Genomic DNA, 121,896 nt, shown 5'->3' on the forward strand with positions numbered 1-121,896 from the left:
CATCCGACGTCGTGTTCTGGAATCTTGATTGAGAATTTCTTGCCTGTGAACCAAATAAATGTGCAGAGTGATGAATTACCTGGTTAATGAGTGTGTCGGTTTCTTCATCTGTGAAGTTTGGTCCCCAGTTGCAGGAGTCTTCTCCAGAGTCAGCTTCGTGGTCTGTCTGTGATGGTTTGGACATCTTCAGTCTGTCTCTGCGCTGATTCTTCTTCCTGTGAAGAGAGAAAACCTACTTCTTTCTTCTTGGGACATTGGTGCACCCAAAGCTTCAATCTGTCTCGACGCTGATTGTTCTTCCTCTGAGGGTCTCCTCCTTTCTTCCTGGGACATTTCTAAAAGAAAACTGAATAGAGATATCAAATATGTTATACAATCAAAAAGATTCATGAAGATTTACTATTTTACTATAAGTGATAATGTGTCCTTGTGACTGTTTTACATACAAATCCAGTTTACAAGTGATATTTCACTAATATGCTATGCCATATATTATATATATAAATATATATATATACACACACAGACACACACAGCCTAGTACAGACACTACTACACCATGTAATGTATAAAAAGTGAAATTTTGTCCTATTGTCTTTCTATAAAAATCCAGATTACAAGCAAAAATAGTGATCTTTTACATACAAGCATATTGAATACCGGACGGATCAACTCTAAAAATTGAAATTTAAATGAATTACTGTTAATTTTTAATTAATAAAAAAACACAATTTTCACTGTACGCTCATTTATGTTCCAGCATAACTCTGCAATTACTGCAGAAATGTACACCAATCATATTAAACATTACTTGCCCTCACAGTGTTTGTTCCCAGATTGTAACACACCACTAGCACTGATGTAGCAGCACAGAGTATTACAGCATAACTCTGGAAAAACTGGAGCAATTGACACAAAGCATGGTACACATCAATTACAATCTGAACAAAATAATACTGTAGGGAAACCACCCCGGGCATTCCTAGGGGTGGGGCAGCAGCACCGACTATATCAGGACATTCATGATATGTCAGTGATGCATAGTTGCCTACCCTCCTGCATTCTGCAGGAGATGCCCTTAAATAGTGGCAATCTCCCGCCCTCCGTCATTATTCTACAAATCTGCCTCATGTCACCTAGCCCACAGAACACTGTTTTTTTGGGGGGGAAAAATGGAATAAGAGATAGATACAGATTCATCAGCACCATTTCCCAGCACTTTACCAAGTATAGTATCTCTTACTCCAACTGCAGTTACTTGTGAGGGAATGTGTCTTTGTATCACATCCCCTTGCATGGTTGCAAGGGGATGTGGTGGCAATTCAGCAGGGCAGGCCCTCAAAGACTCGGTAAGATGCAAGAATGCAGCTTAATGACACAACCAGAACCTAGCCCTAATATACATACATATATACACGAACACACACACTATGCCATACCTTGAGCACTGGTTCCTTTCTTCTTGGACGAGCAAGAAGTACTCTTCCATCTTCTTTTCCCAATATTTGTGCAGCTTCTGTGCACTCTGTATCTTCCGATTGATGGATCTTCTGCAGTAATGTAACCTTTTCTTGCAGCTCTCTTTGGTGCACTTGAAAATCCCCTTGCAGTATGTGTGCAATTTCATCCCACGTCGTGTTCTGGAATCTTGATTGAGAATTTCTTGCCTGTGAACCAAATAAATGTGCAGAGTGATGAATTACCTGGTTAATGAGTGTGTCGGTTTTTTCATCTGTGAAGTTTGGTCCCCAGTTTCAAGAGTCTTCTCCAGAGTCAGCTTCGTTGTCTGTCTGTGATGGTTGTTGGACATCTTCAGTCTGTTTCTGCGCTGATTCTTCTTCCTGTGAAGAGAGAGAAAACCTACTTCTTTCTTCTTGGGACATTGGTCAACCCAAAGCTTCAATGTGTCTCGACGCTGATTGTTCTTCCTCTGAGGGTCTCCTCTTTTCTTCCTGGGACATTTCTAAAAGAAAACTGAATAGAGAAATCAAATATGTTATACAATCAAAAAGATTCATGAAGATCTACTATTTCACTATAAGTGATAATGTGTCCTTGTGACTGTTTTTATATACAAATCCAGTTTACAAGTGATATTTCACTAATATGCTATGCAATATATTATATAATATATACATATATATATATACATACACACACAGACACACACAGCCTAGTACAGACACTACTACACCATGTAATGTATAAAATGTGAAATTTTGTCCTATTGTCTTTCTATAAAAATCAAGATTATAAGCGAAGATAGGGCTCTTTTACATACAAGCGTATTGAATACCGGACGAATCAACTCTAAAAATTGAAATTTAAATGAATTACTGTTAATTTTTATTTAATAAAAAAACACAATTTTCGCTGTACACTCATTTATGTCCCAGCATAACTCTGCAATTACTGCAGAAATGTACACCAATCATAGTACACATTACTTGCCCCCACAGTGTTTGTTCCCAGATTGTAACACACCACTAGCACTGATGTAGCAGCACATAGTATTACAGCATAACTCTGGAAAGACTGGAGCAATTGACACAAAGTATGGTACACATCAAATACAATCTGAACAAATACTGTAGGGGAAACACCCTGGCACTACTAGGGGTGGGACAGCAGCACCGACTATATCAGGACATTCAAGATATGTCAGTGATGCATAGTTGCCTACCCTCCTGCATTCTGCAGGAGACGCCCTTAAATAGCAGCAATCTCCCGCCCTGCCTCATTAGTCTACCAATCTGCCTCATGTCACCTAGCCCACAGAACACTGTTTTTGTGGGGGGGGGGGATGGAATAAGAGATAGATACAGATTCATCAGCACCATTTCCCAGCACTTTACCAAGTATAGTATCTCTTACTCCAACTGCAGGCACTTGTGAGGGAATGTGTCTTTGTATCACCTCCCCTTGCATGGTTGCAAGGGGATGTGGTGGCGATTCAGCAGGGCAGGCCCTCAAAGACTCGGTAAGCTGCAAGAATGCACCTTAATGACACAACCAGAACCTGGCCCTAATATACATACATATATACACATACACACACACTATGCCATACCTTGAGCACTGGTTCCTTTGTTCTTGGACGAGCAAGAAGTACACTTCCATCTTCTTTTCCCAATACTTGTGCAGCTTCTGTGCACTCTGTATCTTCCGATTGATGGATCTTCTGCAGTAATGCAACCTTTTCTTGCAGCTCTCTTTGGTGCACTTGAAAATCCCCTTGCAGTATGTGAGCAATTTCATCCCACGTCGTGTTCTGGAATCTTGATTGAGAATTTCTTGCCTGTGAACCAAATAAATGTGCAGAGTGATGAATTACCTGGTTAATGAGTGTGTCGGTTTCCTTATCTGTGAAGTTTGGTCCCCAGTTGCAGGAGTCTTCTCCAGAGTCAGCTTCGTGGTCTGTCTGTGATGGTTTGGACATCTTCAGTCTGTCTCTGCGCTGATTCTTCTTCCTGTGAAGAGAGAGAAAACCTACTTCTTTCTTCTTGGGACATTGGTCAACCCAAAGCTTCAATCTGTCTCGACGCTGATTGTTCTTCCTCTGAGGGTCTCCTCCTTTCTTCCTGGGACATTTCTAAAAGAAAACTGAATAGAGAAATCAAATATGTTATACAATCAAAAAGATTCATGAAGATCTACTATTTTACTATAAGTGATAATGTGTCCTTGTGACTGTTTTACATACAAATCCAGTTTACAAGTGATATTTCACTAATATGCTATGCCATATATTTTATATATATATATATATACACACAGACAAACACAGCCTAGTACAGACACTACTACAACATGTAATGTATAAAAAGTGAAATTTTGTCCTATTGTCTTTCTATAAAAATCCAGATTACAAGCTAAAATAGTGATCTTTTACATACAAGCATATTGAATACCGGACGGATCAACTCTAAAAATTGAAATTTAAATGAATTACTGTTAATTTATATTTAATAAGAAAAACACAATTTTAACTGTACGCTCATTTTTGTTCCAGCATAACTCTGCAATTACTGCAGAAATGTACACCAATCATAGTAAACATTACTTGCCCCCACAGTGTTTGTTCCCAGATTGTAACACACCACTAGCACTGATGTAGCAGCACATAGTATTACAGCAAAACTCTGGAAAAACTGGAGCAATTGACACAAAGTATGGTACACATCAATTACAATCTGAACAAATACTGTAGGGGAAACACCCTGGCACTACTAGGGGTGGGACAGCAGCACCGACTATATCAGGACATTCAAGATATGTCAGTGATGCATAGTTGCCTACCCTCCTGCATTCTGCAGGAGACGCCCTTAAATAGCAGCAATCTCCCACCCTGCCTCATTAGTCTACCAATCTGCCTCATGTCACCTAGCCCACAGAACACTGCTTTTGTGGGGGGGGGGGGGGGGGGGGGGGGGGGAATGGAATAAGAGATAGATACAGATTCATCAGCACCATTTCCCAGCAATTTACCAAGTATAGTATCTCTTACTCCAACTGCAGGCACTTGTGAGGGAATGTGTCTTTGTATCACATCCCCTTGCATGGTTGCAAGGGGATGTGGTGGCGATTCAGCAGGGCAGGCCCTCAAAGACTCGGTAAGCTGCAAGAATGCACCTTAATGACACAACCAGAACCTGGCCCTAATATTCATACATATATACACATACACACACACTATGCCATACCTTGAGCACTGGTTCCTTTGTTCTTGGACGAGCAAGAAGTACTCTTCCATCTTCTTTTCCCAATACTTGTGCAGCTTCTGTGCACTCTGTATCTTCCGATTGATGGATCTTCTGCAGTAATGCAACCTTTTCTTGCAGCTCTCTTTGGTGCACTTGAAAATCCCCTTGCAGTATGTGAGCAATTTCATCCGACGTCGTGTTCTGGAATCTTGATTGAGAATTTCTTGCCTGTGAACCAAATAAATGTGCAGAGTGATGAATTACCTGGTTAATGAGTGTGTCGGTTTCTTCATCTGTGAAGTTTGGTCCCCAGTTGCAGGAGTCTTCTCCAGAGTCAGCTTCGTGGTCTGTCTGTGATGGTTTGGACATCTTCAGTCTGTCTCTGCGCTGATTCTTCTTCCTGTGAAGAGAGAGAAAACCTACTTCTTTCTTCTTGGGACATTGGTGAACCCAAAGCTTCAATCTGTCTCGACGCTGATTGTTCTTCCTCTGAGGGTCTCCTCCTTTCTTCCTGGGACATTTCTAAAAGAAAACTGAATAGAGAAATCAAATATGTTATACAATCAAAAAGATTCATGAAGATCTAATATTTTACTATAAGTGATGTGTCCTTGTGACTGTTTTACATACAAATCCAGTTTACAAGTGATATTTCACTAATATGCTATGCCATATATTATATATATATACACTACCGGCGTATATGGAACGCAAGCCGGAAGTTTACAAGTCCGAACATTGCGGGAGGATATTAGGGATTAGAGGATACACAGGACCTTCTTATGGAACGCACTTCCGGCTTGTTTGAAACGCAAGCCGGAAGTCCAATAGTCCGGGTGGTATAGGAGCGTTACTCGGCCACTACAATATAGGGAAAGGATCGAGGCCCACCCCCGATTTGAACCCTTACCTATGGGGCGACTTGGATTGTTACTAGAATAAAAAAAAAAAAAAAAAAAAAATTTAAATATCCCGGATACTGTCCCCAGGTAGATGTTAGAAACCGGGCTGCACTGGGGCATCATGGGTAATGGGAGGATGTGACATCATCCACCTCCCGCTATATAAACAGATCAGCAATCTACCTCTCATTGTGGTGGATTTTCCTGTAGGAGAAGGAGCTCATTTAGGAGGTAAGGTGTGATGCTTCTTTCAGTCACTAAATCGACCTTTTCCTTGCTATGTAAACCTGGTCCAATTGCTAATACCTGGTCCATTAATTTGCTACTGCTTTTTTTGTAAGTTAAAAGATTTTATCAGTAGTTGAATTTATATAATAATTTTATGTAAAATGTAAAATATACATGTCATATATAATTTTATTAAGAATAATTTTTTATTAAGAATAATTTTATTAAGAATAATTTCATTATTAAGAATTTTTAATCAGTTTATCTATTATTCTACAATGGAAACATGTCTCTGTATGAATTATTTTTAGGACTCATCTGGTGCTATCTATATTGGATGATAATACAGTATAAGTCTTCACTTATAAAAATTGGTATGTGCTATACATCACTATATTACTAATTTCCACTAATATGTTCACAAATTAATTAAGTAATTCTATGAAAACTTATTCACTACCCCTAGGTCCTGCACTGAAATCATAGGAGATACATATATATTTTTTCAGAAAATTGGGTATGAAATTTACTATTTTTAAAAGTATACCACTGGTGCTACTATAGGAATGGTAATAGAAGCCTCTCTTAATTATAGGTTAACACACTATAACTCTAATCCCCACTGAGGAGAGCTACTTCGGGATCTCCTTAGTGAATTAGGGCGGTTAGCAGATCCAATTCCAGGTTGGTGCACTATCTATCACTATATAAATATAAATAAAAATATATAAAAAATGGGTAAAATTGGTAATTAAGTTAATTACCGCATGTCTAATTCTAAGTATTGGAATTATAGGTAATCTATCTTAACCTTCTAAGGACGAGACACAACACGTCTGGTTATTCATAAGAAGGTATTAGTCCGGAAATCACTTAAAAATCACTTTATCACTGAAAGTCACTTTATCACTAAAAACTATATTATGGAAGTGTAAAGCACTTAAGTGTACAATCAATTAAGTAAATTTAATATTATAAGTAATAATTAAGGTTAACAACCACACAGTAAAATTCAATCTTTCACCATCCCCATCACCACTCGCTTTCTTTCTTCGGTCTTTTCTATTTCATTTCAATTTATTTTATCTCCATAATTTGTATTAGGCTAATGATATTATCTACTATGTATAAAGATAATCCATGTTTCATTATATGTAAATTGAAGTATTGTCTGTATTTGTAGAATTTGAACTATTTCCCCTGATGAAGTCTATGTTAGACGAAACGCGTTGGGACATTGTTTGAACTTTATAAGAGTTGAATAAAGAACCTCTTGGAAATCCAACTATTATGGTTTTATGAACACTGATGTGACACATGGACATTTGATCTAGGCGCTATACCACCATCTGGGAAGTATATATATATATATATATATATATATATATATATATGGTACTCTTTACCTAGAAGGGCGCCAACGATCAAAATCGTGGTCATCGCGGGTAAAAATCGCGGTCATCGCGGTCATCGCGGGTAAAATTGGATGGTCGCGATGCCCGCGATGACCGCGATTTTCCCATAGGGTACAATGTTAAAAAGGCTGATTGACCGCGATTTCACTGTTAAATGGCTCAATTGACCCGATTTGGCCATATTAACCCTGAATTAGGCCCAATTAACCCTTAAATGTCCCCCCCAATTTTTGACGCCACCCCACGATCCACGCCAACCCGAAGCGTGGCGAGCGCAGCGAGCCCGCGAGGGGCGGCGGTACGCGTCCTCCGACCTTTTCATGCCCTACTATCCACGTCGGCGTGGTGTGAGAATAGAATAGTGTGGCGAGCGCAGCGAGCCACCGAGCCCGAAGCGTGGCGAGCGCAGCGAGCCCCGCGAGGGGACGCGGATACCTTCACAGGTAGACGCGTCCCCTCGCGGGCTTCACAGGTGTCCGGGTCGCCACGGACACCTGTGAAGCCCGCGAGGGGACGCGTATAACTGTGAAGGTATCCGCGTCCCCTCGCGGGGCTCGCTGCGCTCGCCACGCTTCGGGCTCGGTGGCTCGCTGCGCTCGCCACACTATTATATTCTCACACCGCGCCGACGTGGATAGTAGGGCATGAAAAGGTCGGAGGACGCGTACCGCCGCCCCTCGCGGGCTCGCTGCGCTCGCCACGCTTCGGGTTGGCGTGGATCGTGGGGTGGCGTTAAAAATTTGGGGGGACATTTAAGGGTTAATGGGCTCTGTGGCCCATTTAACATTGATTCCTATGGCCAAATCGGGTGGATTGAGGCATTTAACACTAAAATCGGGTCCATCGCGGCTTATAACATTGCTTCCTATGGGAAATCGGGAGCATCGCGTCGCGGGCATCGCGGGTACGTTTATGGCCGGCCGCGACGCGACCGACACGATTTTCATGTTTTACATTGGTTTCAATGGGAAATCGCGGGCATCGCGGCCATACATAAATGTACCCGCGATGCCCGCGACGGGCGCCGTACTAGGTAAAGAGTACCATATATATATATATATACACACATAGCCTAGTACAGACCCTACTACAACATGTAATGTATAAAAAGTGAAATTTTGTCCTATTGTCTTTCTCTAAAAATCCAGATTACAAGCAAAAATAGTGATCTTTTACATACAAGCATATTGAATACCGGACGGATGAACTCTAAAAATTGAAATTTAAATGAATTACTGTTAATTTTTAATTAATAAAAAAACACAATTTTCACTGTACGCTCATTTATGTTCCAGCATAACTCTGCAATTACTGCAGAAATGTACACCAATCATATTAAACATTACTTGCCCCCACAGTGTTTGTTCCCAGATTGTAACACACCACTAGCACTGATGTAGCAGCACAGAGTATTACAGCATAACTCTGGAAAAACTGGAGCAATTGACACAAAGCATGGTACACATCAATTACAATCTGAACAAAATAATACTGTAGGGGAAACACCCCGGGCATTCCTAGGGGTGGGGCAGCAGCACCAACTATATCAGGACATTCATGATATGTCAGTGATGCATAGTTGCCTACCCTCCTGCATTCTGCAGGAGATGCCCTTAAATAGCGGCAATCTCCCGCCCTCCGTCATTATTCTAGAAATCTGCCTCATGTCACCTAGCCCACAGAACACTGTTTTTTTGGGGGGGAAAAATGGATTAAGAGATAGATACAGATTCATCAGCACCATTTCCCAGCACTTTACCAAGTATAGTATCTCTTACTCCAACTGCAGTTACTTGTGAGGGAATGTGTCTTTGTATCACATCCCCTTGCATGGTTGCAAGGGGATGTGGTGGCGATTCAGCAGGGCAGGCCCACAAAGATTCGGTAAGATGCAAGAATGCAGCTTAATGACACAACCAGAACCTAGCCCTAATATACATACATATATACACAAACACACACACTATGCCATACCTTGAGCACTGGTTCCTTTCTTCTTGGACGAGCAAGAAGTACTCTTCCATCTTCTTTTTCCAATATTTGTGCACTCTGTATCTTCCGATTGATGGATCTTCTGCAGTAATGCAACCTTTTCTTGCAGCTCTCTTTGGTGCACTTGAAAATCCCCTTGCAGTATGTGAGCAATTTCATCCGACGTCGTGTTCTGGAATCTTGATTGAGAATTTCTTGCCTGTGAACCAAATAAATGTGCAGAGTGATGAATTACCTGGTTAATGAATGTGTCGGTTTCTTCATCTGTGAAGTTTGGTCCCCAGTTGCAGGAGTCTTCTCCAGAGTCAGCTTCGTGGTCTGTCTGTGATGGTTTGGACATCTTCAGTCTGTCTCTGCGCTGATTCTTCTTCCTGTGAAGAGAGAAAACCTACTTCTTTCTTCTTGGGACATTGGTGAACCCAAAGCTTCAATCTGTCTCGACGCTGATTGTTCTTCCTCTGAGGGTCTCCTCCTTTCTTCCTGGGACATTTCTAAAAGAAAACTGAATAGAGAAATCAAATATGTTATACAATCAAAAAGATTCATGAAGATTTACTATTTTACTATAAGTGATAATGTGTCCTTGTGACTGTTTTACATACAAATCCAGTTTACAAGTGATATTTCACTAATATGCTATGCCATATAATATATATATATATATATATATATATATATATATATACACACACAGACACACACAGCCTAGTACAGACACTACTACAACATGTAATGTAAAAAAAAAGTGAAATTTTGTCCTATTGTCTTTCTATAAAAATCCAGATTACAAGCAAAAATAGTGATCTTTTACATACACGCATATTGAATACCGGACGGATCAACTCTAAAAATTGAAATTTAAATGAATTACTGTTAATTTTTTTTTAATAAAAAAACACAATTTTCACTGTACGCTCATTAATGTTCCAGCATAACTCTGCAATTACTGCAGAAATGTACACCAATCATATTAAACATTACTTGCCCCCACAGTGTTTGTTCCCAGATTGTAACACACCACTAGCACTGATGTAGCAGCACAGAGTATTACAGCATAACTCTGGAAAAACTGGAGCAATTGACACAAAGCATGGTACACATCAATTACAATCTGAACAAAATAATACTGTAGGGGAAACACCCCGGGCATTCCTAGGGGTGGGGCAGCAGCACCGACTATATCAGGACATTCATGATATGTCAGTGATGCATAGTTGCCTACCCTCCTGCATTCTGCAGGAGATGCCCTTAAATAGCGGCAATCTCCCGCCCTCCGTCATTATTCTACCAATCTGCCTCATGTCACCTAGCCCACAGAACACTGTTTTTTTGGGGGGGAAAAATGGAATAAGAGATAGATACAGATTCATCAGCACCATTTCCCAGCACTTTACCAAGTATAGTATCTCTTACTCCAACTGCAGTTACTTGTGAGGGAATGTGTCTTTGTATCACATCCCCTTGCATGGTTGCAAGGGGATGTGGTGGCGATTCAGCAGGGCAGGCCCTCAAAGACTCGGTAAGATGCAAGAATGCACCTTAATGACACAACCAGAACCTAGCCCTAATATACATACATATATACACAAACACACACAATATGCCATACCTTGAGCACTGGTTCCTTTGTTCTTGGACGAGCAAGAAGTACTCTTCCATCTTCGTTTCCCAATACTTGTGCTGCTTCTGTGCACTCTGTATCTTCCGATTGATGGATCTTCTGCAGTAATGCAACCTTTTCTTGCAGCTCTCTTTGGTGCACTTGAAAATCCCCTTGCAGTATGTGAGCAATTTCATCCGACGTCGTGTTCTGGAATCTTGATTGAGAATTTCTTGCCTGTGAACCAAATAAATGTGCAGAGTGATGAATTACCTGGTTAATGAGTGTGTCGGTTTCTTCATCTGTGAAGTTTGGTCCCCAGTTGCAGGAGTATTCTCCAGAGTAAGCTTCGTGGTCTGTCTGTGATGGTTTGGACATCTTCAGTCTGTCTCTGCGCTGATTCTTCTTCCTGTGAAGAGAGAGAAAACCTACTTCTTTCTTCTTGGGACATTGGTGAACCCAAAGCTTCAATCTGTCTCGACGCTGATTGTTCTTCCTCTGAGGGTCTCCTCCTTTCTTCCTGGGACATTTCTAAAAGAAAACTGAATAGAGAAATCAAATATGTTATACAATCCAAAAAGATTCATGAAGATCTACTATTTCACTATAAGTGATAATGTGTCCTTGTGACTGTTTTTATATACAAATCCAGTTTACAAGTGATATTTCACTAATATGCTATGCAATATATTATATAATATATACATATATATATATATATATACACACAGACACACACAGCCTAGTACAGACACTACTACACCATGTAATGTATAAAATGTGAAATTTTGTCCTATTGTCTTTCTATAAAAATCCAGATTACAAGCGAAGATAGGGCTCTTTTACATACAAGCATATTGAATACCGGACGAATCAACTATAAAAATTGAAATTTAAATGAATTACTGTTAATTTTTATTTAATAAAAAAACTCAATTTTCGCTGTACACTCATTTATGTCCCAGCATAACTCTGCAATTACTGCAGAAATGTACACCAATCATAGTACACATTACTTGCCCCCACAGTGTTTGTTCCCAGATTGTAACACACCACTAGCACTGATGTAGCAGCACAAAGTATTACAGCATAACTCTGGAAAGACTGGAGCAATTGACACAAAGTATGGTACACATCAAATACAATCTGAACAAATACTGTAGGGGAAACACCCTGGCACTACTAGGGGTGGGACAGCAGCACCGACTATATCAGGACATTCAAGATATGTCAGTGATGCATAGTTGCCTACCCTCCTGCATTCTGCAGGAGACGCCCTTAAATAGCAGCAATCTCCCGCCCTGCCTCATGTCACCTAGCCCACAGAACACTGTTTTTGTGTGTGTGTGTGGGGGGGGGGGGGGATGGAATAAGAGATAGATACAGATTCATCAGCACCATTTCCCAGCACTTTACCAAGTATAGTATCTCTTACTCCAACTGCAGGCACTTGTGAGGGAATGTGTCTTTGTATCACCTCCCCTTGCATGGTTGCAAGGGGATGTGGTGGCGATTCAGCAGGGCAGGCCCTCAAAGACTCGGTAAGCTGCAAGAATGCACCTTAATGACACAACCAGAACCTGGCCCTAATATACATACATAAATACACATACACACACACACTATGCCATACCTTGAGCACTGGTTCCTTTCTTCTTGGACGAGCAAGAAGTACTCTTCCATCTTCTTTTCCCAATACTTGTGCAGCTTCTGTGCACTCTGTATCTTCCGATTGATGGATCTTCTGCAGTAATGCAACCTTTTCTTGCAGCTCTCTTTGGTGCACTTGAAAATCCCCTTGCAGTATGTGAGCAATTTCATCCGACGTCGTGTTCTGGAATCTTGATTGAGAATTTCTTGCCTGTGAACCAAATAAATGTGCAGAGTGATGAATTACCTGGTTAATGAGTGTGTCGGTTTCTTCATCTGTGAAGTTTGGTCCCCAGTTGCAGGAGTTTTCTCCAGAGTCAGCTTCGTGGTCTGTCTGTGATGGTTTGGACATCTTCAGTCTGTCTCTGCGCTGATTCTTCTTCCTGTGAAGAGAGAGAAAACCTACTTCTTTCTTCTTGGGACATTGGTGAACCCAAAGCTTCAATCTGTCTCGACGCTGATTGTTCTTCCTCTGAGGGTCTCCTCCTTTCTTCCTGGGACATTTCTAAAAGAAAACTGAATAGAGAAATCAAATATGTTATACAATCAAAAAGATTCATGAAGATCTACTATTTTACTATAAGTGATAATGTGTCCTTGTGACTGTTTTACATACAAATCCAGTTTACAAGTGATATTTCACTAATATGCTATGCCATATATTATATATATATATATATATATACACACAGACACACACAGCCTAGTACAGACACTACTACAACATGTAATGTATAAAAAAGTGAAATTTTGTCCTATTGTCTTTCTATAAAAATACAGATTACAAGCAAAAATAGTGATCTTTTACATACAAGCATATTAAATACCGGACGGATCAACTCTAAAAATTGAAATTTAAATGAATTACTGTTAATTTTTATTTAATAAAAAAAACACAATTTTAACTGTACGCTCATTTTTGTTCCAGCATAACTCTGCAATTACTGCAGAAATGTACACCAATCATAGTAAACATTACTTGCCCCCACAGTGTTTGTTCCCAGATTGTAACACACCACTAGCACTGATGTAGCAGCACATAGTATTACAGCATAACTCTGGAAAAACTGGAGCAATTGACACAAAGTATGGTACACATCAATTACAATCTGAACAAATACTGTAGGGGAAACACCCTGGCACTACTAGGGGTGGGACAGCAGCACCGACTATATCAGGACATTCAAGATATGTCAGTGATACATAGTTGCCTACCCTCCTGCATTCTGCAGGAGACGCCCTTAAATAGCAGCAATCTCCCGCCCTGCCTCATTAGTCTACCAATCTGCCTCATGTCACCTAGCCCACAGAACACTGCTTTTGTGGGGGGGGGGGGGAATGGAATAAGAGATAGATACAGATTCATCAGCACCATTTCCCAGCACTTTACCAAGTATAGTATCTCTTACTCCAACTGCAGTTACTTGTGAGGGAATGTGTCTTTGTATCACCTCTCCTTGCATGGTTGCAAGGGGATGTGGTGGCGATTCAGCAGGGCAGGCCCTCAAAGACTCGGTAAGATGCAAGAATGCAGCTTAATGACACAACCAGAACCTAGCCCTAATATACATACATATATACACATACACACACACTATGCCATACCTTGATCACTGGTTCCTTTCTTCTTGGATGAGCAAGAAGTACTCTTCCATCTTCTTTTCCCAATATTTGTGCAGCTTCTGTGCACTCTGTATCTTCCGATTGATGGATCTTCTGCAGTAATGCAACCTTTTCCTGCAGCTCTCTTTGGTGCACTTGAAAATCCCCTTGCAGTATGTGTGCAATTTCATCCCACGTCGTGTTCTGGAATCTTGATTGAGAATTTCTTGCCTGTGAACCAAATAAATGTGCAGAGTGATGAATTGCCTGGTTAATGAGTGTGTCGGTTTTTTCATCTGTGAAGATTGGTCCCCAGTTGCAGGAGTCTTCATCAGAGTCAGCTTCGTTGTCTGTCTGTGATGGTTGTTGGACATCTTCAGTCTGTTTCTGCGCTGATTCTTCTTCCTGTGAAGAGAGAGAAAACCTACTTCTTTCTTCTTGGGACATTGGTCAACCCAAAGCTTCAATGTGTCTCGACGCTGATTGTTCTTCCTCTGAGGGTCTCCTCTTTTCTTCCTGGGACATTTCTAAAAGAAAACTGAATAGAGAAATCAAATATGTTATACAATCAAAAAGATTCATGAAGATCTACTATTTCACTATAAGTGATAATGTGTCCTTGTGACTGTTTTTATATACAAATCCAGTTTGCAAGTGATATTTCACTAATATGCTATGCAATATATTATATAATATATACATATATATATATATACATACACACACAGCCTAGTACAGACACTACTACACCATGTAATGTATAAAATGTGAAATTTTGTCCTATTGTCTTTCTATAAAAATCCAGATTACAAGCGAAGATAGGGCTCTTTTACATACAAGCGTATTGAATACCGGACGAATCAACTCTAAAAATTGAAATTTAAATGAATTACTGTTAATTTTTATTTAATAAAAAAAACACAATTTTCGCTGTACACTCATTTATGTCCCAGCATAACTCTGCAATTACTGCAGAAATGTACACCAATCATAGTACACATTACTTGCCCCCACAGTGTTTGTTCCCAGATTGTAACACACCACTAGCAATGATGTAGCAGCACACAGTATTACAGCATAACTCTGGAAAGACTGGAGCAATTGACACAAAGTATGGTACACATCAAATACAATCTGAACAAATACTGTAGGGGAAACACCCTGGCACTACTAGGGGTGGGACAGCAGCACCGACTATATCAGGACATTCACGATATGTCAGTGATGCATAGTTGCCTACCCTCCTGCATTCTGCAGGAGACGCCCTTAAATAGCAGCAATCTCCCGCCCTGCCTCATTAGTCTACCAATCTGCCTCATGTCACCTAGCCCACAGAACACTGTTTTTGTGGGGGGGGGGATGGAATAAGAGATAGATACAGATTCATCAGCACCATTTCCCAGCACTTTACCAAGTATAGTATCTCTTACTCCAACTGCAGGCACTTGTGAGGGAATGTGTCTTTGTATCACCTCCCCTTGCATGGTTGCAAGGGGATGTGGTGGCGATTCAGCAGGGCAGGCCCTCAAAGACTCGGTAAGCTGCAAGAATGCACCTTAATGACACAACCAGAACCTGGCCCTAATATACATACATATATACACATACACACACACACACACACACTATGCCATACCTTGAGCACTGGTTCCTTTGTTCTTGGACGAGCAAGAAGTACTCTTCCATCTTCTTTTCCCAATACTTGTGCAGCTTCTGTGCACTCTGTATCTTCCGATTGATGGATCTTCTGCAGTAATGCAACCTTTTCTTGCAGCTCTCTTTGGTGCACTTGAAAATCCCCTTGCAGTATGTGAGCAATTTCATCCGACGTCGTGTTCTGGAATCTTGATTGAGAATTTCTTGCCTGTGAACCAAATAAATGTACAGAGTGATGAATTACCTGGTTAATGAGTGTGTCGGTTTCTTCATCTGTGAAGTTTGGTCCCCAGTTGCAGGAGTCTTCTCCAGAGTCAGCTTCGTGGTCTGTCTGTGATGGTTTGGACATCTTCAGTCTGTCTCTGCGCTGATTCTTCTTCCTGTGAAGAGAGAGAAAACCTACTTCTTTCTTCTTGGGACATTGGTGAACCCAAAGCTTCAATCTGTCTCGACGCTGATTGTTCTTCCTCTGAGGGTCTCCTCCTTTCTTCCTTGGACATTTCTAAAAGAAAACTGAATAGAGAAATCAAATATGTTATACAATCAAAAAGATTCATGAAGATCTACTATTTTACTATAAGTGATAATGTGTCCTTGTGACTGTTTTACATACAAATCCAGTTTACAAGTGATATTTCACTAATATGCTATGCCATATATTTTATATATATATATATATATATATATATATATATATATATATACACACAGACACACACAGCCTAGTACAGACACTACTACAACATGTAATGTATAAAAAGTGAAATTTTGTCCTATTGTCTTTCTATAAAAATCCAGATTACAAGCAAAAATAGTGATCTTTTACATACAAGAATATTGAATACCGGACGGATCAACTCTAAAAATTGAAATTTAAATGAATTACTGTTAATTTTTATTTAATAAAAAAAACACAATTTTAACTGTACGCTCATTTTTGTTCCAGCATAACTCTGCAATTACTGCAGAAATGTACACCAATCATAGTAAACATTACTTGCCCCCACAGTGTTTGTTCCCAGATTGTAACACACCACTAGCACTGATGTAGCAGCACATAGTATTACAGCATAACTCTGGAAAAACTGGAGCAATTGACACAAAGTATGGTACACATCAATTACAATCTGAACAAATACTGTAGGGGAAACACCCTGGCACTACTAGGGGTGGGACAGCAGCACCGACTATATCAGGACATTCAAGATATGTCAGTGATGCATAGTTGCCTACCCTCCTGCATTCTGCAGGAGACGCCCTTAAATAGCAGCAATCTCCCGCCCTGCCTCATTAGTCTACCAATCTGCCTCATGTCACCTAGCCCACAGAACACTGCTTTTGTGGGGGGGGGGGGGGGGGGGGGGGATGGAATAAGAGATAGATACAGATTCATCAGCACCATTTCCCAGCACTTTACCAAGTATAGTATCTCTTACTCCAACTGCAGGCACTTGTGAGGGAATGTGTCTTTGTATCACCTCCCCTTGCATGGTTGCAAGGGGATGTGGTGGCGATTCAGCAGGGCAGGCCCTTAAAGACTCGGTAAGCTGCAAGAATGCACCTTAATGACACAACCAGAACCTGGCCCTAATATACATACATATATACACATACACACACACTATGCCATACCTTGAGCACTGGTTCCTTTGTTCTTGAACGAGCAAGAAGTACACTTCCATCTTCTTTTCCCAATACTTGTGCAGCTTCTGTGCACTCTGTATCTTCCGATTGATGGATCTTCTGCAGTAATGCAACCTTTTCTTGCAGCTCTCTTTGGTGCACTTGAAAATCCCCTTGCAGTATGTGAGCAATTTCATCCGACGTCGTGTTCTGGAATCTTGATTGAGAATTTCTTGCCTGTGAACCAAATAAATGTGCAGAGTGATGAATTACCTGGTTAATGAGTGTGTCGGTTTCTTCATCTGTGAAGTTTGGTCCCCAGTTTCAAGAGTCTTCTCCAGAGTCAGCTTCGTGGTCTGTCTGTGATGGTTTGGACATCTTCAGTCTGTCTCTGCGCTGATTCTTCTTCCTGTGAAGAGAGAGAAAACCTACTTCTTTCTTCTTGGGACATTGGTCAAACCAAAGCTTCAATCTGTCTCGACGCTGATTGTTCTTCCTCTGAGGGTCTCCTCCTTTCTTCTTGGGACATTTCTAAAAGAAAACTGAATAGAGAAATCAAATATGTTATACAATCAAAAAGATTCATGAAGATCTACTATTTTACTATAAGTGATAATGTGTCCTTGTGACTGTTTTACATACAAATCCAGTTTACAAGTGATATTTCACTAATATGCTATGCCATATATTATATATATATATATATATACACACAGACACACACAGCCTAGTACAGACACTACTACAACATGTAATGTATAAAAAGTGAAATTTTGTCCTATTGTCTTTCTATAAAAATCCAGATTACAAGCAAAAATAGTGATCTTTTACATACAAGCATATTGAATACCGGACGGATCAACTCTAAAAATTGAAATTTAAATGAATTACTGTTAATTTTTATTTAATAAAAAAAACACAATTTTCACTGTACGCTCATTTATGTTCCAGCATAACTCTGCAATTACTGCAGAAATGTACAAAAATCATAGTAAACATTACTTGCCCCCACAGTGTTTGTTCCCAGATTGTAACACACCACTAGCACTGATGTAGCAGCACAGAGTATTACAGCATAACTCTGGAAAAACTGGAGCAATTGACACAAAGCATGGTATTACAATCTGAACAAAATACTACAGTAGGGGAAACACCCCGGGCATTCCTAGGGGTGGGGCAGCAGCACCGACTATATCAGGACATTCATGATATGTCAGTGATGCATAGTTGCCTACCATCCTGCATTCTGCAGGAGACGCCCTTAAATAGCGGCAATCTCCCGCCCTCCGTCATTATTCTACCAATCTGCCTCATGTCACCTAGCCCACAGAACACTGTTTTTTTGGGGGGGAAATGGAATAAGAGATAGATACAGATTCATCAGCACCATTTCCCAGCACTTTACCAAGTATAGTATCTCTTACTCCAACTGCAGTTACTTGTGAGGGAATGTGTCTTTGTATCACCACCTCCCCTTGCATGGTTGCAAGGGGATGTGGTGGCGATTCAGCAGGGCAGGCCCTCAAAGACTCGGTAAGATGCAAGAATGCAGCTTAATGACACAACCAGAACCTAGCCCTAATATACATACATATATACACGAACACACACACTATGCCATACCTTGAGCACTGGTTCCTTTCTTCTTGGACGAGCAAGAAGTACTCTTCCATCTTCTTTTCCCAATATTTGTGCAGCTTCTGTGCACTCTGTATCTTCCGATTGATGGATCTTCTGCAGTAATGCAACCTTTTCTTGCAGCTCTCTTTGGTGCACTTGAAAATCCCCTTGCAGTATGTGTGCAATTTCATCCCACGTCGTGTTCTGGAATCTTGATTGAGAATTTCTTGCCTGTGAACCAAATAAATGTGCAGAGTGATGAATTACCTGGTTAATGAGTGTGTCGGTTTTTTCATCTGTGAAGTTTGGTCCCCAGTTTCAAGAGTCTTCTCCAGAGTCAGCTTCGTTGTCTGTCTGTGATGGTTGTTGGACATCTTCAGTCTGTTTCTGCGCTGATTCTTCTTCCTGTGAAGAGAGAGAAAACCTACTTCTTTCTTCTTGGGACATTGGTCAACCCAAAGCTTCAATGTGTCTCGACGCTGATTGTTCTTCCTCTGAGGGTCTCCTCTTTTCTTCCTGGGACATTTCTAAAAGAAAACTGAATAGAGAAATCAAATATGTTATACAATCAAAAAGATTCATGAAGATCTACTATTTCACTATAAGTGATAATGTGTCCTTGTGACTGTTTTTATATACAAATCCAGTTTACAAGTGATATTTCACTAATATGCTATGCAATATATTATATAATATATACATATATATATACATACACACAGACACACACAGCCTAGTACAGACACTACTACACCATGTAATGTATAAAATGTGAAATTTTGTCCTATTGTCTTTCTATAAAAATCCAGATTACAAGCGAAGATAGGGCTCTTTTACATACAAGCGTATTGAATACCGGACGAATCAACTCTAAAAATTGAAATTTAAATGAATTACTGTTAATTTTTATTTAATAAAAAAAACACAATTTTCGCTGTACACTCATTTATGTCCCAGCATAACTCTGCAATTACTGCAGAAATGTACACCAATCATAGTACACATTACTTGCCCCCACAGTGTTTGTTCCCAGATTGTAACACACCACTAGCAATGATGTAGCAGCACACAGTATTACAGCATAACTCTGGAAAGACTGGAGCAATTGACACAAAGTATGGTACACATCAAATACAATCTGAACAAATACTGTAGGGGAAACACCCTGGCACTACTAGGGGTGGGACAGCAGCACCGACTATATCAGGACATTCAAGATATGTCAGTGATGCATAGTTGCCTACCCTCCTGCATTCTGCAGGAGACGCCCTTAAATAGCAGCAATCTCCCGCCCTGCCTCATTAGTCTACCAATCTGCCTCATGTCACCTAGCCCACAGAACACTGTTTTTGTGGGGGGGGGGATGGAATAAGAGATAGATACAGATTCATCAGAACCATTTCCCAGCACTTTACCAAGTATAGTATCTCTTACTCCAACTGCAGTTACTTGTGAGGGAATGTGTCTTTGTATCACCACCTCCCCTTGCATGGTTGCAAGGGGATGTGGTGGCGATTCAGCAGGGCAGGCCCTCAAAGACTCGGTAAGATGCAAGAATGCAGCTTAATGACACAACCAGAACCTGGCCCTAATATACATACATATATACACATACACACACTATGCCATACCTTGAGCACTGGTTCCTTTGTTCTTGGACGAGCAAGAAGTACTCTTCCATCTTCTTTTCCCAATATTTGTGCAGCTTCTGTGCACTCTGTATCTTCCGATTGATGGATCTTCTGCAGTAATGCAACCTTTTCTTGCAGCTCTCTTTGGTGCACTTGAAAATCCCCTTGCAGTATGTGTGCAATTTCATCCCACGTCGTGTTCTGGAATCTTGATTGAGAATTTCTTGCCTGTGAACCAAATAAATGTGCAGAGTGATGAATTACCTGGTTAATGAGTGTGTCGGTTTTTTCATCTGTGAAGTTTGGTCCCCAGTTTCAAGAGTCTTCTCCAGAGTCAGCTTCGTTGTCTGTCTGTGATGGTTGTTGGACATCTTCAGTCTGTTTCTGCGCTGATTCTTCTTCCTGTGAAGAGAGAGAAAACCTACTTCTTTCTTCTTGGGACATTGGTCAACCCAAAGCTTCAATGTGTCTCGACGCTGATTGTTCTTCCTCTGAGGGTCTCCTCTTTTCTTCCTTGGACATTTCTAAAAGAAAACTGAATAGAGAAATCAAATATGTTATACAATCAAAAAGATTCATGAAGATCTACTATTTCACTATAAGTGATAATGTGTCCTTGTGACTGTTTTTATATACAAATCCAGTTTACAAGTGATATTTCACTAATATGCTATGCAATATATTATATAATATATACATATATATATATACATACACACACAGACACACACAGCCTAGTACAGACACTACTACACCATGTAATGTATAAAAAGTGAAATTTTGTCCTATTGTCTTTCTATAAAAATCCAGATTACAAGCGAAGATAGGGCTCTTTTACATACAAGCGTATTGAATACCGGACGAATCAACTCTAAAAATTGAAATTTAAATGAATTACTGTTAATTTTTATTTAATAAAAAAAACACAATTTTCGCTGTACACTCATTTATGTCCCAGCATAACTCTGCAATTACTGCAGAAATGTACACCAATCATACATTACTTGCCCCCACAGTGTTTGTTCCCAGATTGTAACACACCACTAGCACTGATGTAGCAGCACACAGTATTACAGCATAACTCTGGAAAGACTGGAGCAATTGACACAAAGTATGGTACACATCAAATACAATCTGAACAAATACTGTAGGGGAAACACCCTGGCACTACTAGGGGTGGGACAGCAGCACCGACTATATCAGGACATTCAAGATATGTCAGTGATGCATAGTTGCCTACCCTCCTGCATTCTGCAGGAGACGCCCTTAAATAGCAGCAATCTCCCGCCCTGCCTCATTAGTCTACCAATCTGCCTCATGTCACCTAGCCCACAGAACACTGTTTTTGTGGGGGGGGGGGATGGAATAAGAGATAGATACAGATTCATCAGCACCATTTCCCAGCACTTTACCAAGTATAGTATCTCTTACTCCAACTGCAGGCACTTGTGAGGGAATGTGTCTTTGTATCACCTCCCCTTGCATGGTTGCAAGGGGATGTGGTGGCGATTCAGCAGGGCAGGCCCTCAAAGACTCGGTAAGCTGCAAGAATGCACCTTAATGACACAACCAAAACCTGGCCCTAATATACATACATATATACACATACACACACACACTATGCCATACCTTGAGCACTGGTTGCTTTGTTCTTGGACGAGCAAGAAGTACTCTTCCATCTTCTTTTCCCAATACTTGTGCAGCTTCTGTGCACTCTGTATCTTCCGATTGATGGATCTTCTGCAGTAATGCAACCTTTTCTTGCAGCTCTCTTTGGTGAACTTGAAAATCCCCTTGCAGTATGTGAGCAATTTCATCCAACGTCGTGTTCTGGAATCTTGATTGAGAATTTCTTGCCTGTGAACCAAATAAATGTACAGAGTGATGAATTACCTGGTTAATGAGTGTGTCGGTTTCTTCATCTGTGAAGTTTGGTCCCCAGTTGCAGGAGTCTTCTCCAGAGTCAGCTTCGTGGTCTGTCTGTGATGGTTTGGACATCTTCAGTCTGTCTCTGCGCTGATTCTTCTTCCTGTGAAGAGAGAGAAAACCTACTTCTTTCTTCTTGGGACATTGGTGAACCCAAAGCTTCAATCTGTCTCGACGCTGATTGTTCTTCCTCTGAGGGTCTCCTCCTTTCTTCCTTGGACATTTCTAAAAGAAAACTGAATAGAGAAATCAAATATGTTATACAATCAAAAAGATTCATGAAGATCTACTATTTTACTATAAGTGATAATGTGTCCTTGTGACTGTTTTACATACAAATCCAGTTTACAAGTGATATTTCACTAATATGCTATGCCATATATTTATATATATATATATATATATATATATATATATATATATATATACACACAGACACACACAGCCTAGTACAGACACTACTACAACATGTAATGTATAAAAAGTGAAATTTTGTCCTATTGTCTTTCTATAAAAATCCAGATTACAAGCAAAAATAGTGATCTTTTACATACAAGAATATTGAATACCGGACGGATCAACTCTAAAAATTGAAATTTAAATGAATTACTGTTAATTTTTATTTAATAAAAAAAACACAATTTTAACTGTACGCTCATTTTTGTTCCAGCATAACTCTGCAATTACTGCAGAAATGTACACCAATCATAGTAAACATTACTTGCCCCCACAGTGTTTGTTCCCAGATTGTAACACACCACTAGCACTGATGTAGCAGCACATAGTATTACAGCATAACTCTGGAAAAACTGGAGCAATTGACACAAAGTATGGTACACATCAATTACAATCTGAACAAATACTGTAGGGGAAACACCCTGGCACTACTAGGGGTGGGACAGCAGCACCGACTATATCAGGACATTCATGATATGTCAGTGATGCATAGTTGCCTACCATCCTGCATTCTGCAGGAGACGCCCTTAAATAGCAGCAATCTCCCGCCCTGCCTCATTAGTCTACCAATCTGCCTCATGTCACCTAGCCCACAGAACACTGCTTTTGTGGGGGGGGGGGGGGGGGATGGAATAAGAGATAGATACAGATTCATCAGCACCATTTCCCAGCACTTTACCAAGTATAGTATCTCTTACTCCAACTGCAGGCACTTGTGAGGGAATGTGTCTTTGTATCACCTCCCCTTGCATGGTTGCAAGGGGATGTGGTGGCGATTCAGCAGGGCAGGCCCTCAAAGACTCGGTAAGCTGCAAGAATGCACCTTAATGACACAACCAGAACCTGGCCCTAATATACATACATATATACACATACACACACACTATGCCATACCTTGAGCACTGGTTCCTTTGTTCTTGGACGAGCAAGAAGTACACTTCCATCTTCTTTTCCCAATACTTGTGCAGCTTCTGTGCACTCTGTATCTTCCGATTGATGGATCTTCTGCAGTAATGCAACCTTTTCTTGCAGCTCTCTTTGGTGCACTTGAAAATCCCCTTGCAGTATGTGAGCAATTTCATCCGACGTCGTGTTCTGGAATCTTGATTGAGAATTTCTTGCCTGTGAACCAAATAAATGTGCAGAGTGATGAATTACCTGGTTAATGAGTGTGTCGGTTTCTTCATCTGTGAAGTTTGGTCCCCAGTTTCAAGAGTCTTCTCCAGAGTCAGCTTCGTGGTCTGTCTGTGATGGTTTGGACATCTTCAGTCTGTCTCTGCGCTGATTCTTCTTCCTGTGAAGAGAGAGAAAACCTACTTCTTTCTTCTTGGGACATTGGTCAAACCAAAGCTTCAATCTGTCTCGACGCTGATTGTTCTTCCTCTGAGGGTCTCCTCCTTTCTTCTTGGGACATTTCTAAAAGAAAACTGAATAGAGAAATCAAATATGTTATACAATCAAAAAGATTCATGAAGATCTACTATTTTACTATAAGTGATAATGTGTCCTTGTGACTGTTTTACATACAAATCCAGTTTACAAGTGATATTTCACTAATATGCTATGCCATATATTATATATATATATATATATATACACACAGACACACACAGCCTAGTACAGACACTACTACAACATGTAATGTATAAAAAGTGAAATTTTGTCCTATTGTCTTTCTATAAAAATCCAGATTACAAGCAAAAATAGTGATCTTTTACATACAAGCATATTGAATACCGGACGGATCAACTCTAAAAATTGAAATTTAAATGAATTACTGTTAATTTTTATTTAATAAAAAAAACACAATTTTCACTGTACGCTCATTTATGTTCCAGCATAACTCTGCAATTACTGCAGAAATGTACAAAAATCATAGTAAACATTACTTGCCCCCACAGTGTTTGTTCCCAGATTGTAACACACCACTAGCACTGATGTAGCAGCACAGAGTATTACAGCATAACTCTGGAAAAACTGGAGCAATTGACACAAAGCATGGTATTACAATCTGAACAAAATACTACAGTAGGGGAAACACCCCGGGCATTCCTAGGGGTGGGGCAGCAGCACCGACTATATCAGGACATTCATGATATGTCAGTGATGCATAGTTGCCTACCATCCTGCATTCTGCAGGAGACGCCCTTAAATAGCGGCAATCTCCCGCCCTCCGTCATTATTCTACCAATCTGCCTCATGTCACCTAGCCCACAGAACACTGTTTTTTTGGGGGGGAAATGGAATAAGAGATAGATACAGATTCATCAGCACCATTTCCCAGCACTTTACCAAGTATAGTATCTCTTACTCCAACTGCAGTTACTTGTGAGGGAATGTGTCTTTGTATCACCACCTCCCCTTGCATGGTTGCAAGGGGATGTGGTGGCGATTCAGCAGGGCAGGCCCTCAAAGACTCGGTAAGATGCAAGAATGCAGCTTAATGACACAACCAGAACCTAGCCCTAATATACATACATATATACACGAACACACACACTATGCCATACCTTGAGCACTGGTTCCTTTCTTCTTGGACGAGCAAGAAGTACTCTTCCATCTTCTTTTCCCAATATTTGTGCAGCTTCTGTGCACTCTGTATCTTCCGATTGATGGATCTTCTGCAGTAATGCAACCTTTTCTTGCAGCTCTCTTTGGTGCACTTGAAAATCCCCTTGCAGTATGTGTGCAATTTCATCCCACGTCGTGTTCTGGAATCTTGATTGAGAATTTCTTGCCTGTGAACCAAATAAATGTGCAGAGTGATGAATTACCTGGTTAATGAGTGTGTCGGTTTTTTCATCTGTGAAGTTTGGTCCCCAGTTTCAAGAGTCTTCTCCAGAGTCAGCTTCGTTGTCTGTCTGTGATGGTTGTTGGACATCTTCAGTCTGTTTCTGCGCTGATTCTTCTTCCTGTGAAGAGAGAGAAAACCTACTTCTTTCTTCTTGGGACATTGGTCAACCCAAAGCTTCAATGTGTCTCGACGCTGATTGTTCTTCCTCTGAGGGTCTCCTCTTTTCTTCCTGGGACATTTCTAAAAGAAAACTGAATAGAGAAATCAAATATGTTATACAATCAAAAAGATTCATGAAGATCTACTATTTCACTATAAGTGATAATGTGTCCTTGTGACTGTTTTTATATACAAATCCAGTTTACAAGTGATATTTCACTAATATGCTATGCAATATATTATATAATATATACATATATATATACATACACACAGACACACACAGCCTAGTACAGACACTACTACACCATGTAATGTATAAAATGTGAAATTTTGTCCTATTGTCTTTCTATAAAAATCCAGATTACAAGCGAAGATAGGGCTCTTTTACATACAAGCGTATTGAATACCGGACGAATCAACTCTAAAAATTGAAATTTAAATGAATTACTGTTAATTTTTATTTAATAAAAAAAACACAATTTTCGCTGTACACTCATTTATGTCCCAGCATAACTCTGCAATTACTGCAGAAATGTACACCAATCATAGTACACATTACTTGCCCCCACAGTGTTTGTTCCCAGATTGTAACACACCACTAGCAATGATGTAGCAGCACACAGTATTACAGCATAACTCTGGAAAGACTGGAGCAATTGACACAAAGTATGGTACACATCAAATACAATCTGAACAAATACTGTAGGGGAAACACCCTGGCACTACTAGGGGTGGGACAGCAGCACCGACTATATCAGGACATTCAAGATATGTCAGTGATGCATAGTTGCCTACCCTCCTGCATTCTGCAGGAGACGCCCTTAAATAGCAGCAATCTCCCGCCCTGCCTCATTAGTCTACCAATCTGCCTCATGTCACCTAGCCCACAGAACACTGTTTTTGTGGGGGGGGGGATGGAATAAGAGATAGATACAGATTCATCAGAACCATTTCCCAGCACTTTACCAAGTATAGTATCTCTTACTCCAACTGCAGGCACTTGTGAGGGAATGTGTCTTTGTATCACCTCCCCTTGCATGGTTGCAAGGGGATGTGGTGGCGATTCAGCAGGGCAGGCCCTCAAAGACTCGGTAAGCTGCAAGAATGCACCTTAATGACACAACCAGAACCTGGCCCTAATATACATACATATATACACATACACACACTATGCCATACCTTGAGCACTGGTTCCTTTGTTCTTGGACGAGCAAGAAGTACTCTTCCATCTTCTTTTCCCAATACTTGTGCAGCTTCTGTGCACTCTGTATCTTCCGATTGATGGATCTTCTGCAGTAATGCAACCTTTTCTTGCAGCTCTCTTTGGTGCACTTGAAAATCCCCTTGCAGTATGTGAGCAATTTCATCCAACGTCGTGTTCTGGAATCTTGATTGAGAATTTCTTGCCTGTGAACCAAATAAATGTACAGAGTGATGAATTACCTGGTTAATGAGTGTGTCGGTTTCTTCATCTGTGAAGTTTGGTCCCCAGTTGCAGGAGTCTTCTCCAGAGTCAGCTTCGTGGTCTGTCTGTGATGGTTTGGACATCTTCAGTCTGTCTCTGCGCTGATTCTTCTTCCTGTGAAGAGAGAGAAAACCTACTTCTTTCTTCTTGGGACATTGGTGAACCCAAAGCTTCAATCTGTCTCGACGCTGATTGTTCTTCCTCTGAGGGTCTCCTCCTTTCTTCCTTGGACATTTCTAAAAGAAAACTGAATAGAGAAATCAAATATGTTATACAATCAAAAAGATTCATGAAGATCTACTATTTTACTATAAGTGATAATGTGTCCTTGTGACTGTTTTACATACAAATCCAGTTTACAAGTGATATTTCACTAATATGCTATGCCATATATTATATATATATATATACACACACAGAGACACACACAGCCTAGTACAGACACTACTACAACATGTAATGTATAAAAAGTGAAATTTTGTCCTATTGTCTTTCTATAAAAATCCAGATTACAAGCAAAAATAGTGATCTTTTACATACAAGCATATTGAATACCGGACGGATCAACTCTAAAAATTGAAATTTAAATGAATTACTGTTAATTTTTATTTAATAAAAAAAACACAATTTTCACTGTACGCTCATTTATGTTCCAGCATAACTCTGCAATTACTGCAGAAATGTACAAAAATCATAGTAAACATTACTTGCCCCCACAGTGATTGTTCCCAGATTGTAACACACCACTAGCACTGATGTAGCAGCACAGAGTATTACAGCATAACTCTGGAAAAACTGGAGCAATTGACACAAAGCATGGTATTACAATCTGAACAAAATACTACAGTAGGGGAAACACCCCGGGCATTCCTAGGGGTGGGGCAGCAGCACCGACTATATCAGGACATTCATGATATGTCAGTGATGCATAGTTGCCTACCATCCTGCATTCTGCAGGAGACGCCCTTAAATAGCGGCAATCTCCCGCCCTCCGTCATTATTCTACCAATCTGCCTCATGTCACCTAGCCCACAGAATACTGTTTTTTTGGGGGGGAAATGGAATAAGAGATAGATACAGATTCATCAGCACCATTTCCCAGCACTTTACCAAGTATAGTATCTCTTACTCCAACTGCAGTTACTTGTGAGGGAATGTGTCTTTGTATCACCACCTCCCCTTGCATGGTTGCAAGGGGATGTGGTGGCGATTCAGCAGGGCAGGCCCTCAAAGACTCGGTAAGATGCAAGAATGCAGCTTAATGACACAACCAGAACCTAGCCCTAATATACATACATATATACACGAACACACACACTATGCCATACCTTGAGCACTGGTTCCTTTCTTCTTGGACGAGCAAGAAGTACTCTTCCATCTTCTTTTCCCAATATTTGTGCAGCTTCTGTGCACTCTGTATCTTCCGATTGATGGATCTTCTGCAGTAATGTAACCTTTTCTTGCAGCTCTCTTTGGTGCACTTGAAAATCCCCTTGCAGTATGTGTGCAATTTCATCCCACGTCGTGTTCTGGAATCTTGATTGAGAATTTCTTGCCTGTGAACCAAATAAATGTGCAGAGTGATGAATTACCTGGTTAATGAGTGTGTCGGTTTTTTCATCTGTGAAGTTTGGTCCCCAGTTTCAAGAGTCTTCTCCAGAGTCAGCTTCGTTGTCTGTCTGTGATGGTTGTTGGACATCTTCAGTCTGTTTCTGCGCTGATTCTTCTTCCTGTGAAGAGAGAGAAAACCTACTTCTTTCTTCTTGGGACATTGGTCAACCCAAAGCTTCAATGTGTCTCGACGCTGATTGTTCTTCCTCTGAGGGTCTCCTCTTTTCTTCCTGGGACATTTCTAAAAGAAAACTGAATAGAGAAATCAAATATGTTATACAATCAAAAAGATTCATGAAGATCTACTATTTCACTATAAGTGATAATGTGTCCTTGTGACTGTTTTTATATACAAATCCAGTTTACAAGTGATATTTCACTAATATGCTATGCAATATATTATATAATATATACATATATATATATACATACACACACACAGACACACACAGCCTAGTACAGACACTACTACACCATGTAATGTATAAAATGTGAAATTTTGTCCTATTGTCTTTCTATAAAAATCCAGATTACAAGCGAAGATAGGGCTCTTTTACATACAAGCGTATTGAATACCGGACGAATCAACTCTAAAAATTGAAATTTAAATGAATTACTGTTAATTTTTATTTAATAAAAAAAACACAATTTTCGCTGTACACTCATTTATGTCCCAGCATAACTCTGCAATTACTGCAGAAATGTACACCAATCATACATTACTTGCCCCCACAGTGTTTGTTCCCAGATTGTAACACACCACTAGCACTGATGTAGCAGCACACAGTATTACAGCATAACTCTGGAAAGACTGGAGCAATTGACACAAAGTATGGTACACATCAAATACAATCTGAACAAATACTGTAGGGGAAACACCCTGGCACTACTAGGGGTGGGACAGCAGCACCGACTATATCAGGACATTCAAGATATGTCAGTGATGCATAGTTGCCTACCCTCCTGCATTCTGCAGGAGACGCCCTTAAATAGCAGCAATCTCCCGCCCTGCCTCATTAGTCTACCAATCTGCCTCATGTCACCTAGCCCACAGAACACTGTTTTTGTGGGGGGGGGGGATGGAATAAGAGATAGATACAGATTCATCAGCACCATTTCCCAGCACTTTACCAAGTATAGTATCTCTTACTCCAACTGCAGGCACTTGTGAGGGAATGTGTCTTTGTATCACCTCCCCTTGCATGGTTGCAAGGGGATGTGGTGGCGATTCAGCAGGGCAGGCCCTCAAAGACTCGGTAAGCTGCAAGAATGCACCTTAATGACACAACCAAAACCTGGCCCTAATATACATACATATATACACATACACACACACACTATGCCATACCTTGAGCACTGGTTGCTTTGTTCTTGGACGAGCAAGAAGTACTCTTCCATCTTCTTTTCCCAATACTTGTGCAGCTTCTGTGCACTCTGTATCTTCCGATTGATGGATCTTCTGCAGTAATGCAACCTTTTCTTGCAGCTCTCTTTGGTGAACTTGAAAATCCCCTTGCAGTATGTGAGCAATTTCATCCAACGTCGTGTTCTGGAATCTTGATTGAGAATTTCTTGCCTGTGAACCAAATAAATGTACAGAGTGATGAATTACCTGGTTAATGAGTGTGTCGGTTTCTTCATCTGTGAAGTTTGGTCCCCAGTTGCAGGAGTCTTCTCCAGAGTCAGCTTCGTGGTCTGTCTGTGATGGTTTGGACATCTTCAGTCTGTCTCTGCGCTGATTCTTCTTCCTGTGAAGAGAGAGAAAACCTACTTCTTTCTTCTTGGGACATTGGTGAACCCAAAGCTTCAATCTGTCTCGACGCTGATTGTTCTTCCTCTGAGGGTCTCCTCCAATCTTCCTTGGACATTTCTAAAAGAAAACTGAATAGAGAAATCAAATATGTTATACAATCAAAAAGATTCATGAAGATCTACTATTTTACTATAAGTGATGTGTCCTTGTGACTGTTTTACATACAAATCCAGTTTACAAGTGATATTTCACTAATATGCTATGCCATATTATATATATATATATATATATATATATATATATATATATATATATATATACACACACACAGACAAACACAGCCTAGTACAGACCCTACTACAACATGTAATGTAAAAAAAAAAAGTGAAATTTTGTCCTATTGTCTTTCTATAAAAATCCAGATTACAAGCAAAAATAGTGATCTTTTACATACACGCATATTGAATACCGGACGGATCAACTCTAAAAATTGAAATTTAAATGAATTACTGTTAATTTTTATTTAATAAAAAAAACACAATTTTCACTGTACGCTCATTTATGTTCCAGCATAACTCTGCAATTACTGCAGAAATGTACACCAATCATATTAAACATTACTTGCCCCCACAGTGTTTGTTCCCAGATTGTAACACACCACTAGCACTGATGTAGCAGCACAGAGTATTACAGCATAACTCTGGAAAAACTGGAGCAATTGACACAAAGCATGGTACACATCAATTACAATCTAAACAAAATAATACTGTAGGGGAAACACCCCGGGCATTCCTAGGGGTGGGGCAGCAGCACCGACTATATCAGGACATTCATGATATGTCAGTGATGCATAGTTGCCTACCCTCCTGCATTCTGCAGGAGATGCCCTTAAATAGCGGCAATCTCCCGCCCTCCGTCATTATTCTACCAATCTGCCTCATGTCACCTAGCCCACAGAACACTGTTTTTTTGGGGGGGGGAAATGGAATAAGAGATAGATACAGATTCATCAGCACCATTTCCCAGCACTTTACCAAGTATAGTATCTCTTACTCCAACTGCAGTTACTTGTGAGGGAATGTGTCTTTGTATCACATCCCCTTGCATGGTTGCAAGGGGATGTGGTGGCGATTCAGCAGGGCAGGCCCTCAAAGACTCGGTAAGATGCAAGAATGCACCTTAATGACACAACCAGAACCTAGCCCTAATATACATACATATATACACAAACACACACAATATGCCATACCTTGAGCACTGGTTCCTTTCTTCTTGGACGAGCAAGAAGTACTCTTCCATCTTCTTTTCCCAATATTTGTGCAGCTTCTGTGCACTCTGTATCTTCCGATTGATGGATCTTCTGCAGTAATGCAACCTTTTCTTGCAGCTCTCTTTGGTGCACTTGAAAATCCCCTTGCAGTATGTGTGCAATTTCATCCCACGTCGTGTTCTGGAATCTTGATTGAGAATTTCTTGCCTGTGAACCAAATAAATGTGCAGAGTGATGAATTACCTGGTTAATGAGTGTGTCGGTTTTTTCATCTGTGAAGTTTGGTCCCCAGTTGCAGGAGTCTTCTCCAGAGTCAGCTTCGTTGTCTGTCTGTGATGGTTGTTGGACATCTTCAGTCTGTTTCTGCGCTGATTCTTCTTCCTGTGAAGAGAGAGAAAACCTACTTCTTTCTTCTTGGGACATTGGTCAACCCAAAGCTTCAATCTGTCTCGACGCTGATTGTTCTTCCTCTGAGGGTCTCCTCTTTTCTTCCTGGGACATTTCTAAAAGAAAACTGAATAGAGAAAACAAATATGTTATACAATCAAAAAGATTCATGAAGATCTACTATTTCACTATAAGTGATAATGTGTCCTTGTGACTGTTTTTATATACAAATCCAGTTTACAAGTGATATTTCACTAATATGCTATGCAATATATTATATAATATATACATATATATATACAGTACATATACATACACGTACAGACACTACTACACCATGTAATGTATAAAATGTGAAATTTTGTCCTTATGTCTTTCTATAAAAATCCAGATTACAAGTGAAGATTGGGCTCTTTTACATACAAGCGTATTGAATACCGGACGAATCAACTCTAAAAATTGAAATTTAAATGAATTACTGTTAATTTTTATTTAATAAAAAAAACACAATTTTCGCTGTACACTCATTTATGTCCCAGCATAACTCTGCAATTACTGCAGAAATGTACACCAATCATAGTACACATTACTTGCCCCCACAGTGTTTGTTCCCAGATTGTAACACACCACTAGCACTGATGTAGCAGCACACAGTATTACAGCATAACTCTGGAAAGACTGGAGCAATTGACACAAAGTATGGTACACATCAATTACAATCTGAACAAATACTGTAGGGGAAACACCCTGGCACTACTAGGGGTGGGACAGCAGCACCGACTATATCAGGACATTCAAGATATGTCAGTGATGCATAGTTGCCTACCCTCCTGCATTCTGCAGGAGATGCCCTTAAATAGCGGCAATCTCCCGCCCTCCGTCATTATTCTACCAATCTGCCTCATGTCACCTAGCCCACAGAACACTTTTTTTGGGGGGGGGGAAAGATGGAATAAGAGATAGATACAGATTCATCAGCACCATTTCCCAGCACTTTACCAAGTATAGTATCTCTTACTCCAACTGCAGTTACTTGTGAGGGAATGTGTCTTTGTATCACATCCCCTTGCATGGTTGCAAGGGGATGTGGTGGCGATTCAGCAGGGCAGGCCCTCAAAGACTCGGTAAGATGCAAGAATGCAGCTTAATGACACAACCAGAACCTAGCCCTAATATACATACATATATACACAAACACACACACTATGCCATACCTTGAGCACTGGTTCCTTTCTTCTTGGACGAGCAAGAAGTACTCTTCCATCTTCTTTTCCCAATATTTGTGCAGCTTCTGTGCACTCTGTATCTTCCGATTGATGGATCTTCTGCAGTAATGCAACCTTTTCTTGCAGCTCTCTTTGGTGCACTTGAAAATCCCCTTGCAGTATGTGTGCAATTTCATCCCACGTCGTGTTCTGGAATCTTGATTGAGAATTTCTTGCCTGTGAACCAAATAAATGTACAGAGTGATGAATTACCTGGTTAATGAGTGTGTCGGTTTCTTCATCTGTGAAGTTTGGTCCCCAGTTGCAGGAGTCTTCTCCAGAGTCAGCTTCGTGGTCTGTCTGTGATGGTTTGGACATCTTCAGTCTGTCTCTGCGCTGATTCTTCTTCCTGTGAAGAGAGAGAAAACCTACTTCTTTCTTCTTGGGACATTGGTGAACCCAAAGCTTCAATCTGTCTCGACGCTGATTGTTCTTCCTCTGAGGGTCTCCTCCTTTCTTCCTTGGACATTTCTAAAAGAAAACTGAATAGAGAAATCAAATATGTTATACAATCAAAAAGATTCATGAAGATCTACTATTTTACTATAAGTGATGTGTCCTTGTGACTGTTTTACATACAAATCCAGTTTACAAGTGATATTTCACTAATATGCTATGCCATATATTATATATATATATATATATATATATATATATATATATATATATATATATATATATATACACACACACACACAGACAAACACAGCCTAGTACAGACCCTACTACAACATGTAATGTAAAAAAAAAAGTGAAATTTTGTCCTATTGTCTTTCTATAAAAATCCAGATTACAAGCAAAAATAGTGATCTTTTACATACACGCATATTGAATACCGGACGGATCAACTCTAAAAATTGAAATTTAAATGAATTACTGTTAATTTTTATTTAATAAAAAAACACAATTTTCACTGTACGCTCATTTATGTTCCAGCATAACTCTGCAATTACTGCAGAAATGTACACCAATCATATTAAACATTACTTGCCCCCACAGTGTTTGTTCCCAGATTGTAACACACCACTAGCACTGATGTAGCAGCACAGAGTATTACAGCATAACTCTGGAAAAACTGGAGCAATTGACACAAAGCATGGTACACATCAATTACAATCTAAACAAAATAATACTGTAGGGGAAACACCCTGGGCATTCCTAGGGGTGGGGCAGCAGCACCGACTATATCAGGACATTCATGATATGTCAGTGATGCATAGTTGCCTACCCTCCTGCATTCTGCAGGAGATGCCCTTAAATAGCGGCAATCTCCCGCCCTCCGTCATTATTCTACCAATCTGCCTCATGTCACCTAGCCCACAGAACACTGTTTTTTTGGGGGGGGGGGAAATGGAATAAGAGATAGATACAGATTCATCAGCACCATTTCCCAGCACTTTACCAAGTATAGTATCTCTTACTCCAACTGCAGTTACTTGTGAGGGAATGTGTCTTTGTATCACATCCCCTTGCATGGTTGCAAGGGGATGTGGTGGCGATTCAGCAGGGCAGGCCCTCAAAGACTCGGTAAGATGCAAGAATGCACCTTAATGACACAACCAGAACCTAGCCCTAATATACATACATATATACACAAACACACACAATATGCCATACCTTGAGCACTGGTTCCTTTCTTCTTGGACGAGCAAGAAGTACTCTTCCATCTTCTTTTCCCAATATTTGTGCAGCTTCTGTGCACTCTGTATCTTCCGATTGATGGATCTTCTGCAGTAATGCAACCTTTTCTTGCAGCTCTCTTTGGTGCACTTGAAAATCCCCTTGCAGTATGTGTGCAATTTCATCCCACGTCGTGTTCTGGAATCTTGATTGAGAATTTCTTGCCTGTGAACCAAATAAATGTGCAGAGTGATGAATTACCTGGTTAATGAGTGTGTCGGTTTTTTCATCTGTGAAGTTTGGTCCCCAGTTGCAGGAGTCTTCTCCAGAGTCAGCTTCGTTGTCTGTCTGTGATGGTTGTTGGACATCTTCAGTCTGTTTCTGCGCTGATTCTTCTTCCTGTGAAGAGAGAGAAAACCTACTTCTTTCTTCTTGGGACATTGGTCAACCCAAAGCTTCAATCTGTCTCGACGCTGATTGTTCTTCCTCTGAGGGTCTCCTCTTTTCTTCCTGGGACATTTCTAAAAGAAAACTGAATAGAGAAAACAAATATGTTATACAATCAAAAAGATTCATGAAGATCTACTATTTCACTATAAGTGATAATGTGTCCTTGTGACTGTTTTTATATACAAATCCAGTTTACAAGTGATATTTCACTAATATGCTATGCAATATATTATATAATATATACATATATATATACAGTACATATACATACACGTACAGACACTACTACACCATGTAATGTATAAAATGTGAAATTTTGTCCTTATGTCTTTCTATAAAAATCCAGATTACAAGTGAAGATTGGGCTCTTTTACATACAAGCGTATTGAATACCGGACGAATCAACTCTAAAAATTGAAATTTAAATGAATTACTGTTAATTTTTATTTAATAAAAAAAAACACAATTTTCGCTGTACACTCATTTATGTCCCAGCATAACTCTGCAATTACTGCAGAAATGTACACCAATCATAGTACACATTACTTGCCCCCACAGTGTTTGTTCCCAGATTGTAACACACCACTAGCACTGATGTAGCAGCACACAGTATTACAGCATAACTCTGGAAAGACTGGAGCAATTGACACAAAGTATGGTACACATCAATTACAATCTGAACAAATACTGTAGGGGAAACACCCTGGCACTACTAGGGGTGGGACAGCAGCACCGACTATATCAGGACATTCAAGATATGTCAGTGATGCATAGTTGCCTACCCTCCTGCATTCTGCAGGAGATGCCCTTAAATAGCGGCAATCTCCCGCCCTCCGTCATTATTCTACCAATCTGCCTCATGTCACCTAGCCCACAGAACACTTTTTTTGGGGGGGGGGAAAGATGGAATAAGAGATAGATACAGATTCATCAGCACCATTTCCCAGCACTTTACCAAGTATAGTATCTCTTACTCCAACTGCAGTTACTTGTGAGGGAATGTGTCTTTGTATCACATCCCCTTGCATGGTTGCAAGGGGATGTGGTGGCGATTCAGCAGGGCAGGCCCTCAAAGACTCGGTAAGATGCAAGAATGCAGCTTAATGACACAACCAGAACCTAGCCCTAATATACATACATATATACACAAACACACACACTATGCCATACCTTGAGCACTGGTTCCTTTCTTCTTGGACGAGCAAGAAGTACTCTTCCATCTTCTTTTCCCAATATTTGTGCAGCTTCTGTGCACTCTGTATCTTCCGATTGATGGATCTTCTGCAGTAATGCAACCTTTTCTTGCAGCTCTCTTTGGTGCACTTGAAAATCCCCTTGCAGTATGTGTGCAATTTCATCCCACGTCGTGTTCTGGAATCTTGATTGAGAATTTCTTGCCTGTGAACCAAATAAATGTGCAGAGTGATGAACTACCTGGTTAATGAGTGTGTCGGTTTCCTTATCTGTGAAGTTTGGTCCCCAGTTGCAAGAGTCTTCTCCAGAGTCAGCTTCGTTGTCTGTCTGTGATGGTTGTTGGACATCTTCAGTCTGTTTCTGCGCTGATTCTTCTTCCTGTGAAGAGAGAGAAAACCTACTTCTTTCAACTTAGGACATTGGTCAACCCAAAGCTTCAATCTGTCTCGACGCTGATTGTTCTTCCTCTGAGGGTCTCCTCCTTTCTTCCTGGGACATTTCTAAAAGAAAACTGAATAGAGAAATCAAATATGTTATACAATCAAAAAGATTCATGAAGATCTACTATTTTACTATAAGTGATAATGTGTCCTTGTTTTACATACAAATCCAGTTTACAAGTGATAATTCACTAATATGCTATGCCATATATTATATATATATATATATATATATATACATACACACACAGACACACACAGCCTAGTACAGACACTACTACACCATGTAATGTATAAAATGTGAAATTTTTTCCTATTGTCTTTCTATAAAAATCCAGATTACAAGCGAAGATAGGGCTCTTTTACATACAAGCGTATTGAATACCGGACGAATCAACTCTAAAAATTGAAATGAATTACTGTTAATTTTTATTTAATAAAAAAAACACAATTTTCACTGTACGCTCATTTATGTTCCAGCATATCTCCGCAATTACTGCAGAAATGTACACCAATCATAGTACATATATTACTTGCCCCCATGAAGATCTACTATTTTACTATAAGTGATGATTTGTCCTTGTGACTGTTTTTATATACAAACTCAGTATACAAGTGATAGTTCACTACTATGCTATGCCATATATATATATATATATATATATATATATATATATATATACTGGTGGGAGACGAATCAGCACTCTGACCTTTTAATGTAGATGCCCCGGGTGCCAACGATGAGGATAGAACAGCAACGGAATAAATCGTGTCACTCCAGGGGACTTAGTAATAAAGACGTTATTTATGAAGAAGAGGGCAGGGATACATGAAATGAGTCGACGTTTCGATCCATGCAAGGATCGTTTTCAAGACAACATGCATATGCCATACAATAAGCCCGCACGGCGGCGGGACCACGAATATATACACTTACCGGCTCCAGTGTAACAAGCCAGCAGCCGAGCGTAGCCATCGCAAACTCTCCAGAGAGGAGAGGGGCGCATACTACTGACGTCACCGCCTACACCGCATAGCAACGCGGGCAGACGGGGAGCGTCCTCAGCAACAGGGTTGATAACCTAAGGCCGGGCATGATGAACCTCAACAATTGATACAATCATGGTTACAAAAAACTTCATTGCAGTGGTGACGATAGTCACTAGCTAAGCGCTGTCTAGAAAGCGCTGATAGCATGAGAATAGTAAGGAAGGTAGCAGACGGATACGGGCACAGACAGGCATGGAAAATAGGAGAGATAAAGTTGGGACAAAGCAATCACAGGATGAGGAGTAATGTAAATAAAAGTAAAAATAAAAATGAAAATAAAAAATGTAAAAAATAAAAAATATGCGATAATAATTAATGGAAAATATAAGAAATAAATAAGTATGAGAGGTGTACAGTGGAAGGTGGTAATAAACGGGTCACAAAAAGATGTTCCAATTCAAGCGGTCATTAAGTCCCTGGGGTTTCACAGTTTGTAATTTGTATATCCATTTGGTTTTAAGTTTAAGGAGAAGTCCATCACGGTCGCCACCACGGGGTAACGGGGGAATATGGTCGATGAGAATGAATTGTATGTCAGACACCTTATGGCCCGCTTACATATAATGTCTGGCCACAGGTTGGTCAGATTTCTTGTTAGCAATGGCACTATTGATCGCGGATTGATGTAAAGCCATTCTGTCCCGGATAGTACGAATGGTTTTGCCGACATAATATAGTCGACATGGGCAAAACATCAAGTAGATCACGTGGGTTGTTAAACAGGTCAATACGTGTCGTATGTTGAAGATGTAATCATTGTGGGGATGTTGGAATGATTTGCAGACCACCAAATTACGACAGGTGGTGCATTTAAGGCATCTATAGCACCCAGGTTTTTTCTGTAAAAAGTGTGAGCTGGGAGCTGAGTCAAAACCTGTAACATCCGCGTGCATAATTTGATCTTTAATGTTTCTAGCCCTGGTATAACAGGCCATTGGTCTGGATTGGTTAAAGCAGGGTAAGGTAGTGTCAGTTTTGACAATCGGCCAAAGTGCGGTGGTGGCCCGTTGTACAATCGGACTGGACGTGGAGTATCTTTGTTTCCAAGGCAACATATTTTGTGATTTGCGTGTGGAGGAGGTCAGAAGTTGTGATCTCGGGATGGTTAGAATCTCCTTTTGTGTGGCCCGCAGTTGTTTGAGACCATAGCCTCGTTGTGCAAACCGTTCAACTACTTGGTTGGTGCTGGCGATAGCGGCTTCTGATGTACTGGAGATCCTCGCTACTCGCATGAGTTGTGACTTGGGAAGTCCTTTAATCAGACCCTTAAGGTGGTGGCTGGATGATGGAGAGTTTGCGACGGCTACGCTCGGCTGCTGGCTTGTTACACTGGAGCTGGTAAGTGTATATATTCGTGGTCCCGCCGCCGTGCGGGCTTATTGTATGGCATATGCATGTGGTCTTGAAAACGATCCTTGCATGGATTGAAACGTCGACTCATTTCATGTATCCCTGCCCTCTTCTTCATAAGTAACGTCTTTATTACTAAGTCCCCTGGAGTGACACGATTTATTCCGTTGCTATATATATATATATATATATATATATATATATATATATATATATATATATATATATATATATATACATACATACGCACAGCCTAGTATAGACACTACTACACCATGTAATGTATAAAAGTGAAATTTTGCGTACTTGTTTTCTAGCAGGGCGCCCAGTGCGCATTTAGAGTACTGGGCTATTCTCTGTAGTGAAATCGTATCGAATCACGCAGCGTGTATAGTGCTGTGTGATGCGATGTCCATATGAAGTGCACAGGAGTGCTTATACAATGAAATATCGCATTTAATCGCGGGGCACCAGGTGAGATGCAATGCGATGCGATATTTCATAGTAGAAGCACCCATGCAATGAGATGGGAATACATGTGAAGTACTCCGTGTCCGCTCACCACGCTTCCGGCTTGGTAGCTCACTGCGCTCGCCACACTATATAAAATCAACTCCACACCAACGTGGATAGTGGTGGCATGAAAAGGTCAGAACGCGTTCCGCCGCCGCTTGCCACGCTTCGGGGTGGCGTGGATAGTGCTGGTGTTTTGGGAACACATTCACACCTGCAAATTCATACAGCTGACACAGTAATGATGACATGTGTTAACTAATAACTAATTTACTCAAATAATTTCATTAATGTAGCATAAATTATTAAGAACATTCATTATTAATAATAATAATAATATAACAACTTTAAAGAAACAGTAATGATTAAAGAACAAGAAGAATAAATTAAATCATAAGTAATCATCCTTGGGGAGGAGTTTCAGTGCCTCAAGTATGCGGAGGAAAGGGTCCTCAGCTCCCAATGTTTTTTGCCACTTGAATTCTTTCAGACATGACTGCAGCTCGTGACGTGCAGTGCCTGTTTGGTGCTTATTGCGCCACTTACATGCGCCCCACTGTCGTTCTACATTTTGGGTATGGACCCCTGTGGCCGGGTCAATAAAATTGAACCAGTGGTTCACCGTAAAATGCTGATAATCAGCCAGTTCATATTGTGCAGTAGAGTATGCCCTCCAGCAGTCTGTATAGATCGTGGTGCCCGGCTCTATATTCTCCTGGATGCAGTCCATTAATGTTGTGGCATCACGCCTGGACACCATTTGCAAGAAGCACTGTCCTGTCTCCCGGCATATCCCTCCAAAAATCCACTGCCGTGGCAAAATGCGACCTGCGTTGTTTTTCCTCTTGACGAACAGAGTCTCCTCTACTTCAACAATGTGGCCAGGTCCACCAATCCTCCGCTGGGGCTGCGCCATTATGTCCATTGCGCACACTTCCCACATCCAGCGGTTATAGAGGACAGCCATATTTCTTGAAATGTCCAGCTGCAATATTCAATAGGTGAGCTCCTGGGCCCACAAATAAATGAACCGCAGCATGGTCACAAAGGACAAGCGGCACCCTGGAAACCAGTGTGCCGCTCTCAGGCTCACCTTCAGCCGGCACACTTTTATATGGCAGCGCCACATCGATTCCATTAAAGAAAGGTGCATCGCGTGGCCATTTGTGCAATTCTGAGCCACCGGAAGCAGATTATGTCCTTGGAAAAAGGCGATAGCCTCCTCCGTCTGCGGCAGCGAGAATACGGTCATAGATCCAGCCATCTCAATAATCGCAATCAAATACTGAAGAATCTGCAAAAACCACCACCAGCTCTGAGGTATGCTTCTTCTCACGACAGAATATCACATCAGAGTGATTTCTGAGAGGATCTGACAGGGGTCAGGAATGACAGGGAGCGGGAAAAGTCCGCAGCTGAGTGCCAACGCCAATTGGATGACACCGCTCTGTATGCCAGGTTGAATTCTGATCCAACGAAAATGTACAAGAGCGAACTAGATTTGCTGTTGCAGCGTGCTCACAATAATGATTTTCTTTCTGAACATATACTCAAAGTTTTAATAGTCCCTTTTCCAAAAGTACCTGTTTTACACCTTGCCCAAGGTGCACAAGAGGCTGGTTGATCCCCCTGGCAGACCTATCATATCTGCCAGGGGTTCTTTATATCAACCAATCTCTGTGTAATTGGACTGCTTGCTCAACCCATGCGTACAGGCTACACCGGCCTATCTCAAAGATACAAAGAATTAGTGAAACGATTACAGAGCATGATGAGAGTAAGTGATGGGTTAGTTTTGTGTACTGCCGATGTAGTGAGTCTGTACACCTGCATCCCACATGATATGGGGATGCAGGCGGTCAGACTGCTCATCACTGATAATCCCCTTTATAATGGACCAGAGATTCCCCTGTTCATGTCACTGCTTGAATTAGTACTTACTAAAAATTACTTTTATTTTAACGGTAATTTCTACCTACAGTTACTTGGGTGTGCGATAGGGTCCTACGTGGCCCCATCATACGCCAATGTGTTCATGTGGGCCCTTGAGAAGGACCTTTTCGCCCCTTTAGAACACAGTGGGCATCTTTCTATGTAATGTATATACGGTATATCGACGACCTGCTTTTTTTTATGGTCGGGCGATGAAGACGTCCTTCTCCGGGTCCTTAACGCGCATAATGCAGCAGACCATCCAGTAAAATTTACTTGCATTACCAGCCATGAATCTATCTGCTTCCTTGATGTGAGGGTTAAGTTTGAATGGGGAATCCTGTCCACCGGTCTCCACGTACGTAGGGGGGTCTACCTTACTCACAAATGCTCCTTGTGAGGAGGATTGTGAGTGATCCCGATGAGACTTTGAAAACTCTCGATGAGATGGTTGAACGTTTTGTTGCTAGGGGTTACCATTTGTCTGAACTTTTATCTATTAAAACCAAGGTCCTTAACACATCCAGAGATGACTGTTTGAAGGGGGCGGGAGTAAGGGACAAACGTGATAAAATTGTACCATGGATCAATAAATTTACGAACAGCAGTGTTGCTACCACCAAATATGTTAAGCGCATTTGGCCTATTGTCGGCACTGATCGTGACCTTCCAGCCCTTTATAATTCCCGTTTAATGCCAGCCTATTCGCGGGGCAGGAACCTGCATGATCATCTAGTCAAAACCGACCTCACCAATTTCTTAAAACCTAAGTTACCTACACACTTCCTTTCTAAAAATCCAGGTTGCTATCGTTGTGTAGGCTGTACTACATGCAGCTCGATGCTGACTGGTAGTTTCTTTCTACACCCGTACAGTGGAAAGAAATTCCCAATCAAGCATGTACTTATCTGTTTATCTAAGTTCGTAGTCTACCTCATATATTGTCCGTGTGGACTTTTATATGTGGGTAAGACTGAAACAACCTTCAGGGAGCCTATGGTTAATCACAGAATGGCCATTCGCTTGGCTCTTTTGTCAGGAGTTAGTGATCAACCGGTGCCGCGACATTTTTTTTTAACAGCCGGACATACTGTGGCAAGTCTCCGTACCAAGATAATTGATCACATCCCTGAGCTCAGACGTGGTGGTAACAGGGGCCAGCTGTAACTTAGATCAGAAAGCAGGTGGATAATGAAGTTGGATGCTTTGGCACCCCATGGACTAAACGAAAAGCTAGGTTTGAATTGCTTCTTATAATATTGTATCTATCCTTTGTATTAGTGTATCTAAATGTATTTAGATGTTATGTCCCATCGGTATGTCTGTTATCATTCTTGGCCTTCTATAGTCAAATTAACTAATATTATCCATATGCTTCCAATGTAAAACCTTTTCAATATTTTTTGCATATATAGATATGATATTTAGAGGATTGGTGTAATACCTTACTTGTATTTCTATTATTATTGCTGTATGTTATGTCGGTTTTTATTTTTCATTCATATATTTGGTATTGTATTTTTGGATTTTTTTTGGTAAATCACATGTGACCACTGAAGTCACCCCAGACCACCTTCCTTGTTGGTTACTGACTACGAGTGGAGCCACGGCTGCATGTGTGGTGGGAGTGGCCATAAGTGAGAGCCCTTGTGATAAGTTAAGGTGCACCTGATGTCCATTATAAGTTCACTGTGTAAGCCACTTAGTGTATATCCCTGACGACGGGAGGTCTGTCTCCCGAAACATGTCAGATAAATAAAGCTTGAAACTTCATTGCAAAGCCTCGTGAGTGCCGCTTCATTCTCTACTCTATGTGTATGTGTATATATATATATATATATATATATATATATATATATATATATATATATATATATATATATACACACACACACACACATTGCCCAGTATAGACACTACTACACAATGTAATATATAAAAGTGAAATTTTGTCCTATTGTCTTTCTATAAAAATACAGATTACAAGCAAAGATAGCGATCTTTTACACCACTAGCACTGATGTAGCAGCACAGAGTATTACAGCATAACTCTGGAAAAACTGGAGCAATGGACACAAAGCATGGTACACATCAATTACAATCTGAACAAAAACTGTAGGGGAAACACCCCGGGCACGCCTAGTGGTGGGGCAGCAGCACAGACTATATCAGGACATTCATGATATGTCAGTGATGATTAGTTGCCTACCCTCCTGCATTCTGCAGGCGACTCCCTGAAATAGCAGCAATCTCCCTCCCTGCCTCATTAGTCTACCAATCTCCCTCATGTCACCTAGCCCACATTACACTGTTTTTTGGGGAAAAAGTAATGAGAGATAGATACAGAATCATCAGCACCATTTCCCAGCACTTTACCAAGTATAGTATCTCTTACTAACTGCTTTGGGGCTCATCTACATTTGTATATAAGTCATTTTAAAAGATTCCTCTCAGATGTAGCCGTACACACCCATGCTTCTGTGTGCCACGTTCACAATCTCTTTTCAGAATCTCTCCATATATGGAACTAGACACGCCCTTTGGGAGGAGCATCACATACCCCCTCAATTGGGACCTGTGCAAAATTCTAATACCAACTATAATCTCCCTGAAACTAGTTTTTTTTTCAACAGTAGGCAAGTATGCAGTGATGACAAGGGTGCATGTGAAAGGACATTAGCATGAGCAGGAGAATGGAGATTGCACAAACCGACACTCTAACTGTTTTAAAAGGCTAAAAACTCTCAGAGCTGCAGTGTGAAAGCACCAGTTTTAAATGACCAGTTCAAGAAAACCAGTAATTGAAAAGTTATTTGTTCAGTGTGAATGGGTCTGAACCGGTATATTGGATGCCACACTGGTGTGTCCCCCCCCCCCCCCCCTTGCCAGCGCATCCTAAAGAATTGATTTCGGATTGTTCTAAAGTAATCATATATTAAAAGGACGATGGGGATTTCGTCATGAAATGCATTTTTTGGATTGGGTCTATTTAAGACTGAGATATACGAGACTAGAGCTCCGGTCATGTTACCGGGGGAATTGCGATGCCTCATCTAAGTTTCGGGCCGAACCCATTGCTATGGTTACCGCAAAACTTCCGTGTGCGGACGTCATGTGTATTATGAACTTCCGGTTATGACGCCACATACGGGATGGACGGGGATGAAGGCGTTCCTCTGTGGGTATATAAGGACAACTAGGATAAACCGGAACACAAACTAAAGGAGTCTTGAAAAAAAACCTATCATAGATTGAAACACGACGGCGTTCCCCTGCTAGGAGTGACGTTGTATGCTGCTTTGCCTGATGACTGTGAACCAGATTGCTGGCTGCCCAGGCTGCTGCCCTGTTTCACTTAGTCGCTTTTGGACTGTTCTTTCACCAGACAGTTCAAACAACTCTGGTAAAGAGCCTTACAGCCTTCACCCACACAGGGGAGACTTTCTGTGTTTGTGTGCCAATTTTATACTTATTATTTGCCTTATGTGATAGATTTATTGTATTAGGGATTCTGTATATTAAAAACTGTAATACACTATAACAATAATTTTTGTTTCATATGGACCAATAATGTGGATACGTATCTGATACTACTACAGTGAAATACCCTAGGACCCCCCAATACCAACAGGGAGTGAATATTTATAAAGGTACTCGCTGGTGAAGGGTTCAAACACTTTTTTTCTCCAATCACCTGTTTCTAGGAGTGCTGAAGAACACTCCCATTTGTAATCCATCACAGGCACTGCATCTGCGCAGATTTGGATATACCTATACAAATACAAATCAGTGACAGCATAAACTTGAAAATCCATAAAGCAAGGCATGACTGTTTTAGTAAAAACAAACAAAGGAGAAACCAGATTTTTAAACCCTTTGCAATAAACCATGCAGAAAAATAAAGCCCACAGGAAAACATTTACACACAATACATTATGCACTACATAGAAAACTCAAAATCAATACTAAAAAATAACATTAATATAAAGGAAGATGTATACATAGAAGATTGTATATTTAAACAGCTAGTGGGAACTACAAGTAGCGCAGCGTGTGTAAAAACCATGTGTACAGCATGCTAGGGTTAGTGTGTGCGAAGAATCAGAGGAGGGTCCCAGAGATTACCCTGTGGGGGGTAGGGTACGAGAGTACGGAGTTGGGACCCAGAAACTACCCTGTTGTGCTAATGAGCTGTTTGGAGATGGAGGGGAGGGAAAGGGAGGATACAAGGGCACAGAGGTGGGTTCTGGAGTCTACCCTGTGCTGTTAGGTAGTAGTTTGAGGTGTGCGAGGGAAAGGAGGTGGGTCCCAGAGATTACCCTGAGGTGTTGGATAGCTGTTTAGAGAATGAGAAGTGGAGGGTGGAAGACAAGAAAGAGGACATTTTATGTGGCAGGAGAGGAATAGAAAGACAAGGGGCGAGATTCACCAAACTTAGAATGCCGTAAAAACCCTGTTTTCGGGGTTTTTACCGCATTTTCATATGCAGCAAAGCCCCACCGCTGGGGCTTCGCTGCAGGGGGTTACCCCAGTTCTAGATGGCATAACCCCATGGAAGCCTATGGGCTTCCCATTGCATCCCCCCGCCGTCCTGCCGATCCACGATGCCCTCCCTTCACCTGTGTCCGGGCAGCCTCCTGCAGTGCTGCCCGGACCAGTGATCTCCTCCTCCCTGCACAGCTTCCTAGTGCAAGGAGGAGGAAGCAGAGCCCTTTTACAGCCGTGTGAGGGTTCCCGGAGGGAGGGGGGACCTGCTGCACATCGCCGGCCATCGCTTTTGCGTTAATAATCGCATATGTTACTGCATATGCGATTATTAAAAATGCGAGTGCCGGCGATGTGCTGCGGGATTATTAGAGACTCCCGCCCAGTGAGTTCAGCGCTTACTTTTTTAAGAAGAGAAAAATAAATGGATTCCTTTCCAGATGGGTCTACTTCCCAGCGTCAGCAGAACTCTCCTCCCGGTCACTTGAATCCAAAAGCTCTGATATGCTAATCAGACATCACCACCAGCTAAGAGCAAATACCGAGAAACCAACAAAAACATATGCAGCCAGGTAGCAATCTCAGGGTAATGGCACCTAAGTTAGGGAGGGTCAAGGTTTTTATGGTCTCTGTAAAACAGTGGGAAAATAACTCCTCCTTCACCCAAAAATGTATGTTATTTCATTGGAAAGCTTAGTGGCACCACAATACATCAGGCCTTACTGAATAGTTAATTTAAGTCATGCAGTGGTGGCGGATATTTATTAAGTTGTACAATATCTTGGCACCAAGGGAATAGAGTATGTTAAACTGTATTTAACTGTCACGTTGTACACATATGACACAGTGACAGCACATACAGGGCAAAACTCTGTAGATAACAATAGTCAAAGGTGACTTAGAATGAATAATGCGGCATGATTTAAAGATGTGCGTGTAGCATACAGAGAGCACTGGGGGTGCAGATTTTATAGTGTGCCCAAGGGGTTAGGAAGGTTCCCAAGGTTGCTGAACATCAGGATTAGGTGGCTGATGGGGGTTGCAGTGCTAGCATAGCACAGAGCAGTGGCAAGACATTCTGGTACTTGTAGTGCCACATAAAAAATTGAGTCCAGCAAACTGCTCTGAAGAATGGTGTAGTTGGCCATCTACCTGTAGACAGGTGGTGTCCAGGACAGAAAAAACAACACAGTACAGTAAACCACTATAAAGATGGGGTACGCATTTACATGTAGACAGGTGGTGTGGTGACTAGGTACAGGCTTGCGGCATCCCCGCTTAGACGGCGGGTAGCATATAGAGGGCATTGGGGGTGCAGATTTTAGTGTGCCCCAGGAGTTAAGAAAGGTTCCCATGGTTGCTGAACATTAGGTTTAGGTGGCTGATGGTGGTTGCAGCACTAGCATAGCATAGCGCAGTGCCAGGTCATTCTGGTACTTGTAGTGCCTCGTAAAAATAGTCATGCAAACTGCTCTAAAGAAGGGTGTAGCTGGCCGTCGACATGTAGACAAGCTGTGGGGTGACTAGGGGCAGGCTTGCAGACAGGCTGCGGAGAGACTAGGGGCAGGCTTGCAGACAGGCTGCGGAGAGACTAGGGGCAGGCTTGCAGACAGGCTGCGGGGAGACTAGGGGCAAGCTTGCAGACAGGCTGCAGGGTGACTAGGGGGAGGCTTGCAGCATCCAGGTTTAGACGGCAATGGTGGAAACAACAGTGTATGGCATTAGTTCCTTAAACTGAGCAACTAGGCTCCCTGGGGTGCCTCAGAGCACTTGCAGGGGTGCCTCAGGTTGGTGGTCCAGAACCTGAATTGGTTCCAGACCACCAACCTGAGGCACCCCTGCAAGTGCTCTGACGCACCCCAGGGAGCTAGGTGCTCAGTTTGGGGAACCACTGCCAATTGTTTATGGTAAATGTAATGGCCAAAAACAGTGCTTGTGGTTTCAATTATAAAATATGTGGATAAACAGAAATAAATCATGTCGCTCACCACATAACTGGACCTAAGGATAACATTTAAGAACAACTTATTTAATTGAATTATTATTTTTTATTCTTGGTAACAAACTTTTGGCCTAGGGGTGCACTGAAAAATACTGAAACTCTAGGATGCCGTGATTCAAAAAAGTTTGGGAACCACTGGTGTATGGCAATCTGCTATAAAGATGATGTGTGCATCTACATGTAGACAGGCGGCGGCGTGACTTGGGACAGGCTTGCGGTGTCCAGGTTTAAACGGCTATGGTGAAAACAACACAGTACGGCTATGAAGATGGGGTGTGTGTCTACATGTAGACAGGCAGCAGGGTGACTAGAGGGTGGCTTGCAGCATACGTGTTTAGACGGCTATTAGAATGCGTAAGGGGGCAGTGTGCAGCTGTGGTGAAGGAGGGTTCCCATGGGTGCTGGCCATCATGGGTGGGGTTCTGATAGGGGTTCCACCGCAAGCTTAGCAGGGAGCAGTGCCAGGGTATCTTGGTATTTATAGTGGCACAGTTTACAAGGAGAGTCACTAAGACGGCTATGTCTGCGCATCCACATGTGCCCAGCTATGCACATAGCCTGTTATTTAGGGTGCAGATGAAGACATTTCACAAGGTGAAAAAGTGGGTATAGGGAAGGGGCAAGGTGTAGCTATCAACCTAAGGTCTGCCCCACGGAAAGCAGTCGACCCAATAATGTCGACCTATTAGCAGTCAAAATGATTACGTCAACCTATTAGCAGTCAACATTATTAACTGTCGACCAATTAGCGATCGACCCTATGCACTGTCGACCGATGGAGAAGTTGATCTAATACTAGCCGATCCAAGTAATGTCGATGAAATGTACCATAGTGTATGTACCGTTGTCGATCTAATGAATAATGAACTATTACCGGTCGACCTAACAACTGTCAACCTAATGCTAATGCCGATCAGTGCATTGTGGATCTTTAGAAGCATCTGTAAATTGTGTCGGCTTTTAGTCCATGTCTAACTTATACATTCAACATATAAAATGCCGATCTCTTAATACTATAAATTAAATGTACATTGATCTGCTGTTACAATCGATATAACCTGGTCGAACAAATGATTGTCGATCAAACTCCCGTCTACTATTTATACCACAACCCACAGAGTAAAGACTAAAAAGTCTGTTGGCTATTAGAGGAATGCGCTGTACAGTACGCAGCAACGATGTATGTGAATAATATTAACCCCTGATCCACTTTCTAAATAGAAAATACAAAGACACATTGCCTACACACACACACACAAAATTACGGTTATGAAAAAAACGCACCCAGCATAATATTTATATAAAAGCGGATAAAACATTGCTCACTACAGTATTTTAGGAACAAAAACTAAAATTGTATTCTATGGTGTTGAGTGACATCATATTTTTACTTAAGTTGGGGAAGTCAGACATAAAATAAACATTATTCATATACATAAGGCTTCTTTGGTTAGGAGAAGCCAACTAGTAAATTTGTTCCAATAAACACAATGAAATGAGGAACATTATGTAATTAAATAAATGGTTGAGAATTGTTTGGCTGCATGCGTATGGTTAGAGTTGCAAATTAATTCTCCCACAGAGGATGTTCGCATGCACGCAGTGCCTGATATTGTAAACATGTGTGCTTGCGAGCATGCAAATGTGTGTGTGTGAGTATGTGTAGTTTGTGGTCACTCCCATTTGAATAGCATAGCAAATACTAAAGTTCGCATGTGGTGTGGGCATTGCTTGTAGAATGCGTGCGATAAAAAAAATGGCATGTGGGTCCCCTCCATTGCATTTACCAACGCCGGACTCAAAGAATGGGTCCTGGTTTTTAAATCACAGGACAAACGATGTAGGGGATCCCCAGATTTATTTGAAATCAACTAATGACATGTCAAACTAATCATGTGACCATTCACATAATTCAAATGTAATCTAAAAAGCGCACTGTTATTAGTTTTGCACATAAAAATGTGTTATACAGTTAAATACAATCTCTTTGGTATAAGTTTCATTTAGGGGTGCCTTTGGGAACACGAGTAAAAAAAAAAAAAAAATCCTGAAAATTGTAAAAAAAATTAAAAAAAATCTCTTTCTGAAACACTGCCATCTCTTGGCAGTGAGTGAACTTACATATCTCTCACAGAGGCAGCTAGCTGTCAAAACTTTTGCTTTGAGCAGGCTTACATGCATGTGTAAGAAAGAATTTGCAGGGAGCCAATTCGGGCGAATACTGTGGATGTGGTAATAATTCATAGCACAATTTTCACAAGTTTACCCAATTGGGCAAGGTGTCGAAATCGGTCCAAAATCGCAGAGTGTATGGGCACCTTAACATAACATAGCCACCAGGATAAAGACATAAGGATAAATAAGGATTTGCCTATTCAGCCAATACATTGTAGTGATAGGGGGATAGCGCCTCGACCGAGCAGCTGTGACTGAGGGGCAGATTTATTAAGCTTGGAGAAGAGATAAACTGGAGATAAAGTGGAGAAAGGGTAAAAGGAGATAAAGCACAGCCAATCAACTCCCAACTGATTGGCTGTGCTTTATCTCCTTTTACCTTTTCTCCGCTTTATCTCCAGTTTATCTCTTCTCCAAGCTTAATAAATCTGCCCCTGAGTGAGCGCCCGATGTCGGAGCAAGAGGCTGCATGAAAGTAGGCTAAGGAGAGGGTGATCCATTGCGACCTGTGTACTTCATCACCTGTACAGAGCGGATTTGCCGAGACAGCCGCCCAGCCTGATGACGGAGGTCACTGGGAATCAGCTCTGTACCAGAGATGATGTACGGAGGTCTCCAGGAACCCGCTATGCAAATAATGGGGGAATCTGCTATGGGTAGCAAAAAAATAAATAAAAAACCCCCCAAAACATATAAACCAGCCACAATATACTTACCAACTTACTGCGCTGGCGGCTCATTGTGGTTTGAAATGGCTGCCTCCTCTCCTGCTCTGTGGGCGGTACAGATCAGCAAGTCAGTCCCAGGAGGGCAGGCAATAAATTGCACGCTGGGGAAAATGTCCCCTGATGTGTGCATTATGGACCCGATTAGATAGATTCTATGTGCAGGATTCATCTCTTGGGTCAGATCCGATGCGCACGGGAACGCGCATTGGGTCGGAGTGTATGCCAATCATGTGAGATTTGGTTTGATTGAATGATCCAATCTCACAAGTGAATTAGGAGGTTGTAGGGGCCACTACACCATATTTTACATGTTATGCCCACACTATGAATGTACTCATTGGATCTCTGGTGTAAATACACCAGAAACTTAAACCATGCTATCTTGATTAATAAATATTATATACTTCATGTTTTTCCGCCCACACTGATATCTGGACACCATCTTTAGTATGGGCAAGGATAAAACATGTTTTTTTTTTTTTTTCAAATGTTTAATCCATGAATAATTAATTTTAAAGTCTCTTATATTAAATGACTCTACCAAGAAATATGTTGTAGATTTTTAGAAATATAATATTGTTTTTAACTTGTGTAACGGAACAGGTGGGTTGGACTTCCTGTTTCTATCAGTGTGGGGTATAAAATACGTCACAGGTTACGTCACGTCTGCAAACCCACGTGTTCCTCCTTCTCCAACTGACTTCCATACGGGCTGGTCTGCCGCGGTCTACAACACGCTGATCCACCGTCATCTGGCAGCAGCCGCTGTGTACAAGTCAGCGGTCGAGCTTCTTCTCCCGCTGTGCGGCGTTACATACAAGCCGACTACTCTGGATGTCACATCTCCCACTTCCATCTACAACATCACGGGTAGAGCTTTGCTCCCCGCGTCACCAGGACTCTGCAATCGGGTTGAACTTGCCACCTGCTCCCCGTCCCAGCATCTATCCATAATCGGGTGAGCCTGTATTTCATCAGAAGCTCCCCAATCCTATTACATCTGCGGAGGGTGAAGTATCTCAACTTATTTTCTGTACCCAGTGCCCATTCACGGCATTTGACTATTATACTAACCAGCTAACTGACGTTGCTATTGGCTGCCTACTTCCATTCATTTCATCCCCCATCTCATTCCATAACTCCATCATCATCATTTCTATGATTGCTACTAACCATTAATCACTCCTAGGAGCTCCCACCAAAGTTTGCAAACGTGACCCCCTTTCTCTTGATGGCCATTTAAGCTACATGATTACTTGCTGCCTGTTTTTATATTCTAATATTGTTATTTTTATATGCTTGTGTATACTCCTTTTATTTTATGTATAAAATATTTTTATAATTTCATAATAGTGTGTCCAGTGTCCATCTGTCCAGTGGTATATTTAACTATTTAAATCCATCTAGCAGCGCAAAGTGGTTTAAAGAACATACACTCCTGGGGTATAAAATACACCAGCATGTACAATCCTTTGCATACCTTGAAACACTACCATTTAGGTTCATAATGCATTGGTCCAAGCAGAGGAGTTCCCCTACTTTGTCATTCCACCATCAGGAACAACTTGAAGATTTCCCCAAACACCTGGAACCTAAGGGAAATCTGGCACTCCATATTCATGTTGTCATGTTCGAACTTTGTTAGTGTCAATTCATTTTTTTCTTGTACCCATCAATAGGGTGACATGCCCATCTTTTACAAAAAAATTCTGTATATTTTTTGGAGGTGTGCTCAAATAAAAGCCTGTTTTTAAGAAAACCAGATTCGTCCATCTGAAAGATACCTTTATGGAAGTCTCCTTCGCAATGACTGAGTTTCGGGGTATGTATCATTCTTGGTCGTAACCTGTGCAAAGATACCTTTACAGCAGTGGTTCCCAAACTGTGTGCCGTGGCTCCCAGGGGTGCCACGGAGTAGTTGCAGGGGCGCCCTGGGTTGGTGGTCCAGGACAAATTCAAATTATATATAGTTAATGTAATAAGGAAAATCAGTGCTTGTGACTTCCAATTATAAAATATGTGGGTAAACAGAAGTGAATCATGTTTCTCACCACATAACTGGACCTAAGGATGACATATAAGCGCAACTTATTTAATTTAATATTTTTTTCTAAAGCTCATGGTATCTAACTTTTGGCCTAGGGGTGCCGTGAAAAAAATTCTGATACTCTAGGGTGCCGTGATTCAAAAAAGTTTGGGAACCACTGCTTTACAGGCTTTATTATATGCTTTATCTTGTGAGTAATGGTACGATTTCTTCATTATAAACATGCCTTTATGGGAACAGGTACTGGACGGGGTCGACGTCGGGTAAAAACATTGTCAAAACACCGACAGCTGGGTTCCCGAGGGCCACCTGCTTTTTTTCCCTCGTGGGGGTCCACGAACCCCATAGAGGGAGAATAGAATAGTTGGCGAGCGTAGCGAGCCACCGTGCCCAAAAGGGGCATTGTTACACTCACCATACAGTCTGAGTCCGGCCAGTCGGGATCCCGACTTTCGGACGCCTATACCACACCCTATGGGAACTAAATCATATGTAGCAAAGACACTGCCATCTTGAGAAATTTGGAGTCAAGATTGAAAGCCCATCGGTTGACTCCTTACATTCACCATACCAGGGGAGTTCCTTACATTATTTACTATATACATCATAGCACCAGTGTGTATCCTATCTTCTGTTTTATATTGCAATTTTTGAAGATGGTGACCTTCATTAGTGATAGATGCGGTCAGGCTGCTGTGCCCGAAAGTAACACACCACTACCCATTTTTTGCTGGTTAAATGCCCACTTGCAGGGTCTCATCCCTGGCTTAATACTGGTGTCCCATCTCCATTGCTGGTTAAATGCCCACCTGCAGTGCTCTCTCCCTATTATAATTGTCAGGAGGATGCCGCCCCCTCTGTGCTCATCCAATGCCCACCTGAATTGCCCCATCCCTGGCTTAATACACCCCATCTCCAGTGCTGACTAAATGCCTCATTGCAGTGTCTCATCCCTAATTTAATTTTGGCGCCCTGTATCCAGCGCTGGTTAAATGCGCGCTTGCAGTGGCCTCTCCCTGTTTTAATTGTTGGGAGGGAGCTGCCACCTCTGTGCTCGTCCAATGCCTGCCTGAAGTGCCCCATTCAGAGTGGTCTGTAAATCAAACAATGTAGATATTGTGAAATCCATGTGATATCAATCCCCAGTCAGTTATTTTTTGACTTATTCATCGAGGGTTTTTAGGATCTTCTGTACCTGCTGCAGCAGCTTTTGAGCTGCTGTGGTTGGGAAGGTTAGGTGGAACAAGAATTGTATAAGCATAAAACTTTTGACCGTCTGTCGGACAGGCCTCAAGGACTAGTCATAAAGAGGCCAAATATAGTGTAACTTTTTCATAATTAAAATTTATTTTCCACATTGAATCACTACCCTAATTCAAACCATGTTATTCTGGGTTGACCAAAACATGAAAAAAATTACCACAAAAAGAAAAAATAATAAATATAAACAATCGTTTTATGTAAACTGTTGAAACACTTAGATACTGCTTGCATAAAATATTTAGCTGAATGCCAGTAAAAGGCAATGTAAGAAACCTGGGGTGGAACATGTGCTTAAAATTAAGCAGTGTATCTTTGGTTTTGTTATAATAGACACAACAAAAGCAAATACAATTTTTTTTATTTTTAGACTTCCATCTTCAAGAACTTTTCTCCCATGGCACACCATCTCTCTTCACTCAGATAAAGAGATTGCTTGTTAGCTGGTCCATAAATCAATCACTCCAGTCACAAGCCATAAGGCTGCTAGGTACAGGAATTTCAAGATTCCGCTGGAAAGAAAATAGACATACAGTATTATTTCAAACTATCTGGTATTTACAATTAAATCTGTGATGAAGCTAGATGGGTTGGGATCATTTAGTCTACAGCATGATGGTCGACACCATTAGGTCGACATGGGAAAAGGTCAACAGGTCATTAGTTCGATGGTGTCTAGGTCGACTGGTTTTTGACCCGAATGTCAACACAGTCGACATGAACACAGTTTAAAGTGCACCGCATCACCTCGCAATGCTTCGGACACTGTGCCTTGTTATGCTTGGCACACTATTTTATTCTCCCACCACGCCATAGTGGATGGTGGGGCATGAAATACCGCCTGTCGGCACCTCGGCTCAAAAAACAGTGAAAGACCTGTCAAACTAATGACCTGTCAAACTAATGACCTGCCAAACTAATGACCTGTGGATTTTTCGCATAGCAGGCAGATGTACCAACATTTCAAGAGCCATCAGTCCCTATCAAGGAGCACAGTTTGATTAAAGAGACCGTTGGGTCTTGAAATGTTGGTACATCTGCCTGCTGTGAGAAAGATATCTATCTAAATAGATATAGATATTTTCTATATATATATCAAAAAAGGATCACACTTGCATCAAAAAACATGCAGCCACTGGGGTGTCCTCCAGAACCAAAATAGTCCCTAAACATAGAAAATATTATGAAGCACTCTCCAGCTTAATACTGCAAATAAAACATTGCTGCAATTGTTAATCAAACTTGCATCATAGTATGTAGTGGTTTGAAAGTAGGTTTGGCCAAAGCCTGTAACACTAAGTACAGGTCCCATGGTGTCTTTGGAGGTATATATGGTGGTTGTATATACGTAGAACACCCTGGATAAAAGTACGTATATCTGGAAGAGACGCCATCTTCCTTTGGAACCAGACAGAGCTGAGATATGCACCTTAAGCGAGGCTAATCTTAGCCCCATATCTAAACCTATCTGTAAGAAAGCAAGGACTCTAGCTGTTGTAAACACTTTCGTATTATACTTGCGGGATGCACACCAGGAGAAATAAGTGTGCCACACCTGGTAATAAATCCACGCTAAGGCGGGTTTACGAACTTTGATCATTGTTTGGACGCTAGTAGAAAACCCTTTGTTTTAGTATGGCAGTTTCAAGTGCCACGCTGTCAAAGACAGGTGCTGAAGATCTGGCTCTAACAAGGACCCTGGCTGAGCAGGTCCTGTCGTAATGGCAGCTGTACTGACAGGTGTTGTAGGTCTACGTATCAATGATGTTGAGGCCAGGCCGGGGCTATCAGTATACGATACCCACCTTCCGGTTTGAATTTCCTGACTACTCTGCATATCATAGATATGGGAGGAAAGACATGAAAGATGAAACATCCGTGAAGCTGGCTTGAGGATCCCTGGATCGCGACACGTACACTGAAGTTGTGTTGTTGTGATGGGTCGACAAGAGATCCATATCTGGGAGGCCCCAACAGCTCACCAGGGGGGGGGGGGGGGGGGGGGGGAAAGACTTCTGGGTGGAGTGACCACTTTACCAGATAAACGTCATGCAGACTTATGAAGTCTGCTTCCCAATTTACAATTCCTGGGATTAACACAGCCGACAATGCCAGTAGATACTGTTATTTGTTTATAGTTTCTTATATAGCGCAGCAGATTCCGTTGCGCTTTACAAGTGTTCCTTCCAAGTTATAATTCTGGACACCTCTCGGTGCACTGCGGGTGCCCCCCTGATGCTTTATGTATGCCACTGCTGTGGCATTGTCTGACCTGACGTGTACAGGTCTGCCTTGGAGGTGATCCCGTGATCGAATGAGAGCGTTACACACTGCTTGAAGCTCCAGAACATTGATGGACAGGTGTGCTTCTGAACTGGACCATATGCCTTGCAAGGACCGGGATTCTACTACCGCTCCCTGGGCTCATAGGCTGGCGTCGGTAGTGAGGAGAATCCAATCTGTGAACCAAAATGGACGTCCCTGGTTCAGGTGAGGTAGCCACCAATGGAGTCATTCGAACTTCTGGAGTCAGCATCATGAACATAGTCCATATGTGCTGAGGTTGTCTGTCCCATTTCTGAAGAATTAAACATTGCAGAGGATGGGAGTGAAATTGTGCCCACTTGACCATGTGGAACATTGACACATTAAACCCAGAATTCCATTGCCAGGTGGATGGATACTCTGGGACTTTGTAAGAATAAACGTAATCTCTCTTGTAGAGATTGACACTTGTCCATTGGTAGCAACAGTTTCAGTGCCTGGGAGTATAGGAGGGCTCCAAGGTGCAGGATTTGCCATGACTGAGTGAGGGAGAAATTTCTCCCAATTGAGGATCCAACCGTGCTGTTGGAGAACAGCAATCATTGTCTGGAAATGTGCTTATAGTACTACTGGTGACTGGGCTACCAGGAGCAAATCTTCCAGATATGGAAACACTGATCCCTTGTTGATACAAATAGGCCGCCAAGACTGCCATGATTTTGATGAAAAACCGGGGAGGCAGTGACCAAGCCAAATGGAATGGCCTGGAACTGAAAGCAGTGGGACAGGATAGCCAACCAGAGAAATCTCTGGTGTGAAGTGAGGATAGGTACATGCAGATAAGCATCCTGTATGTCTAGGGAGACCATATAATCTCCCAGTTCTAATGCTTGAACTATTGATCGCAGGGTTTCCATGCAGAAATTTTTAAAAATTTGTTGAGCGCCTTTAAATTTAATATGGGCCTGTAAGTCCCGTTTGGCTTTGGAACTAGGAACAGGGTGGTGTAAAAAACAGATACCCCGCTGGTGCTGTGGGACTGGTATGATTACCTTAGACTGCAACAGGGATCATAGTATTAGTAATAATTGTTCCGTTTTTGCAGATTGTGTGGGAGGCCTGTGCAAAAGCTTTTGTGGGGAGGCTCTTTTGAACGAGATAGAGTATCCCCTTAACAGGACTTCTCTCACCAGGCATCTGCCTATGTGGTGAGCCACTGCTGCGTGAAGTGTAGAAGCCTACCTTCCACTTCGGGTTCCCCCTATGGGAGGCCCACCCAGTCTTCCTGCAGCTTTATCTGATTTATTTGGGGTTGTCTAGTGGCCCAGGGTTGTTTGGGCTTACACTTTGTTGTCTTGGATGTAGTTGAGGTGCGAGGGAAAGATTGACCTTTCACTTTACCTTGGGGACGAAAGGACCGAAAGGGTGTACAGTAGCTTTCGGTCTCTGTGGTAGAACTGTGGGAAGGCATGCAGATTTAGCCGCTGCTAGCGAGGATAACATTTTAACAAGTTCTCTCCCGGACAAAACCTCCCTTACAAAAGGTAACATCTCTAGCGTCTTTTTGGACAGTAGGTCAGCCTTCCAAGGGCGTAGCCTAAGGATACGACATGCCAAGAGAGTTCACAGACGCCTTTGCTGCAAGGACCCTGCGTCTGACAATGCCTCCATGATGTATAGTGCGGCCTGTTTAATATGAGACACGCACAGTCTGGCATCTACTGATGCGTTAGAGGGTAGCTCATCTTCCACGACCTGGAACGAGTCTTTGGACCGTTCCTGTGAGAGTAAAGATGGCCTTAAGACAGTGTTCCATATGCCTATCCATAGGATCCTTTAGTGAGGATCCTGTGGCAAACGGAGTACTGACAGCTTAACCAGTCTGGTAACATGAGAATCTACCAGGGGAGGAGTTTCCAATAATTTGCAATCCTCTGATGGTAAAGGGTATCTGGACAGAATTCTTTTAGAGATAAAGGATTTCTTGCCTATGGCTTCCCATTGGTCAGTGCAGCTCTCCATTAAGTAATCCGAGAGTGAGAATTGTGCTTTGATAACCTTTTGGTTTTTTAAAACATCTACGTTTTGCCACAGGCTCGGGCTCATCAGTGTCAGCCATTTCAGCCTGTACCATGGGTGTCCCCGACACCCATGGGATGTAAAATTGCATCCCCGTAATCCCCATCTCCATTGTTATCATCGTCATCCCAATTATCATAGTCATCTCCCATTGTGTTATATTCTAACAATGGGAATAATGGGGCAGAAGCAATAGGGAGTTGATTTTTGACAGGTTGACTTGTTGCAGGCAGCAATTTCTGCATAGCCACCGTTGTCTGTGCAAGAGGCTGAACAGTGGTTAGATAAGGAATCTACCCATGGTGGAGGGGTGTGTACAACAGGTGTAATTACAGGAGGCTGACTGAAGGCGATCCACTAAGATACCCAGAAGCTGCTGAAAGGCTCCCCAAGGAGGCTCCTGTACAGCCACCAGGGCAGATTACTGGCCAGGTGGAATAAAGCAATTGACATATTAACCTTCCTGGATAACATCCTGCTCAGACAGGCCTGCAGCACAACCCTTACAGGATAAGCGTATGGGAGACTGAGTGTGCCCCCATTTAGAAGTCATGTTGAAAACACACAAGAGGAGGGTAATATACACAATAGGTATAGCCTTGGTAGTAAAACCTAGAGTAGTAACACAGCAGTATGTGACCTGTGAGGATAAAACCTGACTTCTGCCTCAAAATGTATGAGAAACGTAAGGGACAGCTATAAGCAGGTACAGAAAGAAAAACTCAATACCACTTAAAGTATTTTAGCTGAGGCAAATATTTGCCAATGTACCACAATCAACAACTTCTATGGAAACTAGTGGTATGTGAGTGCCTGTAAAAGCATTACAGCTGTGGATGGTTTTACAGGGGAGACACTACTCGCAAGTCCAGGAGACTAAGCTGCGCTGCTGAAGATAGTTGCCTGTCTCTGAGGGAGCAGGGAAAGCAGCTTTCAGGGCCGGAAAACTTCAGGAGATGGCGCCCAAAGCTGGGAGAGGTGCTGCAGGCTGGCACCGCCTCCCCTGTACTGGACATCCCCCACATGTGCTAGTGAGCCCCAATAAGAATGGATGTAGACATCCAGCCTGCGCCCCGATGGTCTAGTGGAGTCCCTGCCACAAGCAGCAGTGTCCACCACAGCTGCTGCGGCCCGCCTCCCAGCTTGACCGCAATTTGAGCGCTCAGAGAGCCTTACCTGCCCGTGTACCCAGCCATGCTGTCTGAGGTTTTTGGTGTCCGCCGGTCTCCTCCTCTGCTGAAGTACCCCTTGACTAGAGTCGTGGGGGAGTTTCAGTGCCGGCAGGGGTGATGGAGCTGCTGCACTGTCGTCAGTAAGACTGGTAGCGCAGGCAGCCCAGCAGCGGTAATGCTGCAAGGAAACAAGAAGTTCTGTGTAAAAATAGTAAAAAAGCTTCTTTGGGATTGCCTCAGGCAACGCCTGCTGAATAAAAGGTGCTCCAGCTTCCTGCTGGCACCAACAAATGGAAGCAGGGTTATAGGGATCAGAAGCCGTGCATCCTGGGAAATCTCACCATGAGTACAAAGCAAAAGAGTTGTACCATTACAGTCTTGGAAATAAGTACACAGGCAGTATCTAAAAGACACCTTATAAGGGGAATATTATGGATAACGTTCGGTTTTAATTTACATGAAATTCACTTTGACTCATTCATGTGTATTAATATATTTCGCAGTAAAAAAAACTCATTAAGTGTTACATTTTATTGTGAATGTTCTTTTACTTATGGTGCGCCACACCAAGACAATTATTTTCTTTCAATCAGGTATGGAATCATATCTTTGCAAAATATATGTAAGGAAGATCTCTGAATGACCCTCTATTACATAGGCCCTTCAGATGTTGTGAAACGACAAATCCCAGCATGCATTGCCTCAGTTTTGCTACAAGTGGAGTGCTAAAACTGTGACAAGGCATGCTGGGATTTGTAGTTTCACAACATCGTCTATTATGTTGATTTTTCAAATCTTATTACTAATGCCCTTTGGTGTGCTGGGGGTTAAATCCCCCTCCCTTGCAGCACCTGGGGGGGCATTACTAGTTTGATTGAGCAGCTCTCACCACTGTTTTTATGCGGAATCATACAGCACAACATAATGCTCTGATTGTTATGGGGAAGCAGAAATCTGGTTTACCCCAGAATTTCCAATTATTAGGGTTTTAAATAAAAGCAAAAAAAGGATCATTTATCAATTATGGGGAAAAACATAATCTAGATACGTAAAATGTAGAAAGCATATTTACTGGTGTTTTCAAGTCCATGAAAATCTTTCATCAGCTTCATAGACTCAATAGTCTGCAGCAATGTACCCAATGCCTATTTGTAATGTCCACCACAAAGCCATCTATAATATCTTCAGTGTGTGTAGACATTGCCATCCTCTTGCAACTTTGCCAGTTGATAAAGTAAGCCATTTTCTTTCAAGTACCCAAAAAAAGTAAAATATTTAAGAGAGTAGCTGCCCTAGTGAGAACAGGAAAGTTTTTTATGGTTAAGAGCAGTGGTAGCCAACCCTAGCCCTCGAGAGCTACCAACAGTTCACATTTTCTAGACAACCTAGCTGCTGCACAGCTGCACTCATTAATCACTGACACATTTTAAAAGATACACAGATGGAGCTAATTAGCTCACTTGTGATTCTGTGAGGAGACCTGCAAAACATGCACTGTTGGTAGCTCTCAAGGACTAACATTACTTTTAAGGTGGCCATACAAACGCAGATTATCTGCAGATCTGTTTGGTTGGAACAAAAACATGGTTATGTATGAAAGCAAATGACAGTTAACCATTTGCTTGGAAATGCTGGAAAACTGACAAACTGTCACTCATACAGTACATAACCATGTTTTAGTTCCAACAAGCCAGATCTGAAGATAAATCTTACTAGTGTATGGGCAACTTTAGAGAAAAATAAAGAAAAAATTTGGATTTTAAAGGGAGGCAAGCAGTGAAATGAAGTCTAGAAAATAATAAGACAGCATAATGCCATGGCGCATGGCACCAAAAAGCACAGCCTACTGATTGCTGAAGGGATGGTGACAATTGGCTAAACCAAGCACATTAAACTATCCGGATATTGCAGAAAAGTAAGCTGGATGTGGAACAACCAAAAATAGTTTGAGAGATTACATTCTGAAATACAAACAAGATTTGAAATGAAACCAAGCTGTACATTGGACAGATTACGATATGAAAGGAAGATGGTTATGTGAAATGTGCTATATTTACCTGTGCATTGCAGTAAACTTTTTGTACAGCATCAGAAAATAAATCATCTGCAGTTCTGAATCCTTAAACATACTTGTAATGTCCACCACCATGACATCCATAGAGATTTAAAACGTTGACTCTCTTGCAGCATTGCCAATAGATGAAGCAAACCATTTTCTTTCAGGCACCCCAAACCCTAAAATATACAAGAGTAGTAAGTAAGAAGAGCTAACAATAATAAAATCTAAACATAAAATGGTACTTGAGTATTATCACAGCACCCAAGTTTCCTATGTACGGCACCGTAGGAAAATCGCATCGGCCATTTTAAGCGATTTTTTTAATGTAATTTATTCACTGCTCTGTATGCCCCGGGGGATCGCATCACACCTCCCGCAAAATCGCCTGCAATTTTATAGGGTGTGCGATGCCATGACATTACCTATACCATAATATCATTGTTTTACATCCAATGTTTTACGTACCCAACTATCCACGCCACGCTTCGGTGGCGGAACGTGTCCTCCGGCATTTACATTCCACCACTATCCACGTCGGCACGGAATTGATTTTATATAGTGTGGTGAGCGCAGCGAGCCACCGTGCTCGAAGCATGGCGAGCGCAAACGGGTTACTTTACATGTATTCCGCTGCGCTCGCCACGCTTCGGGGTGGCGTGGATAGTGGGGGCCTAAAACATCATTGTATGCCATACAATTATATTATGGTATAGCTAATGTAATGGCATCGCACACCCTATAAAATCGCATGCAATGCGATTTTGCGGGAGGTGATGTGCGATTCCCCGGGGCTGAGAGCAGTGAATAAATTACATAGGAAAATCGCATCGCACAGCCCTTAAAATGGCCCATGCGATGCGATTTTCCTACTCAAAATAGCCCACTAAGCAAATTGCCTAGTGGGCACCGTGATATAATACACAAGCACCCATAAAATTGCACGTAAAATTGGAAAACCCCTTAAAGGATGTCAACATACAGAACTGAGTAAAAAGTGGTTCTAATCTTGAAGACCAAGAATGGGAACCTCTTATTACAATTAATTATGGAAAAGCGGGTACATTACAATACTGCAAACTCTAGAAAGGTAGCTTACGGCACATCACCACATATCATGATGCCATACGGTTGTTTTTTTTACTGTAATATTCATAGAAAACTTTGTATATTAAGTACAAATAAGCTAGACATAGGACTGAAACTGTCAGGAAGGTAGCTTAGAGCATAGCATCACAAAGCAGGATGCCATACTTCTGGTTTTATGATCCAAATAGTCGTAGAAACCTTTGTATATTAAGTACATACAAGCAGGATATTTAATATGAAAAGCTAGTCATGTGAACTTAATACAGGATATATTTACCTGTGTAACCCATAACTTATTGTCTGGCAGCTTCAGGGACTCATTAGGCAACACAAGAGCTGTCCATAACATCCAGTGTTTGAAGGCATCGGCTTCCCTTTGCAACATTTCCAATGGATCAAGCGCTCAATTTTCTTTCAGGTAACCCAATATAACAATAAGCAATAGCGTAGCTGTGAGAAGTAGAAAAGAAACACTCAATCTCAAAACAAATGTAAAACTTCAAATTGTAAATAAATGGCACAACTCTACAGGAAGTCTACGCTTTATGTAAGGCAACGTTCAAAACTGGGTCCACTGAAAACTTGGACCATTAGGCAGATTGGGAATGCTTTATTAGGATAGGATATTAGGATATTTTAAGTACAAGCAAGCTGGATATGGGAGTGGAAACTTCAGGTAGGCACCACAATGCACAAGGAAATGTAAAACTATTAAGATTTTAAATTAAAGCAAGCTGCTGCTAAGAATAAAATGTTAGGATAGGTACCGTGAAGTGGGGCACAGCATAATGCTCTACTGATGGTTGTGGGGTGGCAGAAATCTGGTTTAACCCAGTATTTTAAAATTTTAGGGATTTAAATAAAGGATAGATGAAAATGAGGTGGAACATTAGGAATGGAACCATACAGCCTAATGCAATGTTGCACGGCACCATACGGCACAACATAATGCTCTACTAACAGTCATGGGGAGGCGGAAACCTGGTTTAACCCAGAATTTCAAAATAGTAGGGATTTAAATAAAGGATAGATGAAAAGGGGGTGGAACGTTAGGAATGGGATTATACAGCAAAACATAATGCTCTACTGATGGTCGTGGGGATGCAGAAATCTGGTTTAACCCAGAATTTCAATATATTAGGGTTTTAAATAAAATATAGATGAAAATGAGGTAGAACGTTAGGAATGGGATCATGTAGCAAAACATAATGCTCTTCTGATAGTCGTGGGAAGGCAGAAATCTGGTTTAACCCAGAATTTCAAAATATTAGGGTTTTAAATAAAGGATAGATGAAAATGAGGTGGATCGTTAGGAATGGGAACCATACAGCATAATGCAATGTCGCAGGGCACCATACGGCACAACATAATGCTCTACTGATGGTTGTGGGGAGGCGGAAACCTGGTTTTACCCAGAATTTCAAAATATTAGGGATTTAAATAAAGGATAGATGAAAATGAGGTGGAACGTTAGGAATGGAATCATACAGCAAAACATAATGCTCTACTGATGGTCATGGGGAGGCAGAAACCTGGTTTAACCCAGAATTTCAAATGATTATGGATTTTAATAAAGGATAGATGAAAATGAGGTGGAACGTTAGGAATGGGACCCATACAGCATAATGCAATGTCGCACGGCACCATACGACACAACAATGCTCTACTGATGGTTGTGGGGAGGCAGAAATCTGGTTTTACCCAGAATTTGAAAATATTAGGGATTTAAATAAAAGATAGATGAAAATGAGGTGGAACATTAGGAATGGCATCATACAGCAAAACATAATGCTCTACTGATGGTCGTGGGGAGGCAGAAACCTGGTTTAACCCAGAATTTCAAATGATTAGGGTTTTAAATAAAGGATAGATGAAAATGAGGTGGAACGTTAGGAATGGGATCATGCAGGAAAACATAATGCTCTACTGATAGTCATGGTGAGGCATAAACCTGGTTTAACCCAGAATTTCAAAATAGTAGGGTTTTAAATAAAATATAGATGAAAAGGAGGTGGAACGTTAGGAATGGGATCATACAGCATAATGCAATGTCGCACGGCACCATACGGCACAACATAATGCTCTACGGATGGTTCTGGGAGGTGGAAACCTGGTTTAACCCAGAATTTCAAAATATTATGGTTTTAAATAAAGGATAGATGAAAATGAGGAGGAACGTTAGGAATGGGATCATACAGCAAAACAATGCTCTACTGATGGTTGTGGGGAGGGAGAAATCTGGTTTAACCCAGAATTTCAAATGATTAGGGATTTAAATAAAGGATAGATGAAAATGAGGTAGAACGTTAGGAATAGGATCATGCAGCAAAACATAATGCTCTACTGCTAGTCGAAGGGAGGTGGAACCTGGTTTAACACAGAATTTCAAAATCGTAGAGTTTTAAATAAAGGAGAGATGAAAATGAGGTGGAACGTTAGGAATGGGATCATAAAGCAAAACATAATGCTCAACTGATGGTTGTGGGGAGGCAGAAATCTGGTTTAACCCAGAATTTCAAAACATTAGGGTTTTAAATAAAGGGTAGATGAAAATGAGGTGGAATGTTAGGAATGGGGTCATACAGCAAAACATAATGCTCTACTGATGGTTGTGGGGAGGGAGAAATCTGGTTTAACCCAGAATTTCAAAATATTAGGGATTTAAATAAAGGATAGCTGAAAATGAGGTGGAACGTTAGGAATGGGATCATACAGCAAAATATAATGCTCTACTGATTGTTGTGGGGAGGGAGAATTCTGGTTTAACCCAGAATTTCAAAATATTAGGGATTTAAAAAAAGGATAGCTGAAAATGAGGTAGAACGTTAGGAATAGGATCATGCAGCAAAACATAATGCTCTACTGATAGTCGTAGGGAGGTGGAACCTGATTTAACCCAGAAATTCAAAATCGTAGGGTTTTAAATAAAATATAGATGAAAAGGAGGTGGAACGTTAGGAATGTGATCATACATCAAAACATAATGCTCAACTGATGGTTGCGGGGAGGCAGAAATCTGGTTTAATCCAGAATTTCAAAATATTAGGGATTTAAATAAAGGATAGATGAAAATGAGGTGGAACGTTAGGAATGGGATCATACAGCAAAACATAATGCTCAACTGATGGTTGTGGGGAGGCAGAAATCTGGTTTAACCCAGAATTTCAAAACATTAGGGTTTTAAATAAAGGGTAGATGAAAATGAGGTGGAATGTTAGGAATGGGATCATACAGCAAAACATAATGCTCTACTGATTGTTGTGGGGAGGGAGAAATCTGGTTTAACCCAGAATTTAAAAATTTTAGGGATTTAAATAAAGGATAGCTGAAAATGAGGTGGAACGTTAGGAATGGGATCATACAGCAAAACATAATGCTCTACCGATGGTCGTAGGGAGGCAGAAATCTGGTTTAACCCAGAATTTCAAATGATTAGGGATTTTAATTAAGGATAGATGAAAATGATGTGGAGCGTTAGGAATGGGATCATACAGCAAAACAATGCTCTACTGATGGTTGTGGGGAGGGAGAAATCTGGTTTAACCCAGAATTTCAAATGATTAGGGATTTTAATAAAAGGATAGATGAAAATGAGGTGGAACGTTAGGAATGGGAACCATACAGCATAATGCAATGTCGCACTGCACCATACGACACAACATAATGCTCTACTGATAGTCGCAGGGAGGTGGAACCTGGTTTAACCCAGAATTTCAAAATCGTAGGGTTTTAAATAAAATATAGATGAAAAGGTGGTGGAACGTTAGGAATGGGATCATACAGCAAAACATAATGCTCAACTGATGGTTGCGGGGAGGCAGAAATCTGGTTTAACCCAGAATTTCAAAATATTAGGGAATTAAATAAAGGATAGATGTAAATGAGGTGGAACTTTAGGAATGGGATCATACAGCAAAACATAATGCTCTACTGATGGTCGTAAGGAGACAGAAATCTGGTTTAACCCAGAATTTCAAAATATCAGGGTTTTAAATAAAGGATAGATGAAAATGAGGTGGAACGTTAGGAATGGGATCATAAAGCAAAACAATGCTCTACTGATAGTCATGGTGAGGCGGAAACCTGGTTTAACCCAGAATTTCAAAATAGTAGGGTTTTAAATAAAATATAGATGAAAGGAGGTGGAACGTTAGGAATGGGATCATACAGCATAATGCAATGTCGCACGGCACCATACGGCACAACATAATGCTCTACGGATGGTTCTGGGAGGTGGAAACCTGGTTTAACCCAGAATTTCAAAATATTATGGTTTTAAATAAAGGATAGATGAAAATGAGGAGGAACGTTAGGAATGATATCATGCAGCAAAACATAATGCTCTACTGATGGTCGTGGGGAGGTAGAAATCTGGTTTAACCCAGAATTTCAAAATATTAGGGATTTGAATAAAGGATAGCTGAAAATGAGGTGGAACGTTAGGAATGGGATCATACAGCAAAACATAATGCTCTACTGATTGTTGTGGGGAGGGAGAAATCTAGTTTAACCCAGAATTTTAAAATATTAGGGATTTAAATAAAGGATAGATGAAAATGTGGTGGAACGTTAGGAATGGGAACCATACAGCATAATGCAATGTCGCACGGCACCATACGACACAACATAATGCTCTACTGATGGTTGTGGGGAGGCGGAAATCTGGTTTAACACAGAATTTCAAATGATTAGGGATTTTAATTAAGGATAGATGAAAATGAGGTGGAACGTTAGGAATGGGATTATACAGCAAAACATAATGCTCTACTGATGGTTGTGGAGAGGGAGAAATCTTGTTTAACCCAGAATTTCAAAATATTAGGGATTTAAATAAAGGATAGCTGAAAATGAGGTGGAACGTTAGGAATGGGAACCATACAGCATAATGCAATGTCGCACGGCACCATACGACACAACATAATGCTCTACTGATGGTCGTAGGAAGGTGGAAACCTGGTTTAACCCAGAATTTCAAAATATTAGGGATTTAAATAAAGGATAGATGAAAATGAGGTGGAACGTTAGGAATGGGATCATACAGCAAAACATAATGCTCAACTGATGGTTGTGGGGAGGCAGAAATCTGGTTTAACCAAGAATTTCAAAATATTAGGGATTTAAATAAAGGATAGATGAAAATGAGGTGGAACGTTAGGAATGGGATCATACAGCAAAACATAATGCTCAACTGATGGTTGTGGGGAGGCAGAAATCTGGTTTAACCCAAAATTTCAAAACATTAGGGTTTTAAATAAAGGATAGATGAAAATGAGGTGGAAAGTTAGGAATGGGATCATGCAGTAAACATAATGCTCTACTGATGGTCGTGGGGAGGCAGAAATCTGGTTTAACCCAGAATTTCAAATGATTAGGGATTTAAATAAAGGATAGATGAAAATGAGGTAGAACGTTAGGAATAGGATCATGCAGCAAAACATAATGCTCTACTGATAGTCGTAGGGAGGTGGAACCTGGTTTAACCCAGAATTTCAAAATCGTAGGGTTTTAAATAAAGGAGAGATGAAAATGAGGTGGAACGTTAGGAATGGGATCATACAGCAAAACATAATGCTCAACTGATGGTTGTGGGGAGGCAGAAATCTGGTTTAACCCAGAATTTCAAAACATTAGGGTTTTAAATAAAGGGTAGATGAAAATGAGGTGCAATGTTAGGAATGGGATCATACAGCAAAACATAATGCTCTACTGATGGTTGTGGGGAGGGAGAAATCTGGTTTAACCCAGAATTTCAAAATATTAGGGATTTAAATAAAGGATAGCTAAAAATGAGGTGGAACGTTAGGAATGGGATCATACAGCAAAATATAATGCTCTACTGATTGTTGTGGGGAGGGAGAATTCTGGTTTAACCCAGAATTTCAAAATATTAGGGATTTAAATAAAGGATAGATGAAAATGAGGTGGAACGTTAGGAATAGAATCATGCAGCAAAACATAATGCTCTACTGATAGTCGTAGGGAGGTGGAACCTGGTTTAACCCAAAATTTCAAAATCGTAGGGTTTTAAATAAAATATAGATGAAAAGGAGGTGGAACGTTAGGAATGGGATCATACATCAAAACACAATGCTCAACTGATGGTTGCGGGGAGGCAGAAATCTGGTTTAATCCAGAATTTCAAAATATTAGGGATTTAAATAAAGGATAGATGAAAATGAGGTGGAACGTTAGGAATGGGATCATACAGCAAAACATAATGCTCAACTGATGGTTGTGGGGAGGCAGAAATCTGGTTTAACCCAGAATTTCAAAATATTAGGGATTTTAATAAAGGATAGCTGAAAATGAGGTGGAACGTTAGGAATGGGTTCATACAGCAAAACATAATGCTCTACTGATTGTTGTGGGGAGGGAGAAATCTGGTTTAACCCAGAATTTTAAAATATTAGGGATTTAAATAAAGGATAGATGAAAATGAGGTGGAACGTTAGGAATGGGAACCATACAGCATAATGCAATGTCGCATGGCACCATACGACACAACATAATGCTCTACTGATGGTTGTGGGGAGGCAGATATCTGGTTTAACCAAGAATTTCAAATGATTAGGGATTTTAATAAAAGGATAGATGAAAATGAGGTGGAATGTTAGGAATGGGATCATACAGCAAAACAATGCTCTAGTGATGGTTGTGGGGAGGGAGAAATCTGGTTTAGCCCAGAATTTTAAATGATTAGGGATTTAAATAAAGGATAGATGAAAATGAGGTGGAACGTTAGGAATGGGATCATACAGCAAAACATAATGCTCTACTGATTGTTGTGGGGAGGGAGAAATCTGGTTTAAAAACAGAATTTCAAAATATTAGGGTTTTAAATAAAATTTAGATGAAAATGAGGTGGATCGTTAGGAATGGGAACCATATAGCATAATGCAATCTCGCAAGGCACCATACAGTAAAACATAATGCTCTACTGATGGTCAAGGGGAGGCAGAAATCTGGTTTAACCCAGAATTTCAAAATATTAGGGAATTAAATAAAGGATAGATGTAAATGAGGTGGAACTTTAGGAATGGGATCATACAGCAAAACATAAAGCTCTACTAATGGTCGTAAGGAGGCAGAAATCTGGTTTAACCCAGAATTTCAAAATATCAGGGTTTTAAATAAAGGATAGATGAAAATGAGGTGGAACGTTAGGAATGGGATCATAAAGCAAAACAATGCTCTACTGATAGTCATGGTGAGGCGGAAACCTGGTTTAACCCAGAATTTCAAAATAGTAGGGTTTTAAATAAAATATAGATGAAAGGAGGTGGAACGTTAGGAATGGGATCATACAGCATAATGCAATGTCGCACGGCACCATACGGCACAACATAATGCTCTACGGATGGTTCTGGGAGGTGGAAACCTGGTTTAACCCAGAATTTCAAAATATTATGGTTTTAAATAAAGGATAGATGAAAATGAGGAGAAACGTTAGGAATGATATCATGCAGCAAAACATAATGCTCTACTGATGGTCGTGGGGAGGTAGAAATCTGGTTTAACCCAGAATTTCAAAATATTAGGGATTTGAATAAAGGATAGCTGAAAATGAGGTGGAACGTTAGGAATGGGATCATACAGCAAAACATAATGCTCTACTGATTGTTGTGGGGAGGGAGAAATCTAGTTTAACCCAGAATTTTAAAATATTAGGGATTTAAATAAAGGATAGATGAAAATGTGGTGGAACGTTAGGAATGGGAACCATACAGCATAATGCAATGTCGCACGGCACCATACGACACAACATAATGCTCTACTGATGGTTGTGGGGAGGCGGAAATCTGGTTTAACACAGAATTTCAAATGATTAGGGATTTTAATTAAGGATAGATGAAAATGAGGTGGAACGTTAGGAATGGGATTATACAGCAAAACATAATGCTCTACTGATGGTCGTGGGGAGGGAGAAATCTGGTTTAACCCAGAATTTCAAAATTAGGGAATTAAATAAAGGGTAGAGGAAAATCAGGTGGAATGTTAGGAATGGGATCATACAGCAAAACATAATGCTCTACTGATGGTTGTGGAGAGAGAGAAATCTGGTTTAACCCAGAATTTCAAAATATTAGGGATTTAAATAAAGGATAGCTGAAAATGAGGTGGAACGTTAGGAATGGGAACCATACAGCATAATGCAATGTCGCACGGCACCATACGACACAACATAATGCTCTGAGACTGATGGTTGTGGGGAGGCAGAAATCTGGTTTAACCCAGAATTTCAAATGATTAGGGATTTAAATAAAGGGTAGATGAAAATGAGGTAGAACGTTAGGAATAGGATCATGCAGCAAAACATAATGCTCTACTGATAGTCGTAGGGAGGTGGAACCTGGTTTAACCCAGAATTTCAAAATATTAGGGATTTAAATAAAGGATAGATGAAAAAGAGGTGGAACGTTAGGAATGGGATCATACAGCAAAACATAATGCTCAACTGATGGTTGCGGGGAGGCAGAAATCTGGTTTAACCCAGAATTTCAAAATATTAGGGAATTAAATAAAGGATAGATGTAAATGAGGTGGAACTTTAGGAATGGGATCATACAGCAAAACATAATGCTCTACTGATGGTCGTAAGGAGGCAGAAATCTGGTTTAACCCAGAATTTCAAAATATCAGGGCTTTAAATAAAGGATAGATGAAAATGAGGTGGAACGTTAGGAATGGGATCATACAGCATAATGCAATGTCGCACAGCACCATACGGCACAACATAATGCTCTACGGATGGTTCTGGGAGGTGGAAACCTGGTTTAACCCAGAATTTCAAAATATTATGGTTTTAAATAAAGGATAGATAAAAATGAGGAGGAACGTAAGGAATGATATCATGCAGCAAAACATAATGCTCTACTGATGGTCGTGGGGAGGGAGAAATCTAGTTTAACCCAGAATTTTAAAATATTAGGGATTTAAATAAAGGATAGATGAAAATGTGGTGGAACGTTAGGAATGGGAACCATACAGCATAATGCAATGTCGCACGGCACCATACGACACAACATAATGCTCTACTGATGGTTGTGGGGAGGCGGAAATCTGGTTTAACACAGAATTTCAAATGATTAGGGATTTTAATTAAGGATAGATGAAAATGAGGTGGAACGTTAGGAATGGGATTATACAGCAAAACATAATGCTCTACTGATGGTTGTGGAGAGGGAGAAATCTGGTTTAACCCAGAATTTCAAAATATTAGGGATTTAAATAAAGGATAGCTGAAAATGAGGTGGAACGTTAGGAATGGGAACCATACAGCAAAACATAATGCTCAACTGATGGTTGTGGGGAGGCAGAAATCTGGTTTAACCCAGAATTTCAAAATTTTAGGGATTTAAATAAAGGATAGCTGAAAATGAGGTGGAAAGTTAGGAATGGGATCATGCAGTAAACATAATGCTCTACTGATGGTCGTGGGGAGGCAGAAATCTGGTTTAACCCAGAATTTCAAATGATTAGGGATTTAAATAAAGGATAGATGAAAATGAGGTAGAACGTTAGGAATAGGATCATGCAGCAAAACATAATGCTCTACTGATAGTCGTAGGGAGGTGGAACCTGGTTTAACCCAGAATTTCAAAATCGTAGGGTTTTAAATAAAATATAGATGAAAAGGTGGTGGAACGTTAGGAATGGGATCATACAGCAAAACATAATGCTCAACTGATGGTTGCGGGGAGGCAGAAATCTGGTTTAACCCAGAATTTCAAAATATTAGGGAATTAAATAAAGGATAGATGTAAATGAGGTGGAACTTTAGGAATGGGATCATACAGCAAAACATAATGCTCTACTGATGGTCGTAAGGAGACAGAAATCTGGTTTAACCCAGAATTTCAAAATATCAGGGTTTTAAATAAAGGATAGATGAAAATGAGGTGGAACGTTAGGAATGGGATCATACAGCAAAACATAATGCTCAACTGATGGTTGTGGGGAGGCAGAAATCTGGTTTAACCCAGAATTTCAAAACATTAGGGTTTTAAATAAAGGGTAGATGAAAATGAGGTGCAATGTTAGGAATGGGATCATACAGCAAAACATAATGCTCTACTGATGGTTGTGGGGAGGGAGAAATCTGGTTTAACCCAGAATTTCAAAATATTAGGGATTTAAATAAAGGATAGCTAAAAATGAGGTGGAACGTTAGGAATGGGATCATACAGCAAAATATAATGCTCTACTGATTGTTGTGGGGAGGGAGAATTCTGGTTTAACCCAGAATTTCAAAATATTAGGGATTTAAATAAAGGATAGATGAAAATGAGGTGGAACGTTAGGAATAGAATCATGCAGCAAAACATAATGCTCTACTGATAGTCGTAGGGAGGTGGAACCTGGTTTAACCCAAAATTTCAAAATCGTAGGGTTTTAAATAAAATATAGATGAAAAGGAGGTGGAACGTTAGGAATGGGATCATACATCAAAACACAATGCTCAACTGATGGTTGCGGGGAGGCAGAAATCTGGTTTAATCCAGAATTTCAAAATATTAGGGATTTAAATAAAGGATAGATGAAAATGAGGTGGAACGTTAGGAATGGGATCATACAGCAAAACATAATGCTCAACTGATGGTTGTGGGGAGGCAGAAATCTGGTTTAACCCAGAATTTCAAAATATTAGGGATTTTAATAAAGGATAGCTGAAAATGAGGTGGAACGTTAGGAATGGGTTCATACAGCAAAACATAATGCTCTACTGATTGTTGTGGGGAGGGAGAAATCTGGTTTAACCCAGAATTTTAAAATATTAGGGATTTAAATAAAGGATAGATGAAAATGAGGTGGAACGTTAGGAATGGGAACCATACAGCATAATGCAATGTCGCATGGCACCATACGACACAACATAATGCTCTACTGATGGTTGTGGGGAGGCAGATATCTGGTTTAACCAAGAATTTCAAATGATTAGGGATTTTAATAAAAGGATAGATGAAAATGAGGTGGAATGTTAGGAATGGGATCATACAGCAAAACAATGCTCTAGTGATGGTTGTGGGGAGGGAGAAATCTGGTTTAGCCCAGAATTTTAAATGATTAGGGATTTAAATAAAGGATAGATGAAAATGAGGTGGAACGTTAGGAATGGGATCATACAGCAAAACATAATGCTCTACTGATTGTTGTGGGGAGGGAGAAATCTGGTTTAAAAACAGAATTTCAAAATATTAGGGTTTTAAATAAAATTTAGATGAAAATGAGGTGGATCGTTAGGAATGGGAACCATATAGCATAATGCAATCTCGCAAGGCACCATACAGTAAAACATAATGCTCTACTGATGGTCAAGGGGAGGCAGAAATCTGGTTTAACCCAGAATTTCAAAATATTAGGGAATTAAATAAAGGATAGATGTAAATGAGGTGGAACTTTAGGAATGGGATCATACAGCAAAACATAAAGCTCTACTAATGGTCGTAAGGAGGCAGAAATCTGGTTTAACCCAGAATTTCAAAATATCAGGGTTTTAAATAAAGGATAGATGAAAATGAGGTGGAACGTTAGGAATGGGATCATAAAGCAAAACAATGCTCTACTGATAGTCATGGTGAGGCGGAAACCTGGTTTAACCCAGAATTTCAAAATAGTAGGGTTTTAAATAAAATATAGATGAAAGGAGGTGGAACGTTAGGAATGGGATCATACAGCATAATGCAATGTCGCACGGCACCATACGGCACAACATAATGCTCTACGGATGGTTCTGGGAGGTGGAAACCTGGTTTAACCCAGAATTTCAAAATATTATGGTTTTAAATAAAGGATAGATGAAAATGAGGAGAAACGTTAGGAATGATATCATGCAGCAAAACATAATGCTCTACTGATGGTCGTGGGGAGGTAGAAATCTGGTTTAACCCAGAATTTCAAAATATTAGGGATTTGAATAAAGGATAGCTGAAAATGAGGTGGAACGTTAGGAATGGGATCATACAGCAAAACATAATGCTCTACTGATTGTTGTGGGGAGGGAGAAATCTAGTTTAACCCAGAATTTTAAAATATTAGGGATTTAAATAAAGGATAGATGAAAATGTGGTGGAACGTTAGGAATGGGAACCATACAGCATAATGCAATGTCGCACGGCACCATACGACACAACATAATGCTCTACTGATGGTTGTGGGGAGGCGGAAATCTGGTTTAACACAGAATTTCAAATGATTAGGGATTTTAATTAAGGATAGATGAAAATGAGGTGGAACGTTAGGAATGGGATTATACAGCAAAACATAATGCTCTACTGATGGTCGTGGGGAGGGAGAAATCTGGTTTAACCCAGAATTTCAAAATTAGGGAATTAAATAAAGGGTAGAGGAAAATCAGGTGGAATGTTAGGAATGGGATCATACAGCAAAACATAATGCTCTACTGATGGTTGTGGAGAGAGAGAAATCTGGTTTAACCCAGAATTTCAAAATATTAGGGATTTAAATAAAGGATAGCTGAAAATGAGGTGGAACGTTAGGAATGGGAACCATACAGCATAATGCAATGTCGCACGGCACCATACGACACAACATAATGCTCTGAGACTGATGGTTGTGGGGAGGCAGAAATCTGGTTTAACCCAGAATTTCAAATGATTAGGGATTTAAATAAAGGGTAGATGAAAATGAGGTAGAACGTTAGGAATAGGATCATGCAGCAAAACATAATGCTCTACTGATAGTCGTAGGGAGGTGGAACCTGGTTTAACCCAGAATTTCAAAATATTAGGGATTTAAATAAAGGATAGATGAAAAAGAGGTGGAACGTTAGGAATGGGATCATACAGCAAAACATAATGCTCAACTGATGGTTGCGGGGAGGCAGAAATCTGGTTTAACCCAGAATTTCAAAATATTAGGGAATTAAATAAAGGATAGATGTAAATGAGGTGGAACTTTAGGAATGGGATCATACAGCAAAACATAATGCTCTACTGATGGTCGTAAGGAGGCAGAAATCTGGTTTAACCCAGAATTTCAAAATATCAGGGCTTTAAATAAAGGATAGATGAAAATGAGGTGGAACGTTAGGAATGGGATCATACAGCATAATGCAATGTCGCACAGCACCATACGGCACAACATAATGCTCTACGGATGGTTCTGGGAGGTGGAAACCTGGTTTAACCCAGAATTTCAAAATATTATGGTTTTAAATAAAGGATAGATAAAAATGAGGAGGAACGTAAGGAATGATATCATGCAGCAAAACATAATGCTCTACTGATGGTCGTGGGGAGGGAGAAATCTAGTTTAACCCAGAATTTTAAAATATTAGGGATTTAAATAAAGGATAGATGAAAATGTGGTGGAACGTTAGGAATGGGAACCATACAGCATAATGCAATGTCGCACGGCACCATACGACACAACATAATGCTCTACTGATGGTTGTGGGGAGGCGGAAATCTGGTTTAACACAGAATTTCAAATGATTAGGGATTTTAATTAAGGATAGATGAAAATGAGGTGGAACGTTAGGAATGGGATTATACAGCAAAACATAATGCTCTACTGATGGTTGTGGAGAGGGAGAAATCTGGTTTAACCCAGAATTTCAAAATATTAGGGATTTAAATAAAGGATAGCTGAAAATGAGGTGGAACGTTAGGAATGGGAACCATACAGCAAAACATAATGCTCAACTGATGGTTGTGGGGAGGCAGAAATCTGGTTTAACCCAGAATTTCAAAATTTTAGGGATTTAAATAAAGGATAGCTGAAAATGAGGTGGAAAGTTAGGAATGGGATCATGCAGTAAACATAATGCTCTACTGATGGTCGTGGGGAGGCAGAAATCTGGTTTAACCCAGAATTTCAAATGATTAGGGATTTAAATAAAGGATAGATGAAAATGAGGTAGAACGTTAGGAATAGGATCATGCAGCAAAACATAATGCTCTACTGATAGTCGTAGGGAGGTGGAACCTGGTTTAACCCAGAATTTCAAAATCGTAGGGTTTTAAATAAAATATAGATGAAAAGGTGGTGGAACGTTAGGAATGGGATCATACAGCAAAACATAATGCTCAACTGATGGTTGCGGGGAGGCAGAAATCTGGTTTAACCCAGAATTTCAAAATATTAGGGAATTAAATAAAGGATAGATGTAAATGAGGTGGAACTTTAGGAATGGGATCATACAGCAAAACATAATGCTCTACTGATGGTCGTAAGGAGGCAGAAATCTGGTTTAACCCAGAATTTCAAAATATCAGGGTTTTAAATAAAGGATAGATGAAAATGAGGTGGAACGTTAGGAATGGGATCATAAAGCAAAACAATGCTCTACTGATAGTCATGGTGAGGCGGAAACCTGGTTTAACCCAGAATTTCAAAATAGTAGGGTTTTAAATAAAATATAGATGAAAGGAGGTGGAACGTTAGGAATGGGATCATACAGCATAATGCAATGTCGCACGGCACCATACGGCACAACATAATGCTCTACGGATGGTTCTGGGAGGTGGAAACCTGGTTTAACCCAGAATTTCAAAATATTATGGTTTTAAATAAAGGATAGATGAAAATGAGGAGGAACATTAGGAATGATATCATGCAGCAAAACATAATGCTCTACTGATGGTCGTGGGGAGGTAGAAATCTGGTTTAACCCAGAATTTCAAAATATTAGGGATTTGAATAAAGGATAGCTGAAAATGAGGTGGAACGTTAGGAATGGGATCATACAGCAAAACATAATGCTCTACTGATTGTTGTGGGGAGGGAGAAATCTAGTTTAACCCAGAATTTTAAAATATTAGGGATTTAAATAAAGGATAGATGAAAATGTGGTGGAACGTTAGGAATGGGAACCATACAGCATAATGCAATGTCGCACGGCACCATACGACACAACATAATGCTCTACTGATGGTTGTGGGGAGGCGGAAATCTGGTTTAACACAGAATTTCAAATGATTAGGGATTTTAATTAAGGATAGATGAAAATGAGGTGGAACGTTAGGAATGGGATTATACAGCAAAACATAATGCTCTACTGATGGTTGTGGAGAGGGAGAAATCTGGTTTAACCCAGAATTTCAAAATATTAGGGATTTAAATAAAGGATAGCTGAAAATGAGGTGGAACGTTAGGAATGGGAACCATACAGCATAATGCAATGTCGCACGGCACCATACGACACAACATAATGCTCTACTGATGGTCGTAGGAAGGTGGAAACCTGGTTTAACCCAGAATTTCAAAATATTAGGGATTTAAATAAAGGATAGATGAAAATGAGGTGGAACGTTAGGAATGGGATCATACAGCAAAACATAATGCTCAACTGATGGTTGTGGGGAGGCAGAAATCTGGTTTAACCAAGAATTTCAAAATATTAGGGATTTAAATAAAGGATAGATGAAAATGAGGTGGAACGTTAGGAATGGGATCATACAGCAAAACATAATGCTCAACTGATGGTTGTGGGGAGGCAGAAATCTGGTTTAACCCAAAATTTCAAAACATTAGGGTTTTAAATAAAGGATAGATGAAAATGAGGTGGAAAGTTAGGAATGGGATCATGCAGTAAACATAATGCTCTACTGATGGTCGTGGGGAGGCAGAAATCTGGTTTAACCCAGAATTTCAAATGATTAGGGATTTAAATAAAGGATAGATGAAAATGAGGTAGAACGTTAGGAATAGGATCATGCAGCAAAACATAATGCTCTACTGATAGTCGTAGGGAGGTGGAACCTGGTTTAACCCAGAATTTCAAAATCGTAGGGTTTTAAATAAAATATAGATGAAAAGGTGGTGGAACGTTAGGAATGGGATCATACAGCAAAACATAATGCTCAACTGATGGTTGCGGGGAGGCAGAAATCTGGTTTAACCCAGAATTTCAAAATATTAGGGATTTAAATAAAGGATAGATGAAAATGAGGTGGAACGTTAGGAATGGGATCATACAGCAAAACATAATGCTCAACTGATGGTTGTGGGGAGGCAGAAATCTGGTTTAACCCAGAATTTCAAAACATTAGGGTTTTAAATAAAGGATAGATGAAAATGAGGTGGAATGTTAGGAATGGGATCATACAGCAAAACATAATGCTCTACTGATTGTTGTGGGGAGGGAGAAATCTGGTTTAAACCAGAATTTTAAAATATTAGGGATTTAACTAAAGGATAGATGAAAATGAGGTGGAACGTTAGGAATGGGAACCATACAGCATAATGCAATGTCGCACGGCACCATACGACACAACATAATGCTCTACTGATGGTTGTGGGGAGACAGAAATCTGGTTTAACCAAGAATTTCAAATGATTAGGGATTTTAATAAAAGGATAGCTGAAAATGAGGTGGAACGTTAGGAATGGGATCATACAGCAAAACATAATGCTCTACTGATGGTTGTGGGGAGGGATAAATCTGGTTTAACCCAGAATTTTAAAATATTAGGGATTTAAATAAAGGATAGATGAAAATGAGGTGGAATGTTAGGAACAGGATCATACAGCAAAATATAATGCTCTACTGATAGTCGTGGGGAGGCGGAAACCTGGTTTAACCCAGAATTTCAAATGATTAGGGATTTAAATAAAGGATAGATGAAAATTAGGTGGAACGTTAGGAATGGGAACCATACAGCATAATGCAATGTCGCACGGCACCATACGACACAACATAATGCTCTACTGATGGTTGTGGGGAGGGAGAAATCTGGTTTAACCCAGAATTTCAAAATATTAGGGTTTTAAATAAAGGATAAATGAAAATGAGGTGGAACGTTCGGAATGGGATCATGCACCAAAACGTAATGCTCTACTGATAGTCGTGGGGAGGCGGAAACCTGGTTTAACCCAGAATTTCAAAATTTTAGGGTTTTAAATAAAATATAGATGAAAAGGAGGTGGAACGTTAGGAATGGGATCATACAGCAAAACATAATGCTCAACTGATGGTTGCGGGGAGGCAGAAATCTGGTTTAACCCAGAATTTCAAAATATTAGGGAATTAAATAAAGGATAGATGAAAATGAGGTGGAACGTTAGGAATGGGATCATACAGCAAAACATAATGCTCTACTGATGGTCGTTGGGAGGCAGAAATCTGATTTAACCCAGAATTTCAAAATATTAGGGTTTTAAAAAAAGGATAGATGAAAATAAGGTGGAATGTTAGGAATGGGAACCATACAGCATAATGCAATGTCGTACGGCACCATATGACAAAACATAATGCTCTACTGATGGTTGTGGGGAGGCGGAAATCTGGTTTAACCCAGAATTTCAAATGATTAAGGATTTCAATAAAAGGATAGATGAAAGTGAGGTGGAACGTTAGGAATGGGATCATACAGCAAAACATAATGCTCTACTGATGGTCGTGGGGAGGCAGAAATCTGGTTTAACCCAGAATTTCAAATGATTAGGGATTTTAATAAAAGGATAGATGAAAGTGAGGTGGAACGTTAGGAATGGGATCATACAGCAAAACATAATGCTCTACTGATGGTCGTGGGGAGGCAGAAATCTGGTGTAACCCAGAATTTCAAAATATTAGGGATTTAAATGACCGCAAATGAAAAAAAAGGATCAATTACAGATAAAAAGTTAATCTAAATAAGCAAAATGTAGAAAGGATATTTACCTTTGTAGTGAAGTCCAGAAACATCTCTTCCATCAGCTTCAGAGAATTTATTGTCTGCAGCAATGTACCCCGATGCCTGTTTAATATCCAACACAAAGCCATCTATAATATATTCAGGGTTGCCATCGTCTTGGAACTTTGCCAGTGGATTAAGACATTTTCTTTCAGGTACCCAAAAACGTAAAATATTCAATGTAGTAGCTGCTGTAGTGAGAAGAGGAGAGTTATACGGTTTAGAGAGTTTACTAGTACTGAAAATCTCGATGGGCAAACCACCATGTCTAAAGGACACCAGGAGAGCACCATACTTCACAGGGAAACACAATACAACACACAACATACTTTTAGAAAGGAAACAAAAAGAAACAATTAAGATTCCAAAGCAGTGACACTAAGGGGGAATTCAATGTTGGGTCACGGCTGTCGAGCTGGCCCGACAGCCATGACACTGTCCCGTTCTCTGTCTGCTTGACCGAGAATTTGCATGCGTAATTCAATGCCCCGCCTGCAGCAATATGAGAAGGGGGCGTGGCCACGAGAATCAGCCGGGATCTCCTCTTCCTGGCCATTCTCGGCAGAACGAGCCCGACTACTTGTTAAGTCGGGCTCGTTCTGCCGGGGAAGATCCCCTGTTCAATGCTGTCGGGGAAGATTCCCTGTTCTGATAATAGATTACTGATAATAGATGCTGATAATAGATCACACCCAAAATAACACCATAATACATGATGTCATACTTTTGGTTCCATGATCAAAATAATCATACAACCCTATGGATATTAAGCAAAACCGAGCTGGACATAGGACTGAAACCACTAGGACAATACAGCACAATGCTGCACCTTACGGCACTGCAATCACAAAATACAATTCAGGTCATGTCCGCCCTCAAATGACACTGTTCTGTTTCTCTACTGTAAAATGTTCTCCAATATATATGTACAGAGGAAAGAATGCCTGTATACACAGAAGAAAGAAAGTTTCAATGTGATGTAAACATGCTCAATCCTTAATAAAAAGTTAAAAAAAAAAAAAATAATCATACAACTCTATAGATATTAAGCAAAACCTAGCTGGACATAGGACTGAAACCGCCAAGGAGGCAGCTTAAAGAATAACACCATAATACATGATGTCATACTTTTGGTTCCATGATGAAAATAATCATACAACCCTATGGATATTAAGCAAAACCTAGCTGGACATAGGACTGAAACCACTAGGACAATACAGCACAATGCTGCACCTTACGGCACTGCATGATGCCATATTGATGGTTTTTAGGGACACTGAAAATAGTTTGTATTGCTGGGTGTTATCCATTAGGAGATCAACGGAAACGCAACAGGATCTGGGACCAACATTATCAGTAAAGCACAAAACTGCATAATGCCAAGTCGTAGGTGCCGTACGCCAAAGCATTACAGAGTATGCCGCTATACCAACGGAATTAGCTATGCTGATAATAGATTACACCCAAAATTAGAAACTATTTGCATATTAAATAATAGCTGATAACAGGACCCAAACTGCCAGAGAGACAGCTTACAGTATTACACCATAATGCATGATGTCATACTTTTGGTTTTATGATGAAATAATCATACAACCCTTGGATATTAAGAAAAACCGAGCTGGACATAGGACTGAAACCACCAAGGAGGCAGCTTAAAGCATAACACCATAATACATGTCATAATTTTGGTTCCATGATCAAAATAATCATACAACCCTATAGATATTAATCAAAACCTAGCTGGACATAGGACTGAAACCGCCAAGGAGGCAGCTTAAAGAATAACACCATAATACATGATGTCATACTTTTGGTTCCATGATGAAAATAATCATACAACCCTATGGATATTAAGCAAAACCTAGCTGGACATAGGACTGAAACCACTAGGACAATACAGCACAATGCTGCACCTTACGGCACAGCATGATGCCATATTGATGGTTTTTAGGGACACTGAAAATAGTTTGTATTGCTGGGTGTTATCCATTAGGAGATCAACGGAAACGCAACAGGATCTGGGACCAACATCATCAGTAAAGCACAAAACTGCATAATGCCAAGTCGTAGGTGCCGTACGCCAAAGCATTACACAGTACGCCGCTATACCAACGGAATTAGCGATGCTGATAATAGATTACACCCAAAATTAGAAACTATTTGCATATTAAATAATAGCTGATAACAGGACCCAAACTGCCAGAGAGACAGCTTACAGTATTACACCATAATGCATGATGTCATACTTTTGGTTTTATGATGAAATAATCATACAACCCTTGGATATTCTGAAAAACCAAGCTGGACATAGGACTGAAACCACCAAGGAGGCAGCTTAAAGCATAAAACCATAATACATGATGTCATACTTTTGGTTCCATGATCAAAAAAATCATACAACCCTTTGGATATTCTGGAAAACCGAGCTGGACATAGGACTGAAACCACCAAGGAGGCAGCTTAAAGCATAACACCATAATACATGATGTCATAATTTTGGTTCCATGATCAAAATAATCATACAACTCTATAGATATTAAGCAAAACCTAGCTGGACATAGGACTGAAACCGCCAAGGAGGCAGCTTAAAGAATAACACTATAATACATGATGTCATACTTTTGGTTCCATGATGAAAATAATCATACAACCCTATGGATATTAAGCAATACCTAGCTGGAAATAGGACTGAAACCACTAGGACAATACAGCACAATGCTGCACCTTACGGCACTGCATGATGCCATATTGATGGTTTTTAGGGACACTGAAAATAGTTTGTATTGCTGGGTGTTATCCATTAGGAGATCAACGGAAACGCAACAGGATCTGGGACCAACATCATCAGTAAAGCACAAAACTGCATAATGCCAAGTCGTAGGTGCCGTACGCCAAAGCATTACAGAGTACGCCGCTATACCAACGGAATTAGCTATGCTGATAATAGATTACACCCAAAATTAGAAACTATTTGCATATTAAATAATAGCTGATAACAGGACCCAAACTGCCAGAGAGACAGCTTACAGTATTACACCATAATGCATGATGTCATACTTTTGGTTTTATGATGAAATAATCATACAACCCTTGGATATTAAGAAAAACCGAGCTGGACATAGGACTGAAACCACCAAGGAGGCAGCTTAAAGCATAACACCATAATACATGATGTCATACTTTTGGTTCCATGATCAACAAAAATCATACAACCCTTTGGATATTCTGGAAAACCGAGCTGGACATAGGACTGAAACCACCAAGGAGGCAGCTTAAAGAATAACACCATAATACATGTCATAATTTTGGTTCCATGATCAAAATAATCATACAACCCTATAGATATTAATCAAAACCTAGCTGGACATAGGACTGAAACCGCCAAGGAGGCAGCTTAAAGAATAACACCATAATACATGATGTCATACTTTTGGTTCCATGATGAAAATAATCATACAACCCTATGGATATTAAGCAAAACCTAGCTGGACATAGGACTGAAACCACTAGGACAATACAGCACAATGCTGCACCTTACGGCACTGCATGATGCCATATTGATGGTTTTTAGGGACACTGAAAATAGTTTGTATTGCTGGGTGTTATCCATTAGGAGATCAACGGAAACGCAACAGGATCTGGGACCAACATCATCAGTAAAGCACAAAACTGCATAATGCCAAGTCGTAGGTGCCGTACGCCAAAGCATTACACAGTACGCCGCTATACCAACGGAATTAGCGATGCTGATAATAGATTACACCCAAAATTAGAAACTATTTGCATATTAAATAATAGCTGATAACAGGACCCAAACTGCCAGAGAGACAGCTTACAGTATTACACCATAATGCATGATGTCATACTTTTGGTTTTATGATGAAATAATCATACAACCCTTGGATATTCTGAAAAACCAAGCTGGACATAGGACTGAAACCACCAAGGAGGCAGCTTAAAGCATAACACCATAATACATGATGTCATACTTTTGGTTCCATGATCAACAAAAATCATACAACCCTTTGGATATTCTAGAAAACCGAGCTGGACCTAGGACTGAAACCACCAAGGAGGCAGCTTAAAGCATAACACCATAATACATGTCATAATTTTGGTTCCATGATCAAAATAATCATACAACCCTATAGATATTAATCAAAACCTAGCTGGACATAGGACTGAAACCGCCAAGGAGGCAGCTTAAAGAATAACACCATAATACATGATGTCATACTTTTGGTTCCATGATGAAAATAATCATACAACCCTATGGATATTAAGCAATACCTAGCTGGAAATAGGACTGAAACCACTAGGACAATACAGCACAATGCTGCACCTTACGGCACTGCATGATGCCATATTGATGGTTTTTAGGGACACTGAAAATAGTTTGTATTGCTGGGTGTTATCCATTAGGAGATCAACGGAAACGCAACAGGATCTGGGACCAACATCATCAGTAAAGCACAAAACTGCATAATGCCAAGTCGTAGGTGCCGTACGCCAAAGCATTACAGAGTATGCCGCTATACCAACGGAATTAGCTATGCTGATAATAGATTACACCCAAAATTAGAAACTATTTGCATATTAAATAATAGCTGATAACAGGACCCAAACTGCCAGAGAGACAGCTTACAGTATTACACCATAATGCATGATGTCATACTTTTGGTTTTATGATGAAATAATCACACAACCCTTGGATATTAAGAAAAACCGAGCTGGACATAGGACTGAAACAACCAAGGAGGCAGCTTAAAGAATAACACCATAATGTGTTAATACATGATGTCATACTTTTGGTTCCATGATCAACAAAAATCATACAACCCTTTGGATATTCTGGAAAACCGAGCTGGACATAGGACTGAAACCACCAAGGAGGCAGCTTAAAGCATAACACCATAATACATGTCATAATTTTGGTTCCATGATCAAAATAATCATACAACCCTATAGATATTAATCAAAACCTAGCTGGACATAGGACTGAAACCGCCAAGGAGGCAGCTTAAAGAATAACACCATAATACATGATGTTATACTTTTGGTTCCATGATGAAAATAATCATACAACCCTATGGATATTAAGCAAAACCTAGCTGGACATAGGACTGAAACCACTAGGACAATACAGCACAATGCTGCACCTTACGGCACTGCATGATGCCATATTGATGGTTTTTAGGGACACTGAAAATAGTTTGTATTGCTGGGTGTTATCCATTAGGAGATCAACGGAAACGCAACAGGATCTGGGACCAACATCATCAGTAAAGCACAAAACTGCATAATGCCAAGTCGTAGGTGCCGTACGCCAAAGCATTACAGAGTATGCCGCTATACCAACGGAATTAGCTATGCTGATAATAGATTACACCCAAAATTAGAAACTATTTGCATATTAAATAATAGCTGATAACAGGACCCAAACTGCCAGAGAGACAGCTTACAGTATTACACCATAATGCATGATGTCATACTTTTGGTTTTATGATGAAATAATCATACAACCCTTGGATATTCTGAAAAACCAAGCTGGACATAGGACTGAAACCACCAAGGAGGCAGCTTAAAGCATAACACCATAATACATGATGTCATACTTTTGGTTCCATGATCAAAAAAATCATACAACCCTTTGGATATTCTGGAAAACCGAGCTGGACATAGGACTGAAACCACCAAGGAGGCAGCTTAAAGCATAACACCATAATACATGATGTCATAATTTTGGTTCCATGATCAAAATAATCATACAACTCTATAGATATTAAGCAAAACCTAGCTGGACATAGGACTGAAACCGCCAAGGAGGCAGCTTAAAGAATAACACCATAATACATGATGTCATACTTTTGGTTCCATGATGAAAATAATCATACAACACTATGGATATTAAGCAATACCTAGCTGGAAATAGGACTGAAACCACTAGGACAATACAGCACAATGCTGCACCTTACGGCACTGCATGATGCCATATTGATGGTTTTTAGGGACACTGAAAATAGTTTGTATTGCTGGGTGTTATCCATTAGGAGATCAACGGAAACGCAACAGGATCTGGGACCAACATCATCAGTAAAGCACAAAACTGCATAATGCCAAGTCGTAGGTGCCGTACGCCAAAGCATTACAGAGTATGCCGCTATACCAACGGAATTAGCTATGCTGATAATAGATTACACCCAAAATTAGAAACTATTTGCATATTAAATAATAGCTGATAACAGGACCCAAACTGCCAGAGAGACAGCTTACAGTATTACACCATAATGCATGATGTCATACTTTTGGTTTTATGATGAAATAATCATACAACCCTTGGATATTCTGAAAAACCAAGCTGGACATAGGACTGAAACCACCAAGGAGGCAGCTTAAAGCATAACACCATAATACATGATGTCATACTTTTGGTTCCATGATCAAAAAAATCATACAACCCTTTGGATATTCTGGAAAACCGAGCTGGACATAGGACTGAAACCACCAAGGAGGCAGCTTAAAGCATAACACCATAATACATGTCATAATTTTGGTTCCATGATCAAAATAATCATACAACCCTATAGATATTAATCAAAACCTAGCTGGACATAGGACTGAAACCGCCAAGGAGGCAGCTTAAAGAATAACACCATAATGTGTTAATACATGATGTCATACTTTTGGTTCCATGATGAAAATAATCATACAACCCTATGGATATTAAGCAAAACCTAGCTGGACATAGGACTGAAACCACTAGGACAATACAGCACAATGCTGCACCTTACGGCACTGCATGATGCCATATTGATGGTTTTTAGGGACACTGAAAATAGTTTGTATTGCTGGGTGTTATCCATTAGGAGCTCAACGGAAACGCAACAGGATCTGGGACCAACATCATCAGTAAAGCACAAAACTGCATAATGCCAAGTCGTAGGTGCCGTACGCCAAAGCATTACACAGTACGCCGCTATACCAACGGAATGAGCGATGCTGATAATAGATTACACCCAAAATTAGAAACTATTTGCATATTAAATAATAGCTGATAACAGGACCCAAACTGCCAGAGAGACAGCTTACAGTATTACACCATAATGCATGATGTCATACTTTTGGTTTTATGATGAAATAATCATACAACCCTTGGATATTCTGAAAAACCAAGCTGGACATAGGACTGAAACCACCAAGGAGGCAGCTTAAAGCATAACACCATAATACATGATGTCATACTTTTGGTTCCATGATCAAAAAAATCATACAACCCTTTGGATATTCTGGAAAACCGAGCTGGACATAGGACTGAAACCACCAAGGAGGCAGCTTAAAGCATAACACCATAATACATGATGTCATAATTTTGGTTCCATGATCAAAATAATCATACAACTCTATAGATATTAAGTAAAACCTAGCTGGACATAGGACTGAAACCGCCAAGGAGGCAGCTTAAAGAATAACACCATAATACATGATGTCATACTTTTGGTTCCATGATGAAAATAATCATACAACCCTATGGATATTAAGCAATACCTAGCTGGAAATAGGACTGAAACCACTAGGACAATACAGCACAATGCTGCACCTTACGGCACTGCATGACACCATATTGATGGTTTTTAGGGACACTGAAAATAGTTTGTATTGCTGGGTGTTATCCATTAGGAGATCAACGGAAACGCAACAGGATCTGGGACCAACATCATCAGTAAAGCACAAAACTGCATAATGCCAAGTCGTAGGTGCCGTACGCCAAAGCATTACAGAGTACGCCGCTATACCAACGGAATTAGCTATGCTGATAATAGATTACACCCAAAATTAGAAACTATTTGCATATTAAATAATAGCTGATAACATGACCCAAACTGCCAGAGAGACAGTTTACAGTATTACACCATAATGCATGATGTCATACTTTTGGTTTTATGATGAAATAATCATACAACCCTTGGATATTAAGAAAAACCGAGCTGGACATAGGACTGAAACCACCAAGGAGGCAGCTTAAAGCATAACACCATAATACATGATGTCATACTTTTGGTTCCATGATCAACAAAAATCATACAACCCTTTGGATATTCTGGAAAACCGAGCTGGACATAGGACTAAAACCACCAAGGAGGCAGCTTAAAGCATAACACCATAATACATGTCATAATTTTGGTTCCATGATCAAAATAATCATACAACCCTATAGATATTAATCAAAACCTAGCTGGACATAGGACTGAAACCGCCAAGGAGGCAGCTTAAAGAATAACACCATAATACATGATGTCATACTTTTGGTTCCATGATGAAAATAATCATACAACCCTATGGATATTAAGCAAAACCTAGCTGGACATAGGACTGAAACCACTAGGACAATACAGCACAATGCTGCACCTTACGGCACTGCATGATGCCATATTGATGGTTTTTAGGGACACTGAAAATAGTTTGTATTGCTGGGTGTTATCCATTAGGAGCTCAACGGAAACGCAACAGGATCTGGGACCAACATCATCAGTAAAGCACAAAACTGCATAATGCCAAGTCGTAGGTGCCGTACGCCAAAGCATTACACAGTACGCCGCTATACCAACGGAATTAGCGATGCTGATAATAGATTACACCCAAAATTAGAAACTATTTGCATATTAAATAATAGCTGATAACAGGACCCAAACTGCCAGAGAGACAGCTTACAGTATTACACCATAATGCATGATGTCATACTTTTGGTTTTATGATGAAATAATCATACAACCCTTGGATATTCTGAAAAACCAAGCTGGACATAGGACTGAAACCACCAAGGAGGCAGCTTAAAGCATAACACCATAATACATGATGTCATACTTTTGGTTCCATGATCAAAATAATCATACAACCCTTTGGATATTCTGGAAAACCGAGCTGGACATAGGACTGAAACCACCAAGGAGGCAGCTTAAAGCATAATACATGATGTCATAATTTTGGTTCCATGATCAAAATAATCATACAACTCTATAGATATTAAGCAAAACCTAGCTGGACATAGGACTGAAACCGCCAAGGAGGCAGCTTAAAGAATAACACCATAATACATGATGTCATACTTTTGGTTCCATGATGAAAATAATCATACAACCCTATGGATATTAAGCAATACCTAGCTGGAAATAGGACTGAAACCACTAGGACAATACAGCACAATGCTGCACCTTACGGCACTGCATGATGCCATATTGATGGTTTTTAGGGACACTGAAAATAGTTTGTATTGCTGGGTGTTATCCATTAGGAGATCAACGGAAACGCAACAGGATCTGGGACCAACATCATCAGTAAAGCACAAAACTGCATAATGCCAAGTCGTAGGTGCCGTACGCCAAAGCATTACAGAGTATGCCGCTATACCAACGGAATTAGCTATGCTGATAATAGATTACACCCAAAATTAGAAACTATTTGCATATTAAATAATAGCTGATAACAGGACCCAAACTGCCAGAGAGACAGCTTACAGTATTACACCATAATGCATGATGTCATACTTTTGGTTTTATGATGAAATAATCATACAACCCTTGGATATTCTGAAAAACCAAGCTGGACATAGGACTGAAACACCAAGGAGGCAGCTTAAAGCATAACACCATAATACATGATGTCATACTTTTGGTTCCATGATCAAAAAAATCATACAACCCTTTGGATATTCTGGAAAACCGAGCTGGACATAGGACTGAAACCACCAAGGAGGCAGCTTAAAGCATAACACCATAATACATGATGTCATAATTTTGGTTCCATGATCAAAATAATCATACAACTCTATAGATATTAAGCAAAACCTAGCTGGACATAGGACTGAAACCGCCAAGGAGGCAGCTTAAAGAATAACACCATAATACATGATGTCATACTTTGGGTTCCATGATGAAAATAATCATACAACCCTATGGATATTAAGCAATACCTAGCTGGAAATAGGACTGAAACCACTAGGACAATACAGCACAATGCTGCACCTTACGGCACTGCATGACGCCATATTGATGGTTTTTAGGGACACTGAAAATAGTTTGTATTGCTGGGTGTTATCCATTAGGAGATCAACGGAAACGCAACAGGATCTGGGACCAACATCATCAGTAAAGCACAAAACTGCATAATGCCAAGTCGTAGGTGCCGTACGCCAAAGCATTACAGAGTACGCCGCTATACCAACGGAATTAGCTATGCTGATAATAGATTACACCCAAAATTAGAAACTATTTGCATATTAAATAATAGCTGATAACATGACCCAAACTGCCAGAGAGACAGTTTACAGTATTACACCATAATGCATGATGTCATACTTTTGGTTTTATGATGAAATAATCATACAACCCTTGGATATTAAGAAAAACCGAGCTGGACATAGGACTGAAACCACCAAGGAGGCAGCTTAAAGCATAACACCATAATACATGATGTCATACTTTTGGTTCCATGATCAACAAAAATCATACAACCCTTTGGATATTCTGGAAAACCGAGCTGGACATAGGACTGAAACCACCAAGGAGGCAGCTTAAAGCATAACACCATAATACATGATGTCATAATTTTGGTTCCATGATCAAAATAATCATACAACTCTATAGATATTAAGCAAAACCTAGCTGGACATAGGACTGAAACCGCCAAGGAGGCAGCTTAAAGAATAACACCATAATACATGATGTCATACTTTTGGTTCCATGATGAAAATAATCATACAACCCTATGGATATTAAGCAATACCTAGCTGGAAATAGGACTGAAACCACTAGGACAATACAGCACAATGCTGCACCTTACGGCACTGCATGACGCCATATTGATGGTTTTTAGGGACACTGAAAATAGTTTGTATTGCTGGGTGTTATCCATTAGGAGATCAACGGAAACGCAACAGGATCTGGGACCAACATCATCAGTAAAGCACAAAACTGCATAATGCCAAGTCGTAGGTGCCGTACGCCAAAGCATTACAGAGAATGCCGCTATACCAACGGAATTAGCTATGCTGATAATAGATTACACCCAAAATTAGAAACTATTTGCATATTAAATAATAGCTGATAACAGGACCCAAACTGCCAGAGAGACAGCTTACAGTATTACACCATAATGCATGATGTCATACTTTTGGTTTTATGATGAAATAATCATACAACCCTTGGATATTAAGAAAAACCGAGCTGGACATAGGACTGAAACCACCAAGGAGGCAGCTTAAAGCATAACACCATAATACATGATGTCATACTTTTGGTTCCATGATCAACAAAAATCATACAACCCTTTGGATATTCTAGAAAACCGAGCTGGACCTAGGACTGAAACCACCAAGGAGGCAGCTTAAAGCATAACACCATAATACATGATGTCATAATTTTGGTTCCATGATCAAAATAATCATACAACTCTATAGATATTAAGCAAAACCTAGCTGGACATAGGACTGAAACCGCCAAGGAGGCAGCTTAAAGAATAACACCATAATACATGATGTCATACTTTTGGTTCCATGATGAAAATAATCATACAACCCTATGGATATTAAGCAATACCTAGCTGGAAATAGGACTGAAACCACTAGGACAATACAGCACAATGCTGCACCTTACGGCACTGCATGATGCCATATTGATGGTTTTTAGGGACACTGAAAATAGTTTGTATTGCTGGGTGTTATCCATTAGGAGATCAACGGAAACGCAACAGGATCTGGGACCAACATCATCAGTAAAGCACAAAACTGCATAATGCCAAGTCGTAGGTGCCGTACGCCAAAGCATTACAGAGTATGCCGCTATACCAACGGAATTAGCTATGCTGATAATAGATTACACCCAAAATTAGAAACTATTTGCATATTAAATAATAGCTGATAACAGGACCCAAACTGCCAGAGAGACAGCTTACAGTATTACACCATAATGCATGATGTCATACTTTTGGTTTTATGATGAAATAATCATACAACCCTTGGATATTCTGAAAAACCAAGCTGGACATAGGACTGAAACCACCAAGGAGGCAGCTTAAAGCATAACACCATAATACATGATGTCATACTTTTGGTTCCATGATCAAAAAAATCATACAACCCTTTGGATATTCTGGAAAACCGAGCTGGACATAGGACTGAAACCACCAAGGAGGCAGCTTAAAGCATAACACCATAATACATGATGTCATAATTTTGGTTCCATGATCAAAATAATCATACAACTCTATAGATATTAAGCAAAACCTAGCTGGACATAGGACTGAAACCGCCAAGGAGGCAGCTTAAAGAATAACACCATAATACATGATGTCATACTTTTGGTTCCATGATGAAAATAATCATACAACACTATGGATATTAAGCAATACCTAGCTGGAAATAGGACTGAAACCACTAGGACAATACAGCACAATGCTGCACCTTACGGCACTGCATGATGCCATATTGATGGTTTTTAGGGACACTGAAAATAGTTTGTATTGCTGGGTGTTATCCATTAGGAGATCAACGGAAACGCAACAGGATCTGGGACCAACATCATCAGTAAAGCACAAAACTGCATAATGCCAAGTCGTAGGTGCCGTACGCCAAAGCATTACAGAGTATGCCGCTATACCAACGGAATTAGCTATGCTGATAATAGATTACACCCAAAATTAGAAACTATTTGCATATTAAATAATAGCTGATAACAGGACCCAAACTGCCAGAGAGACAGCTTACAGTATTACACCATAATGGATGTCATATTTTTGGTTTTATGATGAAATAATCATACAACCCTTGGATATTCTGAAAAACCAAGCTGGACATAGGACTGAAACCACCAAGGAGGCAGCTTAAAGCATAACACCATAATACATGATGTCATACTTTTGGTTCCATGATCAAAAAAATCATACAACCCTTTGGATATTCTGGAAAACCGAGCTGGACATAGGACTGAAACCACCAAGGAGGCAGCTTAAAGCATAACACCATAATACATGTCATAATTTTGGTTCCATGATCAAAATAATCATACAACCCTATAGATATTAATCAAAACCTAGCTGGACATAGGACTGAAACCGCCAAGGAGGCAGCTTAAAGAATAACACCATAATACATGATGTCATACTTTTGGTTCCATGATGAAAATAATCATACAACCCTATGGATATTAAGCAAAACCTAGCTGGACATAGGACTGAAACCACTAGGACAATACAGCACAATGCTGCACCTTACGGCACTGCATGATGCCATATTGATGGTTTTTAGGGACACTGAAAATAGTTTGTATTGCTGGGTGTTATCCATTAGGAGCTCAACGGAAACGCAACAGGATCTGGGACCAACATCATCAGTAAAGCACAAAACTGCATAATGCCAAGTCGTAGGTGCCGTACGCCAAAGCATTACACAGTACGCCGCTATACCAACGGAATGAGCGATGCTGATAATAGATTACACCCAAAATTAGAAACTATTTGCATATTAAATAATAGCTGATAACAGGACCCAAACTGCCAGAGAGACAGCTTACAGTATTACACCATAATGCATGATGTCATACTTTTGGTTTTATGATGAAATAATCATACAACCCTTGGATATTCTGAAAAACCAAGCTGGACATAGGACTGAAACCACCAAGGAGGCAGCTTAAAGCATAACACCATAATACATGATGTCATACTTTTGGTTCCATGATCAAAAAAATCATACAACCCTTTGGATATTCTGGAAAACCGAGCTGGACATAGGACTGAAACCACCAAGGAGGCAGCTTAAAGCATAACACCATAATACATGATGTCATAATTTTGGTTCCATGATCAAAATAATCATACAACTCTATAGATATTAAGTAAAACCTAGCTGGACATAGGACTGAAACCGCCAAGGAGGCAGCTTAAAGAATAACACCATAATACATGATGTCATACTTTTGGTTCCATGATGAAAATAATCATACAACCCTATGGATATTAAGCAATACCTAGCTGGAAATAGGACTGAAACCACTAGGACAATACAGCACAATGCTGCACCTTACGGCACTGCATGACGCCATATTGATGGTTTTTAGGGACACTGAAAATAGTTTGTATTGCTGGGTGTTATCCATTAGGAGATCAACGGAAACGCAACAGGATCTGGGACCAACATCATCAGTAAAGCACAAAACTGCATAATGCCAAGTCGTAGGTGCCGTACGCCAAAGCATTACAGAGTACGCCGCTATACCAACGGAATTAGCTATGCTGATAATAGATTACACCCAAAATTAGAAACTATTTGCATATTAAATAATAGCTGATAACATGACCCAAACTGCCAGAGAGACAGTTTACAGTATTACACCATAATGCATGATGTCATACTTTTGGTTTTATGATGAAATAATCATACAACCCTTGGATATTAAGAAAAACCGAGCTGGACATAGGACTGAAACCACCAAGGAGGCAGCTTAAAGCATAACACCATAATACATGATGTCATACTTTTGGTTCCATGATCAACAAAAATCATACAACCCTTTGGATATTCTGGAAAACCGAGCTGGACATAGGACTAAAACCACCAAGGAGGCAGCTTAAAGCATAACACCATAATACATGTCATAATTTTGGTTCCATGATCAAAATAATCATACAACCCTATAGATATTAATCAAAACCTAGCTGGACATAGGACTGAAACCGCCAAGGAGGCAGCTTAAAGAATAACACCATAATACATGATGTCATACTTTTGGTTCCATGATGAAAATAATCATACAACCCTATGGATATTAAGCAAAACCTAGCTGGACATAGGACTGAAACCACTAGGACAATACAGCACAATGCTGCACCTTACGGCACTGCATGATGCCATATTGATGGTTTTTAGGGACACTGAAAATAGTTTGTATTGCTGGGTGTTATCCATTAGGAGATCAACGGAAACGCAACAGGATCTGGGACCAACATCATCAGTAAAGCACAAAACTGCATAATGCCAAGTCGTAGGTGCCGTACGCCAAAGCATTACAGAGTATGCCGCTATACCAACGGAATTAGCTATGCTGATAATAGATTACACCCAAAATTAGAAACTATTTGCATATTAAATAATAGCTGATAACAGGACCCAAACTGCCAGAGAGACAGCTTACAGTATTACACCATAATGCATGATGTCATACTTTTGGTTTTATGATGAAATAATCATACAACCCTTGGATATTCTGAAAAACCAAGCTGGACATAGGACTGAAACACCAAGGAGGCAGCTTAAAGCATAACACCATAATACATGATGTCATACTTTTGGTTCCATGATCAAAAAAATCATACAACCCTTTGGATATTCTGGAAAACCGAGCTGGACATAGGACTGAAACCACCAAGGAGGCAGCTTAAAGCATAACACCATAATACATGATGTCATAATTTTGGTTCCATGATCAAAATAATCATACAACTCTATAGATATTAAGCAAAACCTAGCTGGACATAGGACTGAAACCGCCAAGGAGGCAGCTTAAAGAATAACACCATAATACATGATGTCATACTTTGGGATCCATGATGAAAATAATCATACAACCCTATGGATATTAAGCAATACCTAGCTGGAAATAGGACTGAAACCACTAGGACAATACAGCACAATGCTGCACCTTACGGCACTGCATGACGCCATATTGATGGTTTTTAGGGACACTGAAAATAGTTTGTATTGCTGGGTGTTATCCATTAGGAGATCAACGGAAACGCAACAGGATCTGGGACCAACATCATCAGTAAAGCACAAAACTGCATAATGCCAAGTCGTAGGTGCCGTACGCCAAAGCATTACAGAGTATGCCGCTATACCAACGGAATTAGCTATGCTGATAATAGATTACACCCAAAATTAGAAACTATTTGCATATTAAATAATAGCTGATAACAGGACCCAAACTGCCAGAGAGACAGCTTACAGTATTACACCATAATGCATGATGTCATACTTTTGGTTTTATGATGAAATAATCATACAACCCTTGGATATTCTGAAAAACCAAGCTGGACATAGGACTGAAACCACCAAGGAGGCAGCTTAAAGCATAACACCATAATACATGATGTCATACTTTTGGTTCCATGATCAAAAAAATCATACAACCCTTTGGATATTCTGGAAAACCGAGCTGGACATAGGACTGAAACCACCAAGGAGGCAGCTTAAAGCATAACACCATAATACATGTCATAATTTTGGTTCCATGATCAAAATAATCATACAACCCTATAGATATTAATCAAAACCTAGCTGGACATAGGACTGAAACCGCCAAGGAGGCAGCTTAAAGAATAACACCATAATACATGATGTCATACTTTTGGTTCCATGATGAAAATAATCATACAACCCTATGGATATTAAGCAAAACCTAGCTGGACATAGGACTGAAACCACTAGGACAATACAGCACAATGCTGCACCTTACGGCACTGCATGATGCCATATTGATGGTTTTTAGGGACACTGAAAATAGTTTGTATTGCTGGGTGTTATCCATTAGGAGCTCAACGGAAACGCAACAGGATCTGGGACCAACATCATCAGTAAAGCACAAAACTGCATAATGCCAAGTCGTAGGTGCCGTACGCCAAAGCATTACACAGTACGCCGCTATACCAACGGAATGAGCGATGCTGATAATAGATTACACCCAAAATTAGAAACTATTTGCATATTAAATAATAGCTGATAACAGGACCCAAACTGCCAGAGAGACAGCTTACAGTATTACACCATAATGCATGATGTCATACTTTTGGTTTTATGATGAAATAATCATACAACCCTTGGATATTCTGAAAAACCAAGCTGGACATAGGACTGAAACCACCAAGGAGGCAGCTTAAAGCATAACACCATAATACATGATGTCATACTTTTGGTTCCATGATCAAAAAAATCATACAACCCTTTGGATATTCTGGAAAACCGAGCTGGACATAGGACTGAAACCACCAAGGAGGCAGCTTAAAGCATAACACCATAATACATGATGTCATAATTTTGGTTCCATGATCAAAATAATCATACAACTCTATAGATATTAAGTAAAACCTAGCTGGACATAGGACTGAAACCGCCAAGGAGGCAGCTTAAAGAATAACACCATAATACATGATGTCATACTTTTGGTTCCATGATGAAAATAATCATACAACCCTATGGATATTAAGCAATACCTAGCTGGAAATAGGACTGAAACCACTAGGACAATACAGCACAATGCTGCACCTTACGGCACTGCATGACACCATATTGATGGTTTTTAGGGACACTGAAAATAGTTTGTATTGCTGGGTGTTATCCATTAGGAGATCAACGGAAACGCAACAGGATCTGGGACCAACATCATCAGTAAAGCACAAAACTGCATAATGCCAAGTCGTAGGTGCCGTACGCCAAAGCATTACAGAGTACGCCGCTATACCAACGGAATTAGCTATGCTGATAATAGATTACACCCAAAATTAGAAACTATTTGCATATTAAATAATAGCTGATAACATGACCCAAACTGCCAGAGAGACAGTTTACAGTATTACACCATAATGCATGATGTCATACTTTTGGTTTTATGATGAAATAATCATACAACCCTTGGATATTAAGAAAAACCGAGCTGGACATAGGACTGAAACCACCAAGGAGGCAGCTTAAAGCATAACACCATAATACATGATGTCATACTTTTGGTTCCATGATCAACAAAAATCATACAACCCTTTGGATATTCTGGAAAACCGAGCTGGACATAGGACTAAAACCACCAAGGAGGCAGCTTAAAGCATAACACCATAATACATGTCATAATTTTGGTTCCATGATCAAAATAATCATACAACCCTATAGATATTAATCAAAACCTAGCTGGACATAGGACTGAAACCGCCAAGGAGGCAGCTTAAAGAATAACACCATAATACATGATGTCATACTTTTGGTTCCATGATGAAAATAATCATACAACCCTATGGATATTAAGCAAAACCTAGCTGGACATAGGACTAAAACCACTAGGACAATACAGCACAATGCTGCACCTTACGGCACTGCATGATGCCATATTGATGGTTTTTAGGGACACTGAAAATAGTTTGTATTGCTGGGTGTTATCCATTAGGAGCTCAACGGAAACGCAACAGGATCTGGGACCAACATCATCAGTAAAGCACAAAACTGCATAATGCCAAGTCGTAGGTGCCGTACGCCAAAGCATTACACAGTACGCCGCTATACCAACGGAATTAGCGATGCTGATAATAGATTACACCCAAAATTAGAAACTATTTGCATATTAAATAATAGCTGATAACAGGACCCAAACTGCCAGAGAGACAGCTTACAGTATTACACCATAATGCATGATGTCATACTTTTGGTTTTATGATGAAATAATCATACAACCCTTGGATATTCTGAAAAACCAAGCTGGACATAGGACTGAAACCACCAAGGAGGCAGCTTAAAGCATAACACCATAATACATGATGTCATACTTTTGGTTCCATGATCAAAATAATCATACAACCCTTTGGATATTCTGGAAAACCGAGCTGGACATAGGACTGAAACCACCAAGGAGGCAGCTTAAAGCATAATACATGATGTCATAATTTTGGTTCCATGATCAAAATAATCATACAACTCTATAGATATTAAGCAAAACCTAGCTGGACATAGGACTGAAACCGCCAAGGAGGCAGCTTAAAGAATAACACCATAATACATGATGTCATACTTTGGGATCCATGATGAAAATAATCATACAACCCTATGGATATTAAGCAAAACCTAGCTGGACATAGGACTAAAACCACTAGGACAATACAGCACAATGCTGCACCTTACGGCACTGCATGATGCCATATTGATGGTTTTTAGGGACACTGAAAATAGTTTGTATTGCTGGGTGTTATCCATTAGGAGCTCAACGGAAACGCAACAGGATCTGGGACCAACATCATCAGTAAAGCACAAAACTGCATAATGCCAAGTCGTAGGTGCCGTACGCCAAAGCATTACACAGTACGCCGCTATACCAACGGAATTAGCGATGCTGATAATAGATTACACCCAAAATTAGAAACTATTTGCATATTAAATAATAGCTGATAACAGGACCCAAACTGCCAGAGAGACAGCTTACAGTATTACACCATAATGCATGATGTCATACTTTTGGTTTTATGATGAAATAATCATACAACCCTTGGATATTCTGAAAAACCAAGCTGGACATAGGACTGAAACCACCAAGGAGGCAGCTTAAAGCATAACACCATAATACATGATGTCATACTTTTGGTTCCATGATCAAAAAAATCATACAACCCTTTGGATATTCTGGAAAACCGAGCTGGACATAGGACTGAAACCACCAAGGAGGCAGCTTAAAGCATAACACCATAATACATGTCATAATTTTGGTTCCATGATCAAAATAATCATACAACCCTATAGATATTAATCAAAACCTAGCTGGACATAGGACTGAAACCGCCAAGGAGGCAGCTTAAAGAATAACACCATAATACATGATGTCATACTTTTGGTTCCATGATGAAAATAATCATACAACCCTATGGATATTAAGCAAAACCTAGCTGGACATAGGACTGAAACCACTAGGACAATACAGCACAATGCTGCACCTTACGGCACTGCATGATGCCATATTGATGGTTTTTAGGGACACTGAAAATAGTTTGTATTGCTGGGTGTTATCCATTAGGAGCTCAACGGAAACGCAACAGGATCTGGGACCAACATCATCAGTAAAGCACAAAACTGCATAATGCCAAGTCGTAGGTGCCGTACGCCAAAGCATTACACAGTACGCCGCTATACCAACGGAATGAGCGATGCTGATAATAGATTACACCCAAAATTAGAAACTATTTGCATATTAAATAATAGCTGATAACAGGACCCAAACTGCCAGAGAGACAGCTTACAGTATTACACCATAATGCATGATGTCATACTTTTGGTTTTATGATGAAATAATCATACAACCCTTGGATATTCTGAAAAACCAAGCTGGACATAGGACTGAAACCACCAAGGAGGCAGCTTAAAGCATAACACCATAATACATGATGTCATACTTTTGGTTCCATGATCAAAAAAATCATACAACCCTTTGGATATTCTGGAAAACCGAGCTGGACATAGGACTGAAACCACCAAGGAGGCAGCTTAAAGCATAACACCATAATACATGATGTCATAATTTTGGTTCCATGATCAAAATAATCATACAACTCTATAGATATTAAGTAAAACCTAGCTGGACATAGGACTGAAACCGCCAAGGAGGCAGCTTAAAGAATAACACCATAATACATGATGTCATACTTTTGGTTCCATGATGAAAATAATCATACAACCCTATGGATATTAAGCAATACCTAGCTGGAAATAGGACTGAAACCACTAGGACAATACAGCACAATGCTGCACCTTACGGCACTGCATGACACCATATTGATGGTTTTTAGGGACACTGAAAATAGTTTGTATTGCTGGGTGTTATCCATTAGGAGATCAACGGAAACGCAACAGGATCTGGGACCAACATCATCAGTAAAGCACAAAACTGCATAATGCCAAGTCGTAGGTGCCGTACGCCAAAGCATTACAGAGTACGCCGCTATACCAACGGAATTAGCTATGCTGATAATAGATTACACCCAAAATTAGAAACTATTTGCATATTAAATAATAGCTGATAACATGACCCAAACTGCCAGAGAGACAGTTTACAGTATTACACCATAATGCATGATGTCATACTTTTGGTTTTATGATGAAATAATCATACAACCCTTGGATATTAAGAAAAACCGAGCTGGACATAGGACTGAAACCACCAAGGAGGCAGCTTAAAGCATAACACCATAATACATGATGTCATACTTTTGGTTCCATGATCAACAAAAATCATACAACCCTTTGGATATTCTGGAAAACCGAGCTGGACATAGGACTAAAACCACCAAGGAGGCAGCTTAAAGCATAACACCATAATACATGTCATAATTTTGGTTCCATGATCAAAATAATCATACAACCCTATAGATATTAATCAAAACCTAGCTGGACATAGGACTGAAACCGCCAAGGAGGCAGCTTAAAGAATAACACCATAATACATGATGTCATACTTTTGGTTCCATGATGAAAATAATCATACAACCCTATGGATATTAAGCAAAACCTAGCTGGACATAGGACTAAAACCACTAGGACAATACAGCACAATGCTGCACCTTACGGCACTGCATGATGCCATATTGATGGTTTTTAGGGACACTGAAAATAGTTTGTATTGCTGGGTGTTATCCATTAGGAGCTCAACGGAAACGCAACAGGATCTGGGACCAACATCATCAGTAAAGCACAAAACTGCATAATGCCAAGTCGTAGGTGCCGTACGCCAAAGCATTACACAGTACGCCGCTATACCAACGGAATTAGCGATGCTGATAATAGATTACACCCAAAATTAGAAACTATTTGCATATTAAATAATAGCTGATAACAGGACCCAAACTGCCAGAGAGACAGCTTACAGTATTACACCATAATGCATGATGTCATACTTTTGGTTTTATGATGAAATAATCATACAACCCTTGGATATTCTGAAAAACCAAGCTGGACATAGGACTGAAACCACCAAGGAGGCAGCTTAAAGCATAACACCATAATACATGATGTCATACTTTTGGTTCCATGATCAAAATAATCATACAACCCTTTGGATATTCTGGAAAACCGAGCTGGACATAGGACTGAAACCACCAAGGAGGCAGCTTAAAGCATAATACATGATGTCATAATTTTGGTTCCATGATCAAAATAATCATACAACTCTATAGATATTAAGCAAAACCTAGCTGGACATAGGACTGAAACCGCCAAGGAGGCAGCTTAAAGAATAACACCATAATACATGATGTCATACTTTTGGTTCCATGATGAAAATAATCATACAACCCTATGGATATTAAGCAATACCTAGCTGGAAATAGGACTGAAACCACTAGGACAATACAGCACAATGCTGCACCTTACGGCACTGCATGATGCCATATTGATGGTTTTTAGGGACACTGAAAATAGTTTGTATTGCTGGGTGTTATCCATTAGGAGATCAACGGAAACGCAACAGGATCTGGGACCAACATCATCAGTAAAGCACAAAACTGCATAATGCCAAGTCGTAGGTGCCGTACGCCAAAGCATTACAGAGTATGCCGCTATACCAACGGAATTAGCTATGCTGATAATAGATTACACCCAAAATTAGAAACTATTTGCATATTAAATAATAGCTGATAACAGGACCCAAACTGCCAGAGAGACAGCTTACAGTATTACACCATAATGCATGATGTCATACTTTTGGTTTTATGATGAAATAATCATACAACCCTTGGATATTCTGAAAAACCAAGCTGGACATAGGACTGAAACACCAAGGAGGCAGCTTAAAGCATAACACCATAATACATGATGTCATACTTTTGGTTCCATGATCAAAAAAATCATACAACCCTTTGGATATTCTGGAAAACCGAGCTGGACATAGGACTGAAACCACCAAGGAGGCAGCTTAAAGCATAACACCATAATACATGATGTCATAATTTTGGTTCCATGATCAAAATAATCATACAACTCTATAGATATTAAGCAAAACCTAGCTGGACATAGGACTGAAACCGCCAAGGAGGCAGCTTAAAGAATAACACCATAATACATGATGTCATACTTTGGGTTCCATGATGAAAATAATCATACAACCCTATGGATATTAAGCAATACCTAGCTGGAAATAGGACTGAAACCACTAGGACAATACAGCACAATGCTGCACCTTACGGCACTGCATGACGCCATATTGATGGTTTTTAGGGACACTGAAAATAGTTTGTATTGCTGGGTGTTATCCATTAGGAGATCAACGGAAACGCAACAGGATCTGGGACCAACATCATCAGTAAAGCACAAAACTGCATAATGCCAAGTCGTAGGTGCCGTACGCCAAAGCATTACAGAGTACGCCGCTATACCAACGGAATTAGCTATGCTGATAATAGATTACACCCAAAATTAGAAACTATTTGCATATTAAATAATAGCTGATAACATGACCCAAACTGCCAGAGAGACAGTTTACAGTATTACACCATAATGCATGATGTCATACTTTTGGTTTTATGATGAAATAATCATACAACCCTTGGATATTAAGAAAAACCGAGCTGGACATAGGACTGAAACCACCAAGGAGGCAGCTTAAAGCATAACACCATAATACATGATGTCATACTTTTGGTTCCATGATCAACAAAAATCATACAACCCTTTGGATATTCTGGAAAACCGAGCTGGACATAGGACTGAAACCACCAAGGAGGCAGCTTAAAGCATAACACCATAATACATGATGTCATAATTTTGGTTCCATGATCAAAATAATCATACAACTCTATAGATATTAAGCAAAACCTAGCTGGACATAGGACTGAAACCGCCAAGGAGGCAGCTTAAAGAATAACACCATAATACATGATGTCATACTTTTGGTTCCATGATGAAAATAATCATACAACCCTATGGATATTAAGCAATACCTAGCTGGAAATAGGACTGAAACCACTAGGACAATACAGCACAATGCTGCACCTTACGGCACTGCATGACGCCATATTGATGGTTTTTAGGGACACTGAAAATAGTTTGTATTGCTGGGTGTTATCCATTAGGAGATCAACGGAAACGCAACAGGATCTGGGACCAACATCATCAGTAAAGCACAAAACTGCATAATGCCAAGTCGTAGGTGCCGTACGCCAAAGCATTACAGAGAATGCCGCTATACCAACGGAATTAGCTATGCTGATAATAGATTACACCCAAAATTAGAAACTATTTGCATATTAAATAATAGCTGATAACAGGACCCAAACTGCCAGAGAGACAGCTTACAGTATTACACCATAATGCATGATGTCATACTTTTGGTTTTATGATGAAATAATCATACAACCCTTGGATATTAAGAAAAACCGAGCTGGACATAGGACTGAAACCACCAAGGAGGCAGCTTAAAGCATAACACCATAATACATGATGTCATACTTTTGGTTCCATGATCAACAAAAATCATACAACCCTTTGGATATTCTAGAAAACCGAGCTGGACCTAGGACTGAAACCACCAAGGAGGCAGCTTAAAGCATAACACCATAATACATGATGTCATAATTTTGGTTCCATGATCAAAATAATCATACAACTCTATAGATATTAAGCAAAACCTAGCTGGACATAGGACTGAAACCGCCAAGGAGGCAGCTTAAAGAATAACACCATAATACATGATGTCATACTTTTGGTTCCATGATGAAAATAATCATACAACCCTATGGATATTAAGCAATACCTAGCTGGAAATAGGACTGAAACCACTAGGACAATACAGCACAATGCTGCACCTTACGGCACTGCATGATGCCATATTGATGGTTTTTAGGGACACTGAAAATAGTTTGTATTGCTGGGTGTTATCCATTAGGAGATCAACGGAAACGCAACAGGATCTGGGACCAACATCATCAGTAAAGCACAAAACTGCATAATGCCAAGTCGTAGGTGCCGTACGCCAAAGCATTACAGAGTATGCCGCTATACCAACGGAATTAGCTATGCTGATAATAGATTACACCCAAAATTAGAAACTATTTGCATATTAAATAATAGCTGATAACAGGACCCAAACTGCCAGAGAGACAGCTTACAGTATTACACCATAATGCATGATGTCATACTTTTGGTTTTATGATGAAATAATCATACAACCCTTGGATATTCTGAAAAACCAAGCTGGACATAGGACTGAAACCACCAAGGAGGCAGCTTAAAGCATAACACCATAATACATGATGTCATACTTTTGGTTCCATGATCAAAAAAATCATACAACCCTTTGGATATTCTGGAAAACCGAGCTGGACATAGGACTGAAACCACCAAGGAGGCAGCTTAAAGCATAACACCATAATACATGATGTCATAATTTTGGTTCCATGATCAAAATAATCATACAACTCTATAGATATTAAGCAAAACCTAGCTGGACATAGGACTGAAACCGCCAAGGAGGCAGCTTAAAGAATAACACCATAATACATGATGTCATACTTTTGGTTCCATGATGAAAATAATCATACAACACTATGGATATTAAGCAATACCTAGCTGGAAATAGGACTGAAACCACTAGGACAATACAGCACAATGCTGCACCTTACGGCACTGCATGATGCCATATTGATGGTTTTTAGGGACACTGAAAATAGTTTGTATTGCTGGGTGTTATCCATTAGGAGATCAACGGAAACGCAACAGGATCTGGGACCAACATCATCAGTAAAGCACAAAACTGCATAATGCCAAGTCGTAGGTGCCGTACGCCAAAGCATTACAGAGTATGCCGCTATACCAACGGAATTAGCTATGCTGATAATAGATTACACCCAAAATTAGAAACTATTTGCATATTAAATAATAGCTGATAACAGGACCCAAACTGCCAGAGAGACAGCTTACAGTATTACACCATAATGGATGTCATATTTTTGGTTTTATGATGAAATAATCATACAACCCTTGGATATTCTGAAAAACCAAGCTGGACATAGGACTGAAACCACCAAGGAGGCAGCTTAAAGCATAACACCATAATACATGATGTCATACTTTTGGTTCCATGATCAAAAAAATCATACAACCCTTTGGATATTCTGGAAAACCGAGCTGGACATAGGACTGAAACCACCAAGGAGGCAGCTTAAAGCATAACACCATAATACATGTCATAATTTTGGTTCCATGATCAAAATAATCATACAACCCTATAGATATTAATCAAAACCTAGCTGGACATAGGACTGAAACCGCCAAGGAGGCAGCTTAAAGAATAACACCATAATACATGATGTCATACTTTTGGTTCCATGATGAAAATAATCATACAACCCTATGGATATTAAGCAAAACCTAGCTGGACATAGGACTGAAACCACTAGGACAATACAGCACAATGCTGCACCTTACGGCACTGCATGATGCCATATTGATGGTTTTTAGGGACACTGAAAATAGTTTGTATTGCTGGGTGTTATCCATTAGGAGCTCAACGGAAACGCAACAGGATCTGGGACCAACATCATCAGTAAAGCACAAAACTGCATAATGCCAAGTCGTAGGTGCCGTACGCCAAAGCATTACACAGTACGCCGCTATACCAACGGAATGAGCGATGCTGATAATAGATTACACCCAAAATTAGAAACTATTTGCATATTAAATAATAGCTGATAACAGGACCCAAACTGCCAGAGAGACAGCTTACAGTATTACACCATAATGCATGATGTCATACTTTTGGTTTTATGATGAAATAATCATACAACCCTTGGATATTCTGAAAAACCAAGCTGGACATAGGACTGAAACCACCAAGGAGGCAGCTTAAAGCATAACACCATAATACATGATGTCATACTTTTGGTTCCATGATCAAAAAAATCATACAACCCTTTGGATATTCTGGAAAACCGAGCTGGACATAGGACTGAAACCACCAAGGAGGCAGCTTAAAGCATAACACCATAATACATGATGTCATAATTTTGGTTCCATGATCAAAATAATCATACAACTCTATAGATATTAAGTAAAACCTAGCTGGACATAGGACTGAAACCGCCAAGGAGGCAGCTTAAAGAATAACACCATAATACATGATGTCATACTTTTGGTTCCATGATGAAAATAATCATACAACCCTATGGATATTAAGCAATACCTAGCTGGAAATAGGACTGAAACCACTAGGACAATACAGCACAATGCTGCACCTTACGGCACTGCATGACGCCATATTGATGGTTTTTAGGGACACTGAAAATAGTTTGTATTGCTGGGTGTTATCCATTAGGAGATCAACGGAAACGCAACAGGATCTGGGACCAACATCATCAGTAAAGCACAAAACTGCATAATGCCAAGTCGTAGGTGCCGTACGCCAAAGCATTACAGAGTACGCCGCTATACCAACGGAATTAGCTATGCTGATAATAGATTACACCCAAAATTAGAAACTATTTGCATATTAAATAATAGCTGATAACATGACCCAAACTGCCAGAGAGACAGTTTACAGTATTACACCATAATGCATGATGTCATACTTTTGGTTTTATGATGAAATAATCATACAACCCTTGGATATTAAGAAAAACCGAGCTGGACATAGGACTGAAACCACCAAGGAGGCAGCTTAAAGCATAACACCATAATACATGATGTCATACTTTTGGTTCCATGATCAACAAAAATCATACAACCCTTTGGATATTCTGGAAAACCGAGCTGGACATAGGACTAAAACCACCAAGGAGGCAGCTTAAAGCATAACACCATAATACATGTCATAATTTTGGTTCCATGATCAAAATAATCATACAACCCTATAGATATTAATCAAAACCTAGCTGGACATAGGACTGAAACCGCCAAGGAGGCAGCTTAAAGAATAACACCATAATACATGATGTCATACTTTTGGTTCCATGATGAAAATAATCATACAACCCTATGGATATTAAGCAAAACCTAGCTGGACATAGGACTGAAACCACTAGGACAATACAGCACAATGCTGCACCTTACGGCACTGCATGATGCCATATTGATGGTTTTTAGGGACACTGAAAATAGTTTGTATTGCTGGGTGTTATCCATTAGGAGATCAACGGAAACGCAACAGGATCTGGGACCAACATCATCAGTAAAGCACAAAACTGCATAATGCCAAGTCGTAGGTGCCGTACGCCAAAGCATTACAGAGTATGCCGCTATACCAACGGAATTAGCTATGCTGATAATAGATTACACCCAAAATTAGAAACTATTTGCATATTAAATAATAGCTGATAACAGGACCCAAACTGCCAGAGAGACAGCTTACAGTATTACACCATAATGCATGATGTCATACTTTTGGTTTTATGATGAAATAATCATACAACCCTTGGATATTCTGAAAAACCAAGCTGGACATAGGACTGAAACACCAAGGAGGCAGCTTAAAGCATAACACCATAATACATGATGTCATACTTTTGGTTCCATGATCAAAAAAATCATACAACCCTTTGGATATTCTGGAAAACCGAGCTGGACATAGGACTGAAACCACCAAGGAGGCAGCTTAAAGCATAACACCATAATACATGATGTCATAATTTTGGTTCCATGATCAAAATAATCATACAACTCTATAGATATTAAGCAAAACCTAGCTGGACATAGGACTGAAACCGCCAAGGAGGCAGCTTAAAGAATAACACCATAATACATGATGTCATACTTTGGGATCCATGATGAAAATAATCATACAACCCTATGGATATTAAGCAATACCTAGCTGGAAATAGGACTGAAACCACTAGGACAATACAGCACAATGCTGCACCTTACGGCACTGCATGACGCCATATTGATGGTTTTTAGGGACACTGAAAATAGTTTGTATTGCTGGGTGTTATCCATTAGGAGATCAACGGAAACGCAACAGGATCTGGGACCAACATCATCAGTAAAGCACAAAACTGCATAATGCCAAGTCGTAGGTGCCGTACGCCAAAGCATTACAGAGTACGCCGCTATACCAACGGAATTAGCTATGCTGATAATAGATTACACCCAAAATTAGAAACTATTTGCATATTAAATAATAGCTGATAACATGACCCAAACTGCCAGAGAGACAGTTTACAGTATTACACCATAATGCATGATGTCATACTTTTGGTTTTATGATGAAATAATCATACAACCCTTGGATATTAAGAAAAACCGAGCTGGACATAGGACTGAAACCACCAAGGAGGCAGCTTAAAGCATAACACCATAATACATGATGTCATACTTTTGGTTCCATGATCAACAAAAATCATACAACCCTTTGGATATTCTGGAAAACCGAGCTGGACATAGGACTGAAACCACCAAGGAGGCAGCTTAAAGCATAACACCATAATACATGATGTCATAATTTTGGTTCCATGATCAAAATAATCATACAACTCTATAGATATTAAGCAAAACCTAGCTGGACATAGGACTGAAACCGCCAAGGAGGCAGCTTAAAGAATAACACCATAATACATGATGTCATACTTTTGGTTCCATGATGAAAATAATCATACAACCCTATGGATATTAAGCAATACCTAGCTGGAAATAGGACTGAAACCACTAGGACAATACAGCACAATGCTGCACCTTACGGCACTGCATGACGCCATATTGATGGTTTTTAGGGACACTGAAAATAGTTTGTATTGCTGGGTGTTATCCATTAGGAGATCAACGGAAACGCAACAGGATCTGGGACCAACATCATCAGTAAAGCACAAAACTGCATAATGCCAAGTCGTAGGTGCCGTACGCCAAAGCATTACAGAGTATGCCGCTATACCAACGGAATTAGCTATGCTGATAATAGATTACACCCAAAATTAGAAACTATTTGCATATTAATTAATAGCTGATAACAGGACCCAAACTGCCAGAGAGACAGCTTACAGTATTACACCATAATGCATGATGTCATACTTTTGGTTTTATGATGAAATAATCATACAACCCTTGGATATTAAGAAAAACCGAGCTGGACATAGGACTGAAACCACCAAGGAGGCAGCTTAAAGCATAACACCATAATACATGATGTCATACTTTTGGTTCCATGATCAACAAAAATCATACAACCCTTTGGATATTCTAGAAAACCGAGCTGGACCTAGGACTGAAACCACCAAGGAGGCAGCTTAAAGCATAACACCATAATACATGATGTCATAATTTTGGTTCCATGATCAAAATAATCATACAACTCTATAGATATTAAGCAAAACCTAGCTGGACATAGGACTGAAACCGCCAAGGAGGCAGCTTAAAGAATAACACCATAATACATGATGTCATACTTTTGGTTCCATGATGAAAATAATCATACAACCCTATGGATATTAAGCAATACCTAGCTGGAAATAGGACTCAAACCACTAGGACAATACAGCACAATGCTGCACCTTACGGCACTGCATGATGCCATATTGATGGTTTTTAGGGACACTGAAAATAGTTTGTATTGCTGGGTGTTATCCATTAGGAGATCAACGGAAACGCAACAGGATCTGGGACCAACATCATCAGTAAAGCACAAAACTGCATAATGCCAAGTCGTAGGTGCCGTACGCCAAAGCATTACAGAGTATGCCGCTATACCAACGGAATTAGCTATGCTGATAATAGATTACACCCAAAATTAGAAACTATTTGCATATTAAATAATAGCTGATAACAGGACCCAAACTGCCAGAGAGACAGCTTACAGTATTACACCATAATGCATGATGTCATACTTTTGGTTTTATGATGAAATAATCATACAACCCTTGGATATTCTGAAAAACCAAGTTGGACATAGGACTGAAACCACCAAGGAGGCAGCTTAAAGCATAACACCATAATGCATGATGTCATACTTTTGGTTTTATGATGAAATAATCATACAACCCTTGGATATTCTGAAAAACCAAGCTGGACATAGGACTGAAACCACCAAGGAGGCAGCTTAAAGCATAACACCATAATACATGATGTCATACTTTTGGTTCCATGATCAAAATAATCATACAACTCTATAGATATTAAGCAAAACCTAGCTGGACATAGGACTGAAACCGCCAAGGAGGCAGCTTAAAGAATAACACCATAATACATGATGTCATACTTTTGGTTCCATGATGAAAATAATCATACAACCCTATGGATATTAAGCAATACCTAGCTGGAAATAGGACTGAAACCACTAGGACAATACAGCACAATGCTGCACCTTACGGCACTGCATGATGCCATATTGATGGTTTTTAGGGACACTGAAAATAGTTTGTATTGCTGGGTGTTATCCATTAGGAGATCAACGGAAACGCAACAGGATCTGGGACCAACATCATCAGTAAAGCACAAAACTGCATAATGCCAAGTCGTAGGTGCCGTACGCCAAAGCATTACAGAGTATGCCACTATACCAACGGAATTAGCTATGCTGATAATAGATTACACCCAAAATTAGAAACTATTTGCATATTAAATAATAGCTGATAACAGGACCCAAACTGCCAGAGAGACAGCTTACAGTATTACACCATAATGCATGATGTCATACTTTTGGTTTTATGATGAAATAATCATACAACCCTTGGATATTAAGAAAAACCGAGCTGGACATAGGACTGAAACCACCAAGGAGGCAGCTTAAAGCATAACACCATAATACATGATGTCATACTTTTGGTTCCATGATCAACAAAAATCATACAACCCTTTGGATATTCTAGAAAACCGAGCTGGACATAGGATTGAAACCACCAAGGAGGCAGCTTAAAGCATAACACCATAATACATGATGTCATACTTTTGGTTCCATGATCAACAAAAATCATACAACCCTTTGGATATTCTGGAAAACCGAGCTGGACATAGGACTGAAACCACCAAGGAGGCAGCTTAAAGCATAACACCATAATACATGTCATAATTTTGGTTCCACGATCAAAATAATCATACAACCCTATAGATATTAATCAAAACCTAGCTGGACATAGGACTGAAACCGCCAAGGAGGCAGCTTAAAGAATAACACCATAATACATGATGACATACTTTTGGTTCCATGATGAAAATAATCATACAACCCTATGGATATTAAGCAAAACCGAGCTGGACATAGGACTGAAACCACTAGGACAATACAGCACAATGCTGCACCTTACGGCACTGCATGATGCCATATTGATGGTTTTTAGGGACACTGAAAATAGTTTGTATTGCTGGGTGTTATCCATTAGGAGATCAACGGAAACGCAACAGGATCTGGGACCAACATCATCAGTAAAGCACAAAACTGCATAATGCCAAGTCGTAGGTGCCGTACGCCAAAGCATTACACAGTACGTCGCTATACCAACGGAATTAGCTATGCTGATAATAGATTACACCCAAAATTAGAAACTATTTGCATATTAAATAATAGCTGATAACAGGACCCAAACTGCCAGAGAGACAGCTTACAGTATTACACCATAATGCATGATGTCATACTTTTGGTTTTATGATGAAATAATCATACAACCCTTGGATATTAAGCAATACCGAGCTGGACATAGGACTGAAACCACCAAGGAGGCAGCTTAAAGCATAACACCATAATACATGATGTCATACTTTTGGTTCCATGATCAAAAAAATCATACAACCCTTTGGATATTAAGCAAAACCGAGCTGGACATAGGACTGAAACCACCAAGGAGGCAGCTTAAAGCATAACACCATAATACATGATGTCATAATTTTGGTTCCATGATCAAAATAATCATACAACCCTTTGGATATTAAGCAAAACCTAGCTGGACATAGGACTGAAAATGCTTAAAAAAGCAGCTTCCTGCACAATGCCATACCTTTAAAAAGTAAACTTATTAAATTAAAGCAACCTGGAAATGGGACGATAACGATATGAATGAAAGGTAGTTATGTGAAATATATTTACCTGTGCATTGAAATCTCAATAGTCTGCAGCACTGTATCCTGCTGTCCACTTGTTATGTTCTCTGTTCAAAGACATTGGCTTCTCTTGCAACATTGCCAAGGATAGACGCAAACCCTTTTCTTTCAAGTACTCAACGACGTCAATATTCAATTGAGTAGCTGCCCTAGTGAGAAGAGGAAACAATTCATATAAGTAACGTTTGGAAAAAATTTAAGCCAACCAATTTTAAATGCAAAACACCCTACAGGAAGTGAACATACCACATTATAGAAGGTACCATAAAGAAATGAATGTTCCTAAAACCTTAATCCTTTTTTCCATACCTGATAATGTATCTATATTTATCTATCTACTGTATCTCTACACACAGCGTGACTGGCCCATAGGGGTACAGGGGAACCCCCAGTTGAAAACACTGCATGATAGCTCACCACTTCCTCTGAGAATCAAGTTACAGAATGTACATCAGAAATGTATATCATTTGTTAAGGCTATTTCACACACTCCAGCTCCTGCCGGGTGGCGAAAACCTGCACGGCCAGGAAGCTGTGCCGCACTCAGTAGGTTAAACATAGAATTTGACGGCAGATAAGAACCACTTGGCCCATCTAGTCTGCCCCTTTTTTTAAACATGTTACCACAAACCATATTTGATCCTTATTTTTTTGTAAGGATATCAATATGCTTATCCCAAGCATGTTTAAATTGTACTACTGTATTTGCGTCTACCACCTCTGTTGGGAGGCTATTCCACTTATCTACTACTCTTTCTGTGAAAAAATTCTTCCTCGCATTTCCCCTGAATATTCCTCCCTCTAGTTTCAGTGCATGTCCTCGTGTTCTGTTGCTCCTCTTCCTGTGAAGAATGTCTCCCACCTGTACCTTGTTAAAGCCCTTGATATATTTGAAAGTTTCTATCATGTCCCCCCTTTCCCTTCTCTGCTCTAAAGTATACATATTAAGATCTTTTAGTCTTTCCTGGTACGTTTTGTGATGTAGGCCATGCACCATTTTAGTTGCTCTTCTTTGTACAGTCTAGAATGGTGGGGATGGCCACAGCCCGGCAGCTATCACTTTCAGTGGTGGGATCCGGCTGCAACCGGCTGGCCGGGCCGTGTGAATGGACACAATAGTGTTTATTAACAACTACTGTGCACGGCAAGGCTTTTGGACGTGTGGGATTTCGCCCCCCGGCAGGAGCCGGAGCGTGTGAAATAGCCCTTACATTATACTGCACAGACCTATAGTGTATTTACTGCTCTGCATTGAAGCTCTTAGAAGGCTACTAGGTCTGTCCAGCTTCCTACAGGAATCCAACTCTGCACACCGCAGCCTAGACTGTCAGTCCTAGATGGAGGAAGCACATGCAAATAGGACTGCCTGTACTGTAGGTGTCTGGCAGGTAGGACTTCCAATCACTGCCAGGCACAGTGAAGCCAGTGCAGTCTCATGCACTGCATCTGGCTCCATTAAGACTGAGCAAGGCAGTAGATTATACTTGGGGGGGGGCTACAGTAAAATCCGCCTCTGAACAGAACCTATCTACACAGGAGAAACCTACAGTGTTGAAGCCTATGTGGCTAAATATCTTCCCTGGGAGTCCGAAAAAATATTTTCTAAATATGGAAATAATTGTACACGGCTGGCCTGTGGATATTAAAAGACAGGCATCATCCTGTGACAGTAATGGAGGTGGAAAATTAACACACATAAGCAGTGATGTGGATGGCTTGACCCTGTCCAGTAGGAGAACTAAATATTGGATGTCACCCCAGAGGTGTGAGTGGTCCTTCTTGCTCCTTTCTCCTTTTCCTCAGTTTTTTCGGGGGTGGGGTTAATGCCCGGAAAACTGAGTTTAAAGGCCAAGAGACTTGCTGGTAATATTGCTAACACATATTGGGCTTATTTGTTGTATGGAGAAATTCTGCTCACCAGCCATACCATCAAAGGTCCAGAGGGACCGTGCTGAACACACATGCCAGACAGCAAATGTGGCAAGCCAGCAAGGAAATCAGACTCCTCTGGTAATACAGGTTGAGTATCCCGTATCCAAAATGCTCGGGACCAGGAGAATTTTGGATAACGGATTATTCCGTATTTCGGAATATTTTAATATTTCAATGATGTATTTTGAAGTATCTTGCATTTATGCTGTATAAACACATAATATACACACAAATATATTTTATTACCACATAAAATACACACAAACATATTTTAATTGTTCAAAAAACAAGGTTTCAAAACGTGAAACAAAATGTGTGTACTATCTCAGCACTGAATTTGAATGCCAAGCAATCATTGTCTTGCACATATATAGTGCCAGTTACATATCATGTCCCCAGCGATGCTGTTACATATGTCCCCAGTGAGTTTTTAGCAAAAAAAAAAATTTTTTTCACTTTCTGGAATGTCCGTATTTCGGAATAATTCGGATAACGGATATTCGGATACGGGATACTCGACCTGTAGTATAAGCCAGGAAGAGGGTGTACTACCCCCCTCAATGCGGGATAGGAGAGGTGAAGACTATGAAGCTATGATACAAGCTACTTAACAAAACTATAGAGCTCCTACTGGGCAGCTTGGATGGTGCAATGGTTAGCATTACTGCCTCACAGCATTGAGGTCATGGGTTCAATACCCACCATGGTCCTAATGGTGCAGAGTTTGTATATTCTCCCCGTGCTTGCATGGTTTTCCTCAGGGTACTCCGGTTTCCTCCCACAATCCAAAAATATACTGGTAGGTTAATTGGCTTCCAATAAAATTAAACCTAGAATATCTGTGTGTGTGCGTGTACATGTGGTAGGGAATATAGATTGTAAGCTCCACTGGGGCAGGGACTGATGTGAATGTTGAAATATTCTCTGTAAAGTGCTGCAGAATATGTGCGCTATATAAGAATTAAATAATAATACTACAGACCCAGGCTGAGATCATGAAATAGGCCATTGAAGAAATAAAAGGCCATATAAAAACAGATTTCTGACCGTGTCCAAGAGACAGAACAAAAAGTAAATGTTCCAGGACACTACCCTTTTAAAAAACAAAATGCAGAAAGAACAACAGATATGGTTAAAATTGGACGAGATTGATAACAGGTCTAGAAGAATGCTATAAATGCTATATAGCAGGGGTTCCCAATCTTTTTTTAATCACGGCACCCTAGAGTATAAGAATTTTTTTTGCGGCACCCCCAGGGCAAAATTATTTTAATTAGATTGGATTTATATGCGATTCTTAGGGTCAGTTATAGGGAAAAGGTCAGGAATTGCTTCTGTTTGTACACATTTTATGATTGGCAGCCACCAGCACTGGTTTTGCTCATAAATAATTAACTATTAATAATTTGAGTTGGTCCTGGACTACCAACCCTGGGCACCCCTGCATGTGTCCCGAGGCACCCCAGGGAGCCACGGCACACAGTTTGGGAACCCCTTATATAGTCAAAATCACTTGCAGATCCCCAATGTGCGCTCCCGGGACAGCACAAACCAAAACCCAGATGGAAAGGGCAGCAATGACTATAGTGCAAATCGAATGTAGATTGCATGAATTGTATGTAAATAATACAGTTAGCTAAGATTGCATAGCAATCGAATCTTTAGTTCAACAGCAAGAGAATCTCACCATGTGTACACACCATGAGAATGATAGGTCTACCTGAGTCTCTAAAAGGCCCTTCACTCAATCTTTTACGTAACATTCTATCAGAACTGTTAAACATCCAAACAAGTTGCTCAGATTGAGGGCGCACAGATTGAGTAAATCATAATTAATATATATATATATATATATATATATATATATATATATATATATATATATATATATATATATATCTGTCACCACTGGGCACCAATGTTTATTAATTAGCCAGCAATATATACATTGCTGGCACAGGCCAGCAATGCATATATTATTGGCATCACTGCCCACCAATGGTACTTCTATGCCAGTAATATGTACAGTACAGTTTTTCCCATTGGGCACAATGGGCAGTTGCCCAGGGGCCCATCCCAATAGGAAAGACGGCACGGTGGTGGGCAGTGGGAATTCAGGACACTGTGCCAGACAGCTTGTAGTGCTACCCACCATTGGAGTGGGAAGCACTGTTGAATTTGAAAAGACTGGCCGGATGCTGATTGGCTGAGAGAATTCAGTTTTTTGAAATTCAGCAGCACTTCCCACCCCGCCGGCAATTAGTGCTACAAGCCGTCTGCTGCCGCTGCCTGGATCATCCCTGATAAGGCTCTGCCTGATGGGCAGGAAGGCTCTCCGGGGAACCTGGACAGGGCAGCAGCGAATGAATAGTCACTGGGCGGGGTCGGACTCCTCACACTCAGTATATTCTGCACATGTGGGCCTTTTTTAACAATGGTGTTTGAGCAGGGCTGGGCAACACCGGCCCTCCAAATGTTGATGAACTATACATCCCAGTATGCCTTGCATCAGTTTCAGTATGGCCACATAGCAAAACTAATGCAAAGCATCCGGGGATGTGTAGTTCATTAACATCTGGAGGGCCGCTGTTGCCCAGCCCTGGTGTTGAGGAAGCTCTGACACTGGCATCTGTATCACATCTCGGGCGCACAGTAGCGTCACTCCCTACATTATATATAGATCATCCCTATCCCACTGCATGTTGAAAGGGTGGCTGGTGCTGACATTATCCACCAGAAGGAGGCGGCTATTGATGATGCCCTGTGCCCCAATATTGTCTGGCCTGACCGCGGAGATCACTCCCCTCCCTGTGTCACCCAAATCGTGTGCATGCCCCAGTAGCTGACACTCGGATTGGTTTAACCCGTGTCAGTGCTGCTATAACCCCCCCTCCTGCCCATACATTGTGCCCCTGCCGGCTGTACTGCTGCTGTCATTGTGATGTCGGCTTATGTGTTACACAGTGGGCATCTATACCCTCATGCCCTCTTCCTATGGGCACAGGGCAGTCCCAACATCAGTGAGGGCCCAGTGAATTATTTTGCCCAGGGGCCTTCACTGATGTTGAGATGGCCCTGAATATCTATATTTAAACATCTATAGCAAACCTTTTTTTTTTTTTTTAAAGGTATTAGAAATACTCAGACTATTCTTGACATTTAACCTTATAAATAATGGAGATTTTAATTTAGTAACCTCTAACTCAGTGTTTTTCAACCAGTGTGCCGTGGCACACTAGTGTGCCTTGAGCTGTTCTCAAGTGTGCCCCCAGATCTAGAGATGCCCAAACCCATTTACAGCCACCACCAGTTCAAATGTTATTTACTGGTCTCTTCTTTTCATGTAAAGGACCAATGTATTTTTTTTTTGTTACCTGTGGGGATCAGTGTGATTGTTTTTAATGTGGGGGCCAATAGGTTTGTTTTTTTCCTGTGATGGCCAATGTGTTTTGCCCCGTGGGGATCTCATGGTGTGCCTTGGCAATTTTAAAGTCCTATTTAGTGTGCCGCAAGGTAAAAAGGTTGAAAATCACTGCTCTAACTATATGGATAGAAATATACAAACTATAAAGAGACCTCCTCTACCGAGGTATAGAATACAATGGTTTTGTGAATTAGTTGAGATATATGGAGGGCTCTCCACACAGTTGAAAAATAATGTACGTGCCATTCAAAAGTATGATTCTTTTTCAACAATCAATTCCTTATGTTCTGAATCTTTATTTTCGAGAATTATATCAACAGAAATTAATGGAGAGTTGTGTGCAAGTGATGCATCCAGCCAGAGGTGGGTGGTTATGGCCAACACAAGATGAGATATGGTACCCATCTGAAAACATTGTTAGAAAGGTAAATTACCTTGTACCATTTAATGCAAGGGGCCTTTTTCATTTCCAGATTTATGTATTTGCCAGTTAGTGAACCAAAATGGATGACCATCGATAGGTAAAGCTATCGATGGTCATCCATACCATATTTCAACACCATCTATGGCAACGATGGCCATCCCTAAGACACCAATACTGCTGGCCGGCTAGCAGTGCACTGACTGTACACCAGTGCCGTGTAGCTCCACACCCATTTCGGATTGTACATACGGATACACATGCTGGGCTGATGTAACTTTCCCACTGTGCTCCTCTTAACCTGACTTTGGCGGGTGCATCACATGCAATTAAGAAACTGAAAGTTAATTACAACTTTAAGTCCTTGCACGGAGCAAGGGCTGCTGGGAAATTGGTAATGTAGTTTATTCAATGCAGTGCGCCTGGCTGCAGCAGCTGTGTTGTGTTAGAAGGCTTGCAGTAATAACGGTAGTGTCTAGATCCCCTTCAGTTTTGACAATTTTCCCATCATGCCCTGGGTCCACGCATACCTGGAGGGAGAAAATAAATCTGTCAGTATTAACTGTATAAATCAGGGACGACTGCATAGTGCATACAGGTTCGCTAGGTCAAACAACTAAATTCTGAGACTTAATATACAAAACTGAAAAGGGGATAAAAAAATGGCTACATAAAAAAGGAACACAAGACCTACACAACCACAAGCAGAATAATGCGGGACTATGTAAAAACCGGACCCGGACTAAACTCCGGACCGGACATCAAAATCTGCAGTCCGTGGCTTATAGGGTCCGGTCCGGGGGTTGTCCTGTTCGGGGGGTGTCTTGTCCGGGGGGTCCCTGTGATAGCTATCACCAGGGACATGGGGGAGGGGAGATTACAGCCTCCCCGGGTGGTCCGGACCGTCCGGTTTTTGCTACATGCCCGGACCATACAGGGAGGATTTATTCTACCCCTCCTCCTCTACCTGGTGACAGGTGTGACAGGTGTGACAGGTGTGACAGGTGTGACAGGTGTGACAGGTGTGACAGGCAGCCCCCCCCCCCCCCCGGACAGGACACCCCCCGGACCGGAGGCTACAAGCTCCAAAATGCAGAGTTTGATGTCCGGTCCGGCGGTTTTATCCTGGTCCGGTTTTCACCCATACCCGAATAATGCGGGCCCAGTGCGAGCACTAGGGATATACCAGGAGAGAACAGGACACAGGCGGATAGACCATAAATCACGGAGTGAATGTGACATCAGCAACACACGGGAAGGAGCCGCGCTCACACTACCCACCCGGGCAGCGGCACACGTACACCTGCACTCAGGTGAGTGGGACAGAGTCCGGACTCACAGTGACAGTAGCCACCTTCCGCAACCAAGCCTGGGTCCATCTCATCAGACACCATCCACCGCTTACCGCTCAGTATCCTCCCCCGCCAGCTCTGGCTAGGGGCCGGTGTGATATCCACGGCTCCCCTCCGTAAGTCTTCCGAGGAAACCATCGTTGTCTTGGAAAGATCTGCTTACCCGGCCCGGTAGTCCCTGACATCTTCCTTCCGCAGCGGCGCTGCCGCTTCCCGCCTCCAGACAAAAATGAAATGAAGAAGCCGGGCAACAAGAGCAGCAGGGATTATATCCTCATACTGTCCATCACGTGATCAACCTCTGACGACCTCATCAGGGGGAGGAGTCTGAAGATCAGTACAGGCGCCTGTGCTGGCTGGAGGTTCGGAAGTGCCGCGCAGGCTTCCGGAAATTGGGGGCGTGGCTTCACGGCGTGTGGCAGGCCCCCCCAGCGCCTGAGAGCGAAACGCACTACATTTCCCAGAATCCCCCGCAGCTCCGTCCTGACGCTTGTTCCTGTTGCCAGAGTAACAGAGGCAAGATGGCGGCATGCTGCTGACACCGTGAAGGTAGGGTAGAGACTCCTGCGTGATACTGCGCGGGCTTTTCAGGCAGTCTGCCTGCCGCCCGCTAGCTGACCTGTCTGCCGGACGCTTGCTGACCCGCCACACCATGTCACCAGCACATGACAGACCACTATATACTTTAGCGGGCTTGTCACCGATGCCGAATG

The 121,896-nt window shown here is 40.5% G+C and overlaps 1 long non-coding RNA gene across 5 annotated transcripts; it reads right to left on the reverse strand.

The window, feature by feature from the left end:
• Positions 1–55,016: 55,016 nt before the first annotated feature.
• Positions 55,017–121,631, reverse strand: LOC146072255 (uncharacterized). 5 transcript variants are annotated; one of them, XR_014473015.1, is made up of 8 exons: positions 121,237–121,631; positions 120,184–120,361; positions 114,041–114,203; positions 81,245–81,448; positions 63,896–64,068; positions 62,531–62,708; positions 61,546–61,765; positions 55,017–55,469 (listed from the first exon to the last, which is right to left on the reverse strand). It is a non-coding gene; the product is annotated as an uncharacterized LOC146072255 (long non-coding RNA). The 5 variants fall into 5 exon arrangements; XR_014473016.1 differs by lacking the exon at positions 61,546–61,765 and having other exon boundaries at positions 114,041–114,198; positions 121,237–121,620; XR_014473025.1 differs by lacking the exon at positions 61,546–61,765 and having other exon boundaries at positions 121,171–121,619.
• Positions 121,632–121,896: the final 265 nt, after the last annotated feature.

Source organism: Crinia signifera, chromosome 1, assembly GCF_055691185.1.
Source record: "Crinia signifera chromosome 1, ASM5569118v1, whole genome shotgun sequence".
Classification (NCBI taxonomy): domain Eukaryota; kingdom Metazoa; phylum Chordata; class Amphibia; order Anura; family Myobatrachidae; genus Crinia; species Crinia signifera.